The sequence below is a fragment of the Cucurbita pepo genome, chromosome LG08 (assembly GCF_002806865.2).
Source record: "Cucurbita pepo subsp. pepo cultivar mu-cu-16 chromosome LG08, ASM280686v2, whole genome shotgun sequence".
Lineage (NCBI taxonomy): Eukaryota > Viridiplantae > Streptophyta > Magnoliopsida > Cucurbitales > Cucurbitaceae > Cucurbita > Cucurbita pepo.
In genome coordinates this window covers 3,480,376-3,602,271 of record NC_036645.1, presented here as the reverse complement: position 1 = coordinate 3,602,271, position 121,896 = coordinate 3,480,376, and the positions used below count along the sequence as shown (strand labels likewise).

The 121,896-nt window shown below is 36.2% G+C and overlaps 16 protein-coding genes and 2 long non-coding RNA genes across 25 annotated transcripts; 7 read left to right on the top strand and 11 right to left on the bottom strand.

Moving 5' to 3' along the window:
- Positions 1–636: 636 nt before the first annotated feature.
- LOC111799987 (protein PAIR1-like) lies at positions 637–7,431 on the bottom strand. Its single transcript, XM_023683546.1, has 12 exons — positions 7,226–7,431; positions 6,499–6,646; positions 5,412–5,565; positions 5,169–5,303; positions 4,813–4,865; positions 4,514–4,708; positions 4,236–4,301; positions 4,094–4,143; positions 3,433–3,586; positions 3,168–3,261; positions 2,232–2,346; positions 637–1,026 (listed from the first exon to the last, which is right to left on the bottom strand). Exons 1-11 carry the CDS (start codon positions 7,288–7,290, stop codon positions 2,234–2,236), a joined length of 1,227 nt encoding a protein of 408 aa, XP_023539314.1. The 5' UTR covers positions 7,291–7,431; the 3' UTR covers positions 637–1,026; positions 2,232–2,233.
- Positions 7,432–9,983: 2,552 nt separating this feature from the next.
- LOC111799986 (U-box domain-containing protein 33-like) lies at positions 9,984–16,293 on the top strand. Of its 2 annotated transcripts, none has more exons than XM_023683545.1 (9): positions 9,984–11,012; positions 11,093–11,214; positions 12,312–12,433; positions 12,989–13,093; positions 13,312–13,723; positions 13,916–14,053; positions 14,427–14,948; positions 15,070–15,837; positions 15,933–16,293. In XM_023683545.1, the coding sequence occupies exons 1-9, from the start codon at positions 10,826–10,828 to the stop codon at positions 16,113–16,115; spliced, it is 2,559 nt and encodes an 852-aa protein (XP_023539313.1). In that variant the 5' UTR covers positions 9,984–10,825; the 3' UTR covers positions 16,116–16,293. The 2 variants fall into 2 exon arrangements, with proteins under 2 accessions (XP_023539313.1, XP_023539312.1); XM_023683544.1 differs by having other exon boundaries at positions 13,913–14,053.
- A 1,107-nt stretch (positions 16,294–17,400) lies between these two features.
- Positions 17,401–24,127, top strand: LOC111799985 (ascorbate transporter, chloroplastic-like). Of its 2 annotated transcripts, XM_023683543.1 has the most exons (12): positions 17,401–17,673; positions 18,413–18,981; positions 19,281–19,388; positions 19,475–19,630; positions 19,850–20,065; positions 20,385–20,594; positions 20,900–21,037; positions 21,471–21,572; positions 22,222–22,287; positions 22,443–22,527; positions 22,959–23,057; positions 23,752–24,127. In XM_023683543.1, the coding sequence occupies exons 1-11, from the start codon at positions 17,619–17,621 to the stop codon at positions 23,054–23,056; spliced, it is 1,803 nt and encodes a 600-aa protein (XP_023539311.1). In that variant the 5' UTR covers positions 17,401–17,618; the 3' UTR covers position 23,057; positions 23,752–24,127. The 2 variants fall into 2 exon arrangements, with proteins under 2 accessions (XP_023539311.1, XP_023539310.1); XM_023683542.1 differs by lacking the exon at positions 23,752–24,127 and having other exon boundaries at positions 22,959–23,433.
- A 995-nt stretch (positions 24,128–25,122) lies between these two features.
- LOC111800732 (ATG8-interacting protein 1) lies at positions 25,123–29,146 on the bottom strand. Of its 2 annotated transcripts, XM_023684550.1 has the most exons (3): positions 28,957–29,146; positions 27,500–28,349; positions 25,156–25,492 (listed from the first exon to the last, which is right to left on the bottom strand). In XM_023684550.1, exons 2-3 carry the CDS (start codon positions 28,310–28,312, stop codon positions 25,391–25,393), a joined length of 915 nt encoding a protein of 304 aa, XP_023540318.1. In that variant the 5' UTR covers positions 28,313–28,349; positions 28,957–29,146; the 3' UTR covers positions 25,156–25,390. The 2 variants fall into 2 exon arrangements, with proteins under 2 accessions (XP_023540319.1, XP_023540318.1); XM_023684551.1 differs by lacking the exon at positions 28,957–29,146 and having other exon boundaries at positions 25,123–25,492.
- A 1,980-nt stretch (positions 29,147–31,126) lies between these two features.
- On the bottom strand, positions 31,127–33,133 carry LOC111800579. Its single transcript, XM_023684332.1, has 3 exons — positions 32,744–33,133; positions 32,297–32,425; positions 31,127–31,559 (listed from the first exon to the last, which is right to left on the bottom strand). Exons 1-3 carry the CDS (start codon positions 33,077–33,079, stop codon positions 31,380–31,382), a joined length of 645 nt encoding a protein of 214 aa, XP_023540100.1. The 5' UTR covers positions 33,080–33,133; the 3' UTR covers positions 31,127–31,379.
- A 2,255-nt stretch (positions 33,134–35,388) lies between these two features.
- LOC111800930 (ATP-dependent helicase BRM-like) lies at positions 35,389–47,529 on the top strand. Its single transcript, XM_023684853.1, has 14 exons — positions 35,389–35,571; positions 35,826–37,160; positions 37,279–38,604; positions 38,713–38,825; positions 39,079–39,166; positions 39,260–39,346; positions 39,512–39,604; positions 39,688–39,771; positions 39,854–40,057; positions 40,738–40,980; positions 41,055–42,629; positions 42,732–43,277; positions 43,577–43,828; positions 46,533–47,529. Exons 1-14 carry the CDS (start codon positions 35,389–35,391, stop codon positions 47,178–47,180), a joined length of 6,777 nt encoding a protein of 2,258 aa, XP_023540621.1. The 3' UTR covers positions 47,181–47,529.
- Positions 47,530–49,430: 1,901 nt separating this feature from the next.
- On the bottom strand, positions 49,431–55,423 carry LOC111801221 (ubiquitin-conjugating enzyme E2 4-like). 2 transcript variants are annotated; one of them, XM_023685248.1, is made up of 7 exons: positions 55,202–55,423; positions 55,039–55,118; positions 52,938–53,052; positions 52,812–52,864; positions 52,596–52,724; positions 50,292–50,455; positions 49,432–49,447 (listed from the first exon to the last, which is right to left on the bottom strand). In XM_023685248.1, the coding sequence occupies exons 1-6, from the start codon at positions 55,243–55,245 to the stop codon at positions 50,328–50,330; spliced, it is 549 nt and encodes a 182-aa protein (XP_023541016.1). In that variant the 5' UTR covers positions 55,246–55,423; the 3' UTR covers positions 49,432–49,447; positions 50,292–50,327. The 2 variants fall into 2 exon arrangements, with proteins under 2 accessions (XP_023541017.1, XP_023541016.1); XM_023685249.1 differs by lacking the exon at positions 55,202–55,423 and having other exon boundaries at positions 49,431–49,447; positions 52,938–53,099; positions 55,039–55,119.
- Positions 55,424–59,290: 3,867 nt separating this feature from the next.
- LOC111799792 (calmodulin-binding receptor-like cytoplasmic kinase 2) lies at positions 59,291–63,019 on the top strand. The gene is made up of 6 exons (XM_023683272.1): positions 59,291–59,654; positions 60,454–60,686; positions 60,797–60,965; positions 61,050–61,139; positions 61,615–61,910; positions 62,602–63,019. Exons 1-6 carry the CDS (start codon positions 59,330–59,332, stop codon positions 62,863–62,865), a joined length of 1,377 nt encoding a protein of 458 aa, XP_023539040.1. The 5' UTR covers positions 59,291–59,329; the 3' UTR covers positions 62,866–63,019.
- Positions 63,020–64,956: 1,937 nt separating this feature from the next.
- Positions 64,957–69,591, top strand: LOC111801003. 2 transcript variants are annotated; one of them, XR_002816068.1, is made up of 5 exons: positions 64,957–65,042; positions 66,788–67,208; positions 67,308–67,442; positions 68,197–68,295; positions 69,409–69,591. It is a non-coding gene; the product is annotated as an uncharacterized LOC111801003 (long non-coding RNA). The 2 variants fall into 2 exon arrangements; XR_002816067.1 differs by lacking the exon at positions 69,409–69,591 and having other exon boundaries at positions 68,197–68,383.
- Positions 69,592–71,784: 2,193 nt separating this feature from the next.
- LOC111800078 (E3 ubiquitin-protein ligase RHA1B-like) lies at positions 71,785–72,336 on the bottom strand. Its single transcript, XM_023683660.1, has one exon. It carries the CDS (start codon positions 72,334–72,336, stop codon positions 71,785–71,787), a length of 552 nt encoding a protein of 183 aa, XP_023539428.1.
- Positions 72,337–76,376: 4,040 nt separating this feature from the next.
- On the top strand, positions 76,377–79,715 carry LOC111801012 (probable polygalacturonase). The gene is made up of 6 exons (XM_023684966.1): positions 76,377–76,477; positions 76,684–77,031; positions 78,135–78,255; positions 78,343–78,517; positions 78,602–78,672; positions 78,744–79,715. The coding sequence occupies exons 1-6, from the start codon at positions 76,436–76,438 to the stop codon at positions 79,451–79,453; spliced, it is 1,467 nt and encodes a 488-aa protein (XP_023540734.1). The 5' UTR covers positions 76,377–76,435; the 3' UTR covers positions 79,454–79,715.
- A 1,068-nt stretch (positions 79,716–80,783) lies between these two features.
- On the bottom strand, positions 80,784–83,045 carry LOC111800484 (protein BPS1, chloroplastic-like). Its single transcript, XM_023684199.1, has 2 exons — positions 82,919–83,045; positions 80,784–82,068 (listed from the first exon to the last, which is right to left on the bottom strand). Exon 2 carries the CDS (start codon positions 82,053–82,055, stop codon positions 81,015–81,017), a length of 1,041 nt encoding a protein of 346 aa, XP_023539967.1. The 5' UTR covers positions 82,056–82,068; positions 82,919–83,045; the 3' UTR covers positions 80,784–81,014.
- Positions 83,046–85,440: 2,395 nt separating this feature from the next.
- Positions 85,441–88,588, bottom strand: LOC111800475 (probable serine/threonine-protein kinase At1g01540). Its single transcript, XM_023684182.1, has 8 exons — positions 87,780–88,588; positions 87,403–87,507; positions 87,199–87,321; positions 86,942–87,112; positions 86,731–86,860; positions 86,427–86,636; positions 86,138–86,352; positions 85,441–85,824 (listed from the first exon to the last, which is right to left on the bottom strand). The coding sequence occupies exons 1-7, from the start codon at positions 88,349–88,351 to the stop codon at positions 86,200–86,202; spliced, it is 1,464 nt and encodes a 487-aa protein (XP_023539950.1). The 5' UTR covers positions 88,352–88,588; the 3' UTR covers positions 85,441–85,824; positions 86,138–86,199.
- A 2,793-nt stretch (positions 88,589–91,381) lies between these two features.
- On the bottom strand, positions 91,382–92,927 carry LOC111801056. Its single transcript, XR_002816073.1, has 3 exons — positions 92,820–92,927; positions 91,846–91,943; positions 91,382–91,555 (listed from the first exon to the last, which is right to left on the bottom strand). It is a non-coding gene; the product is annotated as an uncharacterized LOC111801056 (long non-coding RNA).
- Positions 92,928–93,783: 856 nt separating this feature from the next.
- LOC111801144 (CAAX prenyl protease 1 homolog) lies at positions 93,784–99,057 on the bottom strand. Its single transcript, XM_023685136.1, has 14 exons — positions 98,908–99,057; positions 98,010–98,157; positions 97,825–97,909; positions 97,632–97,727; positions 96,866–96,931; positions 96,588–96,686; positions 96,294–96,407; positions 96,062–96,172; positions 95,758–95,820; positions 95,510–95,602; positions 95,291–95,404; positions 94,762–94,833; positions 94,592–94,657; positions 93,784–94,293 (listed from the first exon to the last, which is right to left on the bottom strand). Exons 1-14 carry the CDS (start codon positions 98,936–98,938, stop codon positions 94,177–94,179), a joined length of 1,275 nt encoding a protein of 424 aa, XP_023540904.1. The 5' UTR covers positions 98,939–99,057; the 3' UTR covers positions 93,784–94,176.
- A 3,148-nt stretch (positions 99,058–102,205) lies between these two features.
- LOC111799853 lies at positions 102,206–109,153 on the top strand. Of its 3 annotated transcripts, none has more exons than XM_023683337.1 (12): positions 102,206–103,089; positions 103,288–103,386; positions 103,569–103,771; positions 104,150–104,346; positions 104,552–104,660; positions 104,768–105,078; positions 105,295–105,588; positions 105,664–105,777; positions 106,271–106,349; positions 106,457–106,772; positions 106,842–108,103; positions 108,847–109,153. In XM_023683337.1, exons 1-12 carry the CDS (start codon positions 103,022–103,024, stop codon positions 108,999–109,001), a joined length of 3,207 nt encoding a protein of 1,068 aa, XP_023539105.1. In that variant the 5' UTR covers positions 102,206–103,021; the 3' UTR covers positions 109,002–109,153. The 3 variants fall into 3 exon arrangements, with proteins under 3 accessions (XP_023539105.1, XP_023539103.1, XP_023539104.1); XM_023683335.1 differs by having other exon boundaries at positions 106,268–106,349; XM_023683336.1 differs by having other exon boundaries at positions 105,295–105,625; positions 105,701–105,777; positions 106,268–106,349.
- Positions 109,154–111,086: 1,933 nt separating this feature from the next.
- Positions 111,087–115,586, bottom strand: LOC111800069 (C-terminal binding protein AN-like). Its single transcript, XM_023683651.1, has 7 exons — positions 114,753–115,586; positions 114,037–114,205; positions 113,815–113,945; positions 112,812–113,612; positions 112,683–112,730; positions 112,100–112,213; positions 111,087–111,467 (listed from the first exon to the last, which is right to left on the bottom strand). Exons 1-7 carry the CDS (start codon positions 115,338–115,340, stop codon positions 111,396–111,398), a joined length of 1,923 nt encoding a protein of 640 aa, XP_023539419.1. The 5' UTR covers positions 115,341–115,586; the 3' UTR covers positions 111,087–111,395.
- A 1,826-nt stretch (positions 115,587–117,412) lies between these two features.
- On the bottom strand, positions 117,413–121,515 carry LOC111800070 (uncharacterized protein At1g01500-like). Its single transcript, XM_023683652.1, has 3 exons — positions 121,467–121,515; positions 120,491–121,206; positions 117,413–118,598 (listed from the first exon to the last, which is right to left on the bottom strand). Exons 2-3 carry the CDS (start codon positions 121,190–121,192, stop codon positions 118,368–118,370), a joined length of 933 nt encoding a protein of 310 aa, XP_023539420.1. The 5' UTR covers positions 121,193–121,206; positions 121,467–121,515; the 3' UTR covers positions 117,413–118,367.
- Positions 121,516–121,896: the final 381 nt, after the last annotated feature.

The window sequence follows — 121,896 nt, the reverse complement described above, 5'->3', positions numbered from 1 at the left end:
CTCTCAACCATATATATACTATTTGGAATCACAACTTCTAAATTTGAATATGGACAAGAATTGGAAGTTTATTATGAGTTGTAAAATGACCCGTGATTTTGAAACCATACACACCATTATGGTGCAGGAAACAGAGTATTATTGGTAAACCAGACATCCATGGTGGGACTTGGGGGCACTGGCAGACAACAATATCTAGCTAGTTAGTGGGCTATGTTAATTTCAGTGAAACGACTCAGAAGTGGGCACCTCTCCTGTCTGTAGGGCATGGACTTCCACAGAAGGAAAGAAAAAAAAAAAGAAAGAAGAAGTTGGTAATGGACATCGTGTTAGGAATCACGACCCTCCGTAATAGTATGATATTGTCTACTTTAAGCATTAACTCACATGGCTTTGTTTCTTATTTTTCTAAAAGGCTTGAACGGAGATGTATTACTTACTTATAAATTCATGATCAACCCCTTATAAACCGATGTGGGATTCCTCTCCTAACAATCCTCGACACTTCGCTTATTCAAACCCCACCATTCCCAAACCCACGAAACAAAAGGGGAACAAATATCAACGGCTTTGTTTCTTATTTTTCCAAAAGGCTTCAATACAGATGTATTACTTATAAATCCATGATCAACCCCTTATAAACCGACGTGAGATTCTTGTCCTAATAATCCTCGACACTTAATAAGCCCACCATTCCAAAACCCACGAAACAAAAGGGGAACAAATATCAACGGCTTTTTTGCTTCTTTTCAAAGAAAAGCTAAAAATGGTCATGGCTGAACTTATTGTAATGTCCTACAAGAGAGCCTTCCCCAACAAAAAAAAAAAGAAAGAAAAGAAAAAAGTATTGTAGTATTATGTCGAGAGCAAAGTTGTGTAGATTCCAAAGTGGGAGGAGGAAGGGAAAAGAAAGAGATAATTCATAATGGGCAGCATGTAAAAGTGGGCATTCAACAGCAAGATAAAGTTCCAATTACCTAGAAGAAAGGCGCTTTTCCATCCTGATCGAGCTGAGACATCTTGCACCTGCAACAAAGGGTAGCCAAGAGAAAAGGAAAAGGTTTGTGTGAAATCAAAAATCATTATAATAAAGTTTGTTTCAGCCTTCAAGTTATCTTGGTAGAGTGGATTTCATATGTAAAAAAATTGTAATATAATTACTATTCAAGAACAACGAGAATACCGACTCCTAAGTATATTATCCAATAATATCTCCATGATATAGATACAAAAAATAGGAATAGTGAAGGCTTCCTCCATCAATAAAAGAATGTGGTCTAACAATCCCAGTGAATCCTATTCGTCCAAGTCTCAATTTTAGTATCTTGAATCTATTCTTTCAATTACTGCGCAATTCGAGTTGATTTAAAATGTTTTATTTCAGGCTCTAATATCTGTAGTGTATAAATGATAACCTTGATTATCAAATATTCTTATGGATATCAATCCCTAATTTCCCCACAAATTACTTATTACCCTATTTCCCTTCGTCTCTTTCTTCTTTTTCTCTAGTTTTATTTCATGTTCTCCTGCATCGCTCAAATAGAACGAAAGATTGTGAGAAATCTTTAATTCTGAGTGATTTCTAGAAATTTGTTACCTACTGCTGGCTAATATTTTTCTCTTTGGACTCTTTTCGACTTTTCCTTTCTGGTTTCCTCACAAGATTTTTAAAACATCTGGTTTCCTCCCAAGATTTTTAAAACATGTTTGCTAGGGAGAAGTTTCTACATCCTCATAAAAAGTGTTTCGTTCTCCTTCCCAACCATGTTGCATCTCTCAATTCACCCCCCTTCAGAACCCAGCGTCTTTGTTGGCACACCACCTCGTGCCCACTCCCTTCGGAGCTCAGCCTCCTCGCTGGCACATCGCCCGATGTCTGACTCTGATACCATTTGTAATAGTCCAACCCCATCGCTAGTAGATATTATCCTCTTGAGCTTTCCCTTTCAAGCTTCTCCTCAAAGCTTTTAAAACGCATTTGCTAGGGAGAGGTTTCCACACTCTTATAAAGAATGTTTTATTCTCCTCTCCAACCGAACCGATGTGAGAACTATAATCCTCTGCTGTGTATTAGAATGTTGGATTACTTGAGTGTGTATTGCCTAGTAGTTAATTCACTAAGCCTTTCCTACACTGTTCCCATGAATCAATAATTTTGGGAACATAAAATGAGAGACCAGAACTGTATAGATTCAAAATCATTGGGCAATGTAAGAGCAGAAACGTACCTTCAATTAATAATTATAGGATTGCAGTATTTTCTTTTCTGCCTTCTTGCTTTCCTTAAAATTCTTTCAGTTTCTTCCTTGGCGTCTTCTATTGAATAGAAACGGACATCTTCTCCTAGTATTTGTCATGCACGTTAATATAAATAACATCAAACAAAATACTAATATTCAGCTTATAATCTAGCATATAGAAGTATAAACGCTGATTGATCTGAAATCCAAATGAGAGGTACATCGAATTGTGCTAGCAAACCGAACAGTTGAAAATAAAATTTCATGCGAAAGGGTTCCCTAATTTTTTTTTTCCCTATAACGGTTCCCTAGTTTCTTTTTTCTATACATTACTGTTACAGGACCGCATTGTTTCTTAATCTTTTAGTATGTCCCGTTGTTTTTTCTCACTGAACTAAGTCTTTTTCGACACCCACCAATATCTCTTATGAACCATGAATGATCCTCTAAAGCTAACAGTATCAGTGTCCAATATCTATGGCAGACAGACTCGCTTTCAACTCGTGTTCCAACGCATCTAGAAAAAAACTCGGAAATGTCTCAATTATGTCTGACTAAATAAATGGCCAATCTTCTCTTTTTTAGCATAGAATTCCAAAAATGAAGTCGATATCGTCAGTTAGATCATTTTAGGATTGACTCAAATCTCATATCACCTACTCTACCCAAAATCGGGATCTTGTCCTTCCAATGAAAAGCTTCTAAGCACATGAAATGAATAGAAATATATAAAGATCTCAGCAGAGGTCCATGTCTTAAAGAATATTTTAATAGCAACATGTTATTATTTCTTTGTTCCGTCTTGTCAATGTCTCAAAATAATTGCATACTACTCTATTTGCATGTAAAGAAGATATGATTGGCAATTTTTAAATTTACACGATTTATATTATTTAGAAGTTTCTCTTTATTTCCAGGAATCACCTGTTTTCTTCTCTTCGATTAAGCAGGAGAAACTTCTTTCGATCTCCTCATCAGAATCAACAATAACTCTATATTCTCTTTCCACCACCAGGCGCTGTTAATATTCAAGGAGAAATCTTTACCCGCTTCAATGAATAATAAGTTTAAATTTCGGATTCAACAATCAGGGAATAAGTTAATATTTGCTTTCAGAAAACACAATCATACAATTTCCGTAATATATGTAATGAGATGGCAGAAAAAATAATGAAACTCGAACTATTACCTGTTCAGAAAATGGAATTGCTTTCTTTGCATCTTCCTTTTTCATCACAGTACTAGTGCAAAATGCCTTTCCGACTTTTACTGATTTCCACCTTCCCACTTCCTCGGTTTGTACGGCAGTTGCTCGAATGCAAACATCTGGAGACGCAGATTGGCTGGTATCAAGTGGAAAAAGTAAGACCCCTTAAGATGCTAAAGAACAAAGGATCTATGCAAATAATTCCGTAATTCGTTAACAATCATGGTCACCAGAACATATTGTGGCTGCCATGGTTTGTCATGCCACATTAAGATAACATTACTGAAAAATGTGAAAACTACTCTTTTCCCGCATATCCACAAGCCAAATGATAGAATTTAATTAAATATAGCATAGTAATTCCTTTGAGAACTTCCAGACTGCAGTACATCAGAACCATAAAATATACAGGAATGAAAGAAACCATTGAGCTTTTACAGGTCACTAAATGTCGGGCTGCATGGAATTCTATTTTTGTGCATTAGAAGGACAAGATCAACTCCCAGATTAGTATACATCAATTCAATCTTTTAACCCATTGGCCATTATCAGTAATTCATTGAAGAATGATAACTGTCTGAATATGGAATGCATGAAAATACTAGGAATCAAGGCAATTATTAAGAAAACTGACGTTCATTACATTTTACATCGACGACGCTTTTGCTGTGGGACATCCAAAGAAGCGGTACTCTGACATTTGCAATTAAAGACTTTCATGAGGAACAGTTCAGAATGAAACAAATGCTTAAAATATTTGACCGATATCTAATAAGAAACTGAACCTCGGGAGATTCAATAGGGCGATGTGGAAATTTCTGCAAGGGTTTTTTCAAGGTACAGACCATTGCCTACAAGTTATTGAAGAATAACCAATAAGTTACGTGACTGCAAAGTGGCATTTTGTTGAAATGTTAAAACAATCTAAGAACAAAAATTTAGGCGGGGAACTTTTAAGAATGTATACATAATTTATAAACACCTCATCTCATCGAAATAGAGTTACGGGGAGAATCCGTTTTATCGTGCATTTATAGCAGTACTTGATACGACATGCACTTACCTTCATTTCTTGGGTGAACGTGCTGATGAAGTCATTTCTTAGTTTCAGTTGAGATGCTTGTACTTGTTTTTCCAATGCAGAAAGAACATCAGAAATCTCGTGTAGCCTTTCTTGGTATGCATCCTTCTTTAGTTGATCGGATATCAGTTTGAAGCCTCCATCGAGGGTAGCTTTCATGTCATCGTGCTCTTTGTTCTGACATTGAACTTTGTACTCATTAGTTGAATGGAAAATTTAGACATTGTGATTAAAATTAAACAAACTTAATGCTCAATATAATATTGCATTGATCTATTTACCATGGATTGCAGCAAGCTACTGTTAACAATCACCTTTTGCCAGATGCCTTCGACTGCAATTTTTTTAAAAAAATAAGCATATTGCTTGGCAAAGCTTTTGGCCTTAAAGCGATGACTTTGAGGTCAGAAATACTTATTGATTCAGGCACTTTCCCTTCTCACATTCTTAACATAGAAAGTTTAATCCTACTCTATGAAGGAATTGAAATTCAAGTAAAGCATATTCATCACCTTATTCCTACTTGAGAATCAAACACATCAGGTTTCAATGCAGGAAGTGTTTTCCAAGCTAGTAATACTAGTACATAGTTTCTCTTCGGATTTTACTTTTCAGCTTGAGAGATTACAAAGCTCACCATCCAGAGAAATCTGCTTCATTCCTTGGTTTAGATGCAGAATATCACCATGAAGAGAATCCAGGATCTTTCCAAATTTGTTCAATGAATTTTCAATAGTTCCAAGGCGGCGGTCAAGTTCTTCACCAAGTTGACCTGAAAAGGAAAGCTAAAATTATCACAAATTAAGGGACGATTATTATAAAGGTTGAAGGAAATGATAGCTGATCAACCTGCCTGCCGAGTCCAAGAGAGTGAACTTACACTTAGAGTCCGGAAGTGGAGTTGATTTCCATCTTTGAGTTAAACTGGTAGAAGATTTAGAGAGTGGCAATTGGCATTCTTCTCTTGAATAACTTAGAGGAGGAAAAAAAGAATTCTTCTTAATTGAATTTTCTCGGTCTTGAGAGCTAAATCTCTGCCAAACAGAATGGTACGTCAAAGTTAAGTCATAAGAGATGAAAACAAAAAGAACACCACTACAATCATAAAACTTTATTTCAAGTTGATATGATGTCGTAGTCAGATCCTCATGGCATGAGAGACTAAGAGCATTTATCATGGCGCTCTTATATATATAACAAAATAATATATAGAGAGAGGTACATTTTGAGGTATTTGACCTGCCAAATTCAAGATATGACGTGGATATGATGAGTTTTTTTAGTAGTCCTAATTGTAAAATAAACATAAGCTTAGGTGTAACTGAATAACCGAAAACCTGCCAGCTCACTGAGTTCCTCATGTCAGCCGACTTTTTGTTTCTGTGATGACTGATAAAAAATCAGGTGTAGTTATGTGGTCTTTTCAAGGTAAGTAGGGTATGCGAAATTATCGTTGCTATGATGTTTCCAAAGGGGAGGTGGTTTCTTTCTGGGTTGAACAATTCTTTTTTCCTTCATAATAGACAATTCCTCTTGGCTCTGCAATCACATAAAAGGCTAGACTGGTAGTAAAAAGGTTTTTAGAAAGGGAGGGAGTAGACAAGGTCATCTCCTGAAATGGAACATAGTCCCATAAGGCTCCTATTTGCAATTGTAATACCTGGCGACTTGAAGCTGGAACAACAAGAAGTGAAGATGGAATTTCATCATGGCAATGGAGATAATACAAATACCTTCATGCATATGACTATATTCTCCACAAAGCAAAATTGAAGGAGTGATAAGGGGTAAACTATTTTTTTTTTCAAAGATAATGATCACGATGAAATATGCATATGATCAGATGTTTTTTTTTTTTTTTTTTTTTTTTTTTTTTTTTTTTTTTTTTTTTTTTTNCATTTCCTTCATTTCTTGAGGGAGAAACAAAGTCTTAAAACCTGAATATCCGAGAAGAAACAGTGATTGACCTGTTCATTTGTCACGACTTCGTCAAAAGAGTTCTGAGAGAATTGAGAATTCGTGCCGTGCAGAGATGACAGTCCCTGAGAAAAGGATTGTTGCGAAGGTTGTGATCGCAACTGTGGTGCTTGCTGCCCAGTGGTTAACGCATTTGACCTGCCAAAAATCATCAAAACCATCAATACTTTCCTTTTATATTACATTAAAAGAAACTTCATATTTTTCTTGAGTATTTTGCGTTTCCTCTGGAACAGATTCGAAAATAATGACGTAAAACTGAAGAGATTGGATCGAGTTTGCACGACAAGATTATAGTCCGAATACTCCAAATTCTTAGTCATCTGATTATTCTTAATCAAAACCTAAAGTAACTTAACCTTGTATCAACAAAAATGAAGTCAATTCAATCAATGAACAAACCGAACTAAGCTGCGTAAGTAAAAATTTCGATGTCTGCAGTAAAATGTATTGAAAATGTAAATCTCTTAAAAGCTCCGACACAACAAATTCCTTATGAAACATCAAGAACATAGGTAGGATCAAAATGAAATCCATATATTTCAGAATTCGGATCACGATAAACGGCTAGAAGCACGGGAAATAAAGAAACAAAAACTGTCAGGCTACTGATTACGAACATCATTGCAATCTAAACTTCCTTGCGCATTGTTTTCCATGAATTTTTGCAACTCAAACAAAAGATAACGCTGAAAATAAATAAGAAGAGATGCATACCTGGATTGAGGAGGAAGAACAGATATAGAGCTGAGATCGCAGGCCTTGTTTATCTTCAGCCGCATTTGATTGAAAAACTCCGCGTGAAAACTAAGAAGCCAAGATTCTTCAACTGTTCGATCAGAACTGCAGGCGTGGTTGAGAGCTAGAAGAACGATCACGAATCGCAACCAATAATCGCTATGCTTGCAGTACAGAACTGAGAATGATTTCCAAGCTTGGAAGTTGTCAAGACTCCGAATGAGAAATCAATAAAAACAATGGCGGGAAAGTTCTTACGTGATTCCGATTATGGGCCGAATTAGCGGCCCATTTCAACCGGCAGAGATATTCCTTCACAAAGCTTCATAAACGGGTCTAAGCCCAAAATCCGGTCCAAATTCAGCCCATGCTCAAAAACCAAGCATAGCAAGTCAAAGTTTGACCGGCTCGAGCCAATAGATTGGATACGAATAACCATTTTAAAAATTGGACTAACCCATGAACCGAACCGTGAGCCATATTTGGACCGGTCATTCAAATCAGCCCAATGGTCTTAAAATTTGACCAATTTAAAAAAATATAGTGTGTATCCATTTCTTTTCATATATTATAGGTTATTTATAAAATAAAAATTATTATTAAGTGTCCTGCAATGGAACGTTTATGGAGTATGTCTCACAATTCAACGCGAGGCTCTATACGTAGAAGGATATACTGATTGAGCAGCTATTACTTCAATTACATCAATTACAGTTGTATTGATTGATGAAATGTTCATCTGGTCAATGGATAAGAAAGCATCGGCTATTAGAGGTGTACATGGTTCGGGTTGGTTGGATTGGTAACTCAACTCAACTCGGTGAAAGAAATATGTATTATGTATTTACCAATTCCGGTGTGAATAACCCAACCCGAAAAAATAAATATATATTTACCTAGCGTCGAATTCGAGCATGAATATTCTTAAACTAACCTTAGTACCACTCTCAAAAACCAATTAATACAAAAAGAATTTTTAATATATTTTATATATTTTTATTTTGCTCAGGTCAACTCGAAGGTTTTGCCCACGAACCCGAAATCGAACCGATTCAATTCGGGTTCAGAAAAATGAATCAAACCCTACCCAAAATACTAACTCAACCCAACCCAACCCTTATAATTCGGATTGAGTTGATCCGAGTTAAATTATAAAAAATAGAATATTAAAATATAATATCTAAAATATATTCTATAAATAATATATATCGAAATTTAAAAAAAAAAAAAAAAAAAAAAAAAAAAAAAAANTATATATATTTAAAACTTAAATATTCTTTTAAGGGGTTGAAATTCACGATTCCGCGTTGTGGTGGAAAACAGGCGGTGAAATCAAGGTAGTGACGTGGAATTGTGGATCCGAATATGCGAAATTCGGTGGCCCGCAATTGTGTTATGAGATGCCACGTGGCAGCCAACAAATGTCTTGTTTCCTAATTAAAAGCATGTCAACATGCTTAAGTCAAATGATTAAATTAATTAATTCTTTTTATTTTTAATTACTTATTAATCCAATTTAAAATTTATATTAAAAAATACAAATAACTCTTATTAAATAATTAATTCAAACTTCAATTTTATATTTTTAATAAAATTAAAATATATATTTATTCATTTCTAAGATTTAGACTCCAAAATTTATTTTTAATTCAACCTTAAACTTTATAATTAAATTTTATATTTTTAATAAAATTAAAAAATATATTTATTAATTTCTAGATTTAGACTCCGTTAATTAAAGTTAAATAATTAAAATATAATCATTGGTACAATAATCAAATATTTGAAAATAAAAAATATTTTAAATAGCATATAATCATAATAAATTAGTAATAAAAAAAATGAATTTAAACGACATGCATAAAATACTACAATAGCATATTTAATTAAATTTAATTAATTATAGTTTATTGTTATTAATAATAAATTTATTATTATTAATAATAAATTTATTATTATTATTAATAAATTTAGCTTGAATGATAAATTATATTTTAAAGTTATGTTATAATAACAATAAATAAGCTCATCAAAATTAGTCTCAATAAATAAATAATTAATATAAATAGTTAATAAGTAATTAGCTATCATTATTGAAAATAAACCTTTCTAATTTTACTATATTAATTAACTAATTAATAATTTGAATAATTAATATAAATAGTTAATGAGTAATTAGCTCTAATTATTGAAAATAAACTTTTATAATTTTACTATTAATTAACTAATTAATAATTTTAATGATTAATATAAATAGTTAATAAGTAATTAGCTATAATTATTGAAAATAAACTTTTATAATTTTACTATATTAATTAACTAATTAATGATTAATATAAATAGTTAATAAGTAATTAACTATAATTATTGAAAATAAACTTTTCTAATTTTATTATATTAATTAACAAATTAAATAATTAATAATTTTAGTAAATTAGTAGTTTTCTGGCTTATTAAACTTTTATTTGTAAAAATTAATTAAATATATTATTATTAATTTAGGTCTATAATTACTTTTTAGACATCTTATTTTCATACATCCAATTTTCGAGCAAATTAATCAAATAAAGTAATTAAAAAAATTAAATTATAAAAAATATTCGTATTTTCAAAAATAATATAAATATTAGAATGTTATATGAAAAATTAATGAAAGTGACGTAGAACGACGTGACGATGTTCTGCAACCTTCAAACAAGAGAGAATATTTTATAAATAAAGAATTGAGCGATATTTTTTCTATAAAAGAAAAAAGAAAAAAAAATGGGAGACTGCTTCCAAATTCATCCTGTTTGAACTTCAAACAAAATTTGCAGGATCTCTCTCCGTCAGTTCCAGGAATTTTCGCGTTCGAGGAATCGGCGAATCGCGACAAGCGGCAAAGCAGAACGGTGGAGTAAGAAAATGGATGAACATTTGCTTTCGCTTTCCATTGCATTGTAAATGCGAGAGCACCATTCTCTTTGTTCTTATCGCGGATTCATTGGCGCCAAAGACAAACGACCTATTTTTTTTTTTTTTTTTTACCGAACTGCTATTAGGATAGATCACAATTGTCAGCACATATCTGAAAGGGATTTTCCCCTTTTCTAATTCATAATCTGTTCATTTCTATTCGTGTTTTGACTTTTGAGTCATTTTTTGGGTTAATTTCTTGATTTTCCAGTCTTACTGAGTTTGTTTATCTGAAATCGCACTCAGTTTGCTGTACTGTCGCTTTGTTTATGATGGTTGAGTTCATATTGTTCATGAGCATCATGAAATTGGTGAGAGAGAGAGATAGAGAGAGCCAGAGACGAAGAGAGGGAGGGGTTTGAGAAGAAAAAAAGAAGGTTCGTTGTATGTAACTTCATCTGATTAGGATTCCCCACTTTCTTCTACCATTTTTCTTTCAACTGAGGCATTTGGGCGTGGGGGATCCATTTACTAGTTGAACCGGCATAGATTCAGAGAGGCAAAACGTTGGAGGAATATTCTTGGGTTTAGTTCATAGGAGTTTTGAAGATTCAGTTTCCTAGAGTTTCTTGTCATGGCGGTTGTCGAGCTGGTCCAATTAATTATGCTGAAGCTTCACCAATTATGATCAGCTCACGCAGAGAGATTGTAGAAGAGCCAGTAAGAGCTATTAGTGAAGATGTAATTTGTGTTGCTGTTGGGAAAGATGTGAAAGAATGCTTATCAGTTTTGAGGTATGCACTAAAATCTTCACATGGGAAGAAGATTTTCCTCCTCCATGTTCATGTCCCTGCACAGATGATTCCATTAAGTAAGGCTATGTTTATGAGTAATTTGACTTTTGATTTTGCTTGTTCTATGTCGATTATTAAACTCGTTTTCCTTGTCCAGTGGGAACCAAATTTCCAGCGAACTCATTGCAGAAAGAGGAAGTGAGAGCATATCATGAGTTCGAGAAGCAAAATTTGCGGAGGATCATGAATGAGTATATTCTGCACTGTCTTCAAGAAGGGGTATGCATACTTCAGTTTAATTTTCTTATTGGCCTATTTTTATATATTTAGTTAGATTTTCTTTAGTTTGGAAAATGGGTTATTAAAAATGATATTCAACCTCATGTTTTGTGAGATTCCACATCGGTTGGAGAAGGGAACGAAACATTCTTTATAAGGGTGTGGAAACCTCTCCCTATTAGAGGCATTTTAAAACTGCGAGGTTGACGGCGATACATAATGGGCAAAAGCGGACAATATCTGCTAGTGGTGGGCTTTTGAGCTGTTACAAATGGTATTAGAGCCATACACCGGGCGGTGTGCCAGTGAGGACCGATACATAATGGGCAAAAGCGGACAATATCTGCTAGTGGTGGGCTTTTGAGCTGTTACAAATGGTATTAGAGCCATACACCGGGCGGTGTGCCAGTGAGGACCGATACATAATGGGCAAAAGCGGACAATATCTGCTAGTGGTGGGCTTTTGAGCTGTTACAAATGGTATTAGAGCCATACACCGGGCGGTGTGCCAGTGAGGACCGATACATAATGGGCAAAAGCGGACAATATCTGCTAGTGGTGGGCTTTTGAGCTGTTACAAATGGTATTAGAGCCATACACCGGGCGGTGTGCCAGTGAGGACGCTGTTAGGAATCACGACTCTCCACAATGGTATTGATATTGTCCACTTTGAGCATAAGCTCTCATGGCTTTGCTTTGGGCTTCCCCAAAAGGCCTCATACCAATGGAGATAGTATTCCTCACTTATAAACCCATGATCTTCCACTAAATTAACCAATGTGGGACTCACTCCCAATAATCCTCAACAGACGCCACCCCCAAGGAGGGTGGATTGTGAGATCTCACATCAGTTGGAGAGGGGAACGTAACATTCCTTATAAGGGTCGACGACGTAACATTCCTAATATACACGTTTTAAAACCGTGAGGTCGACGACGATACATAACGGGTCAAAGCGGACAATATTTACTAGCGGTGGGCTTGGGCTTGGGCTTGGGCTTGGGCTGTTACATGTTTCATCACTAGCTTTTTCTGCGTCACTAATTTTTTTTTATTTCTATAGCTCCTTACTATGTTCTTAATGTAAAATTATACAGGTTCAAGCTGAAAGATTATGTGCTGAAGCTGAGAGTATCGAAAAGGGAATAGTTGATATGATTTCCCTGCACGGTATTAAAAAGCTTGTTATGGGAGCAGCTGTAGACAAGTGCTATTCGAGGTGCAAATCTATTCATAGCCATTTTCATATTGATATACACCCATATAGATCTCCAACTGTAACTTTTTTTTTGTTGGAGGTCGTTAACAGTGACACGAGCACCATATTACGGCCCTAGATTTATCTTTACATTATGCGAGTTTTGCTGCTGCTGCGGGTACGGATATGTTAAGGCTAAATAGTTAAATATAATTTTTATGCAAAGAACGCATTGAGAAGAATCTTTTGTATCACTTATATAAAGAGCGTTTCACCAACGTGTGCTGAAGAGTTTAGGCATGTATAACAAATGATATAGAAATTGTAAAGCGTGTTTCAGCTACATACACTGAAGAATTTTATGCATGCATATATACGTGTTTGTGTGTGTATGCATATGTGAAGAGTGTTTCACCCATTGCGATCGTCGTTCAGGTTGGCTGGTGATGGCTTTAGTTGATTATAGAAATGCGAGCTTATTAACTGCAATTCTTTTGAAGTTTTGATTTTTTGTTGTTTTGGTTGCTATTGTTAACATTTAAATTAATATTGCTAACATAATGATGAATATTTTAGGAGAATGGTGGATCTGAAGTCTAAGAAAGCCTTTTATGTGCGCTCACAGGCACTTGCTTCTTGTCACATTGAGTTTATCTGCAAGGGGAACCTCATCTGCACCAGGTTAATTGCTGCTTAGTGTTTTGCAGATTTACTTAGCTTATTGGACCTACTAATATGCATGTTTTTACCCATAACTACATCGATCGTTCTTATTCCCACGGTATGGTTGATGTTTTTATCAAAATATTTTGCATGAAATTGCTTGGGAGTTTGCTTCACAGAGTCTATCTTGAAGTTTGTTATCTTAGACTTGGTAATCTGATTGATGCGAGTACCAGGGAGGGTAGATCGGATGGAGCTCAAGTAGAAGCTACAGTTACATCGCCACAAACAAGTCCAGACGATGAGGCCCCGGAAATTTCCCAATGCAGATCTCAGTCACGTCCATTGGAGCAGGTTAACAGCAGGGAAGTCGGGAGTCCATCTTCGGATTTACGTTTTAGAGGGAGATCATTGCTTGTTGACCATTTTAGAGAAAGCATAGTAGATCCTTCCCCTTCTCCAAATATTATGAACGGGGATCGAACTGCAAGAAGCTTGGACGTTAATGAGACTTTTGATGAATTGAGTTTATTGGAAAGGAGAAGTCCATATGAAAGGTCAGAAAATTCCTTACGCTCTCCTCGTGGCGTGATCGACATGGCTCCTTCTCCACTTTCCAGGGTCGAGTTATGTGAAAATGGGCTGGAGGTAACTATATTTCTTGAACTTTAAGTATACATGTAATTTAATTCTTCTGAATGCAATGTGCTGGCAATAATTTCCAGGCACCATATATCTTCATGATGAAAACCGATCCGAGCTTGACTCTTTACTTGGCGATGCATGTTTAATATTATATATCCTCTACGATCCAAACCGAATTTACTCCAATTTTAGCAGGATGGGAAAACCAGTGCTTACCTTTACAATCAATATGAACGGGTGATGATGGAGGCTACAAACGCAAGGCGCGACGCATTTTTAGAGGCAATTGCGCGTAGAAAATATGAGAAAGAGGCCGTTAATGCTCTATGCAAGGTGAGATTGATATATTGCCTAAAAACATTTATGTTTCGAGTTTTGAAGTTGATTTATGATTACATGTTCATAACGATTTCGATACTTTAAAGACAAAAATGCTTTCGCTTTTAATGCATTAGACACATTTCTGCCCAGTATTCTCCATCATGTCATCAAATACACTTGAGACGTTGACTTTATATATTTGGAGTTCATCATGCAAACTCAACGATCTAAGTTTTTGTTCATTCTTGGGATTACGAGTATAATGCAAAGAGTGGGGCCTACTGTTTTCCTTTGGAAGTGTATTTTATCGTTTCAAACGTGTTATGCTAGTCTACGAAATCGGTACAATCCTAACATATTTAGGTTTTGCATGATAATCATATAGGTTAAAGCTGCAGAAGGGTTATATGCTGAAGAACTGAAACAAAGGAAGGAGGTTGAACAAGAACTAGCAAGAGAAAAGGCTAAACTTGAAAGCATAAAGAAGCAACTAAATGAAGAGATGGAAGAGCTCCGGATAGCCCAAGATCAGAAGGCAAGCCTTGAGAGAGAACTTTTGGAATCTGATCTGACGGTGAAGGAGTTGGAGCAAAGGATTCTTTCTGCTGTTGAATTGTTACAAAGTTACAAAAGAGAGCGAGAGGAGTTGCAGATTCAACGCGACAATGCACTTACGGAAGCAGAGGAGCTTAGAAAAAATCAACTCGCAGGCACGATCCTTCCGCAGTTCTTTACGGAGTTTCCGTTTCGGGAGATCGAGGAAGCTACTAGAAACTTCGATCCCTCCCTGAAGATCGGAGAAGGCGGATATGGGAGCATATATAAAGGCTTCTTGCGCCATACCATGGTGGCTATAAAAATCCTACATTCTGATAGCTCTCAAGGCCCCTCTGAATTTCAACAAGAGGTGAATCATTTCTCTTAAATATTTCTTCATTTTTTGTTTAAATGGTATGAATAATTTGTATTGATGTGATTTTTTATTTATTCGGATTTTTATTTTGTTGTCTGTCTTTTGGTATTATCAGGTTAATGTTTTAAGTAAGATGAGACATCCCAATCTTGTCACGCTCATTGGAGCTTGTCCCGAAGCATGGGTTCTCGTCTACGAATACCTCTGTAACGGAAGCCTCGAGGATAAGCTCAGCTGCAAGAACAATACTCCACCTTTACCTTGGCAAACACGAATACGCATCGCTACTGAGTTATGCTCGGCCATTATGTTTCTTCACTCAAGTAAGCCCCACAGCATCATTCATGGTGACTTGAAACCTGCAAATGTATTACTTGATGCTAACTTTGTATGCAAGCTCAGTGACTTTGGAATTTGTCGCTTATTGTCTCGGGATGAAACGCCGAACGACAATGAAACACTTGTTTGGAGAACTGACAATCCCAAGGGAACTTTTCCTTACATGGATCCTGATTATCTTTCGTCTGGAGAGCTAACGACGAAGTCGGATGTTTATTCGTTCGGGATTATACTGTTACGATTGTTAACTGGTAGATCTGCAATAGGGATATCAAAGGAAGTCCAATATGCAGTGGGAAATGGAAAGTTAAAATCCATTTTGGATCCTTTAGCGGGCGATTGGCCATTCGTGCAGGCTGAACAGCTCGCTCGATTGGCCTTGAGGTGTTGTGATATGAACCGAAAGAGTCGCCCCGATCTCATTACAGATGTCTGGAGGGTGCTTGGACCAATGAGAGCTTCCTGTGGAGGCCTATTGTCCATCCAACTCGGTTCGTCCGAACACTTGCAACCTCCCCCTTACTTTATCTGTCCCATCTTTCAGGTAACAGTCCACATCTTTGCTCGTTTGAGGTTCGATCTTGTACTCGTTTTTTCGAACTGAAAGTCTCCAATCTCGGCTTGGTTTTTTTCCCACAGGAAGTCATGCTGGATCCACATGTGGCTGCAGATGGTTTTACGTACGAAGCAGAGGCGGCAAGAGGATGGCTAGACAGTGGACATGATACTTCGCCGATGACGAATCTTAGGCTCGAGCACCGCAACCTCGTCCCCAACCGTGCTCTTCGTTCGGCTATACAGGAATGGCTCCAAAGGAACTGAAACACTCCCATTCTCCTTCATTTTCCTCTTAATAGCCTATAAGTTCATGTGGATACGTTGAAGTTGCCATCTGTTTGTATATTTGTGATATAGAGAACATGAAGCTGCGTGCCATTTGTATATAACAATGCATTGATTTTGATTCTTACACTTTTAAAATGAGTTTATTTTGATATTATATTTTTATTTTCTTTTCAATTCCAATTTTAGCAATATTTTATTTAACAAAATAAGGATAAATTACTCCGGGATTATATCATTTAAAATTATTATTAAACCCTCTAGTTTTCGTATGTGAATCAATTTAAGTAACCGAGTAACATTTTTTAAAAGAAATACTATCTCCATTACTAGACTTCTTGGGAAAGCCCAAAGTAAAGCTATGAGAGCGCTTTTATGCCCACTACCATTGTAGAGATCTGTGATTTCTAACATGGTATCATAGACATGCCCTTAAACTTAGCCATGATAATAGAATTCTCAAATATCGAACAATAGAATTCTCAAATATCGAACAAAGAATTGTGAACCTTGAAGGTGTAGTCAAAAGTGACTAAAGTGTCAAACAAATAGTGTACTTTTTCGAGAACTCTAGAGAAAGGAGTCGAGTCAAACCTCAATTAAGGGGAGGCTTATAATGTACTTTGTTCGAGGGGACAGGAATTGTGAACCTTGAAGGTGTAGTCAAAAGTGACTAAAGTGTCGAACAAATGGTGTACTTTGTTCGATGACTCCAAAGAAAAGAGTCAAGTCTCGATTAAGGGAAGACTTATAATGTACTTTGTTCGAGGGGAGGATTGTTGAGGATTATTATTGTGAGTGAGTCTTACATTGGCTAAAGCTCATGGATTTACAAGTGAACAATATTATCTCTATTGGTTTGAGGCTTTTTGGGAAAGTCCAAAGTAAAGTCAGGAGAGTTTATGCTCAAAGTGGACAATTAATCCGTTCCGCTATTATTTATATGAAAATTGAACTAATTTATAAAAAATAATTTGTGAAGCCGTTGAATTAAAACTTATTGTCACATCAAAAAAAAGCTGAAATAATTTAAAATTGGATAAAAAAAAAAGAAAGGTGGCAATTGACAAATGAGTCGTGATAGAGGAGAATTCGTTTAAGAGTCAAACTGTACAGAGTGTCTCTAGCGTAAGGGTATTTTCGTCTTTTCATATAGTAGTACGGCCCGCCATAACGCGGAGGGTGATCCGCCACGTGTCCATCTCTCAATCCCTTAATTTTGTCACTTCACAACAAAATTCTTCCCGCTTGTTGAGAGGAGAGATAGAAATAGAAAGAGAATGGGATATTATGAATCTCTAAATCAGAAGCAACTGCTTATCTTCTACAGTTCGAAGAACGTCAGAAAAACTTGCAAGCTACAGCTGAGGGACGGATTTACCGATAATCTTTTGCCATAGCTTTAATCATGCGCTTTGTTCTTCATCAACAACAGTGTTTTTCTTGAATTTGAGCGCTTAGTGGAGCTTTTTTCTGTTCAAAATGGCCATCGGCAGTTTGGTTTCTAATCGGAACTTCGGTTCCTTTGTTGGTTCAGGTATTATCCTGTTCTTCTCGTCTTATTTTGGATGCTTCTTATTCGATATTGAATTTCTTGTGCTTCCTGCTTGATGCGTCCTGTGTATACTCTGTAATGAAAACTTGTTTGCTGTTGTACCTGCGTTTTCGTTCCGTAATGTTCTTCTGCATTTCGGTTACTCGAGGTTTTATCTGGAGTTAATGGCGTCGGGAAGTGATTCGTATGTAGTGGAATGGAGCGAGGCTTAATTTCGGCGCAATTTATTTGTTAACTGAGAACGTTTTCTGCGAAAATTTGTTTTCTGTATATTTTTCTTTTAGATAGTTCTTCTTAATTCAGTCATTTTGAATTTCAGAGGTGATGCGCTTCATAGTATATAAGTTATCCATGGCTAATTTTGTTGTATATGATAATAAAGGAGTATTTTATGTTTTTTTGGACAAATGTTACTATTTATTCGCACTTTCTGATTGTCTATCTATATTTGGTTGCATCAACCTTGTTATTGAGGTTCCTAAATTAATCGATTATTTACGGAGGAAGTGTTCTGACGTTGTTCACTACCTTTCCGAAAATAATGTCTGTTAAATCTTCGCGTTAAAGTCTGATTATGCTGTACTTTTCTGTTCTTAACATTTTTTTAACCAATTACCACTAGTCCTGATAGTGATGAGTTCTCTCTTTGTTTAATGTTAGTTTGAAGCTTTTCAATGGCCGTTAAGAAGACTCATTTCATTTTCCGATCTTATGTTTGCAGGAAAACTGTGCAAGATCGAGAGAACAGTTTCTCACTCCGCAGTAGAACGTTCAGTAATTTTTGCAGCTCAATATGGAAAATCGAATATGTTTTTTAGGAAGTCACATGGTTTGAGATTAAGTAGTTGTTCTCCTAAGATCTCATGTTCCACATTTCTTCATGCAATGACCCAAGATGGGAAAATCTTGAAGCCACCGGGAGTTTGTACAGATAAAACTGCTGGACGAAGATTGCCTTTTGTCCAAAGCACCATCAGTTGGTCAAGAAGAAAATCCAGATGTTATCCTCACTGTACTGCAGCTTGCATTCTTACGAGTGGACCTAGTTGGCTGCAATGCCAAAACTTTCGGCATGTTAAGGTCAACCAAACTTCTGCTCATTACAAGTCAAATGACTTTGATATAACGAAAGGAGATGTGGATGCATTGGCATGGGCAGAGGGGTCAGGTGATGCACTTTTTATCGAAGGCAATGACCAGATAGTATCACCTTGGTGGGATCGTTTTCCCAAACGCTGGGTGATTGTGATGCTTTGTTTTTTCGCCTTTCTACTCTGCAATATGGATCGTGTGAGTACTATTCCTTTCTCTTCCTATTGACCCTTATCTTGAATCCAAGTCATTTGTTAACTTTAGTGTTTAAAGGCTTGCTTGATCTGTTTAGATGGTGACTAATGACTATAGTAGTCAGTCAATTAAAACACGCGATACATTTCTGTTTGCAGAAAAAATGGCATCCTTAAAAATGAGCAACCTTACAATTTCTCTTCAATATGTCAATAGCTCTCTACTATCTGTCTTCAATATACTGTCATAAATAATATCAATTCACTTTACTGTGAGCTAAATGTGTAAACAAATTTCTATAGGTGAACATGAGTATTGCCATACTCCCAATGTCAAAAGAATTTAATTGGAACAGTGCAACAGTTGGCTTGATCCAGTCATCCTTTTTCTGGGGCTACCTTCTAACACAGGTTTGATTAGATTTGATCAACCCAAAATTTCTACTGATATAACTAATTTTTCTGTCAAATATAATGTGTGTATTTTTATTGGTTAGATCGTTGGGGGGATATGGGCAGACAAAATTGGTGGGAAGCTTGTGTTGGGTTTTGGAGTAGTATGGTGGTCGATAGCTACTATATTGACACCAATTGCTGCGAGAATTGGGCTTCCTTTCCTGCTTATGATGCGTGCTTTCATGGGAATTGGTGAGGTAGGCTTTTTGTACTTCTCGACTTTTGTTCATGTGTTCAACTAATATAATCACAATCTGATCATGACTAGCACTGTGTTATTTTATTTTATTTTTCTTTCCGAACTAGTTTTTGCGTCAGCTGGCTCACATTATCTCAAAGAATTATTCTGAACTACGACTGTTTTTGAGTTTACATCTGATAGAACTTTTTATTTGTGTTATTTGTCTACTTTGCAGGGTGTTGCTATGCCTGCAATGAACAATATTATATCAAAGTGGATTCCTGTATCAGAGAGAAGCAGATCGCTTGCACTGGTGTACAGTGGCATGTATCTGGGTTCTGTAACGGGCTTGGCTTTCTCACCAGTGCTAATTGACAAATTTGGATGGGCATCTGTGTTTTACTCATTTGGATCTCTCGGAAGTATATGGTTTGCACTGTGGCTGACAAAAGTAATTTTCACTTCTGCGTTTAAATTATAATTTTAACCCTGCGTATTAAAATAGAAATTTAAACATGCAAGTCAATAGTTCTCCACTCCACTAGAGAAAATCAAATTTATGCAACCATCATGAAGAGAAGATCCAAGCAGTGAGAAAAGAAATATGCTGAGTTATTATTACATTAATGGCCAGTCATGGGCTTAGGCATAGCTGAAAGAAATTAGGTATTAGTAAAAAAATAGAAACGTTGAGTTGCACGTGCTCTTTTCATGTTATTTTGTTGAATCAAGTTTCTATCTCCGACCTTCTCATTCTGGTATATTGTCAGGCGTATAGTTCTCCAAAAGAAGATCCAGGTCTCAGTGCACAGGAAAAGAAAATTATCTTTGATGGAAGCATTTCGAAGGAACGAGTGGAAGTTATTCCGTGGAAATTAATTTTATCAAAAGCACCTGTGTGGGCTCTTATAATCTCCCATTTCTGCCATAACTGGGGAACCTTCATTCTGTTGACATGGATGCCCACATACTATAACCAGGTAATTCATAGTTCAGCATTGAGCTCTAGGTTATTCTATACTTGCATCTTAACATAGCAAAAAATAACTCCAGAAGTGAATAATCAAATCGTAAGTGTTCGTTCATAATTTTGGTGCATGAGTGATGTACTGAGTTAAATAGCTTTACCCCGTTTGCCTATAATACGCTCCCTCTACTTAGCTCCAGTCTATTGTACGGTTTCAGGTTTTTCATTGTCATTGTGATGATTATGTTAACGATGATAGTTCAGTATTCAGACATAGACAGTTGAAGGTTTCTATTGAACTGTTGGTTGCTGTCTCAGGTTTTGAAGTTCAACCTCACCGAATCTGGACTCTTATGTGTACTGCCATGGTTGACCATGGCTGTTTTTGCAAATATAGGAGGATGGATTGCAGACACGCTAATCAGCAGAGGTTTTTCCATCACTAGAGTTCGAAAGGCAAGATTCTTTCCAACTTTATTGTCTCGAGTAATTTCATGACTCAGTTTTATGTCTTGTTACTTCAGAAAGTTTTACACGGTTAATTTACTCTGTTATCTGCTAGACGTCAGTTCGTTTGTACAAGTATCGTGCCAAGTTTATTTCCTAATAGCCATACCACAATTAACTTGAATATCTATTCTACATAAATTTCACAGAATAATCTGTTTCAAATAGACGAATAACGGTACAAGAATGCACTTCATTTTGCCCACGGCTTACAACTGCATGAACGATATTTTCACTTTTTACATTTTAATTGGTTCCTACAGGAGTTATAGGGATTTCTGCTCCATAAAATGCAGGGATTCTAGCCTAGTTAACTCAGGTTTATCAATGGACCTTTTTGTTCTTATGGTAAATAATTACAGTGGAGTGTTTTTGGATACAGATCATGCAATCTATTGGATTTCTGGGACCAGCTTTCTTCCTTACTCTGCTGAGCCGTGTTAGAACACCTGCTATGGCAGTGTTATGCATGGCATGTTGTCAGGTATTCGCAATTTCTTAAATAGAAAATAAATTATCTTAAACTTAGATCGATTATACACATACATACATATAAATACAAATTACATAAACAGTTGGAGTTAACTGATCAAGAAGATTACATGAAAAGGACAAGATCCCACACCTTCCACATGCCCCTCGATCTACCATAAAAATTTATGGCATTTTCCTGAAGAGATAACGAATAGCAAAATTCAAGAAGTCCCAAGAATTCATGGTGCACACCAAGAGAAAATATGTCATTACTATTAGGGATCACAAACATTTCTCCCCTTACATGAAAATACACCCTTTGTTTGACACTAAAAAATTCTATTGATATGGCTAAGTAAAGGGCATGACTTTGATACTATGTTATGACTTTGATACCAAGTAAAGGGCATGACTTTGATATGGCTAACTCTTCATTGATAAATGAAATGACAGATAATCTTATAATCCATCTTGCGCAATACACACCAAATAAGGTCAAAATAGGACAACGATTCGACCCTTTTCGATCCTAAGCCTAGGAACCATGCAATATCCGAGTTTTCGATAGAGTTGAATTTTTTTCCCTTTCATCCTTAATTCTCATATAGACCCTGTTGCAATTATTATGTTTGGTTTGATTAATAAACTTCTGTTGACAGGGATCTGATGCATTTTCACAATCTGGTCTCTACTCCAATCACCAAGATATTGGACCACGATATGCTGTGAGTTAACTAACCACCGTTAAATCTGAATCATTTTACCTCGTATTTCTGCAATATTATTGTCCCTGAATTTTTAAACATGTGGCGAGATGCATGATCATGAAGTATTAGCATTTTGATAATGATTAATCATTGTAGTTGGGTTTCATACACAGGGAGTATTGTTAGGATTATCAAACACCGCCGGCGTGCTCGCCGGTGTCTTCGGTACAGCTGCAACCGGATACATTCTCCAACAAGGTTAGTTGGAGAACGTTCTATTATTCCTTTTATTCTTCAAAGAAAATAAAAATAGGTTTATAATCATTTAAGCTCTATTTCAAAACTATTTTATCAAAAAGTATATTTGTTACTAGTAAGATTTTCACCATTCTTACAAATATATTTGATGAATTCTAAGTCAAATTTAAAAATAGAATTAATTTTTTTAAAACTATATTTTAGATTTAAACTTTTGGTATGATTTTATGTAACATTTTTATTAGTAATAAAGTTCTAAAAAATTATAATTAGAAGTATTGTTTATAAGTTTAATTAGAAAATAATTATCAAATAAAGATGTGATTAAAACTTGGTAAAAGTTTAGAACTAACTAAAACTTATGTTTAAAAAAAAAAAAAAAAAAAACTGAATTGAAATTGAATGGAATTGTGTTGTGGGGATGGGTGCAGGTTCATGGGACGATGTATTCAAGGTGGCAGTTGCATTGTATATCATAGGCACATTAGTGTGGAATATCTTTGCAACGGGAGAAAAAATTATCGATTGAGATGGACGGAGGATCTGTCTGTGCCTAAATTTTATGGAGAAAAAGAGAGAGGTAAGTAAGAAAATCCCACCCTAAGCCCTATCAATTTTTCTTTTTCCATGGCTGGCTCTCCTGGCCACAGCTTTCTGGGTTGGCTCCAAAAAGGTAAAGACCAAAAAATGAAAAGGGACCATATACAAATTATCACCCTCTTTTTGCTTTTTCTTCTTATATATAGTGAAGTTGTTTGTTCCCAATTTCCCATTTATAGCGTTGGCATAAAAATACATGACCATTAGAATGTGCCAATTCCAAATCACTAATTCCATTATTGTTTGTCATGTTTACTCTGGTTATTGCCATTTGGAGCCCCTTTATTTACTTTTATCTTTCATCAAGTTGAACACGACTCCCCCACAATGGTATGGTATTGTCCACTTTGAGTATAAGCTCTCATGGTTCACTTTAAGTATAAGCTCTCATAGTCTACTTTGAGTATAAGCGCTTATGGCTTTGCATTGGGTTTCTCTAAAAAGTCTCAGGTCAATAGGAAAAATATTTATTGATTATAAACCCGTGATCATCCGCTAAATTAGTCGATATGGCTTTGCATTGGGTTTCTCCAAAAAGTCTCAGGCCAATAGGAAAAATATTCATTGATTATAAACCCATGATCATCCGCTAAATTAGTCGATATGNAAAAATTATCGATTGAGATGGACGGAGGATCTGTCTGTGCCTAAATTTTATGGAGAAAAAGAGAGAGGTAAGTAAGAAAATCCCACCCTAAGCCCTATCAATTTTTCTTTTTCCATGGCTGGCTCTCCTGGCCACAGCTTTCTGGGTTGGCTCCAAAAAGGTAAAGACCAAAAAATGAAAAGGGACCATATACAAATTATCACCCTCTTTTTGCTTTTTCTTCTTATATATAGTGAAGTTGTTTGTTCCCAATTTCCCATTTATAGCGTTGGCATAAAAATACATGACCATTAGAATGTGCCAATTCCAAATCACTAATTCCATTATTGTTTGTCATGTTTACTCTGGTTATTGCCATTTGGAGCCCCTTTATTTACTTTTATCTTTCATCAAGTTGAACACGACTCCCCCACAATGGTATGGTATTGTCCACTTTGAGTATAAGCTCTCATGGTTCACTTTAAGTATAAGCTCTCATAGTCTACTTTGAGTATAAGCGCTTATGGCTTTGCATTGGGTTTCTCTAAAAAGTCTCAGGTCAATAGGAAAAATATTTATTGATTATAAACCCGTGATCATCCGCTAAATTAGTCGATATGGCTTTGCATTGGGTTTCTCCAAAAAGTCTCAGGCCAATAGGAAAAATATTCATTGATTATAAACCCATGATCATCCGCTAAATTAGTCGATATGGCTTTGCATTGGGCTTCTCCAGAAAGTCTCATGCCAATCGGGAGAGTATTCATCGATTATAAACCCATAAAAATTAGTCAATTATAAATCTATGATCATTCTCTAAATTAATCCATATTCATGATCATTTCATGTGACTTACTATCCAATTAAGGTATTGGTTGATGGGAATTAGAGGAAAAATAGCAATGAAAACTGACTATATTTCTTCAAAAGAAAAATGCAAAATTTTAAAATATCTATAACTTATTTATCTCCACAATAAAAAGATCATTAAAATATTAAACTAAAAAGTGATGTTTAAATATCATTCATGTAAACGCATCTTAATCATTGTTATTGAAACATTTATAAAATGATAATGGCAAGATTGCAACTTTTTGAAAGAACCCACTTTCAAATTAAAGAGCATAGATCAAAGTACATATACTTTAAGAAAATGAACCAATTGACTAGCTTAAATCGACCAAACCAAAAAAAATATATACTTTAGGAAAATGAACCAACTGACTAGCTCAAATCGACCAAACCAACTAGATTAGGTTTAATTGATTTATTTGGATGACTCCTAAGTAATAGACTCGAATAAATGCATATGAAAATTAGATGAAGAAGATGAGCCTCTGCAGTGAGCTATAAACGTGTGTCATTTATCTCATTTGCAGGGTAGTTAGAGACAAGGTCGAAATAAAAATGACCCAAAAATGAGTCTATTGGGATAGGGAGGATGACCTTCCAAACTTACATTTCATCCATCCAATTGATTAAGCTAATGTACAATGCAATATAGTACTATACCACCAAGATTAAATATTAATTTAAATAATCAAATTCCAACATGTTCCCCAAAGTACTTGTGTAAAGTTTGCAAGACGGCCAAAGACACTCAACCATTCAACTACCAACAAACCTCTTTCTTTCTTTCATTCTTTTTCCTCCTTTTCTACAGTTATCTTCGTCATCTTATAACTCATTGGGGCTGGACTTGATCGACGAACCGCGTCGTTGGGCTCCCACGATCACATCTTTAAGCCGAGCTATTGGTCCCAACACTCGGTTTGTCTTCTGCAATTGTAGCAGTATAATGAAAATTAAGGCCAGAAGACAGCAACATGAAAAGGGAAGAAAACATTTCTTCTAAATAGGGATGAGAGTATGTGAGTATATATATACCTACAGACCAGCGTGTAGCCTATGTTTATTGCAAATAATAATGTTAATGGGGGAAGCAACCAACAAGTAGTTTTTCAACTACTATCTCAAAAATTTAATCAGAAAATGTATTGCATTGCTACGAACACAAGAGAAGAATGGAAACAAGTTGTTAATAAACGTGTCCTTGATGGCACGGCCCGTGTGTGGTTGTCAAGTCAAGAAGTCAAACCTAAGAACTACAAAATTTAACATGGATTTCTGCATATATGTCCTCAACGGCTGCAAAGACGAGGCTTGGAAAATAGAGGGCATGATAAAAAGCTGGCTTTATAACCCATAGAATGAGTTCCCTTATTAGAATTAGAATTAGCTATTCAAAACGGTTAGTATTCAACAAAAGTATGGCCATCATAGGTTGGCCTAATGGTCATAAAGGTCTGAAGGAAATAAAATGAAAAGAGTTTAATCCCCGCAATTACCTACCTAGAATTTAATATCCTATGTATTTCCCATCAACCAAATGTAGTAGGGTCCGTTGTATTTCCTATCGACCAAAGGAAATGAAATGAAAAGATGTAAACAACTTGGCTCAGTTGCATATCATAAGGAATTCGAACAACTGCTTCGAATACAGAGCTCTAGCTTTCCTTATAGACCACCTTTCCCACTTCCTCTGTTTACAGTTCCAGAATAAATAGGTGAAGAAATAGTTCAGGAATTACTAAATATGGGACTACAAGGATGCATTCAATCCTCAAAAAACGGGACTACAAGGATGCATTCAATCCTCAAAAAACGGGACTACAAGGATGCATTCAATCCTCAAAAAACGAGGCTCACCAATATAATTAAAAAAAAAAAAAAAAAAAAAAAAAAAAAAAAAAAAAAAAAAAAAAAAAAAGGAGTTCCCCTTATCAGAATTAGAATTAGCTATTCAAAACAATTAGTATTCAACAAAACTGCAACCATCATGGACTTAACCTAGTGGTCATGGAGAAATAAAAGGGAACTAGTTTAATCAATGGTGGTCCACCTACCTAGGATTTTATATCCTAGGTGTTTCAATCAACCAAACGTAGTAGAGTTAGAATGTTGTCCCGTAAAATTCATCGATATATAAAATAAAAAAAAATAAAAAGTATTCAACAAAACTGCTAGTATTAATGAGTTCCCCATATCAGAATTAGAATTAGCTATTCAAAACGGTTAGTATTCAACAAAACTGTAACTATTCTGAGTTGACCTAGTGATCAAAAGGGCCTCGGGTAAATAAGAGGGAATGAGTTTAATCCATGGTGGTTGTCAACCAAGGATTTAATATCTTACGCATTTCCTACAACCAAATGTATTATAGTGAGACAAGAAATTACTGAAGATGCTGCAAGACAACAGCACTCACCAGTATAAAAAAAAAAAGTACTCAACAAAACTGCTAGTATTAATGAGTTCCCCTGTCAGAATAAGGGTTAGCTATTCAAATTGGTTAGTATTCAACAAAACTCAATCACCTTGATGGAAGGTCCCCGAATTTCTCCCACCAACTTGCTCATTCATATTGTTTCTACTTGTAAAATTTAAGCTTGGCAGTTCAATATCAAGCCAAAGCACCAGTTGCATCTTCTTAAAAATAAACAGCTAGCAGGCTAAGTAGCAATTCTCAGAATTTAATCTCTAATTTGGGTGATGGATGTCAACTAAGTTTAATCATCCTAAACAAATAATCTATTTTCACTAGATCTTAGTTGTCAGTACCATTGCGTTTGTTGAGATTGAACTTAAATCTCATTCTCAATCCATTCTACAGACTGAAATCTGAAAACTTAAAATTCAGTGACAAATATATGCACACAGAATGATAATGAAGCAGCTGTGAATTAACGGAATGCAACCATACGGAGGAAACAAGAATCAACATACCTGATCATTCACACTAATGTGCCACTTCAGTTGCAGAGATTGCCAACTCTCCTGCTGCCAACGCTGCCCAAGTATTACAAGTCCCATAACAGCTGCTGCAATGAAAATGGACCAAAATGCATTCGCTTCTTTTGCATGAGAGTATAAACTAGCAGCTCTTCTCTTCCACCAAGCACCACAAGGAAGACTGGACTTATTGCTCTTACTATTGAGTCTAGGAGTTTCTGAGATTTCTGGAGTTGAGACTTGATCAGTAGGTTCAGGTGGAGGGATTTCATCAAATGTCGTTGAACTGAGATCACTTTCAGCATGAAAAGAACTATATGTAGGGGCACCAAAGAGGTCCTGCTCCTTGTGAACCAGATTCAAATCTTGTAATGTGGTATTTTCACCAAAATCATCACCATGAAAAGACAACTTGCTGCCTTTCTCCATAGTTTTATCAATCCCCGAAAACTCATCTGTCTCACCCAACCCTTCTAAATTCAAGCTATCTTCAGACTTTCCACCAGATTTCCCGCCATCTACAGCAGCAGAATCAGACACCACATTCTCCTTCACTCCTTGGTCATCATGAATCTCGCTCTTATCAGGTTCCAATGGCAAATTCTCGTGCTGACTTGGTGGAAATACAAAGTGCTTAGACATAAAAAGAGCGTGGGAAGTTTCTGCTTCATACAAATTGCTTTTATTTTCATCGCTCTGTTCATCTTCCTTCGCACTAGGAGCAGCTTCATATGCCGAAGCAGTGAGTGAAACAACTTCCCATTCAGTTCCACGAGAGGTACTGTCTTCTCCATCATTATCTGCCATCCTAAGGGAGTCCTCGCGTGTTGGAACCTCCCAACAACTGGCAAAGGAAAACATATCTTCTTAACAGCTCGATTAAAAGGAAGAAGGTAGGAAAGAAAAAGAAAAAGAAAAAAAAAAAAACATGCTCCAGATGAAATTTCAACTGTGTGACAATATATCTTCCTGAGAATTTTAGACCTAAGTAATAAGTCGCATCCGTAACTTCCAACTCCATAAACGGAAACAGAACAATAAAACAAACAAGAAGGAAACTCCCCTCGTGCCACATCAATTCGACGAGTCATCAACACATCCCGAATATCCCTCTAATTTACAACAAGTTTTCAAAATTAAATCACATAACAAGGATTTAAACCTGAAGAAGTGTAAATTAAAAATCTAATCGCAGTTGCACATACGCACACATAATCGTATATTTAGGTCGTAGAATCATCCATTCAATGATTAAAAAACAAACAACAAACGGATCTAACATCGTACCAATAGGCAACAAAGAACACCACCAATAAAACCACAAGACATACCGATCATCCATCAAACAAACCAAAAATCGACTATCAACCACAAAACTTCTCGATCCAACAATGAAGGACGAAAAAGGAAACAATCAATAATTGCAGATAACAGTAGCAGAAGAGACGAACCGGACGAGAGAGAGGCGATCGGAGATTCGCGACGAACGGCGACGAACGTGACGATAAGGATGAAAGTTGCCTCGGGAAATGGTGAAGGGATTGGGACTGAGACGTGAATGTTTGGGGGTAAACTAATAATCTCCGCCAAATCAATGATGGAAACCGGCGGTTACCGGTGACAATTAGATTTGCAAAACAGATGGCCTAACCGCTCTAGCAGGTTGAGTTTGTCGCGCTTCGCCTATTTCTAGTTTTTTTTTTTTTTTTAATCAATTTATAATATTTTCACAAATTTTATATTTCTATTCCTTCCATTTTCATAAATAATTTAGATACTCAATTTAAAAATTTTAATTTTTTAAAAATATTTAAATATTCGATTTGAAAATCATTCAGTATTTTAAAAATTTTCATTTTTAAAATTTTTAAAAATATATACAATTCTTTTTTTAAATCATACGTCTAATTGATTTAGAGTATTAAGAATCTAATTTAATTATAAATTTAAGCATATTTAAACTAACTATTTTTATAATAAAATTTAATAGATTTAAATTTAGGATTTAAATTAGTATTATTATTGGATAAATTTTACTTTTTTTTTTTGTGTGTTTAATATGTTTTATAATATTCTAAAAATATAATAAATCTAAAAACAATTTAAATTTATGTTAAAGAAATTATTAAGTATTGAGTAGGTAATAAGCTTTAAAAATTTATGGGTAATAGATAATCATTTATTAAACATAACGATAAAAAAAATTGAATTTTTTTAGATAAATTTTAAAATTATTAAATAAGTAAAATATTTATTAGACGACACATTAAAATTTTGAAGATTAACCTATCATTAAACATATATTATTGATGAAGAGATTAAATGTGCAAATATAAACTATTTTTAAAAACGAGGTTCATAAAAATAAGTTATTATTTAAATATATAAAATACTGATTTGTACTAAATACAAGTTAAAATATAGTTTGATCATTTTGGATATTTGAGTCTCGTTTGATAAATATTTTGTTTTACATTTTATTTTAAAAATTATTTTTGTCTTCACTTCCTACTATGAATTTTACCGTATTTAATAAAATATTTAAATTTTTAGTCAAATTAGAAAAAAAGCATAAGTATTGAAAACTATGAATTTAATAAACATTAATGTTCTTATTTTTTTAAAATTAAAATTATAGTTTACCTATGAATTTTTGTGTTTTATTATCTGCATTTTGTATATGTTCTAAAAAATAAAATTAAGTATTGAAAACTATATATATATATATTAAAATAATAATAATAATAATAAAATATATGTTTGCTTTTTAAATTTTACTATGAATTCGAATATTTTATTAAGAAAAAATAAAATATATTTATTAAGAAATGATAAAAAGAATAAGCACAATTTTGGTTATCTTTTTAAATTTTAAAAATCTAACTTAGATTTTTTAAAATATGAATAAACAATAGATATCAAAACATGAAAAAAAAAATTATAGATTTAAATAATATTAATAGGCTTAATTTTTAATACGAAAAATTATTTATTTATTTATTTTAAAATTATTTTTTCATCGATTGTTTACACTGTTTCACATCTCTTTAACAGCTGAGTTTTTTTAAATAATAAATTACTTTCTAAAACGGTTTAATTTGCTCATAATTTACTAACGAATTTGATTTTCCCCCTTTATCATGCTTACCCAATCCTCCAATTCCATTCTCAAAAATAAAAAATAAATCTTATATTCTTGATAATAATAATAATAATAATAATAATAATAATAATAATAATAATAATAACAAACAATTCAAAACAATATGGTAGCTGATTATTAAGAAAAGAGAAAAACCAAAAACACAAAAACAAACATTCGTACCTGAAACCGTCTATCATTCATTTGACATGCTAAAACTACCCTGCTCAAACTGCCCTACTTCTCTATTGTATATATATATATATGTGTGTATATATATATATGTGTGTATATATATATATATATGTGCGCGCGCGTATATGTGTGTGTATATATATATGTGTGTGTATATATATGTATATGTGTGTGTATATGTTGTTTTCAAATTTGTTATATTCTAATCCTTCTACTTAGGATGTCAAAATTGGTATCTACTAAAGGTTAATTTGCTCGGACTAAAATGGAATGAGACCTAATAATACACGGACCAAAATAATATTTAAAAAATCAAATACCCGAACAAAAAAAGAAGCCCAAATACAGGGACTGGAGAGCAAAATCCTAGAGTCCCCAGGGGTCTATGGACAATAATTCTTCCCATGTAATATGGGGCAAGAGCTTATTTTTTGCAGTAATTTCCATTCAATTGCTCCAACAAGATTGAAAAGCTATAACAGATTAAGAAATCCAAAAATCCCAGTTTGAAAGTTGAAGATTGATACCATATTGGTTCTATAATTCTTGATGCAATGGCTCGGTATCTTCTGAAGGATTGGTGTCATCAGCTTTGTTCTTATCCTTTTGGAGCATCTCAATGACTTCCTCAACAGGAGGATCTCCAGGTCTTCGAAATGCTTGCTCCCCAATTTTGATCTCGTACGATTCGGGATGGCTAAACACAAACTCCTTCAACTGAAAGAACATTTAAACAAAAAATGTTGAGAAACAAGAACTGAATTTCAAAAGATGTGATGAGGAACTCTCTGCCATTTTTACAAAGAATGAACTGTTTTTTTCTACTCAGAGTTTTGTTTGATGGGTGGATTTCTGAAAGTGAAAACAGAGAACAGCCTAGAACAAATTTGATCAAAACTAGGTATGAGGATGATGTTCGTGGTATAACATTTTCATTTTTGTTGGCTTTTTGTACCATAAATTTGAGCCATGAACAATGAGAAACACTAAAAATTTGCATATGGAAGAGTAAATTTAGGAGAAAAAAACATGTAAGAACAATAACAAAAGGCGTTCTAATGTGATTTTTTCTCATGGGATAAAAATACATTTCTTGAATTGTCATCTCATCGATAATTTGTTAGAAAAACGTCACATTGTGGCTGACAGATTTGAACCAGCCACAATGTAGCAGCCTCCTAATCTGTTCATCTCATTATGCCTATCCAATCTATATGGGACGGTTATGATAATGCAGAAACAATATCAGGAGTTCACAAAATTTATGATCGAACTTCAATGACAAAATTAAAATGATCCAAGACTGTTGGACTTGAACTACATGATTGGAATTGGGGTTAGGCTTTTGATTGGATCCCATAAAAAAGCCAAATCTGGGAGTAAAAAATATTTTCCAGGCGAAGTGGAGAGAATTTGAGGAGTTTCAGTTCCAGAATCGGGTAATTAAAGCGTACCTCATCCAAGTCTTGTCCTCTGTCCACTGTGAACATGAGTGTACTGAGGTCTACCGCCATAAATTTTGCCTCGATTGATCCAGTTTTCAGAATTCTCGTCCATTGCATTGCAATCGTAGCCACCATCTCCTGAAATCAATCAATAGTGATAAATGCTGGTAAAACATGATCATGTGAAGACGTTAGTCTCCGAATTTTCCAATTAGGAGCTGTATACGCGTTCAATTAACAGAAAATACAAAACAATCGAGATTTTCAAGGTTTTCTCGTTTAAACCTTAGCATCCGTTTACATAAACTCCCTGTCGCAAAATTCGACATGCATTCGAATTCAAAAATCATTTCATCAAATAAACCGGAACCAATTTGACCAGCAGCAGTTAAATTATCCATAACTTTCCGGAATTGAATTAACATCTCAGTGAGGGAGATTGGCGAAATTTCTTACCGGAGTCCGACGAACGCCGAGCCGAAGCTTTACAAATCCCATAGTTGGACCAGATTGCCGCTTCATCATCTCAGCCTGGATCTCCGGAAGCTCCATCTTCGATAAATCAGGCGGCGGGAGGTCGAAATCGCTAGAGGCAGACTTTTTCTTGCCCCATTCCTTCCAAGATTCGTCCTCTTCATCGTCAACCACGTCGTCGAGATCATCTGTAATGTGGATTCTCCGTTGTCCACCTTCCGCGAAGCGATTGAATCCGACATCCTTGAAAATGCCGGCGGTGAGGACGATCAGAAAGAAGACTGGTAGAAGAGATGAAGGTGAGAAGCAAATTCTCATGGTTTCCGTCTTTCTGAGAAATGGCGAAGGCGACGGTTGCGAGTCTGAGAAAAATTAAATACAAATAAAAAAAAAAATTAAATGAATTTCAGAAATATTTAATTTAACAAAAAAAAAGCCGCCCAATCATTTTCTGCGTTGATTATTTTATTTTGTGTTGTTTTTTCGATGGAATGTTTGATTTAAAAAAACAATAAATAAATAAATAAATAAATAAATAAATAAATATTATATTTTTCATTTATTTATTTTTACTTCAACACAAATTATATTAGAGGGATTCGAAATAGATCGAAATCATATTAAGCAGAGTCGGGATCAACATTAACCTATCGATTTACCGTCTTTACAAAAATTCATTGTTAAATTTTGAAGATCATATTAACATATCAATTTAATTAATAATTTTTAATTATTTTGTACATGATTTTATTCTAAATAAATTCGGATTATTTCAATACAATATTGTTTTTGTGCTTAGAATAAAAAGAATAATAAATGTTTTTTAAAGAGTAAATAAAGACAAATATAGAAAGAATATAATATGAAAACTACTTCCATGAAGAAAGAGTATTATTTATTTAATTATAATATTTATTTTAATATTATCTTAATTTTTGAATTTAAATAAATTTTATAAATAAAAAACTATTTATCAAACACATTAGTAGTGGAAGTTATAACAAATAAATTATTTGAAATTTTAAAAATTTAAAATAATGATTAATGTGTAATTTATTTAACTCAAATATATTAAAAAAAACCTGATTTTACACTTTATTTAAAAAAGTATATATAAAATTTTATTATAAAAGCTAAAATAATATATTAGACAAAAAAAATCGACCGATTTGAATGTAATGTTTTAAATATAATTCAATAGTCGATGTGTTCATTGTTGGGTGGACTTTCCATCAAACATTCAAACCATACGAAAAATAAAAATGTAATTTTGACTTTTTATTTTTTATTTTTTTATATATAAGTATTTTTTAGGTATAAACCAAATTTAGAGTTTTTTTCATATTAAAAACTAAAGAATAAGAATGCTTATATGACTCGGGTTCAGACTATCCAACCCCAAACCAATAATGTTTGTTTCGGTTACATTTTTTTTTTTCTGGTTGTTTTGTGTCGAGTTTAATTTTTTTAAAATAAAATTAGTTTGTAGATTGATGTTTTTATCCAACCCTAACTCTATTTAAAAAAAATATATAATAATTATCATGTCTGCCCAATTTTAAATCTACAATTTTATTTCTTTAAAATCAAATATAGTTTTGAAAAAAAGTAAATATAATTTTCTAAAAAATTATAATTTGGTCAATTTAATTTTAAAGGTTAAAATTAATATATCGCATTACATATAAACTATTTACAAAAACTTTACAAAAAAAAGTCCGTTCAAACAACAATTTAATTTTATGTAAATTATATACATCAATTTGTAATTCAGTTTATGATAATATTTTTAGTTTTAAAAAGTGACCAATTTAGTTTTTGTTTATAAAATTTAAAGATAAAGTTTGCACATAATTGAAATAATTTAACATAAATTTATCAGTAGTAATAAGATTACGATAAAAAAATAAAAATAAAAACTAAAATAAACATTTTAAATAATAAAAAAAAAAGGCTACCGGCTATGGTGCTCAAAAGTTAATAGGGACATTATCGTAAATAAGAGAAGTAGAAGGGGCAAAATTATTAAGCATAGGGACAGTATCGTAAATAAGAGGAGTAAGAGGGGCAAAGTTGGAATAAAGATAAAATTAATCGAACTGTGAAAATGGAACTGCAGCGACTAGCGCCAGACTCAAAACCACATTCTTCGCGTAAAGCCATAAAACTCCGTTACCGTCGGGGAGATAGAGAGAGAGATTTAAAAATCGGAAAAAGGGAAAGAAATTTTAACGCTTGTGGGAAATTGCAAAATTGCGTGCAATCACTGATTGCGTCAACTGAGCTTCACTGGTTGAGCCCTAAGTCCGATCCGGTTGGCCATTTTCCAAAAATCTAGCTTTAGAGGGAGAGAGAGAGAGAGGGGGGAGATTTTTTATTTTTTTTTTCCTTTTCATTTCCTTCTTTTCTGTTGGGATGGAAGGGTTTTGAACATTGGGATCGGAGGGTATATATAGGGTTTCCGTTGAATTTTCTAGGGATTTTGATTTATTAAACTTACCCGTTTTATTTTAATTTTGTCTGTTTTTGACCGGAGTGAGAGGAGGGGGGTTGTTCCGTATCTGGGCTTGTTGGTAATAGAACTAGAAAGAAGTGTTGTTGATAGTTTAGTTTTGGTTTAATTTTGCATGCAATCGGGTGGAGGTGGGCCCATCCGGAATCCGGGGTTTCCGGCCGGACGGGCGGCATCGACATCATCGGCGGCGTCACCGTCGTCATCGTCGTCGGCGGTGTCAACGCCGCATTTGGGGTTTGATTCAATGCAGCAGCAGCAGCAGCAGCAGCAACAGCAGCAGCTGGCGTCTAGGCAGGTAAAGTGGTTCAATTTCTTTTGTGCTCTTAATGTGTTCGACGAATTGTCAGCTGGGTTCTGGAAATTGAGTTTAGTTTGCTCTTTTGGTTGTTATTCCTTGGACATCGTTTGCCAGCGTCTTGGTAGTGTATGTTCCTATTTTGTGGGTTGTGCCCATGTTGATCTAGCTTCTATATTAAGCTGGATGTTTTTGTTTTTATTATCATTTAATAAAATTTCATGTCTTGTACAACTTTGATTTATGTCATTCAGTCGCTACAACATCAATTACTTAGAAAATCTGATGGAAATGAAGCCCTTCTATCATATCAAGCTGGGGGTCTCCAAGGAGTTCTAGCTGGGAATAATTTTCCTCAGTCACCTGGTTCCTCACATTTGCCTCAGCAAGCAAGAAAATTCATTGATCTGGCTCAACAGCACCATAGTTCTTCTCAAGAGGGCCAAAACAGGAGCCAAGGTCTTGAGCAGCAAGCACTGAATCATCCTGTGCATCAAGCTTATCTGCAATATGCCATGGCAGCTCAGCAGAAGTCTGCTATGGCAATGCAATCGCAGCATCAGGCTAAAATGGGAATTATGAGCCCTCACTCTATTAAGGATCAAGAGATGCGAATGGGAAATCAGAAAATTCAGGAACTTATTCCAGCTCAGGGCTCTAATCAAGCATCAACTTTATCTAAAAACCCATCAGATCATTTTGTACGTGGTGAAAAACAAATGGAACAGGGACAACCGTCAACTTCTGATCAGAGAGCTGACCCAAAATCTTCTAGCCAGCTACCTGGCATGAGTAATTTGATGCATGCGAATATGACAAGGCCTATGCAGGCACCACAAGCTCAACAGGGAATCCCTAACGTGGCAAACAATCAGCTTGCCATGGCTCAGTTGCAGGCAATGCAAGCATGGGCTCTTGAACGCAATATTGATCTTTCACAACCTGCAAATGCAAACTTGATGGCACAGCTTATCCCACTGATGCAGTCTAGAATGGTTGCTCAACAAAAAGCAAATGAAAACAATATGGGATCACAGTCATCACCTGCTTCTGTCTCCAAGCAGCAGATTAATTCTCCGTTTTCTGGGAAAGAGGCTTCTGCCCATGCTAATTCATTGAACGACGTGCTTGGACAGTCTAGCAGCACAAAATCTAGGCAGATAGCTTCACCGAGCCCCTTTGGTCAAAACATGAATGGCAGTGTTGTTAACAACACTAGCCATGCCAGCATGCAGCAGTTCAGCATTCCTGGCATGGAAAACCAGTTACCTTCCAGGTTACCAGTTTCTGGAAATACAATACCTCCAGTGCTTCCTTCTGAATCTTCTGGGAATGTGAACCAAAGCATCGAACATTCCCTGCAAGGAAAAACATCGTTAAGTAGTCCAGATAATTTGCAAACGCAGTATGTCAGGCAGGTGAATCGATCCTCTCCACAACCTGCTCTTCCTACTAGTGATGGAGGTCCTAGCAATTCAACCTTATCACAAAGTGGTCACTCTAATCAGACAGCACAACAGCGATTTGGGTTCACCAAACATCAATTGCATGTCTTAAAAGCTCAAATTTTGGCATTTAGGCGACTAAAGGTATTCTCTCTTCTTTCTTCTCTGTTTATTTTCCATTGTAAGCTTAATTTCTGATCTTTTTGTCCATCTTTGGATGGATGGTGTTCTTTATGTTCTTTCCATTTCTGTTCTGTGACAGAAAGGAGAAGGTACACTCCCACAAGAGCTTCTAAGGGCTATTGCTCCTCCACCCCTGGATGTGCAGCTGCAGCAGCAGTTTCTACCTCCTGGTGGTAGTAGTCAGGATAAACCATCTGGAAAGATTGTGGAAGATACCAGAAATGTGGAGGCTAGTGAGAAGGACTCCCTGTCTCTTGCATCAAGTAATGGACATAGATTTCCAAGAGAAGTCTCAACTGGGGATGAAAAATCAAAGATGTCAACTTCGGACGTGCAACCTCCTATGCCCCTAGCAATGAAGGAAACAGTACCTTCGGGATCTACTGGAAAAGAAGAGCACCAGGCAACAGTCTCTGTTAAATCAGATCAGGAAATTGATCGTGGTTGCCAAAAGCCTCAAGGTAAAAGTGATTTTCCAGTAGAAAGGGGAAAGGCTGTTGCAAACCAAGCTGCTGTACCAGATGTTACACAAGTTAAAAAACCTGCACCACCTAGTGCGACACCCCAATCAAAAGACGTTGGCGCTGCTAGGAAGTATCATGGACCCCTCTTTGACTTCCCATACTTCACTAGGAAGCATGACTCATTTGGTTCAGCAGTGGCAGTTAATAGCAATAACAATTTAACGTTGGCTTATAATGTAAAAGATCTTCTTTTTGAGGAAGGTCTGGAAGTTATTAATAAGAAAAGGACAGAAAACTTAAAGAAAATTGGTGGTTTGCTGGCTGTCAACTTAGAGCGGAAAAGAATCAGACCTGATTTGGTAGTACGCTTGCAAATTAAAGAAAAGAAGCTTCGACTTCTAGATCTACAGGCACGTCTAAGGGAGGAAATTGATCAACATCAGCAAGAGATAATGGCAATGCCTGATAGGCCCTATAGAAAGTTTGTGCGCCTATGTGAGCGACAACGTATGGAGCTAGCTCGACAAGTACAAGCCTCTCAGAAAGCCATGAGGGAAAAGCAACTGAAATCTGTCTTTTTATGGCGTAAAAAACTTCTAGAGGCTCACTGGGCCATCCGTGATGCACGGACTGCACGTAACAGAGGAGTTGCGAAATATCATGAGAGAATGTTGAGGGAATTTTCCAAAAGAAAAGATGATGATAGGAACAGAAGGATGGAAGCTTTAAAGAATAATGATGTTGAAAGATATAGAGAAATGTTGTTGGAGCAGCAGACGAGCATGCCCGGTGATGCTGCTGAGAGATATTCTGTTCTCTCATCATTTTTGACTCAGACTGAAGAATATCTTCATAAGCTAGGAAGCAAAATAACTGCTGCCAAGAGTCAGCAGGAAGTGGCAGAGGCTGCAAATATTGCTGCAGCTGCTGCCCGATTGCAGGCAAGTACTTGGTTCCTCTATCTTATGAGAAACTGTGTTACGTTTGTTCCTTACAACCTGCTTATTTGGTAGTTTTTCTCAAATGTGCGTTCTTGTTTGTTGAATTAGGGTCTTTCAGAAGAAGAAGTTAGGGCGGCAGCTGCTTGTGCAGGAGAGGAGGTTATGATTAGAAACCGTTTTATGGAAATGAATGCTCCCAAGGATAGTTCATACGTGAACAAGTAAGTTTAATATAATATGTTCGTATGATTCACAATGTGACTGATGCTTGGTTGGCTGCTGAGGTTCTGTGTTTCAGCTTTGTATCAAGTTCAGCGTTTTCTCTGAACTTTTTCTAGATCTAGAGGGGTCCCATTTCTTTTGAATGCTATCATCATACTAAATAATGTTTATCTCACCGGATCTGGATGGGTAGCCCTTACTGTTTCTGGACTGTTTGTCAATTATTTTCATCTGACTTTTACTTTTTGTCAGGTACTATAACCTTGCTCATGCTGTGAATGAGAGAATTGCGAGACAACCGTCCATGTTACGGGCTGGAACCTTAAGAGACTATCAGCTTGTAGGTCACTTATACTTAGAATTGACTTTTTAGGATTTCAGTGTACCCTTTCTCTTTCTGGATTTGTCTTAATAATTTTTGTTTATGTTGTAGGTTGGATTGCAATGGATGCTTTCGCTATATAACAATAAATTAAATGGAATCTTGGCTGATGAGATGGGTCTTGGGAAGACAGTTCAGGTACATTCCATTTGTTAGGCTCTTGTAACCTGTTTCCAATTTTTTGAAATATGCTACTGTAGAAGTGAGAGCAACTTAGCTCCTTTTTAGTGTGTGGTAACTTTATATAGGTTAATGCTTAATAAGACCTTTTTCTGGTACTTTATTCTGTCTTTCTTTCTACAGGTCATGGCATTGATTGCTTATTTGATGGAATTTAAGGGGAACTATGGACCTCATCTTATAATTGTCCCCAATGCTGTTTTGGTCAATTGGAAGGTCAGTAAAATTATTTTGACCATTTGGCATTTACAAGTAAGAGCTTACTCATACCATGGAAATGGAAAATGAAAATCTTGCAGAGCGAACTTCATACTTGGCTACCATCCGTGTCTTGCATTTTTTATGTTGGTGGGAAGGATGAACGGTCAAAATTATTTTCACAAGTAAGGGATGTTTTTCTCCCCTTATTTGTTTATAATTGAGGTGTCACGCTACTAAGATTTCTTCACTGATTATGTTGCACAGGAGGTTTGTGCCTTGAAATTTAATGTTCTCGTGACAACTTATGAGTTTATCATGTATGATCGCTCGAAGCTTTCTAAAATTGATTGGAAGTATATTATAATTGATGAAGCACAAAGAATGAAGGATAGGGAATCTGTTCTAGCTCGTGACCTTGATAGGTACAGATGCCAGAGGCGGTTGCTCCTTACTGGGACACCATTACAGGTTTGTCAAGACATAGTCTTCCTGGCAGCTCATTATCAGTAGTAGCTGTTTCTAGTATGCATAGAGTCAATGCTGTTCAATTATTGAGTTATTTGGCTCTGTTGGGTGTATTGCTATATTGCTTCTGATTGTTTCTACTATAAATGACTTCTATGTGGCCTAGAAAATATGATAGGGAGAGCAAACATGCTTTAGATATAGTTTGATGATCGAAAAGGTAGGGTACCACAACATCTCCAAATTTTCCTTTTTCTGTCCAGATAAGGCATTATCTTGTAATTATTTTACCTTCCACAACATTGTACAAGTGTCCAGCCATTGATGATAGTACTGTACTTGAACCGGTGGCTTGCCTTATCTGCTTTTGATCGAGAAGGCTTTCGTTGCCTTTAAAAATAAATCTCTGTTCCTCTGCTCAACTTTTAGAAAAGGTATGCAAAACAAAAATGAAAAAAAGGTGACTTAGTATCAAATGCGTGTATATGAATCGAGCTGATTAGTATTACCAAAATAATATGTACCTAAGTTTTAGTTTGTTGTAATTTAGAAAAGATTGCATGTCAATCCAATTTGACGGAGAAGTAAGCTTTGAACTTGGGTATTTGGGATTCTATCTTGACTATTCAGCCACTTTTAAAATATGTTTAATGAGCGAACATTTCACAAATCTTCTTTTGCAGAATGATTTGAAGGAACTTTGGTCGCTGCTTAATCTGCTTCTCCCGGAAGTGTTTGATAATCGAAAAGCTTTTCATGATTGGTTTTCGAAACCCTTTCAGAAGGAAGGCCCCACGCCGAATGCTGAAGATGATTGGCTTGAGACTGAGAAAAAAATTATTATAATCCATCGTCTTCACCAAATTCTTGAGCCTTTTATGCTCCGTCGTCGTGTTGAAGATGTTGAAGGATCACTTCCGCCAAAGGTATGATTTTGTTGCACTTGCTGTTCACATTTCTTTTCATTTGGTCAACAAATGACATCAGTTTTGAAATTCAGGTTTCAATAGTGTTGAGGTGTAGGATGTCAGCCATGCAGAGTGCCATATATAACTGGATTAAGTCCACTGGTACTCTTCGTGTTGATCCGGAAGATGAGAAACTCAGGGTTCAAAAAAATCCGAATTACCAACCTAAGGTTTATAAAACATTAAATAACAGATGTATGGAACTGAGGAAAACTTGTAACCACCCTTTGCTTAACTATCCATACTATGGTGACCTCTCCAAGGACTTCCTGATAAGATCGTGTGGGAAACTGTGGATACTGGATAGGATCCTTATAAAACTAGAGAAGACGGGGCATAGAGTACTACTTTTTAGTACAATGACTAAGCTTCTTGATATATTAGAGGAATACTTGCAATGGCGAAGACTCATATATAGAAGAATTGATGGAACAACTAGTTTGGAGGATCGTGAATCTGCCATAGTGGACTTCAATAGCCCTGACTCAGACTGCTTTATATTCTTGCTGAGTATACGTGCTGCTGGTCGTGGTCTTAATCTTCAGTCTGCCGACACTGTTATTATTTATGACCCTGATCCCAACCCTAAAAATGAGGAGCAAGCTGTTGCTAGAGCCCATCGTATTGGACAAACAAGAGAAGTCAAAGTCATCTACATGGAAGCAGTGGTTGACAAAATCTCTAGTCATCAGAAAGAAGATGAGCTAAGAAGTGGTGGGTCAGGTGATTTAGAAGATGATTTTGCTGGTAAGGATCGATATATGGGATCTATTGAGAGCCTTATAAGAAATAATATTCAGCAATACAAGATAGATATGGCAGATGAGGTCATCAATGCTGGGCGTTTTGACCAGAGAACAACACATGAAGAGAGGCGCCTGACTTTAGAGACATTGTTGCATGACGAAGAGCGATATCAAGAAACTGTCCATGATGTACCTTCACTTCAGGAGGTGAATCGAATGATTGCTAGAAGTGAAGATGAGGTCGAACTGTTTGATCAAATGGATGAAGAACTTGATTGGACGGAGGAAATGACAAGGTATGACCAGTTACCTAAGTGGCTTCGAGCTAGTACAAGAGAAGTGAATAATGTTATTGCTAATTTATCAAAAAGACCTTCAAAAAACATTTTGTTTGGTGGTGGTGGATATGGCTTGGAATCCAGTGAACTTGGATCTGATTCATCCCTAAGAACTGAAAGAAAAAGAGGCCGGCCAAAGGGTAAAAAGATTCCCAATTACAAGGAAATGGAGGATGATAATGGAGAGTTCTCAGAAGCAAGTTCTGATGAGAGAAATGATTACTCTGTCCAGGAAGAAGAGGGAGAAGCTGCAGAGTTTGAAGATGATGAATTTAATAGAGCTATTGAGGCGACACAAGTTAACAAGGATCAGCTAGAGGATGGTCCAGCTTGTGATGCCATGTATGACTATCGTCGGGCTTCAGAAAGCACAAGAAATAATCATTTGCTCGAAGAAGCTGGCTCTTCAGGCTCCTCTTCCAGCAGTCGAAGATTGACACAGTTGGTGTCTCCTATTTCTTCTCAGAAATTTGGCTTCTTGTCTGCCTTAGATGCCAGGCCTAGTTCCCTTTCAAAAAGACTGGTAAATCATTCTCTTTTGTACTAGGGGTTTGATGTTTGAATGTTGGCCTTTGTCATATCTATGTTTTTATGTCTTTTCTCTGGCTTTTTAAACTTTTTTCAGCCAGATGATTTAGAAGAAGGGGAAATTGCAATGTCTGGCGATTCTCACATGGAGAACCAACAATCAGAAAGTTGGATTCATGATCGTGATGATGGAGAAGAGGAGCAGGTACTGCAACCCAAGATAAAACGAAAAAGGAGCCTTAGGCTTAGGCCGCGTCCGCCTGTGGAAAGGCGAGAAGAGAAGATATACGGTGAAACACAATCTCTTCAATATGGAGATTCTTCATCTCCCTCTCCATTTCGAGCAGACCATAAATTTAACAAATTTAAGAACGATCCTGAGGCTAAACCGTATGGAGATTCTAATTCTTTGAAGCGTGAACAAAGTGAATCATCTTCAAAAACTCGGCGTAATTTGTCTACTAGAAGGATGGCTCCTACATCAAAGTTGCACTCTTCTCCTAAAGCTAGCAGATTGAATTCTTTGACTGGATCCGCAGAAGATGCTGTTGAACACTCGAGAGAAAGCTGTGACGGTAAACCATTGACTGCAGGTGGAAGTTCAGCTTTTGGTTCTAAGATGCCTGACATAATCCAGAGAAGGGTACGTGTAAAGGTTTTAATACTCTTCCTCTTTGAAGGATGTGATTATTTATTTATATTCTTCAGCATTTAGACAAAGTACTCAACGTGGTTGGAAAAATACTTCTTAATGCTTAAAAGAACCTTTCTTGATAGTGCTGGCTCTGAGAAAACTTAGTTTAATGGGTTTTTTATTTTATTTTATTTCAACATTTAAATACGAAATTGTTGCATCCTGTGATGAACTTGACCCTTTTTTTAGTTTTCATGGTTGTAAATTTTAATTGAGCTTATTTGAATTTTTGAAAAATATTTTTTCAGTGCAAGAATGTTATTAGCAAGCTTCAGAGTAGAATAGACAAAGAAGGGCATCAAATTGTGCCGTTGTTAACAGATTTGTGGAAACGGATCGAGAACTCTAGTTTACCAAGTGGAGTTAGTAATAATATTTTGGATCTTCGGAAGATTGATCAACGCGTCGACAGATTAGAGTACAATGGAGTAATGGAATTGGTGTTTGATGTTCAGTTTATGTTGAAGGGTGGTATGCAGTTTCATGGGTTCTCATATGAGGTATGATTTTAAATGTTTAGTTTTTGCTTTAGATAAACTATGTAAAACATGATTAGTTTCCTGCTCTATGTTGAACCGCCTTTTCCTATCTCCTTTTGCCATTTTATTTAGAGTGCACATTTGACCCTCGTAATCTTGTTCTCACACACACATATCAATGCAAATTTCTGAAATATGGTTGAAGTGCTGATTTATCATGCCACATACTACAATTTCTTGATCGATATTACTAAGACTTGAAAATTCTGCTGTTCGGGCTTGACATAAGTTATCATGGGATCTCATTTTGGCAATTGATTTTGTACGTGGTGAGTGTTGTTTGGTTCTTCTTAAGCTGTAACTCCATCCTGTCTGAAAAGGGATGTAATATCGTGATGTTTCCTATGAGGGTAGTATAACTATAAGAAGTAAAAATATTAGACAGTTTACACCAAGATATAGTTTGGTAAACAACATTGTCAAAGAGCTTTGTATAAGTTTGTGTCTTTTCCGCGAATATTATTTGATTTTTTTTCCCACATATTTCATAGTAGGGTTTTGCATTCATGAAAGGGTGGTACGTTAAGGCCATGTCCAATAGATCCTTTTCCTCCTTAGGAAATGCGAGATGACATTCAAATATATTGAGAATCGTTGTTCAGAAATTTTGAGCATATGTGCATTACATAAATAGGTGGCTTTGTGATTCATTTCTTTTCTTGCATAATGAACACCAATTTGGAGAAAGAGCAATGTAAGGCATTCTTTTTTGAAGATTTTCACTTTGTGTTAATGGCTTCCCAAAGGAGGAATTTCACCTTTTTAGGGTGATTTTCCTTTCCATATTAGCCAAGTCAATGAGTCCACTTCGTTATCCTTCAAATTCCTACAAAGTTTCTGGTCCCAGAATTTGTTGACAACATTTCACATTTCTTTGATCGTGACTTTTTTGTTATGAGAGAGTCGGTACAAAAGTGGATATTGTAGGGCTAGCGCAATGTTTTCAATCCATGGGTTGGTCCAGAATGATGTGTTTCCTCCATCACCTACACTATGGCAAATTCAGTTGGTGATGAGGTTTGGATGTTTCTTGATGTGTTTCCTCCATCACCTACACTATGGCAAATTCAGTTGGTGATGAGGTTTTTATGTTTCTTTATGTACTTCCAAGGCCCTTTTGCAGAAGATGGATGAGGTTGATTTTTGTCTAATGTAGGAGTATATTTAGCAATAAGATTTTTCTACAAGACATTGTTTTCGTGATGATAACTCCATATCCATTTTGTGAGGAGAGATTTGTTCTTCTTTATCAAGAATAGACCAAGTTGGGGGCATAAGGGCCTGCGGAGATTATTAACATGCTTTTCCAGCCCATATCTTCCCACCTACGACGCATGAGCTCTCGAGAGCCTGGTCTCAAAGAATCCTTTGAAGGTTTTTACCGTCCCGATCATGTTTTTTTTATTTTTTATAGAAGAGCCATTTGCCAAGTCAGTCTGCGAACTGAAGGAGGTTGATGCTTAAGCCTTCACTACCGATCTGAAAACCAAACCTTATATCTGCCCTTCTTATTATACTTTTGTCAACTGCTGCAATACATTACCATGATGAAAAGAAAAGGGGATAGTGGATCCCCTTGTTGAAGTATAATATGATAATATGATGACCATGTTGACAACCTTCTTTCTATTTGTTCAATACCAAGTCTTCCGGAAGAAAAAAGATTCGTGGTTTCCTTTTAAGGGTAACCCTAGGTACATTTTTGGCCCTTCTCCTTTTTTTACAACCATATGTGCTAGCAAATTCTTCAATAATTTCCGTACTAATATTGATGTCCATAATCTCTGTTTTTTGGAGATTGATATTTTGTTTAGAGAATCCTTCGAGGTTTTTATCATCTCGATCATGTTTTTTTTATGGAAGAGACATCTGTCGAGTCAGAAGAGAGGGTTGTATCATCTGCGAACTGAAGGTGGTTGATGCTTAAGTCTTCATTACCAATCCGAAAACCTTATATCTGCCCTTCTTATTCTGCTTTTGTCAACTGCGGCAATACATTACCATGATGAAAATAAAAGGGGATAGTGGATCCCCTTGTTAGTGCCATAAATCTTTCCTCTAGGTCTTCCATTGATGATGATAAAGAAATTTGTGGATGAGATGCATCCTTTTATCCACCTCCACCATTTTGCGCCAAAGACTTTTGCCACAAGAATGTTTTCGAGGAAAGTCCAATCAACCTTGTCGAAGGCTTTTTTCAAGTCAACTTTGGTGACTATACCTTTTTGTTTCTTTCTTTCCCATTCATCTATGAGTTCATTTGCCATGAGAGATGCATCAAGAATTTGTCGGCCCCTACAAAAGTTGTTTGTTGCCCGGTAATTGTGAAAGGGAGAACCTTTTTAAGACATTATGATAATACCCTTGCTATGATTTTATATAGTCCATTCGTAAGACTTATGGGACGTAAGTCTGTAACTATGCGGGCATCCATACTTTAGTTTGACTACATCATAACGTGTCTATGTCTAACACGTCGAACACTACTTTGTAGACATATTGCACACTTATTAGTATAATATATATGCAATAGATATGTGTTAAACAGTAGTAGTACCAAGTGAATAAGGACACATTTGCTGTCTTCCATGTCTCTACATTAACTTTCAGTTCTTTTATTCTCCTGCAAGTAAAATTTGAAATTGTGTCCCTTTGTGATATACAGGTAAGATTGGAGGCCAAAAAAGTACATGACCTCTTCTTTGATATTCTGAAGATCGCATTTCCAGACACTGATTTCCGAGAAGCTCGGAATGCTCTATCTTTCTCGAGCCCGGGAACTTCCACGGCTGCTTCTTTGAGGGAGAGGCCTGTTAGCCAAACCAAAAGACAGAAGATGATAAACGAAATGGACACCAACTCGGGCCCGTCTCCGAAATCACTGCAGCGTGGACCTATGTCCGGGGAAGAAACAAGGGCCACCAGAGGTCACTTGTTGACACAGAAGGAATCAAGATTTGGCAGTGGAAGTGGAAGTAAGGATCAATATCAAATGCAAGAACCTCCACTTCTTACTCATCCTGGGGAACTAGTTATCTGCAAGAAGAAAAGAAAAGACAGGGAAAAATCAATAGTCAAGCCAAAGACAGGATCGAGTGGCCCGGTATCACCACCGATTGTTGCTCGTGGCAATAGAACCTCAGGTCCAGGGTCGGTCTCAAAAGACAGCAAACAATGTCAACCCTCTCCTCATTCACAAGGATGGCCTAACCAGCCTCAATCTGCCAGCGGTGGGGGCGGACCTGTTAGCTGGGCAAATCCGGTGAAGAGATTAAGAACAGATTCGGGAAAGAGGAGGCCCAGCCATATCTGACTCTATAGGTTAGTATATGAAATAGAGATTTAATATCGAGCTCAAGCGATACCTCGGAGAGCCCTATCGTTTTGTAAAGGTGCAGAGATAGCTCGTGCTGTTAATAGTGTAGGCCTTTGTTCTTCAATGCATGAATACATAGATCCTCCATGTTTTATATTATTGAAATACATCCTTTACATCCTATAGTTAGATCTGTGTACTCTATATGGCTATATCCTTCAAAATCACTATTGTATTCAATTATATGGCTATTGATATCAACTCTGTTTGTTTGGCTTAAATAGTTGTATTGGCAACAGGCTGATGAAACCACTAGAATCTCATGGAGGGATAGCTTTTCGGTTCATCAACTCTCTTTTGGTATCTTACTTTTTCCTTTTCATATACTAAGAAAGTGATATGATTTTAGTTAAAGAAGGAAAGTTGAGATATTTATTAGTTTATATCCANCTTCCTTTTCATATACTAAGAAAGTGATATGATTCTAGTTAAAGAAGGAAAGTTGAGATATTTATTAGTTTATATCCATCCTTCATCCTTTATGTGGCGATGTCCAGTATTCATCCCGTTTGAACGAGGGAGAGAATTAAGAGAAATTTCTCACTGTTATCTAAATGGGGTTGAGAACTAAAATTATATTTTTCATCTCTGTCCCATACATTGCTTTGTCTCACCATTATAAAGAATGTTTCGTTCTCTTCTCTAACTGATGTGGGATCTCACAATCCACCCTCTTGGGGTCCAGCGTCCTTGTTGGCACATCCACTCGTTCGGATCTTAATTTGAAAGCCATATTTCGACCTCCTCACAATCCATCCCTTGGAGGCCAACATCTTTGTTGGCACATCCACTAATCCATTCATTGGGAACTTAATTTGAAAGTCATATTTCGACCCGACTTAGTGTCTAGCTCTGATACCATTTGTAACAACTCAAACTCACTGCTAGCAAATATTTTTCGCTTTGACTCGTTACGTATCGCCTTTAGCCTCACGGTTATAAAATGTGTCTACTATATGGAGAAATTTCCACTCTTATATGAAATATATTTTGTTCTCTCCAACCCACGACCCGACTTAGTGTCTAGCTCTGATACCATTTGTAACAACTCAAACCCACTGCTAGCAAATATTGTTCGCTTTGACTCGTTACGTATCGCCTTTAGCCTCACGGTTATAAAATGTGTCTACTATGGAGAAATTTCTACTCTTATATGAAATATATTTTGTTATCTCTCCAACCCAAATAAATATATCCATTAAAAAAGTTATTTGAAAAGATTTTTTTTTTAAAATGAAAAAAAAAATCTCATGAAACTCAATTTCTACGTAAATAAACGAAAAAACTTTACGAAGAAGATGAGACAAGGACGAGGAACATCCATACCGTGTAGAATTACGAAAAAAACCCAGTTTTGTTAGAATAAAGCATAGACAAGTAATATTGAAATTGAATATGAACTTTAGTTTAAAAGGTCAGTTGTAAGCAAAGGATAGTAAGTTTAGAATCACCAAGTCTTCCTTAACATAATCTAACACCATATGATGATTGCAATATAAAAAGAGCATTCATTTTCTTATATACATGACAGGAGAAAGCATTCAAGCAGAGACACATTTTGTACAGTGGAAGCTACTTCAAATGAGCCCTTAGAGGTCCGCTTTCCCTGCAACTTCCTCGTCGCTCGACTCGGATTCATTTTCACTTAGTTCCTCGTCGCTTGATTGGTCGGGTGCAGCTACTATGTCTTCTGCCTTGGCGTATCTTTCACGGTATTCTGTAATAAGATAAGATAAGATGAGAACTCACATGTGCTATCTCTGCTATTAATGTAACAACTCAAGCCCACCGCTAACAGATCGTTTGTGCCCGTTATGCATTGCTGTCAGCCTCACAGTTTTAAAACGTGTTTACTAAATAGAGGTTTCCACAACCTTATAAGGAAGGTTTCGTTTCGCTCTCCAACCAATGTGGGATCTTACAATCCACCCCCCTTGGGTTCCAACGTCCTCGCCGGCAAACCGCCCGGTGTCTGCCCCTAATACTATTTATAATAGCTCAAGCCCACTGCTAACAAATATTGTCCGGTTGGACCCGTTACGTATTGCTGTCAGCCTCACAATTTTAAAACGTGTCTACTAGAAAGAGGTTTTCATACTCATATAAGGAATGCTTCGTTCCCCTCTCCAACTGATGTGGGATCTNTATAAAAAGAGCATTCATTTTCTTATATACATGACAGGAGAAAGCATTCAAGCAGAGACNCATAAAAAGAGCAATTTTCTTATATACATGACAGGAGAAAGCATTCAAGCAGAGACACATTTTGTACAGTGGAAGCTACTTCAAATGAGCCCTTAGAGGTCCGCTTTCCCTGCAACTTCCTCGTCGCTCGACTCGGATTCATTTTCACTTAGTTCCTCGTCGCTTGATTGGTCGGGTGCAGCTACTATGTCTTCTGCCTTGGCGTATCTTTCACGGTATTCTGTAATAAGATAAGATAAGATGAGAACTCACATGTGCTATCTCTGCTATTAATGTAACAACTCAAGCCCACCGCTAACAGATCGTTTGTGCCCGTTATGCATTGCTGTCAGCCTCACAGTTTTAAAACGTGTTTACTAAATAGAGGTTTCCACAACCTTATAAGGAAGGTTTCGTTTCGCTCTCCAACCAATGTGGGATCTTACAATCCACCCCCCTTGGGTTCCAACGTCCTCGCCGGCAAACCGCCCGGTGTCTGCCCCTAATACTATTTATAATAGCTCAAGCCCACTGCTAACAAATATTGTCCGGTTGGACCCGTTACGTATTGCTGTCAGCCTCACAATTTTAAAACGTGTCTACTAGAAAGAGGTTTTCATACTCATATAAGGAATGCTTCGTTCCCCTCTCCAACTGATGTGGGATCTCACAATCCACCCCCCTTAGGGGCCCAGCATCCTCGCTGACACATCGTCCAGTGTCTAGCTCTAATATCATTTATAACAGCCCAAGTCCACCGCTAGCAGATATTCGCCACTTTAGTCCGTTACGTCATTGTTAGCCTCACAGTTTTAAACCGCGTCTACTAGGAAGAGGTTTCCACACCCATATAAGGAATGCNACACATTTTGTACAGTGGAAGCTACTTCAAATGAGCCCTTAGAGGTCCGCTTTCCCTGCAACTTCCTCGTCGCTCGACTCGGATTCATTTTCACTTAGTTCCTCGTCGCTTGATTGGTCGGGTGCAGCTACTATGTCTTCTGCCTTGGCGTATCTTTCACGGTATTCTGTAATAAGATAAGATAAGATGAGAACTCACATGTGCTATCTCTGCTATTAATGTAACAACTCAAGCCCACCGCTAACAGATCGTTTGTGCCCGTTATGCATTGCTGTCAGCCTCACAGTTTTAAAACGTGTTTACTAAATAGAGGTTTCCACAACCTTATAAGGAAGGTTTCGTTTCGCTCTCCAACCAATGTGGGATCTTACAATCCACCCCCCTTGGGTTCCAACGTCCTCGCCGGCAAACCGCCCGGTGTCTGCCCCTAATACTATTTATAATAGCTCAAGCCCACTGCTAACAAATATTGTCCGGTTGGACCCGTTACGTATTGCTGTCAGCCTCACAATTTTAAAACGTGTCTACTAGAAAGAGGTTTTCATACTCATATAAGGAATGCTTCGTTCCCCTCTCCAACTGATGTGGGATCTCACAATCCACCCCCCTTAGGGGCCCAGCATCCTCGCTGACACATCGTCCAGTGTCTAGCTCTAATATCATTTATAACAGCCCAAGTCCACCGCTAGCAGATATTCGCCACTTTAGTCCGTTACGTCATTGTTAGCCTCACAGTTTTAAACCGCGTCTACTAGGAAGAGGTTTCCACACCCATATAAGGAATGCTTCGTTCCCCTCTCCAACCGATATGGGATCTCACAATCCACCCCCCTTGGGGGCCCATCGTCCTCGCTGACACACCGTTCAGTGTCTAGCTCTAATATCATTTATAACAGCCCAAGTCCACCACTAGCAGATCTTCGCCACTTTAGCCCGTTACGTATCATCGTTAGCCTCACAATTTTAAAACGCGTCTACTAGGAAGAGGTTTCCACACCCATATAAGGAATGCTTCGTTCCCCTCTCCAACTGATATGGGATCTCACAATCCACCCCACAGCGTCATCGCTAACACACCGTCCATGTCTAGCTCTAATACTATTTAAAATAGCCCAAGCCCACCGCTAGCAGATATTGTCCACTTTGGCTCGTTANTCAAGCCCACCGCTAACAGATCGTTTGTGCCCGTTATGCATTGCTGTCAGCCTCACAGTTTTAAAACGTGTTTACTAAATAGAGGTTTCCACAACCTTATAAGGAAGGTTTCGTTTCGCTCTCCAACCAATGTGGGATCTTACAATCCACCCCCCTTGGGTTCCAACGTCCTCGCCGGCAAACCGCCCGGTGTCTGCCCCTAATACTATTTATAATAGCTCAAGCCCACTGCTAACAAATATTGTCCGGTTGGACCCGTTACGTATTGCTGTCAGCCTCACAATTTTAAAACGTGTCTACTAGAAAGAGGTTTTCATACTCATATAAGGAATGCTTCGTTCCCCTCTCCAACTGATGTGGGATCTCACAATCCACCCCCCTTAGGGGCCCAGCATCCTCGCTGACACATCGTCCAGTGTCTAGCTCTAATATCATTTATAACAGCCCAAGTCCACCGCTAGCAGATATTCGCCACTTTAGTCCGTTACGTCATTGTTAGCCTCACAGTTTTAAACCGCGTCTACTAGGAAGAGGTTTCCACACCCATATAAGGAATGCTTCGTTCCCCTCTCCAACCGATATGGGATCTCACAATCCACCCCCCTTGGGGGCCCATCGTCCTCGCTGACACACCGTTCAGTGTCTAGCTCTAATATCATTTATAACAGCCCAAGTCCACCACTAGCAGATCTTCGCCACTTTAGCCCGTTACGTATCATCGTTAGCCTCACAATTTTAAAACGCGTCTACTAGGAAGAGGTTTCCACACCCATATAAGGAATGCTTCGTTCCCCTCTCCAACTGATATGGGATCTCACAATCCACCCCACAGCGTCATCGCTAACACACCGTCCATGTCTAGCTCTAATACTATTTAAAATAGCCCAAGCCCACCGCTAGCAGATATTGTCCACTTTGGCTCGTTACGTATGGCCATCAGCCTCACGGTTTTAAAACGCGTCTACTAGGGAGAAGTTTCTACACCCTTATAAGGAATGTTTCGTTCTCCTCTCCAACCAATGTGGGATCTCACAAATCACGAGCCTAGGGAATAAACATCAAAGATAAAGAGTATCCTATCCCAAACCATTCGTAAAGCTCGTTTCCGATACGTTCGTGCTTCGACACGAAAACAACAAGAAAATCAATACCTTTTACTCTTTGATCATAAGCAACACGGTCACGCATCATCAAGGCTGCAGCCTCTCCATTCAAAGGATCTGATGGATTGGGATACAAAAGAAGTTGTGGTAGGAACACTTCAAAAACATTTACAAGATCTGAAAGTATAGCATATAAAGATGCGTGATTAATCCGAAAAACACGAGATGACGGGAAATAAACAACGAACCAAGAAGTTCGCCTACCGAACATGGGACTCCAAGTTTGATTGATAACGTCCAAACAAACCGAACCCGACCTGAAACAAAGACCAAACATGAAACGACCTGAAACCGACTTCATTTTAAGCTAAGAACACATGATGAACTCACATCTCATCAACATTCGGGTGGTAAATTTTGTTAACGAATCCTATCGAAGGCGATTTATACGGGTAAGCGTCCGGGAGTTCGACTCGTATCCTCCATACACCTCCATGATAAGGACCTGCCAGACAACCCATCACATTGTGACTTTTCTTTATCCATTTCCTTCTGTTCTCCAAGAACATGGGAGAATTAGGTCCCTCAAATGAGTATAGCCATACACAACATGACCAGATAAACTATCTGTTACTCTATGAACATTCAGAAGAACAGATTCTCACATTATTTGGATCAAAATCAGCTTAAGCAACTAAAAAAAGGAACAAAAATGAAGGCAAATACTAAACTATAACTTCATATGTTCGAGAACCGATGATAAAACACTCAATAGGTCCACAGTCCAAGCCCACCGCTAGCAAATATTGTCCTCTTTGGGTTTTCCCTCAAGGTTCTTAAAACGTGTCTACTTATGAGAGGTTTCCACACCCTTATAAGGAATACTTCGTTCCCCTCTCCAATCGATGTGGGATCTCACAGTCCACTCCTTGTGGACCCAATGTCCTCATTGGTACACCGCCCGATGATATAGTCCTCTTTGAGCTTTCCCTTTCGGGCTTCCCTCAAGGTTCTTAAAACGTGTCTACTAATGAGAGGTTTCCACACCCTTATAAGGAATACTTCGTTCCCCTCTCCAACCGATGTGGGATCTCACAGTCCACTCCTTGTGGACCCAATGTCCTCATTGGTACACCGCCCGATGATATAGTCCTCTTTGAGCTTTCCCTTTCGGGCTTCCCTCAAGGTTCTTAAAACGTGTCTACTAATGAGAGGTTTCCACACCCTTATAAGGAATACTTCGTTCCCCTCTCCAACCGATGTGGGATCTCACAGTCCACTCCTTGTGGACCCAACGTCCTCGTTGGTACACTACCCGATGATATAGTCCTCTTTGAGCTTTCCCTTTCGGGCTTCCCTTCAAGGTTTTAAAACGCGTCTACTAATGAGAGGTTTCCACACCCTTATAAGGAATGCTTCATTCCCCTCTCCAACCGACGTGAGATCTCACAGTCCACCCCCGTGTGAACCCAGCGTCCTCATTGGCACACCACCCAAGGATATAGTCCACTTTGAACTTTCCCTTTCGAGCTTCTCCTCAAGGTTTTAAAACGCGTCTACTAATGAGAGGTTTCCACACCCTTATAAGGAATGCTTCGTTTCCCTCTCCAACCAATGTGGGATCTCACAATCCACCCCCTTGTGAACTCAACGTCCTCATTGGCACACCGCCCGATGATATAGCCCTCTTTGAGCTTTCCCTCTCGAGCTTCCCCTCAAGGTTTTAAAACGTGTCTACTAATGAGAGGCTTCCACACCCTTATAAGGAATGCTTCATTCCCCTCTCCAACCAATGTGGGATCTCACAATCCACCCCCTTGGAAACCCAGCGTCCTCATTGGCACACCACTTGATGATATAGTTCTCTTTGAGCTTTCCCTCAAGGTTTTAAAATGCGTCTACTAATAAGAGGTTTCCACACCTTTATAAGGAATGCTTCGTTCCCCTCTCTTCGTTCCCCTCTCCAACCAATGTGGGATCTCACAATCCACCCCCTTGTGAACTCAACGTCCTCATTGGCACACCGCCCGATGATATAGCCCTCTTTGAGCTTTCCCTCTCGAGCTTCCCCTCAAGGTTTTAAAACGTGTCTACTAATGAGAGGCTTCCACACCCTTATAAGGAATGCTTCATTCCCCTCTCCAACCAATGTGGGATCTCACAATCCACCCCCTTGGAGGCCAACGTCCTCACTGACACACCGCCTAGTCTGGCTCTATACCATTTGTAATAGCCCAAATCGTTCGAGAATGAGACAAAACATTTCTTATAAGGGTGTGGAAAGCCTAAAAACGACAATATCTGCTAACGGTGAACTTAGGCTATTACATATAGATCAAATCAAATCCAGAGTTCAGCAAATAAAGAAAACCCCATGCATCAGAGATCCAAACTCATCAAGAACAACAACAAGAACACGAACACGAACACGAACAAACAAAACAAAACAAAAATGTAATGAAACATATAGATCAAAGTTTAGAAGATTTACTCTCACTGGGTCCATGAAACTCTACATAAAACTCTTGCATCCCATCATTAATCATCTCCACTTTGTAATCGCTCATCATCCTGTCAAAACCCAGAAGAATCCATCCAAGAACAGTCAATAAGAAACAAGTTCATAAACCCAGAAAAGGAAAAAGAGACTTAACAGTTTCATCAAGTCCATCTCTCGGCGTTTGCTTGGAGAAGACATGGTTTCTTTTGGATTTTGAATAAAGATGAATGGAAATTTTTGCTTCAAAATTTGAAATGAAAAGGCTTAAAAGGGTTCTTCACAAGTCTAGAGAGAGAGAGAGAGAGAGAAAAGAAGGGGAAAAAACAGAGGAGAGGAGAGAGAGAGAGAGAGAGAGAGAGAGAGCGAATTTTCAATTATGGAACGAAATGATATGTACCTGAATGATTCTTCCTGCTCATACCCACTTCAATTCTGTGCTGATAATTTTTTTAAAAAAATATTCAAATTTTTTTCCTCTTTAATTTGGTATTTATCTTAAAAAGATTCCATTACATTTACAAATTATACTTAAAAAGTGATTTTTTTAATGCCCATATGTTTGATTTATCCATTTGTTCGAGAAATTATTCGATTTTTCGTCTCGATATTTGCGAGTGTTTGGCCTAACGAACGGGCAAAAATACCTCTCTCTCTCTATTTGGGGCTCGAGTGTTTCATGATACATTACATGAACAATTTTATCCATCACTGTTTTCTAGCTCACCAACTTTTATAATGTTTATGGTCGTGGTAGTATGCACATTTCTCAAATATTGAATAAAAATATTATTTTTAAATTTTTTTATAATTATTCATCGACATCGACTTTTTGTCGATATTTCATTGACATTTGACTTTTGATAATTCGGTCAACATTGACATTTAAATCAGTGATGTTAAGAACTTATTTCAAAATTCTAGAAAATTTTATAAAACATAGTCTATTTTTGTTTAAAATTCTATTTTTAAATTCATATATTAAATATATTCTTTAAAAATATTAATTTTCTTTTCGGAAAAGGGTTTCTTGACAGTGAAAGGAATGAATACGACAACACCTCATACCCAGAATTTAGATTTGGATTTGAAATACGAATTTGGTATCTCATTAGCTCGGTATTCCCTTACATCGCTTGCAACAAGGTACACGTTTTTTTTCGGTAGGTCAGCGATAAGAAGTCCAAAGTGAAACGTATTTTACTTGGAGCAAATCTGTGTTCGGTGACCTCTTGAGAATTTTCATGAAAAACACGTGTGTAAAGACAAAACATGTTGAAAGGACTCGAGCTGATCTATGAGGATAGTTTTCACTTTTAGAAACAAGAAGTAAGTAACGATGTGGGAATATGTCCGAGCTATCAAGTATCGAATCCTAAGCACGGGAAGCTACACTACCGCTGACAAACGTTTCGGTTCTAGAAGAACACGAGAGAAGTTTTCAAAAGTGAAGAGAAATTGAATGGACGGTTGAGATCTGATGGGCGACTTTGATAAGCAAAATATTCCATGAAGGAATCAAAGAAATAGTAATAAATTATAAATGAAAACAAAATAAAAAGTTATCCGCTTTTTATGGCATAGCTTTGGGTGGACGGCAACCAAATGGCATAATTCTTTGAACATATCATACACAATGCCCCACTACAAAAGCTTTTAAATTATCGGGTTCTAATTCTCGATAACAACGATAAATTATCGAGATTTGAAAAAGATTTTAAATCGAAGCTTTTGAACGAGGCTGTAATTGAGTAAGAACGTCCACGAGGTTGTAATAAATGGACGGCTATTTGGTGGGAGTCGTTTCGGTATTTACCGACAAAAGAATGTCTTATAGAGTTGGTTTGAACGATGAACTAGGTGGAAAAATGGACATTCCTTCCTCTCGAGATAAAAAAAAGTTTGTATTAAACTTTCGATCCTTTAGTAATAATATCTGTTATATATTGCTGGCAGCTCGCTTGGTCGTGTCATTGAGAACGGACTCACGTGTCGTTCATAATGTCAGGACCTCTCGAATATCCATCTATATGGGTTCTATCGAGGCATTGGATCCTCTCGGGTTCATGTCATATCATTTACAGACTCCGTACGAGATAATGGGTGCATAATCCAACCTCTAACATATGGATTGGGGCGCAATACCAGCACACTCATATCGATGTTGTCCTTGAAAGACTATTATATATATATATATAATTATTGAAAATTTTTCATAGAAAAATCATGGTCTAAGCCCATAAAAAATATACAGCTTTACACCGCGTTCGAACATAATTTAAAATTATGATCTTAATCTTAAATTAAATTTATATATATATATATATATGGTTAGATTGAATAAAACTATGGTAAAATAATAATAATAATAATAATAATTTATGATATTTTAGAGACAATATTGATAAAATACGATATATATTTAATAATAATAAATAATTTAAAGATTTATTGAAAATATAAAAATTAAAATATAACACAATATTAATTCAAAGTTAATTAATTGTTTTATTTATTTTTAAGAAAAATTGGAAAGATGACGGTAAATGTCCAAGCCGTCGCCATCGGCACGTGACTTGGATGCCGTAGCATAGAGGGCAAATTGGTCCTTTCGTTTTCATAAATTCAATGGGCCGCATTTAGTCCACTGGGCTTCTCAAACCAACTCAACGGTCAACAATAGCCGATTTTTTTAAAAATATTAATAGCAAGAATATTACGTAAATTCATCGCTTTAAATTTATTACTCTTAATTAATAAAATTATATTTAAACATTAAATAGTCATTAAATAATTATTTATTGATTCTAATTTTTTTTTCCTTATAACATATGCTTTAATTACAAAATTATTTAAAATTATTTTATTGGGTAACAAGTGAAGATTCGAACATCTGACTTTTTATTAATGAAATATATTTTAACCAATTAAACTATATTCAAGTTGATATAATTTTTTAAAACAGTTAATATCATTAAACAATAAAAGACATGTTAAACTTTGAAAAAAATAAATTATTTCATCGTAAAATGAAATTCTTAGGAGTTATCACTTGAAAATGTCGAGCAGACCTTCGAATAAGAGATAGTGAACTTAAGAGGCTAGTTAGGTCTAAGATCTCAAGTCCGAGTGTGATACGAGGGACCTCACTGTTGGAGTCGTAAAATGCAAACACGTGCAATAATCGACATGAGTGACGGGAGCTAAATTCATGAATAACCTTGGGCTTTATTTTCATTCTCGAGTATAATTAAATGCATAGTATTTCTCTATCACGACCCATACAGCTGCACATGAGCCCACTAGATGTATAATATAGCTAATCATAATCAGGATGATACATTAACATTCAGTGCTATCCATAAGAACATGAGCGGCAAGGCTGACAAATAGAGGTCGAATTCAAACTCAATGAGCGTGGGGGACAGTTTCATATGAGTCAAAGAACAAGTCAAAATTCAACACGAAACTTGGTCAACAAAACAGTCGACTTTTAAAAAAACCATTACAAAAATTTTAATTCAATACCTGATTTCTTCGATATTTTTATGTGATATGGTCGAGAGTTCTTATAAACAAATTACCCTAGTTCTCTTTTATCTTTCTTCCTCTCCCGTCGATACAATTCCCGACCTCCATCTTTGATTCTCTTCGCCTTCCCCGTTCTCTCTTACTCTCAGTGTCTTCTCAGAGACAAAATCTCTCGAATAGATCTCGTCTCTTGTTCTCACTTCCTCTATTTGTTAACAACTAGCCTAAACGTCATCTCTTGCGCTTCGAAAACTCGAATCTTCCTTCATTTAAAATATATTAAATCAGTTTAGAAATAAGATATAACGAGATTAAATTAAATTATTTATCTCGTAAAAAGCCACAAAATAAAAATTATTCAAATATCTAATAAATGTGGAGTATTTTAACTATGGTCCATAGTTAATTTTTTAAAATAAAGTAATGGTTAATAGTTAAAATCTTCAACCCAATCCAACTAATAACTACCAAACCAATTAATAAAATGTATATTTTAAATGATATTTTAAAAAGAAAAAGGGGAAAAAAGGTTTTTAAATAATAATTAGTAAAAAATGAACTTTTCATATACAGTTACGTTCGCGCGCGTGAGCAAATTCAACGGCGTACGTTAGAGTCTCGTTGACCAACGACTCTTAATTTCGGTGTACTTTAGCGTCATCCACTTATATTCTTGTCGTCTTTTTTAACTCCCTCCACAATCAGAACCGCCATTTCTGTGAGTATCATTGGCTCTACTCTGTAAGCGCAAGCAATGACGAGGTCGAGTCCATTGCACGGGCGGCGTAATACCAGCTCCGGCGGTGAACGGCGGAATTCCAGCTCCAGAGGTGAGCGGCGGAATTTCAGCCCTGGCAATGAGCGGCGGAACTCCAGCTCCTGTGGTAGTCGTACGCCGGTTTACTTTCCCTACTCGCCCAGTCCGGATGTATCCACCGGTATGGAATCCCGCTCCCGACTTGATCCGGTGAAAGCTGCTGCACGGTCCGTCGCTGGAGCTTTTCTTACTTGCTTTGCTGCGCCGGAGAAGGAAACCTGGCCGAGTTTGGGTTATTGTGGCGAATCTCGTCATTCTTCAGGTAATACTTGATTTTAAGCGAGGCGAATGATTAGGTTTTGTGAGTGTGTCATTTTTCGACTGGATGATACTGTGTTAACTTCTGGATTCTCTTTTGAGTAACTGGTGATGAAGATTAATGAATAGGTTATTGCTCTCTTCTCGTTGCGTTTCGGATCGTGGATGATCGCCTGAAAATTTGGTGAAGATTTCATCGAATTGTTTGTTTTCTGCATTATCTCCCCGTTCTTGCAAATTGCAAAAACCTATTCTCCAATACTCGTTTATTTGTTTCTAGTTGAAGATTATAGTGATCGACTGAAAATTTGGTGAAGATTTCATCGAATTGTTTGTTTTCTGCATTATCTCCCTGTTCTTGCAAATTGCAAAAACCTATTCTCCAAGACTCGTTTATTTGTTTCTAGTTGAAGATTATAGTGATCGTCTGAAAATTTGGTGAAGATTTCAACGAATTGTTTGTTTTCTGCATTATCTCCCTGTTCTTGCAAATTGCAAAAACCTATTCTCCAATACTCGTTTATTTGTTTCTAGTTGAAGATTATAGTGATCGACTGAAAATTTGGTGAAGATTTCATCGAATTGTTTGTTTTCTGCATTATCTCCCTGTTCTTGCAAATTGCAAAAACCTATTCTCCAAGACTCGTTTATTTGTTTCTAGTTGAAGATTATAGTGGATTTCTTAATCTTGCTAAACATTGATATTTTGAAACTTTCGAGCTCTTGATTCAATTGAACAGTAAATTACTCATTCCAATTCTGATTTTAGGATGAAATTGTGTGTTTATTCTCTGTAATTTTAGATGCTTCCATTCCTAATGGCAAAAGAAATCAAGGATCTAGGCGAGAAACGCACTTCAGTTCAAATCTAGCTGCCCCTGATAGAGAGCCTGGATCTTTGAGTATCAGCATAGAAAAAATCCGCAAGGCCACGAAGAACTTCTCCACATCTTTAAAAATTGGGCAAGGGGGTTTTGGGGCTGTCTACAAGGGGAAACTTGATGGAGTGCCTGTGGCCATAAAACGTGCCAAGAAGGTTAAATTTGATTCTTAAGCATTTTATGAGTTAATGCTTTCAGACACAATAATCTACTCTTTGTTGTTAACTTGGATTCCATTTTGTTTTCATAATCTCTTCCTCTGCAGAGTATATATGATATTAGTTCGGGTTTGGAGTTTAAAAGCGAGATTCAAACGCTTGCACAAGTAGAACATTTAAGTCTGGTTAAGTTCTATGGATATCTAGAACATGATGATGAACGAATCGTCATCGTCGAGTATGTGCCCAATGGCACTTTAAGAGAGCACTTAGATTGTGAGTTACATTTTCTTTTTCAGCTTTATCCTCTCTTTGAACCAGACTGTTTAGTCTTATCTAAATCAGGAAACTTGATGGCAGGCATCCATGGCACTACTCTTGACCTTGCTACAAGGCTCGACATTGCAACCGACGTGGCTCATGCAATAACATATCTTCATATGTATACAGGTATGGATTTGATTCGATGTTCTACTCATCTTACTTCGTAGAACGCTTATAGTGAGTTTGTAATGACTTTTAGAGGATAGAAAGTGCGTATATAGTGTGTAAGATCCCACATCAGTTGGGAAGGAGAATGAAACATCATTTATAAGGGTGTGGAAACCTCTCCCTAGCATACACGTCTTAAAAACATTGAGGAAAAACCTGAAAGGAAAATCTCAAAGAGGACAATATCTGCTAGCGGTGGGCTTGGGCCNGGAGAATGAAACATCATTTATAAGGGTGTGGGAACCTCTCCCTAGCATACACGTTTTAAAAACCTTGAGGGAAAACCTGAAAGGAAAATCTCAAAGAGGACAATATTTGCTAGCGGTGGGCTTGGGCCGTTACTTGGAGAAGTAATTCCAATCTTCATTTGATTTTGTTTAGATCATACATCTCCTAGTTCTTTGTTAGCCTGACTACGTTCTGCTTTGTGTAGACCGTCCTATCATACATAGAGACATAAAGTCTTCCAACATTCTCTTGACTGAGAATTATAGAGCCAAGGTTGCAGACTTTGGCTTTGCAAGACTTGCAGCTGATGGTGATGCGACCCATGTGTCCACTCAAGTCAAAGGAACTGCTGGTTACTTGGACCCAGAATATCTCAAAACTTACCAATTGACCGAAAAGAGTGATACCTATTCATTTGGTGTTTTGTTGGTTGAATTAGTCACCGGCAGGCGCCCCATAGAACCGAAGCGAGTACTCGACCAGCGGATCACTCCAAAATGGGTGAGACTTTTTCTCTCGTCATTTCACTATTAGTATAAGATCATATAGTTAAGAATCACGAACCTCCACACTGGTATAACATTTTCCACTTTGAGCATAAACTCTCGTAGCTATGCTTTTGGTTTTCCAAAATGTCTCATACCAATGGAAATGTATTATAATCCTCAACAATCCTCCCCTCGAACAAAATACACTATAAAACCTCCTCTGAGGCCTATGGAGCTCTCGAACAACCTCCCCTTAATCAAGCTCAACTCCTTCTCTGAAGTTTTCGAACAAAGTACACCATTTGTTCGACACTTGAGTCACTTTTGACTACACCTTCAAGACTCACAACTTTTTTGTTCGACACTTGAGGATGCTATTAACATGACTCAGTTAAAAGCATAGCTCTGATACCATGTTAAGAATCACAAACCACCCTTATGGTATGATATTATCCACTTTGAGCATAAGCTCTCGTGACTATTCTTTTGGTTCCCAAAAGGCCTCGTACCAATGGAAAGGTATTTTAATTCTCAACACACGTATCATAAAGGTTAAGGATGTGAATATCTCTAGTGGTACATATTTTGTAGTTAGAATCTGAAAGTAAGTTAACGTAGACATGAATTCAATTAGGACAAGATCATACCATCGTAGAAACATGGACTAACACGTTACTCACCGCTCCAAGTTGACATCAATGCAGGCCATGAAGAAGTTTCACGAAGGAAAGGCCAATGAAATCTTGGACCCAAATCTAGAGCAAACAGCTGCAAATCATTTGGCAGTGGAAAAAATTCTGGAGTTGACCTTACAATGCTTGGCTCCCCGGCGGCAGAGTCGGCCGAGCATGAGGCGGTGTGCGGAGATACTGTGGAGCATACGCAAGGATCACCGAGATCTCTCAGCTCCAGATTTCCGTTCATTCTCTACGAGTTCACGACGGAGTGCATCGGTAAGCGATAAATGAAACTCAAATCCAAGTAGAAAATAAGCTTTGAGTAGAAGAAGAACAAGAACTTGAATTCTTGATACAAAAGCATGATGAATTGGAGTTCTTGATCTTCATTATAATAGGCTAGCAGTTTCTTAGATCATATGTTCTTCCTCTTTCATTGATGAAATTATACTTCGTNACTCAGTTAAAAGCATAGCTCTGATACCATGTTAAGAATCACAAACCACCCTTATGGTATGATATTATCCACTTTGAGCATAAGCTCTCGTGACTATTCTTTTGGTTCCCAAAAGGCCTCGTACCAATGGAAAGGTATTTTAATTCTCAACACACGTATCATAAAGGTTAAGGATGTGAATATCTCTAGTGGTACATATTTTGTAGTTAGAATCTGAAAGTAAGTTAACGTAGACATGAATTCAATTAGGACAAGATCATACCATCGTAGAAACATGGACTAACACGTTACTCACCGCTCCAAGTTGACATCAATGCAGGCCATGAAGAAGTTTCACGAAGGAAAGGCCAATGAAATCTTGGACCCAAATCTAGAGCAAACAGCTGCAAATCATTTGGCAGTGGAAAAAATTCTGGAGTTGACCTTACAATGCTTGGCTCCCCGGCGGCAGAGTCGGCCGAGCATGAGGCGGTGTGCGGAGATACTGTGGAGCATACGCAAGGATCACCGAGATCTCTCAGCTCCAGATTTCCGTTCATTCTCTACGAGTTCACGACGGAGTGCATCGGTAAGCGATAAATGAAACTCAAATCCAAGTAGAAAATAAGCTTTGAGTAGAAGAAGAACAAGAACTTGAATTCTTGATACAAAAGCATGATGAATTGGAGTTCTTGATCTTCATTATAATAGGCTAGCAGTTTCTTAGATCATATGTTCTTCCTCTTTCATTGATGAAATTATACTTCGTATGTGTGCGAGCTGCATCGTTTAGGTTGATTTGGGCTGCTATTACTCTCTTTTGCTCGTAAATTTTTGTAGTTTAGTTATGTTCGTAATGGTCTGGTTGGTTTATGTTCTAATGACATCAGCTAACATGATAGACGATAAATGAAAAGAGTATCCATACTTCTGTAGTGCGTGAATTTTTTCGAATTGGTATCCGTATAATGTATCTAGTCTACTTGATCCAGTGGGCATTACTTTAAAGAATTATATTAATGATATAAACTAGAGAATATTCTCTAATTAATATAATGTCTATGTAACCCATTTATTAATTTTAATAATTAAAATTAATATAAAGTTTAATAAATATTTTCACTCGAGTTTTAACCAAATGTATTGTTTGGGGTTCTTTTGAGAGTCGAACAAGATATAGTTAATTATTTAGATTATTCTACACGTTTGAATTTTTAAAAGTTTACCCTTTTTTTATATTTTTAATTTTGATTTGTTACTTCAAATAAGTGATATTGACCAGTTGCTGGTCTTCCAGCTGGAATATTTTTAATATCAGTGATCTTTTTCTTTTATTTTTTATTTTTTTCTATTGACAAAGAAAGTCGTTGTCAAACTTAAATGGAAAAAGAGTTCGGTAGGTCCATAAATAATGGCGAACGCGTCCCATAAAATATATGTTCTTTACAATTGTCTGATGAAATCATAGTCTTAAAATGTACGGTAGAAGAACTAAGTAGTCAATAAAACCTCCATCGACCAAGTATTGTAATATCTCTTACCTATTTGGTTTCAGGGTCGACTATACGTTCAAATTATCAGTGAAATACAATTTTTACATGACTGACTTGTTCTGATTAGAGCAAGTGCCGCAAATTTTACTATTTACTTTTGTAGATATCAGGACGGAAAATTTATTATCAGTGACTCCATTTGGAAAATTTATTATCAGTATCTCCAACCCTACAGATTAAATGACATCTTTATGAAATAATTATAATAACTTTTATTATATTTAAAAATATGTATTTAATCATTTTAAATTAATTTAATATTTGAATTTATCGCCTCCCCTTTCTTTCACCTATTCCGACGGCAATTTCCGGTTCGGTTCGGTTAGAATCGGGTTTTGCTGAATGGTTCGGTTCGGAAGCTCATTTTTATTCTTCCCTTCGCGCCATTCTGCTGGCTTTGGATTTTGCAGTTCTCCCGTAACACCCAACGCATCCTTCCTCTCTCATTTGCTCCAGTTTTCTCCTCTCCTCTTCCACATGTAAGTATTTCTTCAATTTTGATCTGGAATATTTCTTTTTCATTTCTGAGTTTGTTTTCCTGAATTCATTGTTCTTTCTCTTTTGTTGTTTCGATGGTTTTTCTTTTAATTTTTGACCCGAGAAGCTTGGGATTTGGGATTTAGGATTTAGGGTTCTATACGAGAATCTAAAGCCGTTTTGAGCATATTATGAGGGTTTGAAGAAGCGGAATTAGCAATATATCAGATCTGTTCATCAGTGTTTTTCTTTCTGTGTTTTATCTCAATCAAATTTCAGAGATTCCGTTGCGCGCTAGCTAGAAGTAAATATTGCATTTCATATTGTTCCTTTAAGTTTGTCCCAAGTCTTACGACTTTTAACCAGTTTTTGTTCAGAATGTTCGAAGAGAGATTGCTTATTTTCCTTATTTCTCTGTTGAGTATTTGATATTATATTTTGTTGGACTCTGCCGAGTTTCTGAGGAAGTTAATTACATGACATGAATAGGATGGTGATGAGTGTGATCTTAGTTTTCCCTCCTGGATGTTACTATTCGTATTAGATCCAGACACCGGGCGGTGTGACAGCGAGAGCGTTGAGCCCCAAAGGGGGTGGACACTAGGCGGTGTGCCAATGAGGATGCTGGGCCCCGAAGGGATGGATTGTGAGATCCCGCATTAGTTGGAGAGAGGAACAAAGCCTTGAGGGGAAGCTAGATTACAAACTTGGAAATCAATCATTATTAACTCCTACCTATGACTTATCTTCCTCGAGCCTGATTTTCAACTAAAATTATAGTTGGTTAAGACATCCCCAGACAAAGAGTTTAGAACGAATTTGTTCTCTGAATTCAGGATTCTGAAGCTATCTAAGCCAATAAACTGTGCTTATTTGAACATTGTTATATGTGAGTTGAGGTCAGAGAGCATTATATTTGATTAGGCGGGCTCTTTTCCTTATCTTGTTGCCTTCACCATTGAGAGACCTTGGACCTCGCTACTTTTTAGTTGCCTTAAACGTAACGGCCATTGCATAGTGTTAGACAGAAAAATTGGGGAACAAGACCAGCAAAATTCCCAATGATCGCTTTAAGTTTTTCATCCCAAGACATTGAAGTTTGACTTCACTCCCAGTAAGGAAAAAGAAAGATCAGTGAAAGAGGCCGCGCTTTCTTTACCGAGGGAAAGACAGAGGGAAATAGGGGTTTAGACATATAATAAGCTACTACCTGACTCCTTACTAAGGTTGTGACCAAATTTTACTGTTCAAAAGAGATCTCTCATTGCATTTGAAATTATGAATGTGTAAATTCCATACAAGAATGAAGAACAGAGCAAGGCCCACGTAGAGAATTAATTTAATGCTTCAATTTATATTCCATTCTCTTTTGATTTTAAAACAGTCCAGGCTCTATATCTGAAGTCAGATGAACTTTTTAGACGTATTTCCAAAGAAGAGATAACATTTGTTAGGAATCACGGATCTTCACAATAATATATGATATTGTCTACTTTGAGGATAAGCTCTCCTGGCTTTGCTTTGGGCTTCTTCAAAAGCCCTCATACTAATGAAGGTGTATTCCTTACTTATAAATCTACGATCATTCCCTAAATTAGTCAACGTGGACTCCCTCCCAACAATACTAAACAACATTTACTCAGGGATGAAAGTTATCTTCTATTAATATGAATATTTCAAGTCTAGCAAGTTTTATTCTATATTTTTTTATTTCGTTTTGTTTTCTGAGATTCTAGTTGTGGTGCAGGTGCATTCATGATATGAAAAAACATTTTGATGAGAGTGTTCTATCAAAATTGCCTAATAGTTATCAAGAAATTTTGAGGCAATCTATAACAAGTGAAGAGGAGACGTGGGTACTCACAAACACCTCCAAAATAAATTCTTTTATTTTTCCACAGAGCTTTTTTTTCTTTTCTTTTCTTTTCTTTTCTTTTTTTTATTTATTTTATTTTTTTTATAATTTAATTGTAATGTTCACATCCATGTTATATCTCAATTTGAATCTGCAGACGGTAATGCATGTGACCATGGTCCAATTCCTTTGGTAATATTGATCTATTGGATCCTGGCTCGTTACAGAGCATTGATGATCTTCTTTAACCAAATAGTTCATTTGTAACATATTTTAGAACCGATGTGGGACCTGGCAGGACATCCAGTAGAATGTAACCTTCTTTCTTTTTTATCATTTGACTCCCTTTATAATTTCCATTTTTTTGCTCTTATTTATAAGAATATACCCTATGAGTTATCAAATTCTACAGAGAGGAGCCTTTTGATATGGAGGCCAATGTATTACACATTATTCGCTACAAGCCCATAAAATCACTTGTAGAGAGCGGGAGTGTCATCGATTTGCTGTAGACAATCTCGACGGTCCTTGGCAGCTATCAACATCGGTACCTCTCATCATCTTTATTATCTTGCGTCTTGTCTTGGCTAATCTGTATGTGATAGAAGGCATTGTTCAAATTAGTTTTTAGCTTCACGGCATTACTGTTGATGACTGTTCCATTAAGCAAATAATGTTAGAAGTAGTTGCATGGTTTGAACCCACCCTAGATGCCTTTTTCAAGGTAACCAAATATGATGTTTCATTTCTAGTAGATGACCCATAATGAACTGTGGTACCACTGCAACCAACTGCTAAACTAGTTATGTCATCTGCCTTGAACTTTTGGCATATTTTTATTTGATAACAGATATTTCCAAAAATTTTTATTTTTTATTTTTTTTGTCTGCTTTGGCCCGTTATGTATAGCCGTCAACCTCACGGTTTTTAAAACACATCTACTATGGAGAGGGTCTAGCCCTACTCCGACTAGTGCCTCGCAGCGTCCCGTAACTAACTCTGATACCATTTGTAATAGCCCAAGCCCACTGCTAGCAAATATTGTCTTCTTTGAGTTTTTCCTTCCGGCTTCCTCCCAAGGTTTTAAAATGTGTCTGCTAGTGTTTAGTGAGAGGTTTTCACACACTTATAAGGAATGTTTCGTTCCCCTCTCCAACTCACTTAGTGTTTATATTTTTAGTTAAATACTTCCACATAAATTACGGAAGATTTTATAAGAGTTAAATAGATAAAACTAAAAGCATGTTGAGTCACCCTTTATTATTATTCCCTCCTAATTTTATTGTAATTTCATTTTAAAGGTGATGGAGACTATTCCACTGATTACTTTGGAGGACAATTTCAAATTGGTTGAGCTTCATAGATGAATGGTGGAGCGTTGAAGGCACTGGCAAAGACAGGTCAGCCATTTCAATCTGATATCTCATGTTATTAAATTATGAATGTGACATTATAGTGTAGATTGTCAATGACAATTGACAAAACCAACCGTAGCCATTAGTTTATACATCAATTAGAAGTATCATATGCTTTATATTTATTCTATGTTTGAAATTGATATAAAGACTAAATTAATAAAAATATTTTTTAAGTTTGTATCGTGTCTAAAAAATAACCTTAAACTATCCACCGTTAATTTTAGATGGAAACTGTTAATATTTTGTTTAAAAGATACTTTCGAATCTTTGGAAAGGTTTCATAAAATATCTTTTAACTTTGAGAGTGTTTCAAAAATACCTTTTCAAAAGCTTTATTAAGAACTTAACTTTTTAAAAAAAAATTAAAAACACCTTTTGATTGTTTTAAAACTTCAAAAACACCTCTAAACTTTGTTAAAAAGTTCAAAAATACTATTTTCATTAGTACCATATTAAAAACTACTCATGAATTTTCAAAGTTAACATTATAAAATTCGACGGTTTCTATCCATACATGAAACATAAGATTTTTTTTGAATTTTTTTTTATATAGTTTAAGGATGTTAATGCTATTTTTTAATTTTATAAGTACTTATTAAACAAATTACTAGCTTTGAAGTATATTTTTGAAGTTTTTTAAAAAGTTGGAAGGTATTAATGCAACATTTAAAAGTTAAAAAGATATTTTGAAAGTTTTGAGTGTGTCTTCAAAACAAAGTTCTAATAGTTTCTATTCAAAACTAACGATGAGTATTTGTTAAACTAATTAAAAAATTTAAGAACATTATTGAAAGTTTACTTTTGAGATAAAGTACAAATTTTAACGATATTTTTATTAATTTAATCCGTATCCTTTACTAGAAAAAAAAAAAAGAACTTCTCATTAATTTTTCATACATGGTATAAAGCTAAGTTAGTTTGAGAATGAAAAGAACTTTTATGATTCTGTTTAAAAGGAGTGAGATTAGGAATCCGTTCATTGTTTAAACAAAGTTAGAAGACAATTGTTACTTTTTCTTTGTGCTTTTTGAGGCATCCATATCCATTTTGAAGATCAAGAATCTCACCATGATTTACTTTTTTGTGTGTTTTTAGTAGTGAGAGAGATAAACTCAAGTGGGAGAGCCATGATTTGTCTGTCTTTGTCTTTACCTACTCCAACCTTGTTAGAGAGAGTAATGGATCAACACCTCCATTCATTACCCCACTTCCACTACTTTCACATCTTTTGTACCAATCATATTGTTTGCTTTCACTCTATGCGTATTATTGTCAGTTTCATAGTTTTAAAATGTGTTTATTAATGAGAGGTTTTCACAATTTTATAAAGAATATTTTGTTCCCCTTCCCAACTGATGTGGGATCTCACGATTTACCCCTTGAGAGTCCAACGTCCTTGCTGATACACCGTTCAGTGTTTGGCTCTGATACCATTTATAACAGACTAAGCCCACCACTAGCAAATATTGTCCGTTTTGACCTGTTACATACCGTTGTCAGCCTCACGATTTTAAAATGTGTCTTTTTAGGGAGATGTTTACACACAGAATACTTCATTTCTTTCTCCAACAGATGTGAGATCTCTCACACAAACTAGTTCTATTATGATGGTAAATTGATAATATTTAGGTTGAGTTCTAGATTTATTAAATCCAAAATTAAAAGATCACCCCTTGCTTGATGGACGTTTTGGTTTTTTGTTTTTAATTTTGAAAGTATTTTTTAAAACTTTTATTCTAGTTTCTAAAACTTGACAAAAATATATATATATATATATATATATATATATAATAAATTAGGTATAAATTTTTTAAAATTAATGCTATTTTGGTAGATTTTTGTTGGCCCAATGGTGTGATTATTGATTAATATTATGCAAGTTGTACTATGAATGACGTGGAAATTCCATAAATTAGTTGTCATCCATTTCAACGGGAGAAAATCTTAAATCAATATTTTATTTGTTTTTTTTATCATATAAAATCTATTAATAAAAATAAAAATAGCAATAATTGGAGCCCTAGTTGTGAGAAATTAATTTGAGAAATAATAGAGACAAGATCCACAAACATCGGAGAAATGAAGTGGAAGCTTCATGCCTTCTCACACCCAATGCTTTGCCCTTCAAAAGTACCATATAAGGCAAAATATTGGTTTGCAAATCCAATATAAACTCACACTAAATTAGGGTTTACAACCATATTAGACCTCTTTTTTTTTTTAACTTTAATTTTGTATTTTAAAAAATTATTTTGTAAGAAGAGACCGTAAAGACCAAGATTTGAATCTTTCAATTTATTATCAATGAGAATAAAAGAGAGAAAGAGAGGAGAGAGAATATGTATCAGTCAAAACCCACTAGTCTATTGGAGAGAGGTTTCCATACCATAAGGAATGTTTTTTGTTCCCCTTTTACATCTATGTGGGATCTCACAATCCACCCCAATTAGCACACTGTTTGATATCTGGCTCTAATATCATTTATAACCGCTCAAGCCCACAGCTAGCAGATATGGTTCACTTTAAAACACGTCTACTAAAGAGAGATTTCCACACTTTTATAAATAATGTTTCGCTCCCTCTCTCCAACCAATATGAGATCTCCCAGAAGAAAACTGGACGGGAACAATGCAAATGAAAAAACAAAACTCAGCGTGAATGACATGAACCTCACGAGTTTGCCACTGTTGTAAGCAATGAAATTATTTGAAAGTAAACGTGGAAGAAAGAGCCAAACAGAACCTTATATTATTCTTTATGTGATTGTGTGCAATAGGCGTATCGAATAGCTTGCTTCTCATCTTTTTCAAATCCTTAAATTTAAATTTTTAGGTCCATTTATTATATAATATATTAATTTAATTTCTCTTATTTGAATCTAGTTAGTTCAATCACTAGTGAAAAAAAAAATTAATAATAATAATAATAAATTNCAAAAAAAAAAAATATATATATATATATAATAATAATAATAATAATTAATTAATTAGTTAGTTAAAAGAAAATAAAAATAAAATTAACATAGTTAGGATTAGGATTAGGATTAGAATTAAAAATAACATAAACTNAAAAAAAAATTAATAATAATAATAATAAATTAATTAGTTAAAAGAAAATAAAAATAAAATTAACATGGTTAGGATTAGGATTAGGATTAGAATTAAAAATAACATAAACTAATTATTTTATCTGAATGATCCAAAAAAGTTGGATTAGTATTTAAATGGAATTTCATTTTAAATATTGGAAATTCACATTTTATTTATTTATTTATTTATTTATTTATTTTAATTTCTAGGAAAATAAAATCTAATTTATCTACATAACCACTAGCAATCTTCTGGTTAATAAAAAAGGCAACCTAACTATAGTCGCCGAAAAACTCAGAACAGCCGGNTAATTTTTAGGAAAATAAAATCTAATTTATCTACATAACCACTAGCAATCTTCTGGTTAATAAAAAAAGGCAACCTAACTATAGTCGCCGAAAAACTCAGAACAGCCGGGAAAATCCATGAGCGGCGGAATTGACTCCTCCGGCACGATTAGGTTTCTACAGAGCGGACAGCTTCTCTGATCGCGAATCATCCATCGGTCCAAGCATTTCTTGTGAAAAATGTGTTTGCAATTCTTCAGAAACCTAAGCTCTTCATCGTCCTGAAACTCGCAGAGACAAACGGCGCAACATTCCGACGGAAATCCGGCTCTGGTGGAGACGACAATGTCGGAGAATTTGACGACGGGGACGAATTCGTCGATGAGGAGCGGCGATACGGATCTATCGTGGAAGATGTAGGGAGGATTTTGGGGGCAAACGATGGCGGATTCGAGAAAATCCGAAAGCCCTAGAAATCGGAAGATTGAAATAATGAGGCTTCGAATATAGCCGAGGAAGAAAAGGAGATGGAGGAAGGCGTTAGGGATACAAACGTCGGAGTAGCCTACGGGGTAGCCCATGGCCGTCGGAGAGGTAGGTGTTTCCGTTTCCGTTTCCGATTCCGATTCCGATCGGCGGCGGTTCATCGATTAAGCAGAGATTTGTGTATTTAACAGAGAGAAGTAGAGATTTGGATTTGGAAGGGAACTGCGGCGAGCGGCGGCGGCGGCGGCGGCGGCTGTGGCGGAAGGGAATGCCATGTGTTGTAAGGCGTTTGAGGGTTTTTATAGCCAGTCGCTTGCAATTACATATTTGGGCAATTTCCCAGAAATAAAGAGGGGGTTTTGTTTTTTCGAATAAATATTATAGGATTTCTTTTTTCCATGTGAAATGACTATTTAACCCTCTTTCAAATAAATAAATAAATAAATAAACTTTTTGTGTTTCTTCCCGGTAAGCCAATAGTTTCGAATGGATGGATGGAAGTACGAGGATCTAATTGTAACTAGTAATAACTCGTTTTTTGTTCGGTCGTAAATTTTAAGATCTAAATTTGACGGTTTTGAAGAGGTAAATACCTTTAAAATTTCGTTTCTCACATGTTTCTGGGACGAGGATGCTTTTCTCGTTCCCTCCGTGTCCACAATTTCAATTCTCGTGCTCGTGAAACTCGTGGGGATCAAGTTCTTTATTTATTTTTGAAACCTAGGAATTATTTACAATTTAATTTGTAATGTTCGACCTACCTTTTAAAAATTCAAATTTCAATATAATATAAATTTACCCTAACGGGTTTGATATAAAATGTAAGTAGAGTGAGGCAGGGTAGGATCGGAGGTGGGGATCGAGACCGGGAATATAATCTTCCTCTTCGACCCAAATTAACTAACGGGGAGAAATCTCTCTTCGTTCCCTTCTCCATTTCTCATCTAAACGGAGATTTTTCACTTCATTTGAGGCGGGTTTTTGTTGGGCCGGATCCTATTGGTTAAATGAGTCTTTACAATTATGAAATATTAAGTATATGAAAAGAGTTTGACTATACGACCAGGAATATTGTTGGTAGACTTGGGGTCACATTATTGTACTAAAACTAGAGACAATTTTTCAAAACCATGCTTTTCGCATGGAAAACAATCGATTACTTTTTCAATATATTACTCGACCTTTTATAAATATTTAATAATTATTAGATATTTGTTAGAATGTTGGAAGAACGATTAATATAAACGCCATGTCCAAAACTCGATATCTGATGGTCCCGACATTCATCGGCTGCGACATGATCACATTAGTTACTCTTTGCTTCTAAAAAGTAAAGACTGTCTTTACATACCAACACGAGTCTTTTTAATATATTTTGTCATCACTCACATGTATCTAGAAAAATTTTCAATAAGTTACTCAACATACAAAACACGCTTAACTATGAAGTTTCTAAATTTTTTTTAAATATCTCAGTTCATTCATGTATCTCTTTTACTCGAGTGTCACAGTTTACGTGACAGAACACCATTATTATTTCAAACTTAATATTTAAGAATTTATTAGATAAAAAAAAATAGTGAATTTAAATTTATTAATAGAAGTTGAATCTTAGAAGCAATTTGGGAAGAAAGAGTTGTTGCCATTTTGTCGTTTAATAAATTTTTTATTTATTTATTTATTTATTTAATGGAATTTCACACGTGTAAAAAATGGCATTCCTTATTTAATGGGGCGGCTACTTCATAATTTTGTACCATTTTTATTTTATTTTATTGCTACGTTTTTTTATGTCTAAATCATATTAAAAATGGAAATTATTTGAATTTTTTTACTTTTTATTTTTATAAAAAAATTATTTGCTTTTTTTTTTTTTTTTTTTATGAAAATTATTAATTTTTATTTATTTATTTATTTATTACATTAGTTCCATAGTTTGATAAAAACTGAATGAGAGGTTTACTACTATATCATTACACGAAAAAGGAGTTCCCTCAATTTGCAAAAGGGTCAGACTCGTAATATTCTTATGACTTCGCATTTTATTGTCCGACCATGTTGATGTTAACTATGATTATATCAATAAGTAGCTCGGTCCATCTTTATTTCGCAAAAAAACTATGGATTTTTGAGTTTTCGTACGTTAGGTACTAGTTGAGCTACTAGAATGGAATGAGATAAGAATCTCGGGAGATCTTTCATCTCCACTTACTCGTAACAGGTGTTTCCTCTATAGAAAATATTTTTTCAAATGACATAATTGTCCAAATTGTACTGGATATTTGAAGAAAATTGACGACCCATTTAAGAAACTTAGTTGTGTTAGGTTTAGGGTCGACCATAACGGAAAAGTATAATAGGTCATTTCAGTGTCTAAGTTTATCGATAATTGAATTATAATTTAATGTCATATTTTCGATTAAAAAAAAAAAAAAAGAGAGTGCAAATTTTAATTTTTTTTTTTTTATTTTTCCAAAATGAGTAAATAAATATATTTTAAAATAATAAGTTGGTAAGAAATATTATTTTACTGGTTGCGGAAGGCGGCGATGGCCGGAAGTTGAGGAAGGTGGTGGCCGGTAGTTGGACGGTGTTAAGGAATAATGCGGTGGAAATATTTAAACAACGTGGCCCATGCAATGCACGTGGTCTAAAGTCGAGATTTGTCATGTGGATTGCTGAATGGGCCCAACGGCCCATTTTGAGGCTGTAAACGGCCCATTTTGAGAAATATTGGATCAATAGCCCAAGTGGTGAAGAGAGACCAAAGGAGCCAATGGGCCGTAAGAAGCCCAAATAGATTTCCGTAACAACCATTTCATGACGTTGATTCATTTATTTAGAAAAACGAACCAAAAGTCATCTTCAATGATTTAATCATAAAAAAAAACATCTAATTTCAAATGTTTTACGCTTCTCGAGTTCCGTTGTCAAAAGATAACCTATAGTGAATCTGCCTCGGTCATCGTAGTTCCTTAGCTCAGCTAACGACAAGGATAAAAATGTCATAATTGTCCAAATTTACCTGAGAAACGATCATATTCCTAGTCTCAAAGTCTGAGAAACGATCCACAAATTCTAATGAAAGATCTGTATCATTTTGAATTTCTAAAAACAAATGCGTTTGTTGAATTATGCACCTGCTATTTGAAACGTATGTCGTAAATGGTTTAACATGAGTACATGTGAGTCAGATGCTCGAGAGAACTCAAATGGATGGATGTTCGGGATGTCTCAATAAGATAACTAACTCATGGGTCAGTTCCCAACGAATAATATATATATATATTTCCATTCATATTATATTTAATTTGGACATTTTTTTTATTGAAGGAGTGGTTGTTGGAACTAATTCCATATTATATTTTTTTAATGGAATTATTAAATTATCCATTTTTATTTTATTTTATTTTATTTTAATTATGAAACCCGTGAGTGCCCGAAGTGGGTTCGGTCAGAAGAAGAGAGAGATGAAAGAGAAAGGATTCACGAGATCAAACAAAGCTCAAAAAGTTCCATTAAGGACGACACGTGGGACCGACCCACCATATCAAGTTAGGGGTAGAAATGTAAAATCGTACCCTCCACTTTTTTTTTTTAATATATAAAATTTAAATTATTATTTTCTGTGGCTGAAATTTCCCAACATTATTTTACTTCTAATTTACCCAATTTATTTAATTAATTGACATTTATTTTATTATAATTCTCCAAATCTTGCATGGAAACTAGGGTTGATTTAATTTAACTTTATTCGTACTAACAGAACTCGTTGTGTTATGTTACATATTGTCGTCAGACTCACAGTTGTTTTGTTTTCATCTCCAACCGATGTGAGATCTCACAATCCACATCCCTTAGGAGGCCAGTACAGGCATACAACTCGATGACTTGCTCTGATACCATTTGTAATAGTCTCAAGTCCATTGCTAGCAGAGATTGTCTGTTTTAGCCCGTTACGTATCGTCGTCAACCTCACGATTGTAAAACGCGTTTGTTAGGGAGAGGTTTTCACACCCTTATAACAAGTGTTTGGTTCTCCCTTCAACCAATATGAAATCTCACAATTTCGAAAATATTAGTGTTGATTTTGTATTTGATTAAGTAGGTAATTATTTATAGAAATATTCTCAAATTAAAAAATTTATCCAAACAAATTCTTTATTAACATCAAAATCATTCTATAAAAATACCCAATCATTCCCTCCTCTCTCTCACACTCACACCTTCCCCAAAAAAGCTCAGTTTCTCTCTGAAATCATGCCAATGGAGGAACTCTGCAAAAACCCCATTAAAGCTCATGTAAGAAAAGCAAGAACCTTCTCCAATGGCTTCCTTCATTATCCTCTCTTCAAAAAAGCTTCCATTTTTAATGCCTTTTAGCTTCAAATCCACCGACCCATTTCCCATTTTTGCATTTTGAATAAATTCTTGCAACCTTTTTTTAAATTTTTTATAATTTTTTTGGAGTTTTGAATAAATTTAAAATGCTGTTCTTGTTCTCACAGCCGGTGAAAATGACGTTTTTGGTACTTGTTTTGGCGGCGGCGGCGGCGGCGTTGATGGGAGAAGTTGAGGGAAGAAAGGTGAGGATTTTAGAGGACAATGGGATTGAATATGGCGCCATAAGTTGCAGAGCTCACACTGCTTCAATAACGGACTTCGGCGGCGTTGGCGACGGCGAGACGTCGAATACGAAGGCGTTTAAGGCGGCGGTGGAGCGGCTGAGCCAGTACGCCGGGGACGGCGGCGCTCAGCTGTATGTGCCGGCGGGGAGGTGGCTCACCGGCAGCTTCAACCTTACTAGTCATTTCACTCTGTTTCTTCATCAGGATGCTGTTCTTCTCGCTTCTCAGGTAGAAATAAATAACCTTTTATTTTCCTCTAAATTTAAATATTTTATTTTTTTTATTGGGGTTGAATTTAAAAAAATGAAAATAATAATAATAATAATAATTAAAAATTAAAATTTTAAAATATATATATATAATTTATATATTAGTTCACGAGTGATGTGTTACTAGATCCAAATTTGTTAAAAATATTTACAATAGAGTTGCAGCATCACGTGAATTTGTTCCCTATTTTATTTTTATTATTATTTTATTTTTTTTAATTTTAAAAAATAAAATTTTAAATAAGGATAAAAATGAGAGTAAATAGTGTTGATAACAATGAGTTTCAATTGTTGATGCCTTTTGCTTCCACAATTCATAGGACTCTACTCTTGATATGGGTCGAATTCGTTATGTACGGTAGGCTAAAGGTTCAAATTCCTCATTCTCGTGAAATTCATTTTGTTTGGAAGGTTAGAGTTTCAAATTCTATTTTCCTGAAAATCTAGGTTTAAGAGGTTAGAGGATCAAATTCGTCATTTCCATAAAATTCACTTTGTTCGGGAGGTTAGAGGTTCAAATTCCTCCTTCCTATAGAATTCATTTTGTTCGAGAGGTTAGAGGTTCAATTCCTCCCCCGTAGAATTCACTTTGTTCAGGAGATTAGAGGTTCAAATTCCTCCCACCTGTAAAATTCACTTTGTTCGGGAGGTTAGAGGTTCAAATTCCTCCCTCCCGTAAAATTCACTTTGTTCGGGAGGTTAGAGGTTCAAATTCCTCATTCCCGTAAAATTCACTATGCTCGAGAGGTCATAGCTTCAAATGGGTTTGAATTCACAACTTCCGAATTTAATAATATATTAAATTACCATTAAGTTGAAGGTATGACTAGGAGAGATATTGAGTTTTTAGATGAGGGGCTGTTATGGTAGATGGGGGTAAGTTTGATGTTGTCATTAAGGTAAAGACTTTAAGAAACTGAAGTGATTAGTCAAAAAGTGGGGGTAACGAACTCTCTAAGCTCAAGGTTCATCCCCACGAGTGCGAACAATTATCTAAATTTGATCAGTCGAATCGTCTCGACTCATTTATAGCTTAAGACTGATTTTCAACTACTTCAATAGGATCTGAACGAGTGGCCGGTGATCGAACCATTGCCATCCTACGGTCATGGAAGGGACACATCAGGGGGAAGGTACATCAGTTTAATATTTGGAACAAATCTCACTGATGTTGTCATCACAGGTAAGCGTACCTCTACTAGAGCCTGTCTCGTGTCTCATTTTTCTTGATCTGTGACTGAACGTTCGAGTTCCACCTAATGTACATCAGGAAACAATGGCACTATTGATGGTCAAGGCGATCGCTGGTGGCAGCTGTTTCATCAGAATAAGCTTAAGTACACCCGACCATACTTGATCGAGATCATGTATTCCAGCGGCATACAGATATCGAATCTGACCCTGCTAAATTCTCCAGCTTGGAATGTTCATCCTGTTTACAGCAGGTATAATCAATTAGTTATTCCATAGAGAAATATGTACAGAAATCCAACACTACATGATTTGATTCACTTGCAAATGTTGTACAGCAATGTTCTTATTCAAGGGATCACGATTATCGCTCCTGTTCGATCCCCGAATACCGATGGCATCAACCCCGGTTTGTATCCCAAACCAACTTTCTCAAGACATATACGTCTTTCAATACCAATGACTCACTTTATTCTGCAGATTCCTGCACAAACGTTAGAATTGAGGATTGTTACATAATATCTGGAGACGATTGTGTAGCTGTCAAGAGCGGCTGGGACGAGTATGGCATAAGATTTGGATGGCCAACTAAGCAATTGGTAATCAGAAGGCTCACGTGCGTTTCCCCGACAAGTGCTGTCATTGCACTGGGGAGCGAGATGTCGGGTGGAATCGAAGATGTCCGAGCAGAAGACATAGTAGCCGTTGATTCTGAATCTGGGGTCAGGATCAAAACAGGCATAGGAAGGGGAGGATATGTAAAAGACATATATGTAAGGAGGATGACAATGCATACCATGAAATGGGCATTTTGGATGACTGGCGATTACGGGTCACATGCCGATGAGAATTACGATCCCCACGCATTGCCTGTAATTCAAGGAATCAACTACAGGGACATGGTCGTCGAAAACGCCACAATGGCAGCAAGATTGGAGGGAATTTCAGGTGACACATTTACAGGTATCTGCATTTCCAATGTGACAATCAGCTTGGCAGCAAAGGCCAAGAAACAGCCATGGACTTGCACCGATGTGGAGGGAATAACGAGCAATGTTACACCTCCACCGTGCAGTCTGTTACCCGATCAGGGGGCCGAGAAGATTACAACATGCAGATTTCCAGAGGATAATATACCAATTGATGCAGTGGAGTTGAAAAAATGCTCATATCAATTCAGTCATGCTTGAAGATTTCTTGCTGTGAACAACAAAAGCTATATTCAAGTCAGTATATTGTTACTGTAAGAATTAAAATCTATCTAAAAGCATTCAGTATGCTGTGTATTTTAGCTTTCCAGCACAGTTCAAATTAATATAGTAGAATGTACAACCCCATTAAATGCCATCATAATTGACATGTATCGAACTGGTTCTCCTTTCAGACCAACAAGTCGAGGAAGCTATTTTCCAAAAACTAAGAATAGTGAAAATAAAAGAAAAACTTAAGGTACGAGAAGGATACAACCAATACGTACAATTCACAAACCTAGTGCCAATTTGTACTATAAGATCCCACATCGGTTGGAGAGGAGAACAAAGCATTCCTTATAAGGGTGTGGAAACCTCTCCCTAGCAGACGCGTTTTAAAACCTTGAGGGGTAAGCCCGAAAGAGAAAGTCCAAAGAGGACAATATCTGCTAGCGGTGGGCTTGGGCTATTACAAATGGTTATCAGAGCCAGTCACCCGATGGTGCGAGACACTGGTCGGAGTAGGGGCTAGACCCTCTCCATAGTAAACGTGTTTTAAAAACCTTGAAGGGAAGCTCGAAAGGGAAAGCCCAAAGAGGACTATATCTGCTAGCGGTGGGCTTAGACTGTTACAAATGGTATCAAAGCCAGTCACCGAACAGAGCGAGGCATTGGTCGGAGTAGGACTAGACCCTTTCCATAGTAGACGCGTTTTAAAAACCTTGAGGGGAAGCTTGAAAGGAACAGAGCGAGGCATTGGTCGGAGTAGGACTAGACCCTTTCCATAGTAGACGCGTTTTAAAAACCTTGAGGGGAAGCTTGAAAGGGGAAGCTTGAAAGGGGAAGCCCAAAGAAGACAATATCTGCTAGCGATGGGCTTGGGCTGTTACAGCCAAACTCGCAAATGTTCACCGACAGGGCTGGCGTTCTAGATTTCTGCAGTGCAGGAAAACCTTCTGATCGTTTTTCCTTCTGTCGCTACATCAGTTAACAAAGATCAAGAGACATGAGATCATAATCCAATAGCTGTAAAAATAGTATGTGATATTATCAACATCTTCACTACATTGTTCAGACAGCAAGCTTTTACAGAGGTTAAATAGTATCATGTGCCAAAGAACTGCAAGATGATTTAAGTAAGCTCCTATTCCAACTCCATACAGCCCATACAGCATAGTATCCACATATCAAAAACAATTCAATACAGAAACACTCACAAAATACATAAATTAACTTATGGATTCATCATTTCAGCATATGATATTAACAAGGTAGAAACTGAGCAGAAAGAATTAGTAATGAAGTTAATTACTGTACGAAAGGTAAAGAAAAAGCTGAAATGGGGTGAGCCTTTTACTTGAAACCGATATACTTTTCCATTTCTTTCTCATTCCACAGAACATTACACGATCAAACCACAGTAACAGTACGATAACATAACGCATTATTACTGCACAGGCTATACTATGACAAGCAAGCAAGATATTGTACATTAGCAAATTAAAAGATAAGAAAATAACCAGTTTAACCCTTTTATATAAAGGAACAAGCTCGAACTCCGTCACAGTTGCCTTATACGCAGCTCCCCCGATCCCTGATCGAGTACCGTCTCACTTTCTCTAAGATTTGAAAGCAATGCATCTCGTCCGGATAAAACAATGTGAAAAAACTCATCCACTTGTTTAGTAAGATGATCAACACCTTGTGTAAGCTTTTCTGCCTCCCTCCCCAAATCTACAACCAGATTCTGGAATTCTTGTCCTTTCATGCCGCCATCCACATTTCCTTGAATCATGGAATGCAATTTTTTAACACTCTCATCCACTGCATCACGCTCTCTCCATACAGTAGATCTTCCACTGGAATTTACATTTTTCTGTAATTCAGTAAAAGCTTGAGCCCATCTATATGTATCCGGAATATTGATGGATAACAAACTTACGGACGAACCCGCGAAAGCAGAAGCTAAAACACTGCAAATAAACAGAGTCACCACCTTCACTCCATACATTACATGCATCAAAACCTTGCCTTTAGCTGAGTTCTTCTGAACTTTCGGAAGATCAAGCGATTCCTTAAGACGGTCCAAAATAGGAGAATGGCTCTTAACTCTGGAGGTTCTGTTACTAATATGTTGATTCCATCCATCTAACGAAGAACGAGCATGAACAAACTGGTTCGAAGATGTAGACGCCAGATTGTGCAAGGCACACCGGAGTACCAGATGACCCTGATTCAACTGTGAGAGCTCAGAGCTAAAATCATTGCATATATCAAGTAATTTCAAACTGATGTCCAGGTACTCATCTAGCCATTTCTCATCCCAGTCAGACACAGGGAGCTCAAGCTCTTCTATAAGTGTTTTTACATCTTTGTGAGTTTCGCAAAGCAGCTTCATTGCTAATGCCATCCATGAGAAGCTAAGTATGTCATTCTCCGATTTCGGAGTGAGCTTTCTCAGCCCCTCTGCCAAGGAATCCTCAAAAGTGGCTAGAAGAAAAACAAGTTTGGAATTCAATTTTGAACCCTTGGGTGTTCTTGCACGGAAAGGATTCCCGAAAGGAAAGAATAGCCGGTGGGGCGGCTCTTGTGATCGGCTCATTGTATAGTACTAACTGAAAAATGTATAAAATCCATGGATGAGCTTCCATTTGGAAACAAAGTCAAGATAACCATCATCATGCCACAATCACACGGAATCATCAAGTAATAGAGTTTCGGATACAATTGGTGCAGGTGCACCAAGCCTTTAATGGAATTTCCAGGCATAGCATGATCAATTAAGCCAATCTAAGGCAGAAGTAAGAGCCTGATGAACCAACTGGATACGGCAACAACTAACATCACTAAACACAGCCAAGAGGCCTGCTTGCAAACAACCCCAATAGCTAATTTTACCCATAGAATGTTAAATTTCTCGTCCTACAAAACTAATATGTTGTTCGAAAGACAAATAAGCAAATAAAGCAAAGTGTCNTGAAATTTATTCCAAAAACCCATTCAAATTTTCGCTAGCAAAAAGTTTAAGCGAAAAAGGGTTTTCCCAATCCTGAATTCAGCAACACAAATTTCATTAAAAGCTACACCTGATATCAACAAATTGCACCGCATAAACAAAATCATTTTCCACGTAGAACACGCAAAACATTCAGAACATTCTAATACGCAAAAACTTCCAGAATCCATTTTTACACCCAAAAAAAAAAAAAAAAAACCAANAAGTATTCTGCTTGAAATAGCAAAAGTTAGAGCGAATCCAAGAAACTACAAGTAAATTAAGCTAAATATATATATATAAATCCCAATTCGTAGACCTACGAACAATCAAAGCGTATGAATAGAAAAAAAAACAAAGAAATCCCTCCAGAAATCGCCAGCATGAAACCCTAGATTACACATCGAAACTTAGATCTAAACCAAACATAATAATTCAAAAAAAAAAAAAAAGGATGGAGCGACCCCTACCAGATTCAGAAACCAGAGGGCAAAAGGAAATTTCCAAGAAATTATCGCAGCCAGGTGATGTTAAATTCGCGTGGAAAGGATAAGAGCTCGAAGATAAAGGCGACGATAACCTAACCGGAGAGTTAAGGAGATTGTGTGAAAAGTAGAAACGTGGAGAGAATTGATTGGATGTTGACGTAACACCGATCGTTTTCTTTTCCGTCCGTGACCGTTATGTAGAATTAGTTCCGTTGGGGAATGCGCTAAAATGACTGCGAAGTTACTCACAGACAGATTACAGGTTTCCAGCATTAAACGTGGCGGATTCTGAGTGGCTTTGGTTGGTGGAATTAATACAAATGTGACCGTTAGACATCTTCCAGAATTGGACGGTGTGGATTTTACGTCTCATTGTTGAATTATTAAAGGGCAATAGAGGTAAAATGTTGACCAATTAAATCCTATTTCAAATTGATGTTTTTATTACCTAATTACTTATAAAAATTTAAGATATTTTGTATAAAAATTTAAGATATTTTGTTCAAAATTTTTATGGTGTAGTGATGTTGACAGATACGGAGAACACGAAGAGGAAGCGTTCACGGTCCCCGTCAACTGCATCCTATTTCAACCTCAATTCTGGCCGCCGACATAATTTCTACCGATTTAAATTTCAATATTACTAAATAGTATATCACACTTAAAATATTATATATCTATTTATTTAATAAATAAGTGAAGAAATAAAAGGAAACTAATGTTATATGAATACGACTCTCCATCGTGGTATGATATTGTCCATGGTTGCATGACTGTGACATCCCCTGTCAACCGACTCGGACAAGCAAGACTGGAACATCTGTCGTGCAGACAAGCATGACCGTGACATCAGTCATTTTTTACTATGCCTTCGAGGAGGCTCGACTCCCTTTCTTTCGAAGTCCTTTGTTCGACATTTGAGAATTTACCAACCTATTGACACGACTAAGTTTAGGGCATGACTCTAATACCATGTTAAATGGACACGACTCTCCCCAATGGTATGATATTGTCCACTTTGAGTAAAAGCTCTCATGGTTTTGCTTTGGGCTTCCCCAAGAGGTCTCACACCAACCGAGATAGTATTCCTTGATTATAAACCCATTATCATTCCCTAAATTAGTCGTGAGACTTTCATCATCCAACAACTAATATAATATAAGTATATAATAAATTAGCTTTGTGCTAGTTGTGGCGTGTATATATATATATAGATATATTAAGTGAGGCAGGGCAGAGTCAGGGACAAGAAATATAATCTCGATCTCTCACCTCGTTTAGCTTGTTATGTATCGCTGTCAACCTCATAGTTTTAAAATGCATCTACTGAGAAGAGGTTTTCATATCTTATAAGAAATATTTACCGATGTGAGNCATCTCCTGGGAAGAGGTTTTCATATCTTATAAGAAATATTTACCGATGTGAGATTTCATAATTGTCGTGAAAAAATCTCTCCCACTATTTTTCTCATTTCCCATTTAAATGGAAATTTTTGGACGGAACCCAAAGATTAAATGAACATCTCCACGTGTGCCTAAATTATTTATTCTCGATCACCCTTAGTTATGCACCTCTAGATACTAGTTTGGTCTCGTTTTACAAAAATCAAGTGGTTCAATTTAGTTCTCGATCAGAATCAAAACCAACCGAGCAAACTCATGTGCTTATAGATTTGCCAATTGCATGCCAATTAGCTAACTCTTGGCTTCACTAACATGTTGCAGAAAACGTGCTTCATAACAAAATACCTTAATAAATCTAAACTAACCAATATGAGCATAACTCAACTAGCATAAAACATGTATCAACGACCAAAAAAGGTAAAAAGTTCGAATTTTCTACCTCAAAAGAAATAATATAAAAGAATTATAAACGAGATAACCTCAAATTTGTCAATAAATATATCGACTTAACGTCGAGAATGTCGGTAACACTTGGATCCATCTCTGCAAATGGATGCATACAGAGTTAGCAGCCATAAAGGAATTCAAATCTTCTTTATAAATCAGACCGACAACACTGTAAGAATAACTAGAAAAGAAAGAATTATGTTAAAGAAATGGCCCAAACTCCATAAAGTTACTCCAAAAGCAAGCATTGGATAAAGAGTGGCAGGCAAAGTGCTTGAAAGAACAATGTATGGCGGCAGATAAACCAAAGGATTGATCCTTTCAGAAGCATCAACAGCCAGCTTAGGATGAAACTTCGAGCAGCCTAATGTAAACAATTTGGATACTCACAGGGCTAAAAGATGATCAAACTCTGTGACCCAGCAAGCTTTGTTAAGTCAATATCGAGACAGAAAGCAACCAGGATTCAAGGAGACCGAGCTGACGCTGAGTACGTAACGAGAGCGGATGTGGGGTGATTCTTATAGCTTCTGTAAGAATGAGCCTAATGTAAACATAAAATCTGCTCAATGTTTGGTGTAGACAATTTGGATACTCAAAGGAGCAAAAGTTTAGACAGGAAGCAACTAGGATTCGAGGAGACCGAGCAGANAGAGCCTAATGTAAACATAAAAGCTGTTTCAATGTTTGGTGTAGACAATTTGGATACTCAAAGGAGCAAGAGTTTAGACAGGAAGCAACTAGGATTCGAGGAGACCGAGCAGACGCCACATATCTAACGAGAGGGGATGTGGGGTGATTCTTGTAGCTTCTGTAAGAATGAGCCTAATGTAAACATAAACGCTGTTCAATGGTCGGTGTAGACAATTTGGATACTCACAGGAGCAAAAGTTTTGTTAAATCAATATCAAGACAGGAAGCAACTAGGATTCGAGGAGACCGAGCAGACGCTGCATATCTAACGAGAACGGATGTGGGGTGATTCTTATAGCTTCTGTAAGAATGAGTCTAATTGGTTTGAAGATTAGAAAAGCAACCTAACCGAAGAATGGATGAAACTGAAGAGTTAGACATATAATTGNAGCATGTAACGAGAGCGGATGTGGGGTGATTCTTATAGCTTCTGTAAGAATGAGCCTAATGTAAACATAAAGGTTGTTTCAATGTTTGGTGTAGACAATTTGGATACTCACAGGAGGAAAAGTTTTGTTAAATCAATATCAAGAAAGGAAGCAACTAGGATTCGAGGAGACCGAGCAGACGCTGCATATCTAACGAGAACGGATGTGGGGTGATTCTTATAGCTTCTGTAAGAATGAGATTAATTGGTTTGAAGATTAGAAAAGCAACCTAACCGAAGAATGGATGAAACTGAAGAGTTAGACATATAATTGTGCTAGTGTGGTGCGTTATTATCTCCACCTACTTGGATGTTGAATGTTTCCATCACTGTCACCATCACTTATATTAGAACATGTTCCTTCGTCTTTCTGATGGTTAACTCGTCTCAGACCGTGTTGATGACCTTGAGTTGAATGAGAAGCATCCTTACCGACCCGGTATTCCTACAAAGAAGTAAAAGATGGGTTGAGTTGGATAAATCTTTAAAAGAGAAAGGAGAGAACCAGAAGCTTCATACATCATTAGACAGCAAATTATCTGCCTCAAGCATGTGGATGACATGTCCCATTTTCGGCCTCTTCGAAGCATCAGGATCGACACACCGAAGAGCGACCAGCAGAACACGTTTTAGAGCTTTGGAAGGAGGCTTCTCCGGCAACTTGAGGTCAACCACTTCCTCGGATCTTCTATCTCCAACCATTGCTTTCAACCAATCCACCAAATTCACCTGCCATTATGACATTAACTTAAACTGAATAAGTAGCAGAAGAGAAATGCATGAACTGATCATAATCCAGCATTAGATGCAAGGATAAACTAACCTCTCCTTGAGGTCTACTATAATCAACAGGGCTCCGCCCAGAAATTATCTCCATAATTAGAATTCCAAAGCTATAAACATCACTCTTCTCATTCAACATTCCCGTGCAAGCGTACTCGGGCGCAACATAGCTGTAGACATCATCACCACCACTTAACTTTCCATCTAAGGGACGATAGAAAGTAAAAAACGATTATAAGATAGGAACTAACCCAAATGTACCCATTACACGAGTCGTCACATAGCTCCTTTCGGAACAAAGAAGCTTGGCTAGCCCAAAATCAGATACTTTAGCATTCCACTGACGATCAAGCAATATGTTGCTAGATTTTACATCACGATGGACAACCTTTGGTTCAAGACCCTCATGAAGATAGGCTAATCTAAACAATAGAAATCAAAAAGGAAATCAACATGAGTAGAATCACATGATTCAATAGCTAAAATCCTCATTAACACAAGTATATACCCCTTTGCTGTTCCGAGTATGATGTTAACACGAATCTCCCACGTCAAGGGGCTCACATCCCCGACGTCGCCATGAAGCCACTGATCTAGATTGCCATTGTTAACGTACTCGTAAACAAGCATTCTGAAGAACGAAAGCAAAAGTTCATAAAAATACGTTCGAATCACCAAAAACTATCTTGCATTTAGAGAAAATCAACAGTACCTATATGCACCCTCAACGCAATATCCAAGCAGCCTGACAAGATTCTTGTGTCTTACTCTTCCAATTGCTTCAACTTCGACTTTAAATTCCCTCTCAGCTTGACCCCTTGTAACAAATAGGTTCAATTTCAGTATCTATATGATCTTTAAACCAAGAAGAACATGGGGGGAAATCAGAAAACACATAAAATTGTAACAGTTTGAAACATTCCCTACAATTTCTAAGTTATAACATATAATTGGCTTCGTTTTCTCGAAACCAAACAGAACAGAACGAACCCCAACTAAGAACATATGGAACTCTCAGGTTGCAGCAGCAAATAAATCAAAGTAAGAAATCAACGATAAACACATCAGAGAATCAGTGAACCAGATCACCTGTTATTCAAGAGGTTCTTGATAGCAATTCTTGTACCATCTCCCAAAGTGCCTAAATACACGATCCCATACCCACCTTCTCCAATCACGTTCTCTTCACACAAGCCATTAGTGGCCGCCTCGAGCTCTCTAAGAGTATACCATCTGCCCCAACCAAGATGCGAAACTTCAGGCCCAACAGTACCAGATCCAAGAGAAGCAGTTTCACTCACAGCGCCTCTGCTCTCCCCGCTAGACGGCCTATCAGAGAAAACAACTCGATGCTCCAATTTTCCGATCTCGACATGAATCTCCGGCTGCACATGGTGGTGATGATCCGGTACCGCGTTATGGACGATTTCCTGGATTTCTTTCGAAATGGGAGGAGAATGGTCGGCTGTGGATTTAGGGAAACGGATTTTGTTCTTATGGCGATTCCGCTTGCGAGAAGTGAGACAAAGTGAAAGAAGAAACAGTGCGAGAACTATTAAGGCTCCGACTACGATTCCGATTACAACCCAGAGATGAAGGCCGAAAATGGAGGTCCGTTTAGAGAGCGCCGTGTTAAAGAATGAGGAATCATATATTGACATCGTCTTCTTCTTCTTCTTCTTCAGGTTCAATCGAGAAACAGAGGAATCAAAGAAAGCGAATCAGTGAGTATAAGCGGCTTGACCTCATCGGAAAACGGCAGCAATGGAGGATTCCGGCGAATGTGCAAAGAGGGAAAAATGGAATCGAAGAAAACAGTGGGCTTAAAGGCTCTATGAGTAAAGGGATTTTGTACTTCTTTCCACCATTGATGATACTGAGGTCCACTTACTTTACATTCTCCTCCACTTTGCTTAGCTTAGCTGTCAAACCCAAGAATATAATTCTTTTCAACTTTAATTTTTAATCTTTATTATTATTTTTTAAATTAGTTACAAACGTTAAATATTCTTAATAAAGTAGGTTGGGTTGTAAACTTGTTTTCTCATCCGTCAAGTTGACTAGACAACAAAAAGTCAACTAGTTGAATTGTTCTAAAAATTCAATCTAACTCGAATTGGAAACAATCTGACTTATAGTTTGGGTTCGACAGTTTGAGTTAATCGGGTTCTCAGATCATATAGACACGCTCATATTCTTTAATATTTTGATCTGGTGGGAGTTATTTTTTATTTTTATTTTTAAAATTTTTTAAAATTATAATGTTTTGTATTTTTTTTTTAAGTTAACAAGTTGAGTCAACCTATTTTTTTATATATATATATATNTAAGTTAACAAGCTGAGTCAACCTATTTATATATATATATATTTGACATTTAACATGAATATTATATTTAATAGGATTTTTAATTTTTAATTTTTTTTAATTTTTTTTATATAAATAAAATAAAAGTTTTTAAATTTATTATAGTTTAGGCAATGGACTTGACTTGACTTAATAAATATGGAATTAATGGATATGAATATAAAAGTTTAAGAGTATAGTTATAATTTTTTGTTTATTTTTTTAATTAAAAATGTTTTGAAATTTTAGACAATATTTTTTCTTTTAGTAAATAAAAAATATTAAGTACAATTGACTAAAATTTATTTATTATTTTAATTTTAAAAATGTTTTGAAACTTTAGTCAACTGGGAAAAAAGTTTTTGAGAATTAAAAAAAAACTAATTACAACCTTTTTTTTTTAATTAAAAAAACCAATAAATGAGGATGTTAGTTTATTAAAAATCCTACAACAATAGAAAAGGTATGTCAATTTATGAACAGAAAAACGTGTTTGCATCTCCTTGAATTTGTTCGGAGGGAAAAAACGTGGCTTGATGTTTGGTACAATAAAATTCTAGTAAAATTGTTGAAGAAAGCTTTAAAATTTTGATGGACGAAATGAAACTTATTGAACTTATCTCCCTTCAACTGGAGAAGATCGACAAAATCGATGCTGGAATTGCATTAACCTTGAAGTTTTAGGGCGAAACTTTGCAAGATGGGTTGACCATGGGCTTATGCTTCATCGGGGTCTTGTGGGGTCCTCTATCACTTCTATGTCCGATTTCTTTATTTATTTCTCATTCAACCCTTTGTTTTTTATTCTTTCAATCTCTAATTAGGGCTCATGTTGTAAGTATCCTCGACATTGGAAAGCTGGGTTATGATCAGGGGGTCGAGCTTAGTCCTTTTGTATCTTTTAGGAAGCCTCTTCAATCTTCCTTTAAACATTAAATTTTACATCATATGCATAGAGTCGGCCTAGATTGGGTATGACCTTTATTTATTTTAGATTCGAATGAATCTAGTGATGGTGGTAATGGTGACATGGAGGTTGATCGAGACTTGGATGAAAGCTCGTTTGGAAGCTAACTTACCTTGCATTTGTTTGTATTCTTATTTCTTTTGGCAGGTAAGTTTTTTTTTCTAATGGTAATAAAAGAGAGAATCGATTGCTTGATTCAGTCATTCAACCTCGTGTTATGAATATTGTCTTACATGTTATCTATCTCATTTTGGATCATAAAAAATATAGTTTCTCATAGATGATTTGTATCTATCACTTTTTAGGTCGTAAGGAATATAGTTTCTCATAGATGACTCGTAACTTCAATTTTGGCTAAGATATGTCTGAGACTCGAAGCGCCTCGAGCCTCGAGCTTTGACCTCAATCTCTTCACCTAGTTGATTAATTCAGACCAATGATTAATCTCTCCTTTGATTTTTGGATTCGAGCATTCACTTCACTTGTGTCCTCAACCATGGGCATTTTTCCATTGGCAAGGTCTCGAACAAGTTTTCGTTGGATGGTTATGATTGTCTAGTGTGTCTAAAATGTGATTGAGATTGTAATTCATTTTAGCTTATAGCGACAATCTAGTTCTATAAAAATATTCGATCTTCAATCTTATATTATTCTTTCTATGGTGACGTTTTAACTAAAATTTTAAAAACTAATTTTTTTTTAATTTCAATAGTTCATAATAAAACCATTTTTAGCAAAATGAAAATAATTTTTAATTTAAAAATTTTAAATAACTTAAATTCATTTGACCTAAAATTTAAAATCTAATAAGGTCAATTATAAATTATTCGATATAAAAAGAAAAAAAAAAACNNNNAAAAAAAAAAAAAAAAAAAAAAAAAAAAAAAAAAAAAAAAAAAAAAAAAAAAAAAAAAAAAAAAAAAAAAAAAAAAAAAAAAAGATAGGTATTAATTAATTAAATGACCAAAAAGTAACCACTCAAGGATTTGCTAATTTGCTAATTGATTACAACTTTTAGATGAAATGTTGATGATTTTAGGTAATGTCTAAAGATATTCTAATGATTAATTTAAAGAAAGTAATGCAATTTAAATAATTAAATTAACTAAGGTCTAACAATTCTTTGAATTTAATAAGGGAGATGGATATAGTTAATGTTAAATAAAGAAATGAAATATAACCAATAAAGTTCTAAATTTGTATATTAATTAAATCCTTTTTTTTTATGTTTATATGAGTAAAAAATAATTTTAATTAATTGCTTAAAGCATTTAATTTTTTACTTCTAGTTTTGGAAAATTCCAAAAATAATGTATTTTGGATTTATAAGAAAAATGGATTGTCAACTCAAAATAAAAAGGCAAAGTAATGAAGCAACAAAAATAGGATGGCAAAAGCATAACATTTAAAAGATAACAATAATAAAAGTAATCTATAGGGTGAAGATATTTACCGAACATAGCCTATGCCCTCTTCTATTTGCATAAAGGAATTGATTTGAATATCGAGTTAATACAAAAAGACATGAATTAGCATGAAGGAGAAGAGCAAAGCTGCAAAACACAAAAAAAAAACATTGTTTACGGTTCAAGAGTAGATAAATGAATGAGAAAAAATATGTTTTACCTCGTCAAAAGGGAATAGAGAAAAAGAAAAAAAAAAATCCAAGGGAATAGAAAAAATGAAAAGGTTCCAAAATTGAACGTGAGTGACGATAAACATTCAAAGATATAGATAAAGAATGGCTAGCTAGTACAATCAAAATCATATTTTTACTCCCACGAAAACATAACATTTAAAAGATAACAATAATAAAAGTAATTTATAGGGTGAAGATATTTACCGAACGTAGCCTATGCCCTCTTCTATTTGCATAAAGGAATTGATTTGAATATCGAGTTAATACAAAAAGACGTGAATCAGCATGAGGGAGGAGAAAAGCTGCAAGACACAAAAAATACATTGTTCACCATTCGAAAATAGATAGATGAATGAGAAAAAATATGTTTTACCTCGGCAAAAGAGAATAGAGAAAAAGAAAATAAAAAATAAAAAAGAAATAAAAAAAATGGAAAGGTTCCAAAATTGAATGTGACGTAAACATTCAAGAATATAGACAAAGAATGACTTGCTAAATAGTCACGTTCTTTCAACTATTTATGAAATTTCGACTTAAATTTGTAAAAAAAATTTGTTTGTATTTCATTAATGTTATAAATGGGTAGGTATGCACACATGAGAAGATTTTAAAATAAATAAATGAACTATGACTATTCACATCGTTACCATATAAAATTATAAGCACTACCATAAAAGCAAGAAAACCTGACATATTTTTGTTTCCATACTATAAATGCACATGCATGCAAGTTAACTATGGATTGTGCACGTGGAAGCCATCAACTAATGCCTCTGTGCTCTAATGCCACTAATTTTAACCCCAATAATATTAAAGGCTGAATATTCTAAACTATTTATATTTTATAGAAGATAAAAGAAATATTAAAGAATACCATTTTACACATCAACAAAGACTAAAAGACGAGGTTAGTTGAAAGATGATTATTAATTTTAATTTAAAAATGCAAAGTGTCTCTACTTTTTGAACTTAAAGCGGAAAAAATACCATGAGAATCAACATTGAGTACTACCCACTATAGGGCTAATGAATTAAAGAAATTCATGTTATATTCTTAGAAAAAGCTATAAACTTTATCGAAATGGAAGGAATGATACTCACCTTGGTGCTGAAGGAGCTTGTGTCATATTCCTGTGAAAAAATCAAACGAACTTTAACAAAAGGGTGAGTGGAAATACCTTGTAGAGAAAACGAGATAGCTCCATCTCTAGTGCAAGAAATCTGTGAGATCTCACATCGATTGGAACAAGTGTCAGCGAGGACGAAGCATTCCTTATAAAGGTGGATTGTGAGATCCTACATCGGGTCGAGAGGAGAACGAAACATTCTTTATAAAGGTGTGAAAATCTCTCCCTAACAAACGCATTTTAAAAACCTTGAGAGGAAGCACAAAGAGACAATCTCTACTAGTAGTAGGTTGGACCGTTACAAAATCTGCATAGAAGAAATGATTTTAATCCACAAAAAGAAAGGATTAAAAGCATAGAAGAAATTATTTATCCAGAAAAGAAAGGATTAAAAGCCTAAAACCGTGATTTGATTGACAATTACCAGTGTAGCAGCTTGTTTGTCAATGTATAGAGATGATGAAAGGATCCAATAGAGCCGTAGAGAAGTCTATGAATCATGATATGTTGTATGTCTTCTTCACAATAAACGTTCATACCAAATACTTGATATCAAGATTAGTCTAAAAAAAATCAACTCATCTTAACAAGAGAAGGGTTTAAATATTAAAGCATAATTGTTCCGTCATTGACCTGCCTAAAAGAGCTTTTTTTTTTTTTGCAAAAGTATCGACCTGCATTTATAAATAAGATTTGAATACTGAAGCTTCGTAAAAGGTATAAATTAATGCATTCCTAATATTGATCCACACATTCTAATCTCTTAATTTGATTTATAATGTATACATTGACCTGCCAAGACGAGCTTTTGCAAAATTATCAACCTGCACAAGTAGATAAGATTAGTTTGTACTCTGAAGCTTTGCAAAGAGTATGAAGTTATCAACCTGCACATTCTTCTTGACCCACCAATTCTAATCTCGAACGGCATTGCAGGGTCGGGTCAATTCATAATGCCTTGACTGGTTGAACTATACGAGACCATTTAAGAATTAAACTACATCTGATACTGAAATTAGGATTCAAGGGACACAGAATGCAACCAAGTATAGACAAAATTGCATATTGTCAGCAGAATTACACTTCTTATGATAAAAATAAGAACATAATTCTACCTCACAAATGCTATCCGAAAGAGTCAGATCGAGTTCATACAGATTGACAAATATGATATTCGTTGCTAGTTTCTCGCTCGTTTGCTTCACGGTAGTTAGGTCAATAACAAGAAAAAATATAGAGAAAAAAAGAACTTTTTGGGGGTAAAACTAAGAACAATCATGCCTCCCTCTTCCTTTGGGGAAATTCATTCTCTCATCTCTTCCCCTACCCCTCGCCTAACAAAGTCAATCAGATAGTGTAGAACGTCAAATCACCTTGGTAGATACAATATAATGAGCACGATTGGCTATCATTCTTCTTTCTTATCCGCTTGGTCGAGTGCAGCCAATCTTTCAACTAGTGGAGGATGAGAATAGTGATAAGCAGAATACCAGGGATCTGTATTCAGCGCAGACAAATTTTCCTCCTGAAATGCAAATTTTTGTTAGTCTACTGTATATGATTATATCGCCAAAGTTTAAGAATGCGTTAATACGTCAGATAACTTTTTTCATAAGTCCTTCTATGTTATGAATATAATAATATGCGAATATGACAAATAAAATTCAAATGCTCAAATAAGAAGGTAAAGATGATGGAGCCAACATTATCCTTTGGAAACCAATTTACCGATGTCTGCTACAATGCAGTATTAATACAGGAAGGAAAGAGATGATCATAATCAAAAGTCACAGCATAGGATGGAAACTGTAGATAATAATAACCTGTAGTCTGACAAGACCAGCACGAAGAGGTGCAGAATAACCGAGTTTCTTTGCGAAGGCATCAGCCTGCATTTGTTCAAAGAAGAACAGGTATTTGAAGATCAAAACCCTCTTACCTACAGATAGAGATGGTTAACAGAATACTGTAGCCGCAAGTGTATAAGACATACCTGGAACTCGAAAGATCGGCTCACAAGGTTGAGACCAAAGCTTACCAGATGCTGAAGAGGTATCACAGTGTGCTGCACATCCAATGGCAAGGAAACGTAAGGGTATACATTGAAATTTCTCTTAAAAATAAATTCCATCTCATTTTTCATATTTACAACATTTTTCGGTTTTATACAGCATTTTAATGTGTTTTAAAGGTTATTGCCACTGGAGTGATCTGATTCATTTGCATAGGGTCGTAAGTATTCCTCCAGAATGAAAAATTTAACGGTAACCTTCAAATGGAAAAAAAAAAAAAAATGAAGCAGTTGATAGTGGAAATGCAGTGAGCACTGGCTGAGTATCAAACCCAAAACTTCGGAAGTCAAGGTGGCAAGAAGTATCAAGAAGATGTAGAAGCAAAAATCTAGCCGAAGAAAAATTTGAACTACACATGAATATAGTAGAAAAGCAAAATACATCAGTAAGTAGGGATGGCATAGCATGTCAACTTTAGATATATAATTCAACGTTCTATTTTATCACTACCTGGAATATGATGAGTCCAATAAGCACTGGCTGAGTATCAAACCCAAAACTTCTAAACAAATCGCTGGAATTCCTCACCAAGGTATATCCCCCAAATTGCAAAAGTGTAAGAATCTGCTCACAAGTTCAATAAGGAGAGAACAAGTTGAGGTTTCCACACACACATTCGTGCCAGATTTCAAACTGATGTTTTACAGTGTTTTCAACAAAGCAATATACCTGTAAAGCAATGAATGAATACATCGTATGATTTAGCTTCCAATGCCCCAACTCATGTGCTATAACAGCAACAATTTCCTCATCATTTTTGCACTGATAAACAGAATGGGAAGAAAATATGAAGTTATTAGGCAAGTGAAAAATCCCGTATACATATTAAAATACACCGTACAAGGTTCTGTACAAAAATAAGTTCAGCAAGTAAAGGCAATAATATGATAAAAGATGTCCACGACATTTCAACTTACTTGTTGAATCAATGTATCATAAAGGACAATTCTCTTGTTTTTGAAGAAACCATACATGTAAGCCTGCATGAAAAGCAGTAATTTGACTGAGACCATAGTGAAAAACAACGCCAGAGGAATTATGCATTAGAAATAAAAAATATAAAAGTTCCAAATCACTCTCTGAATAATCCTCTTAATTGCCAATTGATAACGCAGGAAAAAAGAAGGAACCGATATCGATAATTTATCAAAACACAAGTAAATGTGCAATCAGAAATTATCTAAAGTAGGCAAGATAGAATTTGGTGGTCAAGAGTTTTACGTTGCTATGACTTGACCTCGTCGATCCATCAACAACAAACAGCTTCTTCAGTGGGAACTTGAGGGAGGAAGCAAGTTTCTCAATCTTCTCCCTGAGATCACCTGCAGGTAGCTATTTTCACAGAGCATTAAGGTGGGACGACTGAACAAAAAAAAAAAAGACACACACACACACACACACAACTATCTAGTCACTAGAAGCTTTGATCAAATTACACAGTTTGGATACTCACAGGGGTAAATTTGTTGAAAAGAGGGGCTATAAGAATGGGATAAAGGGTCATCATCACAAGAGATAATGTAAACATAAACGCCCAAAGATAGATGGCAAGGTACGGTCCTCCTTTCTGTATACAATTCAACAGATATTATTAGTCCTTGCATATTATGAAAGAAAGATATAAGGAAAATTAATACAGAAACAATGGAGTAGATGAAGTGAAGTGGAAAATAGAGAAAGCAAAAGAACTCCAGATAAAATAAATTTACAATAACACTCTTCTGTATGATAACTCACATAAGTTTACCTGTACTATTATAATGATTGCAGACACAATTGGTGGGCCAAGTATGACAGACAACAAAATCCCTTTAATCATATCCCTGAAGAATAACCATATTGTTTGCTGTAGAAGAGAATTAAATAATACAGCATTAAAACAATAATAAGGAAGTAGACTGGACATCATTGAAAACTTCCAAATGCTTTTAGTGGAATGCCACGGGAAAAATAATTGCCCAGTACAAAATAAAATTGGATATCTCACGAAGTTAGGGAGTTATCATGTTCAGACAAATTACATACTTTATTGAAACCATGGCGGGATTCAATCACAAAAGTTGAGTAGAGAGAAAATGGTAGGCCCGTGATCTGCAAACCAGTCCAAACAAACAATCACTGTAAACCAACTTCAAATCATAAATATCACAAGTTTAATCTATAAATGAAAATATTTAGAATTTCAAAAACAAGCAATCTAGACATTAGTAAAAAACATCCAACCCCATACAAAATACACTAGGGGCATAATTCCAAACGTAAGGAGATTTTAAAAATTAAAAAATAATAATAAAAATAAAAAAACTCTAAAGTGAACATTGAAATTTAACTATTTCTAACACTTCCTAGCAAGGTCTATCCTTGTCATTGAGACTCTTTCATTTCTTTCTTTCCATTTCAAGTTAGCAGAATTTCTCTGATTCATGTCCACCGTCTAGATCTACACATGCAAAATAATAATTGAAAAAGAAAATACATACTGAGTTTGAAATTACTTTTAAATGCACTACATACTGAGTTTGAACTTCAATTTAAATGCATCTAGCAAGTTTCCATTGCTACAGTCAATCAAGAAATATAATTTTCCACAATTTCCAAACCCAATATGGTAGTGTCAGAATGATGAGTAGCAGCATACAATTTCATACTGTATGTAAACAGGTTATGCCGCTCTATCTAATACATGGAGATAAAACTATATGAATCAAGGTCTTCAAAGGCAAATCAGATTAAAGCAAAATAACTTCTCTACTTCTAAAACATGGATATTAAAAATTACTTGGGAGCATACCTGTGACCAAATCATGACCCCAGCTAGAAACGCAAGTGTGTGGAGAATTTCGTTTTCAGCATTGAGGCCAACCAACACAACAAACTCTCCAGATTTCTGCACGTGATTGCAATAGTGGACAATATGAAATTTTCAACGTTAGTAAAGGAAAAACTTGAATTAATGAATTCACTCATGAAATTTAATTGCTCACTTTCCAAAACCATGGAAGTACTCCAAAAAACAGTATTGAAGAATCCATCACTATAGTTACAAACTCCTGAACAAAATGAAAGTGGCTGAAAGACAAGAGGCACGTGTTATAAAAATTAATCACCAGAATAAATCGGGGCAATACTTCAAGTTCAGGGGAAGTTTAACAAAGTATGACTTTCAAACCTTTTATCAAGACTGTAGGCCTGGGATTTTTTAAATTTCTCTTGGCTTATAACTCCTTCAAGAGTTTTTGGAAGAGTAGGCAGTTTCAGAGCAGCATGTTGCCGAAGATCCAAATAAGTTTCGAAAAAATACATCAATATCATGAAGCCTGAGGATAAAAATACATGCATAAAAAAAATCAGTTACTTCATTCGTTTCCTCTTCAATAAACTGACCCCCTCTGTTCTGACAACTAATAGAGAAGTAAAACTACATGACAGAGATTCACGCATGTATAATTCTTTTTCTTCTCTTCAAAGATTCGCTCAATTCTAATACAAGTATCATTTTCAATGCCTAAACCCTTAACATGCGATGTAAGACTCATTTTCATTGCCTAAATTCTTTTTCTTCTCTTCAAAGATTCGCTCAATTCTAATGCAACTATCATTTTCAATGCCTAAACCCTTAACATGCGATATAAGACTCATTTCGAAATCAAATTGACGCAGTCCCATTCTATGAACTGAGGGAGAAAACATTACAATTCGACCATGCAAAACCATACAACCATTATTTTCCCAATCACTAATTCAACTTACAACATGCCATTCCAAATCATTTCCAATGCCTAAACCCTTAACATCAAGAACACAAACGTAAAACCCTAACAAAACATTAAAAAAAAGAATCCAACATTCTCGAAAGAATCCAAAAGTTACAACATACAAATACATATCAAAGCTCAGCAGATCTAACAGGCGTCATGATCATCGAGGTAACCAAGAAAAACAAGCGATAACGAAAACACAAAATCAAAAACCAAACATCGAGCATCGAGCATCTAAACAAGAAAACGAAAAGATTACTTGCATAAACATGAACAGAAACAAAGAAGTAGGTGAAGAAAAATGAGTACCAACAACAGCTTCCATGTACGGAAACTCCATGGCAGAAGGCAATCAATCGGTGGAACCGTGCAGGGAGAGAAGTTCGACGGTGAGCGGGTTTTGCTTAGCCGGGATGGTTCGTCCCGGTGGGCAGAAATTTATATCAAAGGAGTCTGAATCGGTTTCTTTTTTTCTTTTGGATTAAAAAATTCTCATAAAAAATCTTATTTTACCTCAAAAATAATTTAATTACGTCATCATTTAATTAATATGATTTTACATTAATTGTCTTGAAATTTCGAAATTAATTACATTAATTAATTTAAATCTTAATTTTTATAAATCCATCCATTTAAATTTTTCATTACAAAAAAAATGTTAATTATAAATAAATTAATTTAGACTCTTTATTTAAAAATTTAAAAAAAAATTATCTTTACTTGAGTTTCCATCCATTTAAAAATTAAGAATTTAATTAATTGAATTATAAATTTGTATGTTTTTTTTAAATAGAATTAAATTTAATATAATTATTAGTTTAGGGTTTAAATTAATATAATTAAAATTATATATTAATTTTTGATCTTATCTTAAATAATAGTAAATGTGTTCCATAATAAAATCTTACAAAAATACGTATATATTCATTGAATTAAAAAAAAATGGTATATATTCGCTCAAATTCTTCATTTGTTTAAAAATGGTATTTAACTTTTTTAAAGAAACAAATGTAAATATTTAAAATCATTATTTTAATTATGTAACGGCCCAAATCCACCGCTAGCAGATATTGTCTTGTTTGGGTTTTCCCTTTCGAGTTTCCCCTCAAAGCTTTAAAATGCGTCTACTAGGAGAAGGTTTCTACGCACCCTTATAAATGGTGGTTTGTTCTCCTCACCAACCAATGTGNATTTTTTTAGTTCGGCCGCTTAAGCTAAAATTATTATTTTAATTATGTAACGGCCCAAATCCACCGTTAGCGGATATTGTCCTGTTTGGGTTTTTCCTTTCGAGTTTCTCCTCAAAGCTTTAAAATGCGTCTACTAGGGGAAGTTTTTCTACGCATCCTTATAAGTGGTGTTTTGTTCTCCTCACNTGCCTTGTGTCTACCCCTTTCGGGGAAGAGTGAGAAGGCTGGCACATTGTCTGGTGTCTGGCTCTAATATCACTTGTAACGACCCAGGTCCATCGCTAGCAAATATTGTTCTTTATGGGTTTTCCGTTTCGAGCTCCTCCTCAAGACTTTAAAACGNTTTAGGGGAAGAGTGAGAAGGCTGGCACATTATCTGGTGTCTGGCTCTAATATCACTTGTAACGACCCATGTCCATCGCTAGCAAATATTGTCCTCTATGGGTTTTCCGTTTCGAGCTCCTCCTCAAGACTTTAAAACGCGTTTGCTAGGGGAAGGTTTCCACACACCCTTATAAATGGTGTTTTGACATGACATCACAAATTATGCATAATTAAATGTTCATATTCACGTTGTTAAATATTTTAAAATAATAATTTTGGTCACAATTATTTTGGTTACTACATTTTAAAAAATTTATTATGCCTATATGTGTAGCAATGGGACAGTGTTTGTGTGGTACTTGTTTTAACTCGACNCACAAATCATGCATAATTAAATGCTCATATTCACGTTGTTAAATATTTTAAAATAATAGCAATGGGACAGTGTTTGTGTGGTACTTGTTTTAACTCGACGAACAAGTCAACTGTACAAAAGTTTGACTTTGTGAACAATTCGATGTATGATCGAGCCTTAGGTTATTTGTAATAAATATTTTAAAAAACATGAGCGAAGAAATGCATTGAAAACAATTTGAAAGACATCAGTGTATAAGCTAACAGTGANCAATTCGATGTATGATCGAGCCTTAGGTTATTTGTAATAAATATTTTAGAAAACATGAGCGAAGAAATGCGTTGAAAACAATTTGAAAGACATCAGTGTATAAGCTAACAGTGAATAAACAACATTAACAACTTTGATAACATATCATCCGGTGGTAACATTTGAGGCATTTTAGCNTGGTGGTAACATTTGAGGCATCTTAGCCATGACAGACGTAGACATGATTTTGATGACTGGTCATATACTCCATATTGACATAACAAGAATAGTAAAGGTTTATCTAACATGAAAGCAAGTAAAAGAGGTTTGGAACGAGCATGCAATCATAGATAACACGCTGTGAACAAGCATGATCGGGATAGTCAACACACGGCTACATATAAAACGCCTTGGACAAGCGCGACGGTTCAAATTTTCTCATGAACACCCCTAGATAGCTATTTTGATTAACACAACGTTCGAGTTTCATGTGTTAAGCATATAGCTAACGTTCCTTCTGAGCTAGGATCAAGCTCATATTTTGAGTATGATTGGGCCCTACTACGGTAAAGCCTGGTGACTCAATCGTACAACGGGGCTCGAGTTATCAAGAATCAAAATGACAAGGACTTCTCACTGAGCAGATTTGATGCTATCTTGAACAGTCGAGAGAACGAGGGTCGCTCTCCTATCTTGAACAGTCATACTGAATCCCACCCGCTCTTGATCTGGGTGGGATCTATCAGCAACGACATTCTCTCTTAACTCGAGACCAGAATCATGGAATTCTCTCTCGGAGATGCGAAACTAATGACTTTCGATTTCACGATCACGATAATTTGAAGCTCAACCCTAATATTTATTCTAATTTGTTAAGTTGATTAGTTTGCTTATTCTTTATATTAATTATTTATCTTTTTTGTTTAGGGTAATAAATATGAAAATAAAAATTGGTAAATATAAAGAGACGGCGCACTAAAAATAAANGACCCTAATATTGATTCTATTTGTTAAGTTTATTAGTTTGCTTATTCTTTATATTAATTATTTATCTTTTTTGTTTAGGGTAATAAATATGAATATAAAAATTGGTAAATATAAAGAGACGGCGCACTAAAAATAAATTTATTTAAATCCCAAATTTATTTTTACTCTTAAGGGGTAAATTTTGTATTCAACTACCACGCTTCAAAGGGCGCGTGAGAGTAACGTTCAATAACATAGATGAGGTGGTTGGCGCGTGGCTGACAGGGAGAAACATGCGCGTGGGATTGTGTTAACGCTGTAACTAGTTGAATATATATATTTTTAGTTTATAATTTGTTCCTCTTTCCTGATGTATGTGGTTTAGGTTGATGAACAGAGACCAGAATTCCAGCACTCGAATTTCTCTCTCGCGNGCATGCGCGTGGGATTGTGTTAACGCTGTAACTAGTTGAATATATATATATTTAGTTTATAATTTGTTCCTCTTTCCTGATGTATGTGGTTTAGGTTGATGAACAGAGACCAGAATTCCAGCACTCGAATTTCTCTCTCGCGTCGATTACTCGGGAAATCCATTTATCCAAACCCTAGAAGCTTCCAATCCGCAAGAAGTTCGTGTCCATGGGGATTTATTTTTGAATAATTTTTGTTTTGGATCCAGGTGTTTTGTTTTTGGTTCGTTTTGTTTGTTTTTTTTTCATGTACCAAAACCCTAGTTTCAATCTGGAGCTCTCGGATTGAACAAAACCCTAGAATTTGTTCTGGTGCGACATCTAAGATCACGTGTTATAACGGTAATTTTGTTTGTGGTGGATGGATCGTGTGGGAATTGGATTTATGATTCGTTGAAAGCGCGATTCTACGTAGTAATCTTGTTTTTTGGGGTTGAGATTTAATTGAAAGAAGTGGTAAACGGGATTTGGAGATTGATAAATTTTTGGCGAGGGAGCTTGGGTGGATGGAGTTCACTTTTTGAGGGATTTTGATGCGCATTCAGCTGGATCATAGATGGGATTGCCTCTGAGTCTGCATTTTTAATGCTTCCTGACTTGAATTAGCTTCGATCGAACGAACAAATTTGAAGACAAGGCGATGGAGAGTAGTTTTTAGCGTGTTGTCTGCATTGAATTAATTGATTTTCTTTAAAGAATGAGACGGTATAGTATCCAATAAATTTCGAATTAGCTTTGCGGTAATCTTGGGCGGCAATCTTGGGCGGCGTTGTTGTTCAGTAAATTGGTTCTGGTGCTGTTGAAGACTTTTTGCATATCGATCCATTGCACTGATTAATCTTGTCCCGAGTAAGCAAGCAAGCAGAATGAGCCTCAAGAAGGAGGATTTGAAGCCACACGATCAGACTGCTACAGTGAAGCATGATTTGCGAAAGTAATTACATATAATTTGCAGTTCCAAACCGATATCTGTGGTTTATTTTCTTGTTTCTTTCTTCTCCTCTATTATTTAATTCTGGCTAGTATTGACTACATTTTCTTGATCCTGTTTAGGAAACCTAAGTTTTCTTACACGANGCTATCTACTGTTAATTCTGGCTAGTATTGACTAGATTTTCTTGATCCTGTTTAGGAAACCTAAGTTTTCTTACACGAGAGATTTCCTCTTGTCCCTGAGCGGATTGGATGTTTGCAAAAAGTTGCCGAGCGGTTTTGACCAATCAGTTATCGCGTAAGATGGTCTTTCGTGCATCTGTTCTAGTTTTTTTTACTACTAATAAGTTGTAATTATTCTTTGTTTACGCTACTGAAGTCTGTATCTTACAAAGTAAAGAACCGACGATAAGCCTTGTGATAGTATTCTTATTTTCCTTGTTGGATTGTTTTTCTGAGCATATGCCCCCCCTTGTGTAGTGAATTAGAAGAAGCTTCCTATGATAGGCAAAGAGTTTCTGGAGGGTTGTCTTTGAATAGCTTTAGGCGCAATGAGTATGGTTCATCACCACCCAATAGGGCAGAAACGACTAATTATGCTCGTCGAATACATGGAAAGAAGGACATTAATTCTTCTGGACGGAGTGATAAGGATAGCGATTCACAATCTGACCGGGATTCAGGTGAGGTCTCTTCTTAATCTATTTTTAAGTTTCGATAACTTCATTGTTCTATACAAACTAATCTGAATATCATGTCGTATCCGGCTTTGTTAACTGTTGGGTCCCTGCTGTAGTTGATTTAACTTTAAAAATACTGCTGTCTTGGAAATAATTTCATTTACATGTATATTAATAATGATATTTCTGCCTACTCAAACGCGGTTGACTAATGGAGCTCTGGCAGCATTTCTCTATTTTAAAGCAGAGCACCTTGAGAACACGTTATTTGTATTGGTTTGATATCCTTAAATAGTTGTAGATGTTGTTAAAACCAGTCAATTCAGGATTTATGATGTGAAATTACTACAATATTGACATTTGGAATATTCATTTCAACAGTGGATTCTGGGTGGCGATTAAGTGATCATTCTAGGAGGCCTTCGCAGGGTCCTGAACATGATGGACTTCTTGGTAGTGGTTCTTTTCCAAGACCACCTGGATATGCAACAGCATTTTCGGCACCAAAAGTTCGAGTACATGATCAGTACCAGCTAAATAGAAGCAATGAGCCATATCATCCACCTCGACCTTATAAGGTTTCATTATATTTTCCAATCTTTCTACTTTGCAAACAAAATTTAAAATTAAATTTCCATCCTTGGATTATGGTTATACATTCAACCATATGTCTTTAAACATAAACAGAATCATTTTGTTGAATGGGTAAGTGAATTACACAACAAGAATTTGAAATTATACTGAGTAACCTTTCCTTATGGATGTTGTTTTTTCATTAATCAGGCTGTAGCCCATCAACGAGGGAATACTCATGATTCGTACAATCATGAAACTTTTGGTTCTTCTGAGTTGACAAGTGAGGATAGAGTTGAAGAGGAAAAAAAGAGAAGAGGTAATCGCTCTTTTCTCCATGATGCTTGATGTACTAACTTGAACATCTACAGATCTTGTTCAAATACTTATTCCAACAATACTTTTAGCTGACAAACTTAATTGCAGCTTCATTTGAGTCGATGAGGAAAGAACAACATAGGGCATTTCAAGAAGGTCACAAGTCAAATCCTGTGAAGCAGAGAGATGGATTTGACATCCTAATGCAGTTGGACGAGGCTAAAGATGATAAGAAACTACTGAATACAAGCAGTGGTTTCGATGAACCTATCTCCTTACAATCTTCAAAAAATGATCGAGAAACTTTTTTTCCATCTCAGACAACTGTATCTAGGCCACTCGTGCCTCCTGGATTCACGAGCACTGTGTTGGAGAAAAACTTTGGAACAAGGTCTTCAGTTAATCCTCGTTTGCTGGAGGTGATTATTCGTTTTCATCATATTTTTTTTGGTTTTAATAGCTTGGAGTATAAGGTTGTTTCCCATTTAAAAGTTGTCAATGGGGTGGATATGTGCCTGGGCAGTGTGTTTTTGTCGTCAGCAAGTGTCATATTGTTATAATAAAGAGTTATTCTTCTGGCACTAGATAACACTCTTTCTCCTTATTAACTGCATATATGTTTGTCACTTGTGTAGGGTAAGGATGACGTCGACAAGTCTCTGCAAACCAAGGACAAGCAATTGCATAATGGGTTCTCTGAAGATTTAGAGGGAAAAAGTTCGTTAGAGCAAATGGGTCGCCCTGAACATTATGGAAAAACAAGCACCAATGCTTCTACTAACAACACTGGTGAAAATATTATTCATCTGCTTTCGGCTGTAGGCATGTCTAATCAAACAACTGGAACAGACGTTCAATCTCGTGAAAATTCTTTGGAAGTTTTTGAAGCTATTGAAAACAGTGCAGTTGTTAATTGTAAGACTGAAATGGTACCAGCGAATACAGCTGTTGGTGAAGCAAGTCAAGGCCATTCATNTGCAGTTGTTAATTGTAAGACTGAAATGGTGCCAGCGAATACAGCTGTTGGTGAAGCAAGTCAAGGCCATTCATCTTCAATCTTAGAAAAACTTTTTGGCAGTACCATAAAGTTAGATGGCGGTGCTACTAATTTTATTGAGGTACTCCTGAATGTAGAAAAATCTTTTTCAGCCATGGTATTAATTTTCTGGTTTTGAATCAAAATCAACTTCCTATATGTGGTATTATTACTAGAAGCCAGCTGGTATATTATCCCATGCATTTTACCCAGATTAGCTTTCTAAAATTTTCTAAGTTAAGAAAAACAGGCCTAAATGCATAGAAGTTATGAAAATCAACCCCAGCATGTGGATATCTTTTTGCAATTTCAATCTTATCATAGGAAATCATTTTATTGACGAATCATTATGTCCCTGTTGAGTAAGGGATGGAATTGTTTCATAATTTGGAACTATAATTCTTTTGTTACATTTCTTTTCCTTCAATTTGTATGTAGTTATTTCTGCTCGAATAAAAATAAGTACCTCCTTTTCTCCTCGTTAGATTTTCATTTAAGAACAGAAGTAACAAAAGCAATTCTAGTTTGGATACTTCTATCGCTGATGTATGCTTTGCGGGGGTCTTATGCAGCAGCAGGACAGTGAGAAGGATGATGCATGTAGCCCTCAAAATGCTCAATCTTCTAGATTTGCTCATTGGTTCATGGACAACGGTATGTTGGTAAAAATTCTGTATTCAAACGATTCCTTATATCAGTGGTTTATTACCTGATTGGCTTCGAGTTTTAATGCTCATAGCTCATTTTTTTTCACCTTGCAGATAGGAAACAGGGGGATGACCTTTCACCTAAAAGGTCAATTGACTTGCTTACTATGATTGGAGCTGGAGAAAAGGGTGGATATGATTTTGTATCTGATGTGAAGCATTCTGAGCAATCTCTGCCCACAGTTGCCTTTCAGGGTTATGAATCTGCAGAAAGTTATATCACATCAAGTGCAACATCATCCAATGTTGCAAAGACTGAGCCATTTTATGATAAGAGTAAGCCGGAGGCTGTTTCTGCGATTCTTACCTGTGAGGCCGTTGAACAGTCACTGCTGTCAAAAGTTAAAGAAAATGACTCAGCTTTGCAACCATCTGATCAAAGATGGAGTCATTCCGATGCTGATGTGAAACATCCAACTGTTAAGAATGATGATCTTGNGTCTGATCAAAGATGGAGTCATTCTGATGCTGATGTGAAACATCCAACTGTTAAGAATGATGATCTTGCATCATTGCACCTTCTCTCATTGTTACAGAAGGGTTCGAGTCCAGTGATTGCAGGATATGGTGATGATGGTGTGAGTGTAGGCTCTGCAATTCACAATAAAAAGGAGGAAAGTACGCACAACGTTTCAAATCCAGGGAAGACATTAACTCTTGAAACACTTTTTGGGTCTGCTTTTATGAAGGAGCTTCAGTCAGTTGGAGCTCCTGTTTCTGCACAAAGGGGGGGTTCATCAGGATCTGTCAAAAGTGATGTTCCAGAACCACGCGATCCGATCACAGATGATGGTCTGTTGTCCAACAATGAAATTCGGCCCAGTATGATTAATCACGATCATGGTGTTCTAAGACAGCAAAACCAACCAGATAAAGTTCGTGGACAGTGGTTAAATCTGAATGGCCCTCCGCCTGGAATGGATTCTTCTCATCCCCATGCTAAGTTAGGACATAAGATGGGCGGCTATGACGGACCAGCTGAAATGCCCTTTCCTCAAGAGGACAGTTTAATCATAAGTGATTCTATGAATCTTCAGAATCTCATGTCTATTGGGAATTCTGCTAGACCTCAACCTCTGTTGTCACACAACTCACAAGACAGTAATGCTGCAATCTTTAACCCTGCCTTCAAAGATGAAAGGCCTAGCATGGGAGGTCTGGAAGGGCTGCCTTTTTCAGCCAGTCTCTACGATCGGAGGGAGACTGAAATGCCACAACGGAAAGCTCCGGTTCATTCCAACTTCTCCCAGCTTCATCCCCAACAAACGAACAATGTCAAGTTTCATCAATTTGAATCTCATCCTCCTAACATGAATTCTCAGGGAGATAATATAGCGTTGCCAGAAGGAATGGTTCATCACGGCTCACCATCTAATCATCAATTTGTATCAAATATGCTTCGTCCTCCTACCTCCGGATTATCTGGATTTGATCATTTGATTCATCACCCGATGATACAGCAGATGCAAACTTCAGGCAATCTTCCCCCACAGCATCTTCTTCAAGCGTTATCTAGAGGTGCACCTCTGCCTATGACAAACAGAAGCGTTCCTCTACATCCTCACTCCATCAGAGGTAGTGCAGCAACTCTCCAACCCAACAATCAGGTTCCTGGATTAATACAGGAACAAAATTCAATCCAAGGTTTTCATACCGGTCAGCGTGTGCCTAATACTGGTGGTCCCAGAATTCCCTCGCCAGGTAACACTCATGTTATTTTGCTTGAACTTTAAGTACTATTTTATATATGTTATTAATATATATATTTGACTGATAAATTAGTTTCCATATCCTGTTTATCTGGCCATTATGTGTTCATATTTTTCCCCAATCGACATGCCTCTATTAAAGTCTGCAGCTGATTATACTATCTTTTGTCCATAAGGAAAATTATATGGTTCTCGACTCATTTGATCTGATTGTGCTCAAGACATTCTTTACTTTTCCCCAACTTGGATACATTTACACTTAAAATCACTCTCTCTGCATGATGCCTGCTGCGGAGTGCTTGTTTTGCTGTGACTATAATTAAAATACTCGTATAATTTAATTTGCCTTGATCCATTAAGCTTTTGGGTTGATTGGTGATTTAACATGGTGTCGAGATTTTGTGTTATCTCCTCCCCAATCAATATTGTTTCTCACTTGTTAGACCTTCTTTAAATCTTGAAATCCACGAGTGGGGGAGAGCATTTAAGTAGTGATATTGTTAAATTTACAATAATTCATCCATTTAAGCTTTAAAGTTGATTGGGTGCTTTAANAAGCATTTAAGTAGTGATGTTGTTAAATTTACAATAATTCATCCATTTAAGCTTTAAAGTTGATTGGGTGCTTTAACGAGCTATATAGATAAAATGCAATGCAGTTGAATATGTGTAGCTCATTGATCTCTTATTTAGAGGGTGGCTCTCTTTTATTCTGATTTCTCGTTTACATTTCAGCTCCTGGTAACCAACCAGACGCAATTCAGAGGCTCATCCAAATGGGACACAGATCGAACTCGACCTCGAAGCAAATTCATCCGCTTTCTGCCAGTGGTGGCCATGGTCAGGGGATGTATGGTCACGAGTTGAACATGGGTTATGGGTACAGGTAATATTGTAACACTGTACTTCGAGCATACTTGCCCAAATCCTCAATTCCTTGGATAGAGAATGGACACAATTTGCTCCTCTTAGTAGGATTGAGTGAGAAATGTAAGTAATGAATCCTTCTTATGCTTGTTTTTGTTGGTTTGTCTTTAGCTTATTTCCCGTGTGGTTTCTAACTCGAAACGTAGTTCCTAAGTAACCCGACAGACAAAATGAAATCAGTAGGTGAAGGAAAGTGCTGTGTTTCATTTTTTTGGGAGGCATTTTTAAGAAATGAACAGAATTGTCTGCTGTAGGGATAATACCCTCTTACGAGTGAAAATTGTTCAGTTTTCTCAAAGCGAATTTGCCAAAATTGGGTTCATATAGGATTAGTTTCATTTCTTCGTCGTGTTTTCGACAAAGTGTCGAAATCTTCGATCATTGCCTGCCATGTCTTTATCAAGAGGACAAGATGCGTTAAAAGCGATGAACATTAGATCTTAGATGACAGCGAAATCCACGTGGAAAAAATGCATTATTTCATTGGGTGCCCCTCTATTGAAGAGTTTTAGAACATGACATCTTATTTTGCAAAATAGGTCTTGTGCTGCATTATAATTGTGATTCGAGGACGAATATATGGAACTAAACATAGGTCTTGTGCTGCGTTATAATTGCGATTGGAGGACGAATATATGGAACTTGAGTTTGTTGGATGGAGGACGAATATATGGAACTTGAGTTTGTATTTTAAAGCATGTGATACATTTTCCTTTCCCAAGTCCTAATAAGTGGGATTTTACCATTTGGATTTAGATTATGGTATGGTATTTTTGAGACAAATTTAAACTTCACTTTGTTTGATGTCTAATGTCTTTCCAAAATGAGGTTTAACTTCCTTTTCCTTTTTGTTTCTCATGTTTTTATTGAAGCTTAAAATATTTATTTATTTACTATTTAGATTTATTTATGTAGACCCATTATTTACATTTGCATTTGCATTTTTGTTTGATTAATGATAAATATCTTGCGTAATATGTTAGTGATAATGCAGCCAACTTATAGGAAATAGAATATTCATAATTATACCATAACAATAATTCAATTTTGATTGGTTTTTTTTTTAAGAAATAATTTAATTGTCCATTCGAACATAAATGAGTGAATAAGACATCTTTTAAAATGTCAATAATTTAATATTTCATCAAAATAAAAATAAACCTAAAACTCATTTCAAATTTACTCTAAACTAAAAAAATATTATTGGTTTCTAAACTTTCATGAAAATAATAATTTAGTCTTGAAATGTCGATTTGTTAATTTTTTAAGACTATAGGAAATAAATATATTAAATTTATTAAATATCTTAACCTAATAGATGTTCATCAAATCTTTACAATAAAAATAAATTCAATTATAACAAATAAATTATTGCATGCTGATTAAATTGTTATAAAATTGAACATACATAAATTAAATTGTTAATATCATAAAAGTTTGTTAATGTCATAAAAGTTCAAGACAGAGATTTTGATACTTTTCTGTTACATTTTTTACTGAATTTTCTATTTTTATTTTAAAACACTATTGGTATCATTTAATTTACAAACATGAAGAATATATTCTAGTTTTTCTATAGGAGGTAATGGTAGGCATGACTTAAATAATCACAGGCTTGCTGCAAAGAAAATATTTTGTTAAAAAAAAAAAAAAAAAATAAATGTATCAATAATGTAATTTATTTTAGCATATGATAAACTTGATGAATGATATAAAGATTAAACATGGGCACCCGACCCTCCACAATGGTATGATATTGTCCACTTTGAGCCTAAGCCCTCATGGCTTTGCTTTGGACTTCCCCTAAAATGCCTCGTACCAATGGAGAGAGTATTCTTTGTTTATGTATGATCATTCCCTAAATTAGCCGATGTAGCCGATGTGGGACTTTCATCATCCAACGCCCTCTTCTCATAAAATTTATGAAAATTATACTTGTAAATCTTTTTTTACTTGATTTCTACAAATGCTTCTAAAAGGGTAAAGCCTTAGAGCTCTAAAATTTCTACCAGATTTCAGGATTTACGAGCATTTATGGAACAAAATCATGAACTAATTGAGCAATACATTGGTTTACGTTTTACACTGAGGAGAAAGAAAGTGCGTTCAATCTTAAAAAAAACTCTCGGCAAAGCCCTAAAATAGATTACAAAGCACACTCATTCATCCACAGGTTGAATAAATAATAGCCTACAACTTCAAAGCCTATATAGTAAAGAAGGCAATCAACCGAAAGAGGAATAATAAGCTAACCAAAAACAAGGGAAGAAAAAAATGCTCTACAACTTTTAAACCTTTCAAAGTTAAGCAAACCTTGAATTAGTCGACAAATGGGGTGGAAAATTTGAAGACTTCGTCTAATCTAGCCAACGGGTAACTCCATCGTCACCTACGGTTGCGAGGACTTCAATGCGCACGTCCAAAAGTGCCTACAATTTTCGTTAAATAGCCAATACTATAGAGATGAGTGGAAGAAAGGGATTCATCCATGAAAGGAATGTTTATGCATCACATACTGCAAAAGGAACACTAGAAAGCTCATACTGAGCGCGAGATCACCCCAAGGACGCCTTCAGTATCCAGGGGAACTAGAATGAACAGTGCAGTAGCAATAAATGCGAGAATATGTACTTCTAAGTGCTTTTGATTAGCTAAAAACAGTTTTCCTGTTTTAAAAGTGAAGTCAACTTTCTCATAGTCTTATGATCAACAAGCTGAACCATTTTATATACCAAAAGTTGAGAAAACAGGTATACCATTTTATATAACTAAGTTCACTGATGTCATGCATGGCAAGATGGGACTCTTCTATTCGACAAATACAAAATACAGATGACCGTGTCGAACTAAAAAGACAAATCAGGAACTAAAGCCACACCCACAAGTATACCAAATAAGGTCTATAGAAAACTATACTCCCCTCCGGAGGACTCTTTTTTCTTTTTGTTGGGGGGAGATAGAGAAGAGAAGAACACAAAATAACTTCCATAAAATTACAGTCATGAATTAGAGACAACAGTACGCAATCAAGATTCAAGAAAGTACTACGAAAAGAACTTACCAGGGGGTTTCTACAATTGGCCAGCCTACATTCTTCCAGAGAGCCTTCTAGTGTCCAACTCTCCCAAACATCAAAACTGTGGCTAGCAAATACGAACTCTGTTCTACGATTTATCTGAAAAATGAAAGATCAAACTGAACCTTGAGATCTAGAGATAGTAAATTAAAACAATTTGACCACAGCCAGATGGGTCTTGCTCAAATAGTTAAATATATATATATATATATATATGATAAATGCTTCATTGAGGTGAAGAGAAAGGTTGCAATTAAAATAGGACCACTTGAGCCAATAAAGGTTATAAGAAAGAGATCCAGGCATGCATAATGAAAGAGGAATAATACAGATACTTCAAGATTTATAACCTTCACAACAGACTTAAATATTTAGACCAAAAAACAAAATTTTCAACGCGAGTAAGTAACTCAGATCAACGTTATTATGCAAAAATGTTCCATTCTAATGAGAATATCATCAACATCTCCATAAAATGTGTGTTCATGAGGTGAGGGTGGGTATGCACGACACACAGAGTTCGAAGACCAATTGTATAAAATATGGTACAGCAAGCTTGTAATCTTACCTGCAATAACTTCCCGCCAGCAGATAGAGATCGAAGACCAATTGTATCCTGAAAAATAGAGCATCATTTTATGATATCAGCTATCCAGTAGTAGCAACTATAGTCTTAAAAAAATGTTCGTTAACAAACCTTATTTCTGAAAACAACCAGAAACTGGGCAGCAGGGTCTCTTTTTGTCACATCTGTCATGGTATCAAGAAACCAACCACCACCTTTAACTCGTTGCCGGGATACATGGAGTGCAGGATGATCTCTAGCATATATGGCTATAATATAGCCATCTTTCAGCTGATCAATAGACTTTCTAACTAATTTCTTGCTAGATTTATATGATGGATCTGAGGTAGATTCTTGCATAGTCTCCAAAGGAACTTTCCTGTTTCTTGATTCATCAGGGGAAGGAAATCGAGAACTTGAACTTAAAACTTGATCTGTGCCACTCATAGCAGTATCATCTTCTCGATGAGAGGTACTTTCCTTTTCTAACATGAGATTATCGTCTAACTTCTGTTGAGATTTTTGACGTGTATGCCTTTTTTTGGCTTTCTTACCAGACCTACTGCGTCTTCCATCAGATCTGGTGACGGTAGTTTGTGACAAAGTGGAATTCTGGGGCTGACTGGATGACCCAGTTGAGAGATTCAACCCTTTCTTCTGGGAGTTCATTGGAGTTAAGTGGTTATCATCAGTCAACCGTTCAACAGCAGCAAGCTGAATGCTGACTTCTTTGCCTCGACCATCAGACTGTTCTTTTACTTCAGTAACTTCACTTTCATCTTCATCCTCATCAGAGATGGCATTCTCAGGAACTACCCCATCAACAAAGAACGTTTGTAATATTGAGACGCATTTCTCCCTGATCTCCATCCATACCTCTTCACTATAATCTGCACTGTGCGGAAGAATCAAAACATTTGGCATTTCCTTCACCTGCAGCACAATTATATTATAATTTATTGGTTACTCACTGACTTTTTAACTAGAAGTATATACTGTTTCTTAGAACTTCTACTCGTTTTGAAACCATGGAAAGGTAAAGTGTGCTACTAAGAATGAATTACAATATTACAATATTCAAAACACTAAAGCACCAAGCATTTCAATTGATATAACTGAAGAAAGAGTAACATACCCATGCTTCCATCCACTGTGGCCCTTCAGCACCATCCAGGGCACAGCCAGCCAAGGTTCCATCGATCAAAAGTTGCTTCACAGCACAATCATCTAATAGTTGGCTGCTACCAGTGTTAACAAGAAACGCCCCTGTAAAACAAGATAATCTCCCCTTAACGTAAAACAGAATAAAAAAGGAACTTTCAATAAGGAATTCAAATTCATTCAGATTATTAAATACCAGGCTTTATATGCTGCAGACATTCAGCACTGATAATCTGAACCGTGTCATTTGTTAGGGCACAATGAAGTGAAACGAGATCACTTGCAGCAAGCAAATCATTAAGAGTATCCATTCTTCGAGCAGCAGATGGAAACGTTACTGTCGACTTGCTCACTTTTCCCTTTCCCTGTATAAACAGAGTTCGGAGCAAAAACATTTAAAAACAATGCTCATAGTCGAAAAGAAGAATAAGCATTGCGAATCAAAGTGAACGCAAACAAGTAGATGAAATTTGAATTTACCCATTATCAGGTAGCATGAGCCCTGCTAAACACATTCATGAAACTACCCAAGATGGAAAAAGTTGGAAATATAAAAACCAGAAAAAATGAACTAAGAACAAATGATAAGTCCTCGTAAAACTTTATTTAGCCCAAAGTCTAGCGCACAAGGAGGCAGGGGAATCAGAATTTTGCTATATCAAAACGAATATCCAATAGAGTTCATGATTTCAGTTTCTAGGCTTCATATAAATCATGGTGCAAGAACGAATAAGCTGATTACAATCTTGAAATTGTCATTCAAATCCCAACTAATGTAACCCTCCAAGATCCAACAAAGCTACTGGTGGTATCTAGCTATGGAATCACGTCATTTGGAAACATATGCTCTTGGTAAGTAAAAGAAGACTTAAATGTTGGCCTAAGAGAGTAAGAAAGAGCAAGGAAACTTACATCATTGACGTCAAAATAAAGCACGCTAATCTTGAAAGCTAAGCTCCTCGTAGCCAAAGCCCTAGCTGAAGAAGATCTACCAACGATTCCCAAAACCAGTCCTCGACAGCGCCTCATTCCACGGCAAAGAGGCTGGACAGAACCGAGCCATCCCGAAGCAGAGAGTGTATGACGCGAGAGTAGATGAGTCCGACGAAGCAAGCCAAGAAAAAGCGCCATGACAGAGTCGGCAATCTCCTCCGCCCGGGAAGTATCGACATGAATCAAACGAAGACCGAGATCCGAAGCCAAAGCAGAATCGACAGAGCGGTCAGCAGAACCAAGGCAGAGAATAAGATGGTAAGGATGAAGCCGACGCTGAGCAGCCCGCGGAAGGTACGCAAGCGAGTGAAGAAGCACCGCCGTAGCCGACTCAATTTTCCCGTCCGCCAAACGACTAAGCGGCACATGCTCCACAACAGCAACGCCAGCCAGACAATCCTGTTCAAGCGAACAATCTTCGATGCAGTTAAGAGTAACAACCAACGGAAGAGACTTAGGGTTATTCCGGTGAGGGATAACGGCGGAGGATCTGGGATTTCTGCTCATCGTCGCAGCTGCAGAAATGATCCTACCTCCCCGCCGGAGCTCGTATTGACACCAGAGCTTGAGGCAAAGTCCAAAATTCCGGTCGAATCTTAAAGGAAAATCGACATTTCTCTCCCGGCGGACTCGTTTGCAACAAGTGTTTGAAGTTGGTGGTTGATCGTTCCGCCCGGCGACGGGTCGTTTTTGAGTGCGAAGAAAAATGTCTTCGGTCAGTGAAATCCGTGCCCTCCGCCAAAGGTTATTGCATACCCTCGTGATTTCACTTTATTCCATTTATATCCTTCCTTTGAATCATTACAACCACTATCATATGACTCCTAAACAGTAATTTCCATCCCACCAATCATTTCAATTTAATTTAAATCCAATTTAATAAAAATACCTCTCTAACTTTGTATTTAATTTTAAAAACTTACTTTTCAATTAAAAAAATTAATAATAATTAAAATATACTCTTATAATTTATTATAATTTAAGTTCGAACAAAAATCATTAATATTTTATTTCGAAAATATCTTTAAACTTAAAAAAAAAAATAAAAAAAAAAATTTAATTTTATTAAAATCATAAATAAAAAAATAATTTAAACTTAAAAAACAATTAAAATAATTTTTGAAGTGCTGCTAGATGATTTCCGACCATATATTAACGGTAATAATTTTTTTGAGCGATATTAATGTTTCTTTTCAAATTTCATTATTATTTTTTAACATAATATTAACAAAAAAAATAATAATAAATAAATGATTTTTTTAAAAAAATTAAAAACTATATTTTATTTTTTAAATTCAAAACTATTAAATTTTTACTTGAGTAAATTGGCTTATTTAAATATATTATATTTAAAATGCAAAGAATGTTTCAATTAAATGCAATAGAAGATTTCAATCAGATTGATTTTGTACGTTCAAATGCGTTGAATATTTTGAAAAACCATTTTCAAATATTAAAAGCAGTCGCATTTATTAATATTATTGTAACTTGACTATTTAATATTTCTTTAATTTGTTAACAATTTTATTACCATCTCGAAGTTAATTCCTCTTTTTTAACTTTTAGTTTCGAGTTTAGGGTTACCAAATTCCGTGTCCTATTTTGGTCTCTGGACTTTTATAGTATGTTTTGATTTTTAAGCTTTTAAAATGACTATCGGTTTTGACGTTAACAGAAAAATGATGTGGTTGCTACGTTGATATGAGTTTGGCGCCACACATTCTATGTCGGAAGCCAAACAGACGGAAGAGAGGAACAAGAGGGCCTTTGGTTTCTTATCGATGGTAGGTCGAGCACGAAACAGATATAGATACCATTTTGGTTCTAAACAGATGCAATAGAGTGGATGGGGGGATTCGAGCACGAGTCGACGACGTTCTGCCAACACTGCGTCCAATCGTCATGAGATAAGAGAAGCTCATACATGAAATGAGGGTTGGATTAGAGGATTGGGTTTGGGATTTGAGGGGTGAAGATGAGACGTTAGAGCTGGATGAAAGAACTATCCTTGGACTATGGTTAACCTGTCATGCATCCATTACCTAGGTTGCTTATTTGGCAGCTTATTTGGCACCAACTCATTTCAACAAAGTGCCACATCATCATCATCGTCCATCTGTTAGTTCATCAACAGACAATTATCATCAGAGATCAACACAAAAATGGACGATAGCTTTGAAAGTTCGAGGACCAAAAAGAACAACATTAAAAAGTTTCGGAACCAAAAAGGTATATAAACATATACAAAATCATCTCCCTGTTGGTAACCAATACTCGTCTTTTACGTAGAGGAAATCCTGGTTGACAAAAAGATTATAATCCCGTCTTTCAAGAATCGTTACTCTCATCGTGACACACTGATTACTAGCTAACTAATGCATGAGGTAACCAACCTGAAGAAACAGTAGAACAGATCATATGGCTGATGAAAGACGAAATCCTGTTTGACAAAAAGATTATAATCCCGTCTTTCAAGAATCGTTACTCTCATCGTGACACACCAATTACTGTCACCAATTACTAGTTAACTAATGCATGAGGTAACCAACCTGAAGAAACAGTAGAACAGATCATATGGCTGATGAAATGAGCTCAAGAGGCTGTAATTGCATATCACATTCACAGAACTCATCCAGGGAAAGTTGCTACATGAAACGTGAGATAAATTTTGGACAGAACAACTCAAACTCTAACTCTAGTACTTTATCATTATACATTTTCGTCCTCTCTTTTCCTTTGTTTCGTATTAGTTCTTGTACTTTCGTAAAAATGTTCGTTTCGTTTCCAGATCAAATTATCGAGTTCAATAGTAATTGAAAGCTGACAAGATTCTGTGGGGACTTTGATGCATCATCACCCCACCTGTACTACCATGTCAGCTTTACAATACTATTTAACTGGATAATCGACGTTAGAAACCGAACCAATGTGATAACGAAAGTACCGAAACTAAATTAAAACAAAATAGAACATAGGGAAAAAATGACAATGTAAAAGGAGAAGAGAAAAAAAAAAGGCAGTATTCTATATACATCAGCACCAGTACAGAAAAGTAGATACTCTTAAGACGAAGTCAAACCTCACACAAGTTTATTCTGTTCTAGGAAATCCATTTTTTCAGCAGGGTTGTGTTCAACGCTGCCCTTCGAAAAAACGCTACAGTGGTCGAGGATAAGCACCGAAACAAACCTGCATTTTATGTAAAGAAACATATACATAGAATATTAAGCAGCCATGAAAATGAACAAGAAGGTCTCCGCTGCCAGAGAGGAAGTGCTTCATACAGAGAATAGAACAAAAAGGAGAGATTGTACAGCTTTCATTCAGCCCGGAGAAGAAGTTAATGCACAACATCCTGGAGAGGCTATCACTGATTTCTTGATTCTGTTCAAAGTCCTAAAACTTAGCGCCTTCTTGCCTGCGTTATCTTACGTTATGTTCAGGCTTAACCATCGGGAACCTGAAAATCTCATCCCTTTTATTGTATATTCACTAGTATAACAGTTTCCAGATTCCCGAGTAACGATATCCTAATTACATAAACCGTCGTCTAAAATGTCTCGTTGTGGTTTGGTATGAACGCATGAGCAAGCCAACCCCAATTCCCACTCCAAGGCACACTCCAAGACCAATGCCAACACCCACTCTAACACCAGCATTAAACCATGAGAGCTGCCCATCTTCGCCAGTGTACATATCATCACGGTAGAAACCATGCCCCATTTTACCATATGAGTCATAACCATCAACTTCAGACTCTGACATCTATAATCAGCCCAAGAAAGGAATATAATCAGTACAGCAAAAAGCAATTAAACCATGTTCCACAGACCATAACAACTCAACAAAACACAAGGGATTATAACTTGATTAGAAGTTGACGTATTCCTGGAAATTGCTGAGTTTTCAATGATTGATCGAGGGACAAAGCGGTCGAAGAACAGGGATCAAATAATCAATGCAACCAAGATTCTAAAAGAAATAATATGACAATAATAGGGTTCAGCAATAGAGGAGGACCAAGTGGTTTGACTCATTTCACAACCAGAAACTATAGTGAAGAGAGAAAAACACTTATTTTTATCACAGTTCTCTATAAGCCTTGTACAGCTTAATTCGAATGTATTGAGTATGATACATTCCGAGATCACCATTCAATCTCTTGCACATATGAAATGAAGAAAGTTCCAGGCTACAACTTTTAAAATCTTAATTAATAAAAGTACCCTAAACTTTGTACTCTATCTAAAAAAATATTCATGAACTTTCAAAAGTTTCAATAATACCCATAAACTTTCAAAAAAGATAAAAAAAAAAAAATACTCTCACCGTTAGTTTTCGATGGAAACATTTTGTACTTTATTTCAAAATATTCTTAACTTTCAAAAGTGTTCCAAAAATACCCTTGAACATTCAAATTTTTTATTAATACTCTTTTAACTTTTTTAAAAAATTCTTATCATTAGTATGTAAACTGAAACTATTTATCTATACCTCAGAGATCATCTCTCTTTCCTCTCTCTCCTCTAACCTAGACTCAATGATTTCTCATTTTTCATCTTTTTTTTTTTCTCTTGTTTCTTGAATACCCTCTTCATCCATTTCTTTCATCCCTCAATCTTTAAAACTTCCTCCATTTCTTTTTCTTCTTTTTTTTTTCTCTTCTTAAATATGAAAAATCTAAATAAAAAGGAGAGACTCTCGCATTTCTCGACATGAATATAATAAATTTCATCACCCAAATAGACAATTTGTTTTCAAGTTGGCTTTTTCTCAACTCAAGACAACTTTAAAGAAATTAGCTATTTGGGTATTGAAGTTTCTTAGGTTTATGTTTGAACATCTTAAAAAATGAGAGAGCTCTTCTTTCTATTTAGAGTTTTGATATTTAATAAGAGAAAAAATAGAGAGAAATGGGGAAAAAATTAGAGATGGAAGAACAAAAGAATAAAATTAAGAGGCAAGAAAAAAATGAGAAATTGTTGAGTCATAGATTGAATCGAATAGGAAGATGATCTATAGAACATAGATAAACAAGTTTCATCCATACACGTAGTAAGAGTATTTTTCAACTTTTTTAAAAAGCTTAAAAGTTTAAGGATATTGATGATATTTTGAAAGTTCAAGGGCATTTTTGAAACACTTTGGAAAGTCATGGTTTCCATACCATAAGAGCATTTTTTAGCTCTTTTGAAAGTCTTAAGGATATTATTCAAACTTTTAAAAGTTCATAAATATTTTTGAGACAAAGTTTAGCGGTATTCTTATTAATTTAACCTAACATCAAAATATCACCCAGCTCTATGGAATGTTGAAATTCAATACCTATCCTTAAGAGACAAGAAAACCACTATCATCCCGGATACAAGACCATGCATAAAGCTTATGCAATCTATCGAGTTGTCCTAAAGTGTGTGAAGTCTCCAAGGATGTAAGGGTGTGGGATCCTGAGGTAAACATGCCAATATGCCATCTCTACACTAGCTTTGTTCGACAAGCCTATGTATAGCATCTGTAATTCTTACGAATCCAAAGTTTTAAAGGGGAGAATTCAGTTGCTCTTGATCGACAAGCTATATTATACGTTTAATAAAAAATTCCTGAGCTCACCTCACATACCGAGAATTGCGTAAGGAAATATAAGAACAACATTTTACCTGCACTTTTTGGTGCTGGATCAATCCATTAGTTCCATTCTCCTCCTTCCCAACTTCTTCATCCTCCGGAATTGCATCCAGGACACCCTGCCTCTGGTTCTTCCGCCTCGGACTGACCAGAATCGTCTTCGTCAAGATCACAGGCATACCGGAGCAACAACCGGCGATATAAACCTCGATTGCCGGCGAAGAAACCCCAAGTTTAGGCCGGAAGAAGGCCGACGAACCCGAACACATGGACGCAGCCATAAAACAGTCCATAGTCCAACCTGTCTTCGAATTGTTCTCCAATCCAATGCTCCCATTAACCCAATTGGCCTCCATTCGTTCCAAAGACCCACAGAGAATCAAATCCTCATTCTCATACACCTCGAACTCCACACCGCCGGTAACCCGAATACTGTCCGTGCTAACGTACGTAACCTCCGATGTTTCCTTGCTGAGCCGATCACGACGGAGGGCGATAGAAACGGAATCAGAGGCCGGAATTTGAGAACCATTAATTTCAAGGGAAACACCAATTTCGCGACGAAGGTGCCGCAGATTAAGATGATCAGGAACGCTATCAATCACACAGGGAGAAATCCGAACGTAGAAGAGGCGAACCTCCAACCAAGCAGAATGGCTTAAGGAAGGGCCATTGATATACGAATTCGAGGTTCTGGAAACCGCCATGGACGAATCTTTATCTTGGAAGTCCATTAGATCCTCGAATTCTGGAAGAAAATGAGAAAGAACAACGCAATGGAAGCAGTTTTCATCATATATTGGGAATCATCGGAAGAAAAAACCGGTGAGGAGTCCGTAAACAATAAATTGAGGGCGAAAATTAGGGTTTTGAAAAGGGAAACTGCGTGGAAAATGGGGGTTTTGAGGGAATTGGCAGGAATTTTTCATGGAGATTAAGGAAATGATAGAAATCATCAAGAATTGTAAGGTTATTATAATGAAACAGTGATGAAGCTTCAAGGCTGACCTGTCTGCTTGCAGATATTTCGTAGACAGGCGCAGACTTCCGAGACACACGTCGTTCCAATGGCAAGAACTCCCCCCTCTGCTTTATACGTGCACTATGCCACTTGTAGATGGGCCCAAACCCGGCCCAATTTCCAAGGCCCGTTTTGTTTCCAAATTTGAGTTAGTGTTGTTCCTTTCATTCATTCTCGTCCGTCCGTCCTTCCTTCCATACAAATAAGTCAGGTGATGCCAGATGTCGTCTCGATATACGTAACAAGAGAGCGAGTTCAGCTATTAGCCTTGTGGGTGGGAACGAGGTAGGGCTACGGCTGCCATCACAACCCGACCCATGACTCAATCGAGTGAGTGAAAAGCGTGGCAAGAGAGCGAATTCGGCTGTTAACATTGAGTGTGGGGACGAGGCAGGGCTACTACTACCATTACATTAC

Coding starts and splice junctions, on each gene's coding strand:
- LOC111801144 (XM_023685136.1), bottom strand. CDS start 98,938: ATGGAGTTTCCGTACATGGAAGCTGTTGTTG. Junction 98,158..98,907: donor GTACATGGAAGCTGTTGTTG/GTACTCATTTTT, acceptor TTTTATCCTCAG/GCTTCATGATATTGATGTAT. Junction 95,603..95,757: donor ATGATACATTGATTCAACAA/GTAAGTTGAAAT, acceptor TCTGTTTATCAG/TGCAAAAATGATGAGGAAAT.
- LOC111799986 (XM_023683544.1), top strand. CDS start 10,826: ATGATCAGCTCACGCAGAGAGATTGTAGAAGAGCCAGTAAGAGCTATT. Junction 13,094..13,311: donor GGGAACCTCATCTGCACCAG/GTTAATTGCTGC, acceptor TGCGAGTACCAG/GGAGGGTAGATCGGATGGAG. Junction 15,838..15,932: donor TTATCTGTCCCATCTTTCAG/GTAACAGTCCAC, acceptor TTTTTCCCACAG/GAAGTCATGCTGGATCCACA.
- LOC111799987 (XM_023683546.1), bottom strand. CDS start 7,290: ATGCGGCTGAAGATAAACAAGGCCTGCGATCTCAGCTCTATATCTGTT. Junction 6,647..7,225: donor GTTCTTCCTCCTCAATCCAG/GTATGCATCTCT, acceptor GATTTTTGGCAG/GTCAAATGCGTTAACCACTG. Junction 3,262..3,432: donor CAATTCCATTTTCTGAACAG/GTAATAGTTCGA, acceptor GAATATTAACAG/CGCCTGGTGGTGGAAAGAGA.
- LOC111800078 (XM_023683660.1), bottom strand. CDS start 72,336: ATGAACCGCCGCCGATCGGAATCGGAATCGGAAACGGAAACGGAAACA.
- LOC111800070 (XM_023683652.1), bottom strand. CDS start 121,192: ATGGACTTCCAAGATAAAGATTCGTCCATGGCGGTTTCCAGAACCTCG. Junction 118,599..120,490: donor TCCAGCACCAAAAAGTGCAG/GTAAAATGTTGT, acceptor GGCTGATTATAG/ATGTCAGAGTCTGAAGTTGA.
- LOC111800069 (XM_023683651.1), bottom strand. CDS start 115,340: ATGAGCAGAAATCCCAGATCCTCCGCCGTTATCCCTCACCGGAATAAC. Junction 114,206..114,752: donor TTTATTTTGACGTCAATGAT/GTAAGTTTCCTT, acceptor CTGTTTATACAG/GGAAAGGGAAAAGTGAGCAA. Junction 112,214..112,682: donor CTGGCGGGAAGTTATTGCAG/GTAAGATTACAA, acceptor TTCATTTTTCAG/ATAAATCGTAGAACAGAGTT.
- LOC111800475 (XM_023684182.1), bottom strand. CDS start 88,351: ATGTCAATATATGATTCCTCATTCTTTAACACGGCGCTCTCTAAACGG. Junction 87,508..87,779: donor AAGAACCTCTTGAATAACAG/GTGATCTGGTTC, acceptor ATTTGTTACAAG/GGGTCAAGCTGAGAGGGAAT. Junction 86,637..86,730: donor ATAGTAGACCTCAAGGAGAG/GTTAGTTTATCC, acceptor TCATAATGGCAG/GTGAATTTGGTGGATTGGTT.
- LOC111800484 (XM_023684199.1), bottom strand. CDS start 82,055: ATGAGCCGATCACAAGAGCCGCCCCACCGGCTATTCTTTCCTTTCGGG.
- LOC111801221 (XM_023685248.1), bottom strand. CDS start 55,245: ATGTCTTCTCCAAGCAAACGCCGAGAGATGGACTTGATGAAACT. Junction 55,119..55,201: donor GAGATGGACTTGATGAAACT/GTTAAGTCTCTT, acceptor GGGTTTTGACAG/GATGATGAGCGATTACAAAG. Junction 52,865..52,937: donor CACCCGAATGTTGATGAGAT/GTGAGTTCATCA, acceptor TCTTTGTTTCAG/GTCGGGTTCGGTTTGTTTGG.
- LOC111799853 (XM_023683335.1), top strand. CDS start 103,022: ATGAGCCTCAAGAAGGAGGATTTGAAGCCACACGATCAGACTGCTACA. Junction 103,090..103,287: donor GTGAAGCATGATTTGCGAAA/GTAATTACATAT, acceptor GATCCTGTTTAG/GAAACCTAAGTTTTCTTACA. Junction 104,347..104,551: donor ATCCACCTCGACCTTATAAG/GTTTCATTATAT, acceptor TTCATTAATCAG/GCTGTAGCCCATCAACGAGG.
- LOC111801012 (XM_023684966.1), top strand. CDS start 76,436: ATGCCAATGGAGGAACTCTGCAAAAACCCCATTAAAGCTCAT. Junction 78,256..78,342: donor CACTGATGTTGTCATCACAG/GTAAGCGTACCT, acceptor AATGTACATCAG/GAAACAATGGCACTATTGAT. Junction 78,673..78,743: donor TACCGATGGCATCAACCCCG/GTTTGTATCCCA, acceptor TTTATTCTGCAG/ATTCCTGCACAAACGTTAGA.
- LOC111800930 (XM_023684853.1), top strand. CDS start 35,389: ATGCAATCGGGTGGAGGTGGGCCCATCCGGAATCCGGGGTTTCCGGCC. Junction 38,826..39,078: donor GATAGTTCATACGTGAACAA/GTAAGTTTAATA, acceptor ACTTTTTGTCAG/GTACTATAACCTTGCTCATG. Junction 43,829..46,532: donor TTCATGGGTTCTCATATGAG/GTATGATTTTAA, acceptor TGTGATATACAG/GTAAGATTGGAGGCCAAAAA.
- LOC111800579 (XM_023684332.1), bottom strand. CDS start 33,079: ATGAGAATTTGCTTCTCACCTTCATCTCTTCTACCAGTCTTCTTTCTG. Junction 32,426..32,743: donor TCGGCGTTCGTCGGACTCCG/GTAAGAAATTTC, acceptor GATTGATTTCAG/GAGATGGTGGCTACGATTGC. Junction 31,560..32,296: donor GAGGACAAGACTTGGATGAG/GTACGCTTTAAT, acceptor ATGTTCTTTCAG/TTGAAGGAGTTTGTGTTTAG.
- LOC111799792 (XM_023683272.1), top strand. CDS start 59,330: ATGACGAGGTCGAGTCCATTGCACGGGCGGCGTAATACCAGCTCCGGC. Junction 59,655..60,453: donor CGAATCTCGTCATTCTTCAG/GTAATACTTGAT, acceptor CTGTAATTTTAG/ATGCTTCCATTCCTAATGGC. Junction 60,966..61,049: donor TTTAAGAGAGCACTTAGATT/GTGAGTTACATT, acceptor ACTTGATGGCAG/GCATCCATGGCACTACTCTT.
- LOC111799985 (XM_023683543.1), top strand. CDS start 17,619: ATGGCCATCGGCAGTTTGGTTTCTAATCGGAACTTCGGTTCCTTTGTT. Junction 19,389..19,474: donor GGGGCTACCTTCTAACACAG/GTTTGATTAGAT, acceptor TTTATTGGTTAG/ATCGTTGGGGGGATATGGGC. Junction 22,528..22,958: donor CGGATACATTCTCCAACAAG/GTTAGTTGGAGA, acceptor GGATGGGTGCAG/GTTCATGGGACGATGTATTC.
- LOC111800732 (XM_023684550.1), bottom strand. CDS start 28,312: ATGGCAGATAATGATGGAGAAGACAGTACCTCTCGTGGAACTGAATGG. Junction 25,493..27,499: donor ACATTAGTGTGAATGATCAG/GTATGTTGATTC, acceptor CTACAATTGCAG/AAGACAAACCGAGTGTTGGG.